This window comes from Gymnodraco acuticeps, unplaced genomic scaffold (genome assembly GCF_902827175.1).
Source record: "Gymnodraco acuticeps unplaced genomic scaffold, fGymAcu1.1, whole genome shotgun sequence".
Taxonomy (NCBI): Eukaryota; Metazoa; Chordata; class Actinopteri; order Perciformes; family Bathydraconidae; genus Gymnodraco; species Gymnodraco acuticeps.
This window is the reverse complement of record NW_022990042.1, coordinates 6,423,900-6,568,078: the sequence shown is the minus strand read 5'-3', so window position 1 is coordinate 6,568,078 and position 144,179 is coordinate 6,423,900. Positions and strand designations below refer to the sequence as shown.

Below are 144,179 nucleotides of genomic sequence, written 5' to 3'. Positions count from 1 at the left end.
AACTGCCACGGACATGGCTGTGTTACTCCCCCACCCTGGACTGTGCCTATTGTGAGCCGTGCTGGCTGTTCGCAGCCCGAGGTGCACCGTTCTACAGTGATGCGTGGACATGCGTTGTCTGCGAGGATTGACTCACATGCACAATCTCAGGTCCATGTCCAACCCAGTCTCACGGCATTTCGTGTTCACCAACACGATTTTTAATCTATTGATTCGTGTTCACCAACACGATTTCCCCCTTTTTTTCGTGTTGCACAGCACGATTTTAAAAGCAATGTATTTCTACTGGTAATGACGCTCATGGAAGCACGGCATTCGTTTGTGTCGGCTGCCCTTAAAGGCAATGTGAGCGTCCATTCTCATTGGATAACGGAGAATTGTACACCCGGAAGTAAGTATTCCCCTTACTGTCGATTGATTTTACAGTGATATCTGCACTACTCATCGACTAAAAAACACCAGATTATCCTTGTTAATTACACAACATTGATTGGTTTAAATTGTGTGCAATGCTTTTGTATTTTTCCCCTTCGATTCGGAGAAACAAATATGTTTTCGGAGTAAAGGATAGCAGAAGACACTACACTACCCAGAATCCCCAGCTATCGTTTGGACTACACCATGTGCTCTGTTTGACAAACCCCGTGATAGTCCTCAAGCTCTGTGATTGCAAGCAACGCTGAGTTGGGGGGGGGGGGCCCAAAAAAAATATTTGCACCGGGGCCAATCACAACCTTGTTACGCCACTGGCATGAATGCTAACTCTTTTACAAGTTTAAGACTAATTCCTGCACCCTATAGAAATGTCCCATACTACTTGTTGAGCGAGTAAGCGAAAATAAGAATGTTTTTCAGAATTGGAAACATATGACAAAGACAATCATGCTGTATAACCTGAGTCGAGTTTTGAGCCCCACAGTGCTGTAAATCAGCTCAAAACTAGTAAGTAAACCTATAAACTTTACTGCCTCCATTTTTCCTGCCCTCAGATAACCACCTTTATCCCTCCTTTTAAAGAATAAACGTGACGCAATCCGAGCACCACACTCTGGCATTCCTCCGGCTCCATCCTGAGCTCTGCACGACTCAGACATCTCCCACTCCTCTCAGGTCATAAAAACACTTCTATTCAGTGAGCATCCATTTTTACGATCTGAGGAGGCGTGTTTGACACTTTCCACGCAGCCCTGATGGAAGCAGTCATTCATCATCCCTGCGTCTGCCTCGTTCTTATTGCTCTCTCCCCCTGCTCTGCTCTCCTATACAGTATACCTACTAAAGATGTATGTGCATGCCTAGGCGTGTTTGCTCTTCTGTTTTGGTGTCAGTTTGTGTGAGTGAAAAATAAAGTGATATTGAGGTCAGTGTTGGAGGAGTTGAGGCAGTGTAGTGGGAGTTATTTTGTACACAACAAATAGCTCGAGGGGGAGAGGCTGACTGAGGTAACCCAGCCACTGAAGGGAGGACCATTTCAGGATAAAAGTGATGTACTGAAGATACAGGGATAAATACATGTGGAACAAAAAACACCCCATGATTTATAGCCCCGCTACATTCATTGCCTCTCAATTTTCACGTTTTCCCTATTTGGTCCGAAAAACTGTTGGATGTCAACAGGCATTCAGGTTCTCAGAGGATGAAACCTAATGACATTTGTGATCTAACGATATGGTGCCAACAGTAGGTCAGTAAAATATATTGGCATTAACTGGCGCAACATTTTCTACTTCCCCAGAGGATGGACCCTAATATGTTGAGTGATCCCCCTCTCAAGCCACCATGACATTCCCATGTGTGGTTTACAGTGAAATATCTTAACTACTATTTGGCGGATTCAAAATGAATTTTAGTACACATTCACATCACATACCTTTGGCGTTTAATTGTGTAACCCTAATGAAAGACAGGTAAACGCTAAAGGTTTCTACGGTGGCCCTGAAGTGCAAGACACCACAGCATTTCAATGAAATGAAATGCTGTGGTGTCTTGCACTTCAGGGCCACCGTAGTTTTCAATGCTAAATGAAAGTTTCATTTAGCATTTCTTTTTTTTTAATTGAGCAAATGTTAGCATACTTACATGGTGGTAGAGAGTCAGCTTTGATGGCGAACATGGTAAATGTTACTTGAAACTAAACATGTTAGCATGGTGAGATTAGCATTTCGCTCAAAGTCAACAACATGTCTAAGTACAGTCTTACAAAGCAGCTACCCTGCAGCGCAAGCCGGTGGTACAGTCAGTTACTATGGGGACCACGTGTCTTTTATTAGGAGCCAGCATCAGTTCAGAATATATTTTATTGCAATACATTTTTGCTAATTAGCAAATGCTAGCATGTGGGCTCTGATGTGGGGGCAGAGGCTAAACTATGATGGCAGACCTAAATGTAACCTAAAGCTAAATATCAGCATCATAAAATGTTCTTTTAACTATATTAGCATGGAGATGTTAGCATTTGGCTCAAAGCCAACCACATGCCTAAGTACAGTCTTACGGCCGTACACACAGCAGCTTTTGGCGATTTGTCCACCGCTTCCAGCGCGTCTCCGCCCATTGACTTTGAATGGGGATGACGTCACTTTCCCTCGCTTGTCGCCGAACTGCATTGTGGGGGGGCGAGGCGAAGATTTCCAGGATTTCCAGGATGTTCAGGATTCCAAAGTTGAACAATGTTCAACTTTTGAGGCTGAGCTGGAAGCGACAGCCAATCAGATCCGTTTATGCAAATCTGACAGTTCAAGCGCTAGCCAATCAAACCGCGTGCAAGCTGGGAGAACCAGACCCGCAGTTCATTTCTATATTCCACAAAAATGGATGAGAACTTAGTTCAGGGTTCATACACTTTTTCACCAATGATTTTCAATGACTTTTCCATGACTTCTCAATGACCGTTACCTCATTTTCCATGACCAAAAGAAAATTACCACTGAAAATGGTTTATTTGAACATGGAACAGGAAAATAAGGTCTGCATATAAAACATGTAGTGCCTATCTAAAACAAATAAAATAGGCTTACTAGCTTCTACTCGCTAAAGCAACTGCAGTCAGGGAGGCAAAGTCATCAGGTATGAAAAAGGTGACAAGGATCCGAGCCCCCCGACCCCACGGAATATCAGCTTTAAAATGAGGAACAGAGGATTTTAGCAGTCAGAACAACTAAAGCAGCAGGTAATAATAACAGAAACGCCAAAGAGTCACATCTAATAGAAATATATAAAAGCATTTATTGTAATTGTGTAGCAGTCAGTTTATAATTCTGGCTGTTGAGCATTTTGAAAATGTATTGTCATGCCTCTGTGCAAGGCTTAGTCTTTCTATCTTTATAGCCAGTGGTGTAAAGTAACTAAGTTCATAAACTCAACAAGTACTATATGTGGGTACAATTTTGAGATACTTGTACTTTATTTAAGTATTTCAATGTTTTGCTACTGTGTACTTCTACTCGTCTACAGTTCAGAGGTACATGGTGTACTTCTACTCCTCTACAGTTCAGAGGTACATGGTGTACTTCTACTCGTCTACAGTTCAGAGGTACATGGTGTACTTCTACTCCTCTACAGTTCAGAGGTACATGGTGTACTTCTACTCCTCTACAGTTTCAGAGGTACATGGTGTACTTCTACTCGTCTACAGTTCAGAGGTACATGGTGTACTTCTACTCCTCTACAGTTCAGAGGTACATGGTGTACTTCTACTCCTCTACAGTTCAGAGGTACATGGTGTACTTCTTCTCCTCTACAGTTCAGAGGTACATGGTGTACTTTTCCTCCACTACATGTATTTAATACCTTTAGTTACTTCACAGATGTGGATGAATGATGTGAAATATAATCAAGTGTTGAATCAGACTTTAGTTCCAACTGGAGTAAATTCACAAGCTACCCTGCAGTATACAAAGTCATTCAAACTACACTCTTAAAAATGCTGGGTTATTTCTATAAACACATTGCTGGGTTGATTTGGCTGGGTCATAATTATGGGTTATTTGGGTACTGTAAACACACTGGTGGGTTGTTCATGCTGGGTCAAAGGAGTTATTAGGGCTTCAATTGCAGTTGAACACCCGCCTGGGTTATTTTTAACCCAGAGGTTGCTTTATTCATTTTCCCACTTCTGAATCATTCTGGAATCATCTTTTTCAAAACACAAGGTATGTAACCTATATTTTACCTATATTTATATAATTATACAATTCTGTAACCTATATTTTTTTAATGAGTTGTGATAACAGTTCAATAGGGATCTGTAGGCATTTAACAGACTGTGCAAAGTATAACATTAGCAGTTAACGTCGGCTACAAATGTTTTACATTTCTGTCAATGAGTGAAAGAGCCTTGAATTTACGTTGTGATGCGATGAATTATTATTTTACAAAGACGTGTGTTCTACTAGTAGTTATAAATGGGTCTGAACTATAGCTTTGGATTTGTGTGCAAAAGTATTAGATGTCCAATAAGGCAGTATAAATCAGATGGCTTTTACGTCACAACTCTCTTTCCCAGCATGCAGCTCGGGCGCGGGCTTTCACACATACGGACAGACAGACAGACGACAAAGAAGCTCATTGATGTAGGTAAGTTTAGGTTACTACAGTTATTTATTAATTACATTAATCATTAAAGTTAGCAACTATTTAAGTTATTTTTAGGAGTGAGTGACCGGAGTCACCGAACCACATAATGTAACATTTTATTTCCCTGCCATCGACGTGTTACCATAGGTTAGCTTAGCTTAGCATAGCACACCAACCAGCTAGGTCGTGTCAGGGGCAAATAATAATAATTCGTGAATGATTAAAATGTCTTCATGGAGAGATTTGGCAGACCCCCTGTAGTAACTGTACATTAGTAGCTTGGTACCTTACAATAACTGTTAAAACATTGCACAGTTTTGTGAAATTCTAATGTACTTAATCTGATTTGATTCTAGTAGAGGGTTTCACCATGGACATGTTCGTCACAGAGACGTTGACTGCATGGCAGCTTGAGAACTTGATTGACACATTTAAAGGTAAGTTAATTTTTATTGAGACAATGTTGAGATGTTACTATTAAATATTTTGTTATATATTAAAAAGAGCAAGGTAGCGCTGCAACAAACAACTAATTTGATAATCGATTAATCTATCGATTAATGAAACGATTAATCGACTATTCGGACTATTACTGTATGCCTTGCACAATTTCTCAAACGCTCTTATTTAGCCATCAACTTTTAGATGTAGCTTGAGGTTGTTTTAGGCATGTGGAAACTAACAATGAAGACAATAAAGATGAATACTTGATTCAAAAATACATATATTATTAAATTAACTAAACACATTTTGAACAAAATTAACATTGCTTTTAATTTAAATTAAATAAATAATATTTCACATCAAAAGAAACAACAGCGTTTTAACAAATGGTATTAAATAATGTGATGACAGAACTGTAAACAGAATAGGTGAAACTTTAACAAACTAAATAACTCAGTTTCCTCTAATAAATAAAATAGCTTTTGAAAATATGTGCATCTTAAAAGTGTTTAATTTTAGATAAATAAAATAAAGTGTAGCAGCAGCTTGAGTTTCTCTTTTTCTTTGTTAACCGTTTCACAGCATGACTTAACAGTTTCAGCCGATTATAGAACAATATCAGTCTTTACACATCATTACAATTGAACAGTTTTAAAGTTTCTCTTTCTTTCCCTCTTATATTGCAGTCCCTCACTCAGTTTTTTAAAATTCAGTGCGAGAATTGAGCTCGAGCTTGTCCTGCCAGGAGTTTGTAAATCTGGGCCGACATGGAGTCAGGGCCATTCTCACACACATGCAGGTGCTCATTGGTTACAGTGATGCAAACACAGGTATGGTGAAAAAAGAGAGAACTATTCGAAGCAGAAAAAAAACAGCGTAATATACCATCTGACAAAGGCCTGCGCTATAATGCTTCAATTAACTGGCTATTTATAATATACTCAGATCAATAGGAGACAGAGATGTTAAGTCTTAAATGAGTGAGCCGCATATGAATTATTCTGTGAACATACACTTTCAAACGGATGAGATAAGAAATGTCAGTAAAGTAAATGTACGATGTTGCTGTCCAACACTGGCTATCACACACCTTCAACAACAACCAAGGAGTGCATGCGGTGAACAGCAGTACTCAAATGCACTTTAAAAGCGCATCACAATTCAGTGTTTAATTCATGGATTTGAATCGTCATATATTTGTAACAATGATTACTGTCTCATCTCATCGTTCTTTGACAAACTTCTACTGTCTATTTTAACAGGCCACAGACACAAAGAAAGCCCTTGCCGTGGCATTGGTGTATGAATTCCCTTGCCTTTTGGATGGTACAGGCAGTGGCTATGTAAGTTAATCAATCAACACATAAAGGAGAACACTCCATACACACACACCTAAAAGAAATGTGCTCAAACGTTTTTCCTAGTGCACAGTCACACGCACATTTTTGGATTGCTCCTTGAAATCCCATGTAACCATCTTCATGGTTTACGCCAGGCCAATTTAATCTGAATCTAATTTTCTCTTTTACAGGGAGCTTGGTACACACCTGGCCGAAATCACAAACCTGCTACAGGTTTCCTGGAGGAGCGCTTGAGGAACGTCAGGAAGCGCATGAGAATGCTGAAACGACCACGCCACCAAGAACAACAGAAGGAACAGACCGTCCCTAGTACACCAGGTAATACTAATAACCAATTATTATTTATTAAACAATTATAGACCCATCTCTAAGTTGTCAGTTCTGGCCAAGGTTCTTGAACGCTTAGTGAGTGAACAGGTAAAGGAGTTTTTATGTAACAATGACATCCTGTCTAAACATCAGTCAGGCTTCAGAAAGCAACATAGCACCATCACTGCCACAATGAAAGTGGTGAATGATATTACGAGTATTTTAGATAATAAGCAGAGTTGTGCAGCTCTATTTGTTGACCTTTCCAAAGCGTTTGACACCGTCGATCATCGCATTTTAAAGCAGAGGCTAGCCAGTATAGGCATGTCCAGCCATGCAGTGGGGTGGTTTGTAAACTACCTCTCTGAAAGGTCCCAATGTGTTCAGTTTGATGGGCTGTCTTCTGAGTGGTTAAACATTGCTAATGGTGTTCCTCAAGGTTCTGTTTTAGGTCCACTTTTATTCTCCATATATATCAACAGTTTAGGTGAAAATGTGGATGAAGCTACTTTACATTTTTATGCGGACGATACCGTGATGTACTGTGCAGGTCCCTCCATTAAGGAGGCTGGTGTTAAATTACAGGCTGTTTTTAACATTATTCAGACTCAGCTCTCTGAACTAAAGCTTCTTTTAAATGTGGATAAAACCAAGGTAATGCTCTTTTCTAAAGCTAAAGCTAAAAATACACCGGAGACTGCTTTGGATATTGTAACTACGCAAGAAATACAACTTGAAGTGGTTACCTGTTACAAATACCTTGGTATCTGGCTTGATGATTGTCTCACTTTTAAACTTCATGTCAATAACCTGCTTAAAAAACTAAGGGTTAGGTTAGGTTTCTTCTACAGGAACAAGTCCTGTTTCTCGCTTGAGGCCAGGAAAAGGCTAGTCACTGTGACCTTTTTACCTGTGCTGGATTATGGTGATTTGTTATATATGAATGCACCTGCCAATTACCTGAGCAAGTTAGATGCTGCGTATCACAGTGCACTGAGATTTTTGACAAATTGTAAAGCACTTACGCATCACTGTACCCTGTATACCAAGGCGGTTATGCCATCACTTACTGTCCGGAGGCTCAGTCACTGGTACTTTTTCATTTACAAAGCCAAGTTGGATAAACTACCATCTTATATCTGCTCCCTGATCTCTCTGCGAATTGAAAGTACTTATTGCCTGAGATCGCATGCTGTGGTTTTATTAAATGTGCCAAGTGCTAGGACTGTCTTAGGGAAGAAAGCTTTTAGATGTGCAGCTCCACTAACATGGAACAGTCTGCAAAAAGAATGGAAAATTACCAAGCTAGTACCACTACATGTTTTTAAAGCTCGGTTGGATGCTACAAAATCAGATGCTGTCGGTACCTGTACATGTGGTTAAATATGTAAATTGTAATCCCTGTATGATGTCCTTTTGTTGTTCTGTTGTTTATGTCTTCTTGTGGAACCTACTGCTGCAGGTCTCCCTTGAAAAAGAGATCATTGATCTCAATGGGATTTTACCTGGATAAATAAAGGTTTTGAATTGAACCAATATTAATTATCCCCGCCAGGCTAGAATAGACAAATGCAAGGGATTATATTTTAGGTCCCATGACTCTTCTGTCCATCCATCTTCTAAAAGCTAGTCTCAGGCACCGCTGGACCGATTGGCGACTTTTCACACACTCTCCCAAGTAGGCCAGAACCCCAAATGTTTGAAATCAGCTATAATGAATCTGAGGACCTCTGTACTTATCATTCAACAGAATATGATGTGCCTCCTGAAAAACTTCTAGAAATGGTTGAATGGATGAAGGTCAATAGGTATCCAGTGTCCCAAGTTGAGGACTACATGAATCAAACAGCTCTACATAGAGGCAAGTGGATTCGCAGCAATGGATCTAAAAGCCTCCAGGAAATCTTGACTGAGTTCCCTAGGCTTTTAGACAATCCTGGCATGGTAAGAAATGATTTTGCTATTGCGGTTTTGTCTATTTGAATGATACTCTATTTGTGTTAGGATTTGAGGTAAGGCCGGACCCAAATGCAGATTGAGGAAGTTGTTGAAAATGAAAAAACAAAACAAAACCATGAATCCATAAACAGGTAGCACAAGGTAGCATCCAGACAAAAACGACAGTGACAAACATGGAGGCTGACAGGAAAGACAATGAACCGACAAGGAACACAGGGGAAGACAAGACTAAATTGTATTGTCATACTGATATTTTGTACAAACTGTGAAGTCCACTGAGACAAATGTAACATTTGTGATATTGGGCTATATAAATAAACAATCATTGATTGATTGATTGACTAAATACAAAGAGGGGCAATCACAGGGCAAGACACAGGGAGGGAATGCAGAAACACAAAGGCAATAGGTGAACACAATCAGACACAGGAGGGAAAACACAGGAAGGAAGAAAAGACACAGGTGAGGAGGGAGGAGAAAACCCAGAGGCACAAGGTGAACACAATTGGGTTATCAGGCAGGAGGGAACACAGAGACAGGAAGCAACAGACAAGACGGGGGGGGGGTGAACACTTTTCAAAATAAAACAGGAAACCAAAAACAGATATAGACAAGACAAAACACAACACAGACAGATCGTGACAATTTGACTGATACTCTGCAATGCACTACAAGTTTATGTTTAACCACTTAGACCCTACAGTATATACTTTGTAATAATTTACCTGTTGAAGTGACACTGGCTGTCAAATTGTCCCCTAACCCTTTTCCTAACAGGTACTACAAGCCCATATCATTTCTTTAAACACTGTTCTATTGTTTTTCATGTTTTTCAAAATGTATCAGATATCACAAGACTTCCAGCAGCTTCATCCAGAGGCAGTAGGAAAACTGTTTCAGAACTGGGCTACTATGAGTGACCAAATCCTTACATATGCCCAGCGAGAGGGAAAACTGCCCTTGGTGTTTGATGACATGACACCAGGTAAGCTATTTCTTACTATGTAACACACACACACCGGTTCTTTGAAAATAGCAGATCTACATGCTTGCATTGCGTCCCAATGAGACTCGTTGTGAGCTTGTGGATCTGCAATTTTTTTAAATATTTTAACAATCATCTTGTATGGGGTCCCTTGCACAACATGTTTTCGGATGGGAGTCTGTTGACAAATACATAAATACATGAACAAGTTTGTGAACCACTTCATTAGATACCTTTTGTCTTTCTTTGATTCCTGTTCCCCCCCCTTCCTTTTCTTTCTCTTTCTGGAAACAATCAAAGCGATGGAGCTTGCACAAAAACAAATGTCACCCACTGTTTTACACCTGTAAACCTGTGATGTGACAATAAAGATTCAGATTCTGATAAGATGTCACAACACTTCCTGTGATTATAATAGGCTATACAATTCACGCCTTGTTTTTACCATTCAACACCAGGGCAGAAAAGTCAATATTGCTTCAGAAATATCAATCTTTATATACTATTTAAATGTTGATGTTAATATGTATTTTTCTTATATTGCGTAGACCGAGCTTTGAAAGTCCTGCCGATTCTGCTTCCTCCATCGGTCTACAGGATTGGAGGAAAAGTCCACAGACCCACCATAGAGGAGTCCCGCAAGTCCTTCATTAATATCCAACCAGTAAGTTTTACTTTTGTTTTTCTACTTCAATAATGGTGGGTGTTTCTGTGTTTATATACTAGCATTTTCATACTTCAATAAAAAAGATAATAAAAACAACATGCTTAACTTAAATGGCAGGTTATATTGCAAGTAACTGTTGTGTAATTAACAGGTGGGCACCAACATGGTACAGTACCTACAGACAGTAGAGAGAACTCAACCCTTCCCGCACATCTTGTGTCTTTGTGATGACATGACAACATGCCAGACCTTCACCATTGTGTCAGACAACGCCATTGAAACGGACACTTTTCTGGGTGCAGTAGATCTTTGTTTTAAGGCTTTCTTTGTGCTTGACCTCAATTACACAAAGCAGTGTCTCCCCACCTGGGAGTTTATCCAACAGGCAGTATATAACATTGATGGACATGAATCCTCAAATGTCAAATTTATGAGGACATCAATTGCAGCTTTGGCCTAAAGGTACACAGAGAGAAGTAGCCTTTTAGTGATGTGTGTCAAACAAGTGGACAGCTGCTCTCTAAAAATATGATTGACACAAAACATGATTGCAGAAGACAGTAGGCACACACTTTAATTGTGTCAAAACATTGACCTGCGTTTACAGTACCTACTATTCCTGTTAATTCATTTATTTTAATTTAATTTTTCTTACTTTACGTGATTTTATTTACTTATTTAATTTACTTCATTTATTTATTTACCTTGTTATGTTTGTGTCTGTATATAGTTTCTGCTGGGCAGAGAAATGTTTTATCTCTATATTTAAACATGTTCATGTTATTTAAACCTGAAAGAGAAGTTGGTCCAGATAACAGCACTTTGTAATATATCATTTGTTTTAAGGCTCTTTGTTTTTTTTTGGGGGGGGGGGTTGAATTTGTATTGTTTGCATTGTTCTTTTATAGTGGCCTGAATGTTGACGATTTGCCAAAGATGTTCAAATTATGAATAAATGCATTTTTATATATATATATACAGTGTGTTTGGAGATTATTCATTACACTATTATACATTATTATTATATTTATTTAACCCAGTGATATAGTTAATTTCAATCACTAGCTTGGGTCAAATAAACAACCCAATGTATGGGTTAAAATGATCCAGTCCAGCATATGGGTTAAGACAACCCAGCGCGTGTTCTGTCCTATAGTGACTCAGCAGCTGGGTTATGATTGGGTTATTTTTTAACCCAGTAGTTTTAAGAGTGTAGCTGCACCTTTACCAGCTTTGAGAACACTTTCATGATCAATCATTATAAAACATATCATATATATTCTGAAATGGACCAATCTGCACAACGACTACTTTTACTGTCGCTACTTTCACTATATTTTGATGAGAATACTTTTCTACTTTTATTTGAGGAACATTTTGAATGCAGGACTTTTACTGTAACAGAGTATTCCTACACTCTGGTACTTCTACTTTTACTCATGTACAAGATCTGAGTACTTCTACTTTTACTCATGTACAAGATCTGAGTACTTCTACTTTTACTCAAGTACAAGATCTGAGTACTTCTACTTTTACTCAAGTACAAGATCTGAGTACTTCTACTTTTACTCATGTACAAGATCTGAGTACTTCTACTTTTACTCAAGTACAAGATCTGAGTACTTCTACTTTTACTCAAGTACAAGATCTGAGTACTTCTACTTTTACTCAAGTACAAGATCTGAGTACTTCTACTTTTACTCAAGTACAAGATCTGAGTACTTCTACTTTTACTCAAGTACAAGATCTGAGTACTTCTACTCAAGTATTTGATCTGAGTACTTCTACTTTTATTCAAGTACAATATCTAAGTATTTCTACTTTTACTCAAGTACTTGATCTGAGTACTTCTACTTTTACTCAAGTACAAGATCTGAGTACTTCTACTTTTACTCAAGTACTTGATCTGAGTACTTCTACTTTTATTCAAGTAACAAGATCTGAGTACTTCTACTTTTACTCAAGAACAATACCTGAGTACTTCTACTTTTACTCTAGCACAATATCTTAATACTTCTACTTTTACTCTAGTACAAGATCTGTGTGCTTCTACTTTTACTCAACAAGATCTGAGTGCTTATATTACTCAAGTACAATATCTATACTTATACCACCTCTGTTTATAGCCTATGAAAAAAACTATTAGAAAACGAAGGCTAAAGCTAACGTTAGCAGATAGTGACAATGTATGCTAGCTAGCTAGCTCAACGATTCCTTAAATGATATTGCGACAGAAAAACGTTCCAGTTCACATCACGCTCTGCCGCTCTGCTCTGAACACCTGAACGGTCCGTTCTAACAGCTCTTCACCAGCGGCTCAGTCTGTGCCACAGTGACTCCGCACAGCTAACTAACGCACCGTAGATAATGTAGCTGACCCTCATCCCGGAGCAGCAGAATTCAGCTGACAGGGCAGGAAGTCTCGAGCACACAGCTCGCGCTTCATATATTAAAAAATAACACCATGCGCGTCATGATGGCTCATAACAGCTCGCGCCCGCAGATTATTTCGGTGATTAGATAAAATGTAAATTAAATTTGACGCAACTTTAGTTACATTTCCATGACTTTTCCAAAACTTTGGGAAAAATATTGTTTCCATAACTTTTCCAGGGCCTGGAATTTGCATTTTGAATTTCCATGACTTTTCCAGGTTTTCAATGACCGTACGAACCCTGTTAGTTATTGCGGTAGCAAATCACCCGGTTCTTTATGACCAGTCTCTATTTACTTACCGGGATACAAACCGGAGGGAGGTGGCAGAGGCAGTGGGTGAAACTGGTAGGTTTTCGCTTGTTTGGGGATTTTATATCCAGTTTACTTCGTTGCTAGTTTACTTCGTTGCTAGCAAGCATAGACAGTATCATTAGCCAGCATGGAATGTAGCATAAAATAGCACCATAAACATTAATCTCATAAATGTTCAAAATGTTCAAAAAATAAATGTTCATCATAGCCTTCCTATTTGACAATAGTGTAGAAGAACCGGGTTTTTTTGCTTTGTATGTCGGGGGCGGGATATTCATGTGATTGGTTGTTGGTCGCGAAATCCCCAAGCTGTCAGACACGCCCAGCTCCAGGATTTTCAAGATTTGGTCAAAGCTGCTGTGTGGACGGCCCGTTACAGAGCAGCTATCTTGCAGTGATTTGTTTGTATGCAGCCACAAGTGCATTGATGGAGTTAGGTGCTAATGGACTGTGTGCGTGCGTGCGTGTGACCATAAGACCGTAGATAGTAAGGAGGAGGGGATACAGGGAGGAACGCAGGTGTGAGCCCTCTCTTTCTCCTCTCTGTAGCTCAGCAGCTGATGGTGAGCAGAGGGCTTTCCCCCTGAGCAGGTCACTCTTCACAGTAAGTGGCACATACATTTATCCTCTTATTCATCTCTGCATTTTGCCTTTTTTTACCTTCTAACTTCAGTCCACACCTGGGTCCGAAAGATGCTGCACAGAATCATTGGCTTCTGTTTGAACCCATGTGACTCTTATGTTGGTGATATCATGACATCTGTATTTTCTTATACTCTCAGTGGAGTCTTTTGTGACAAATTGTGTATCACATCTGAGATATAATTGTACATATGGATGTTTCTTGGCACATGTGGATGCAATATAGTGTTATGATGGTCCTCTTGTAATTGAACCTTCCTAATTTAAGAAAAACTGGGTATCAATGTTGCCATGAAGCTTAAGAGAGGTCTGATTCCAGTGTTAAACTTGTATATTGTATTTTCATTATGCCTTTATAGCCCACATCTATTCCACTAACGTTTTGTGGGTGTGATTAGTATTTGGCCTTACCAAACATTGCATTATTCAAAGCACTGTGTGCTATATAGCTTTAAAAGAAAAAAGATGATTCAAAGATAAATATTTTTTACGAATGACGGTGGGCTAATTTCTGGTTTGAAATAATAGACATCAAATTATTCTGCCAGAAGAAATTGTCTGCTTCGACTTGAATTGTCCTATGAATAAAATATTTGTTGTTGAAGGCGTGATTTGACAATTACTGTTGAATTAAGAACTTTAAAAAAAATGTGGTGCCGTTAAAATTAGTATACTTATTTTCTTCATCTGTATTTCTAAATTAGATTCTGCAGTGAATCGATCATGTTTTTCCCTTCGCTTTCCTCGGAAAACAACAGCCCAGGTTGATTGATTTTCATGACACTGATGTCTGTAAATCCATTCTGTGGCCGAGGAGTGAAAGTAACTGCACTGAAAATAACCCTGAGCCAGTCGCAACTTCTAAATCAGTAAAGCAACGCAGCTGGAGGTGAATGTGACTAAAATTAAATACAATTAGTTGAGCCTCGTGTTGCTCACTTCATGTCTCTGCTTCCAATCACTTCTGGGTTATTTGCTGTCTCTCCCCATCTGTCATGTTACATCATTCCCTTTCAGCTCTCTATCACGACTCCTGCTCTTCACTCCACATTCAGTAGCAGTTGTACTCATAACGGCAGGCAGAGTAACAACAAATAGCAGATGAGGAAAATAAATAGTCAAATTTACTCCATTAATGTACATACTACAATTTTATAATATTTGTCCTTTACTTTTGTGTGTTCACCTTTGTAAATATAGATGGATCAGGACAAAAGGACAGAGAATCTGTTTTACTAAAACTTTCCTAATCTCTTCACATCATTTTGTATAAAATACATGAAAAAGAGGATTTTTAATCAAATGCATCGACAATAATATTCCATGGATAATATATATATATATATATATTGTTCTGAAATGGGCCATTCTGCCAAATCAGGGGTGCAGTGATTGTTGTTGTTTATCAACCAGGAAGTTAGCATAGCAAGGGCCCTTTCTCATTTCTCAATTCTCCCCTCAGGACCCATCAGTGTATCCTCGATTATAGCTCCTCCAGAGAGCCTCCTCGATGCTCGATCCTCGGTCCTTGAAGTACACTCGGTCACTAGTTTAGCATATTCAGCCCGGTTGTTGGCCCGGAAAGAACCACGATTTTGGAGGGCCAGAAGAACTGTGAAAAGGTACCCGTTAGCCGGAACTACCCCTAGTGGAAACGCAACAAAAAACGGGCCGGGTTTGGCACGGCACGCTTAAACCGTGCTACGCGCTGCAGTGGAAATGGGCCATTAGAGAATTTAGATGTCCTTCAACATGGCGCGCTGAAATCCATTTCCGGGTCACTACCGGAGGACCGAGGATTCGAGGAGGGGAAATGAGAAAGGGCCCAGGTCTCTCAACTGAAAGCGATGAGGTTTTTCCACTGGATTTCAGAATATTGCAGAAAATAAGATCTGTGGCAAACACATGTTTAGGATACTTACAAGTTTTGTTCAGCAGGATAATCTCCACATATTAAGACCACTAGTTGAAGCGTAAATGCAATCAACAATTGTAAAAAGCTCACGTTAGCTTTAAACAAACTACATCACAGTGGCATGACTTCACATCAACACCACTAAGCTAAAGGAAGCTAATGTTTGTGATGATGACATGACATGAAGAAGCTTCGGACATTCAGCAGTGGAGAAAAAAATCTCTTAAGATTGATAAGGTATTTCACGAATCTAACCTATACGAATCTAAATATACGTTGACTTTGAGATGAGGTAACCGAAGGTGATAGGAAATGTTTACCGGGTTTTAGGACATCTGAAACACGCTCAACCTTTGTACCTCCACTTGACTAATAATTGTAATACATGACTTTTCTCTGTATCAGAATGTTTTACACTGTAGTAAAGCACATTTTTCCTTCCACCATGAGCAGGTTGCTAATAGTTTTTCACTTCCAATCAAAAGATTTATCTTCTAATCAAGTTCCTTGGAGTTCATATAAGGTCTGTTTTCAAAACAGACAGTTAATACTTTGGGATGACTCTTTGTTCAAACACACACTGAGCTGCCATGCTGACCTCGCACTACATTATCTTCCACCCCCAAAGATTAACGTTTGGACAGGAATGCTAAGCTTGAGTGAGTTTCTGCACGGAGTGGACAGAATAAACGTTTGTTCATTTGTTTGCCCATCTGTCCCTCACACACATCGAGGACAGAGTCCATCAGGGTTTGACAGAAGTGGGAGTAATGATGCATCTCACCACCACACTGGTATTTAAAAACCGCATTCATAATCTCAGTCAACAGTTAAAGATATCAATGGAGCTCAGACAAAATGTCAGTAAGTTACTCGGCACATTGAGTACTGTAAACTTTGAGATGATCTTTAATGTTCTACTCCTTTACATTTCAGATTGAAATATATCACCTTTTTACCTCACTATTATTTTGTACCAGTTTTAATTATTATTAGTTTTTACATACACAAATATACCTAATAATTGCTTCATTATAAATTAAACCCGCAACAGAAACAAAGTTTAAAATAGTTCTACCTGAAACAAAAACAACATTTTAGTACAAATTCTTACATCAATGTTATAATGATCCAATTTATATCATAATTCATCTTATTATTATTACATACGCTGCTGCATTAAAAGTTGTGTTAGACCAGGGGTGTCCAAACTACGGCCGGGGGCCAACTGCGGCCGCGGTCCATTTTGAAATGGCCTTCAGCAAATTCAGAAAGTATAATGGAATATGGCCCACACCTGAAACCTGTGCCCTTCTTATATTGTACTTCTTGAATATATATGTAAACATATATTACACAGTAGTATTGATGTGTTAATAAGCCCACTTTTCAAATAAATTCAAGTTGAAAACCTTTTCTAACAAATCTTAGTTGATAAAAAAAGCCCAATAATGTATTTACATAACAAGCTTGAAATATACCCTCCCTAATTCCCCTTATTACAGTATAAGCGATCTGAGGCTTCTTCTCTAAGGAATGACCTGCCAATACTTTTTGTAACAAAATAAATGAAACCCTATGGAAAGATGTGATGTAGGCTGTGTTTTTTTTTCTTAGAGCACATTGATCATTAACCTATTAACATTTGATTGATTTAGCTAACTTATAACTTAACCTTCCTGTTATCCTGAGATTTACTTTACACCCTTTAGGATCAAATTGACCCTAGAGGATCTAGGGTCAATTTGAACCCAGTAGTTTAAACTCAAGACAATAATCATATTCCAAATGTTGAACAACATGTATGTCTCTGGTGCTTTAGGTATCAGTTGACTACCTAAATAACCATTTAAATAAAACATTACCCCAACCTTCCCCCCCCCCCACAGACCCCTTTATACATCCAGAATTCCTATTATGTGACTATCGAAAAATATATAAATCACCATAAAATCTCACATACTGAAATAAAATGTTAAAGTAAGATCTTTTTGATGTTGTTAAAGGACCAATAACTAAAGCAGAGGGTAGGTCTTTTTTCCAATGATACATTTGCATGTAATAGTCACCTCAATATCATCCTACACAATCAACACAAATATGTGTATAATATTGACATTTTTATATGTTTTATACTACTAAAACAGCCTGGAACACTGATGCGTAAAAAGTGCGTACAGGATATTTAAAAAAGATCTTCATGTTTATTTTATGTTTACCCATTAGTCCTCACTAAATTAGGAAAAGTCATGAAATACTAAGCAAAAAAAATAATGTGAACCATTTTTTTTTAGATACGTTAAACATTGAATGGGGTCAAATTGACCCCAAGGATAACAGGAGGGTTAACTTATGAGACAATATTCTAGTGAGGGGCCCAGGCCTTCGTATGTTTTTCTGTAAGTGGCCCTCAGTGAAAAAGTTCGGACAACCCTGTGTTAGACCATTAAGTACCCAATGATGCTAAAAGGAGTTTTATTACAATTTACAAAATCACGTTAACTGCGATCATTTCCCAATTTGCCCCTCTGGTGTAAAATTGGCACCACATTATATTCTTCTTTCCAGGATATTACACATATTTAGTATAAGAAATATCTTAGTGTAATGGTTACAGCACCAAACCTACAAAACCCCTTTATACAAATATCTTTGTCTACGTGTTAAACAGAAATAATGTGTTGATTGGCAACCTTTTTAAAAAGCATAAGGTGTTTTGACTTTGGACAACACAACACTAGCTGTTACTGCCCTACCTGTTTTAATGCTAAGCTAGGCCAGCTTCTTTCTTTTGGACGGACAAAAGATTCACATCAACTATCTTAACTCAGGTTCTGAGAAACAGAAATAAGTATATATTAGTAAATAATATAACAAGTTTACTTTCTAAAGGGTTACACAATTATTTTAATGAGTTGCATTAACTTAACCCTGACATGTTGTTGTCAAGCTTCTGTCTGAGTTCATAAAGTAATTGATAAGGTTCAAGAGAACTCGCTGAAAGTAAAGATTTGGTCGTGAGTCTAGACATTTGAGAGTAGACAACTCCTTGAGCATTTTTAAGAGCATGTAGTTGAATCCTTCCTCAAAGTGGTGTGGTTTGTTTTGTTCAGGAAATTCCGGTGGGAAGCAGCCAAGAGTATCCGAATCGATCCATGTAATCCTCTGTGACAGAGCTGAAACTCAGGGCAAATGTTGTTTTTTCTGCTCAGACTTCGATGTGAAATCAATAATTCAGAAAACCTTCACAAATGTCGGACTTAGAGCACTACATCTCTCCAATGGCAAGACAGGTGTATTGTTTACTGCACGAAGATTTCCTATGTTCAATTGCTTTCCCTTTATCTCTTTTTTTTTGTTTACCCCCAGGGGAAAAAAAAAACCTCCCAACTTCTGTCTGAGTGAGGCTTGCTGACGTCACCAGAGAAAGAGAAGGGGGGGCTAGACATTTGGGTCTGAATCATCAGCTTGTCAGTCACGGGAAGTGCCTGGTGAGCGCTCGGGACTCCTGGAGCTACAACTATTATAAACATGAATAATACATAGGAGATGGTTGATTATCAAAATGGGTTTTCAGAAATATCATCACTCGGCATGATGTTTTTTTTTAAGTCTTATAAGCCATCTTCGCTTTCTTTCCCCTATCTACTCACTCTCCATCTCGAAATATGTATTTTAACCCAGTGATATCTTCATACCTGCCATAGAGCCTCCCCTACCATGCCTGCTATCGTCAACCTCCTTTTCAACGTGGTCTCCACCAACACCACCATCTCTTTCAGGAAGGTTCTACCCATGGTCAGCCTGGTCTCTCTTCTGGTGGGGTTTGGAGGTCACCTCCTGCTGTGGCTGGTGCTGGTGAGGAACCCCCGCACTCGATCCAAGCCCAGCTCTGTCCTGCTCCTTAACCTCAGCCTGGCAGACCTGGGTGCCCTGCTCACCCTGCCCTGCGTCCTGCTGGGTGCTAGTTTCCAGAACTGGGAGCTGGGTGGGGCGACCTGCGTCCTGTTGGGGTTCATGACTTCAGTGACGGTGGGGGTGGAGATCTTCAGCCTGGCTGCATTGTCGGTGCTTAGGTATCGTATTGTGGCCCCAGGGACGAGACCGCCTGCTAGCCTGACCCAAATGTGAGTGTGCATATACAACCCAGTCTCACGGCATTTCGTGTTATAGTCACGACATTTAATCTATTGATTCGTGTTCACCAACACGATTTTCCCCTTTTTTTCGTGTCACACAGAACGATTTTAAAAGCAATGTATTTCTATTGGTAGTATGTTTCGTGCCTGCAGCACGTATTTTTGTCCGTTCGGGTCTTGGAAGACCGGAAGCTGTGGGGTTCATAAAAACATGTTCTTACTCAATATCAAGCCACGATTATTGTTTTTATTTTTAAATCGTATAATGTCGGACTTTTTTTGTCGTCTGTGAGGAAAAGAAATGGGGCTCAGAGCCTCACAATACTGAAATCTGTATTTTTTGTAATCTTTTTTTTTCCTTCTAATTTGTTATTCTTTTCTAAATAACACACTGTTATTTACTCACCAATAACACACAATTATCCTTGTTTTTATTTATTTGTTTATTTCCATAATCTCTGGCTTTTTTGGCGTCCGTCAGGAACTGAATTTCAAAATAAAAATAACCGGAAACAGACGAAGGCCTATAAGGGACATTTCGAGCATCATTGCAAAACACAGCCACTGAACTGATAACCCAAGATCCTCAGCTATGGTTTAAACTCACTTGAAGATTAATCACGGGGACAGTAGTCCTAAACGATAGCTGGGGATTATGGGTAGTGTAGTGTCTTCGGCCATCCTAAACTCAGAAATGTTTTTCGGATTTTATATGGCATGAACACCATATCCCTATATGCATTGCGGCTAAAACATCCAATCAGCTAGCTTAAACCACAGCTGAGGATCTTGGGTAATCAGTTCAGTGGCTGTGTATCGCAATGATGCTCGAAATGTCCCTTATAGGCCTACGTCTGTTTCCAGTTATTTTTATTTTGAAATTCAGTTCCTGACGGACGCCAAAAAAGACAGAGATTATGGAATTAAACAAATAAATAAAAACAAGGATAATTGTGTGTTATTGGTGAGTAAATAACAGTGTGTTATTTAACAATAATCGTGGCTTGATATAGAGAACCGCAGTGACGCATCCTAAAACCCGGATGTAAACTCCTTCGGGTTCCTTCGTCAAAAACGCAATGCAATTTCTCCATAGGATTTTGGAAAATAGCTCGAAATAAGGTCTGTGGTTGACACACATTTAAGAGACGGATCACGTTTTGTTCAGCCGGATAATATCCACATGTCTATCCTACTTTTATCATTTCGAAGCATAAATCTAGTCACAAGAAGCAAAATGCTAACGTTATGCTATAAAGGAACTACAGCAGGGTCGCTGCTTTAACGTCACGCCAACTTAAGATCCATATTCAAACATACAGATTGTAAATGGTACAAGTTGAAGCGTTTGTTTGAACAGTTTGCAGGAGGCAGGTACTTGCTTTCAAGCAGAACAGGGCAAACAAACTTAGCGGGAGTGTTTTACGTGTTCGGTGTAATGACGTAAAACGGCCTGGACAACTTCTGTAGTCCTATTCAGCCACTTGTTAACAACCATCGTTTTTCAGACACGTAAACTCTTCAAAAATCACCAGTGAGGTCACTGCTGATGTATTTAATGTCGTAGAACAAAACGTGATCTGTCTCTTCATTCTGTGTCAAACACAGACCTTATTTGGAGCTATTTTCCAAAATCCTATGGAGAAATTGCATTGCTTTTTATCGAAGGAACCGGACGTGGTAAAAATGCTAACTTACTTCCGGGTTTTAGGATGCGTCACTGCGGTTCTCTATTGAGTAAGAACATGTTTTTATTAACCCCACAGCTTCCGGTCTTCCAAGACCCGAACAGACAAAAAGACGTGCTGCAGGCACGAAACATACTACCAATAGAAATACAGCACAACGTCACGTCCGTTAATTCCACAAGCACACACATGGATTAACATCGATTTAATACATTAATGTAGCCTTTGTTTCTGCTAAAAGAGGTGTCGACCAGCTGGGACAACAAGAAAATCAGCGAAATCGAATGTGACTATTAAAAAATAAATCATTATTATACACTGAACAAAAATATAAATGCAACACTTTTGTTTTTGCTCCCATTTTTCATGAGATGAACTCAAAGATCTAAACATTTTCTATATACACAAAATAACCATTTCTCTCAAATATTGTTCACAAATCTGAAAAAATCTGTGATAGTGAGCACTTCTCCTTTGCCGAGATAATCCATCCCACCTCACAGATGTGGCATATCAAGATGCTGATTAGACAGCATGATTATTGCACAGGTGTGCTTTAGGCTGGCCACAATAAAAGGCCACTCTGAAACGTGCAGTTTTGCTTTATTAGGGGGGGTCCGAAAACCAGTCAGTATCTGGTGTGACCACCATTTGCCTCACGCAGTGCAACACATCTCCTTCGCATAGAGTTGATCAGGTTGTTGATTGTGGCCTGTGGAATGTTGGTCCACTCCTCTTCAATGGTTGTGCCAAGTTGCTGGATATTGGCAGGAACTGGAACACGCTGTCGTATACGCCGATCCAGAGCATCCCAAACATGCTCAATGGGTGACATGTCCGGTGAGTATGCTGGCCATGCAAGAACTGGGATGTTTTCAGCCTCCAGGAATTGCGTACAGATCCTTGCAACATGGGGCCGTGTATTATCATGCTGCAACATGAGGTGATGGTCGTGGATGAATAGCACAACAATGGGCCTCAGGATCTCGTCACGGTATCTCTGTGCATTCACAATGCCATCAATAAAATGCACCTGTGTTCGTCGTCCATAACATACGCCTGCCCATACCATAACCCCATCACCACCATGGGCCACTCGATTCACAACATTGACATCAGAAAACCGCTCACCCACACGACGCCACACACGCTGTCTGCCATCTGCCCTGAACAGTGAAAACCGGGATTCATCCGTGAAGAGAACACCTCTCCAACGTGCCAGACGCCATCGAATGTGAGCCAGAGCTCGACATTAACGACTGCCCGATGGCCCGGGGCCATCTAGTATTTAGCTCGGGCAATGAAGCCTCACCTGCTGGTTTCCCGATCGGGCAATCTATTATGCCAGTATCATGCAGCTCGCGGATCCAGTATGAGTGACCCGACAGTAAAACTAAACATATCTATAACTAGTTACGGTAGTTTGAGAGGTAATTAAAATAGCTACATGTGATATTCTAACCTGAAGTGTGTGTTTTGTCCGCTCACCGCTGCATGTGATTATGGAGAGCTGCATGTCGACTCGTCAGCAGCAGCTGATCTCTCTCTCCCGTCAGATTAGACTTCACTCGCGTTTATGTCCATATCGATCAGATCGAGCTAGTTCTAGCTAATGATATGACTACCTGCTTATTAAAAGACACCTAAACAATAAGCATCGCTATGCAACTGGGTGAGGCCACAAAGTATAGCGCAGCATTATGCATTTGTTTACATGCCCACCGGAACCCCGAGGCATTACCAACAGATCAACGAACAATCAACCCACACAGGACATCTCTTTCTCCACATTAAGTGTTAGACATTAGAATTGACTATTCATGTCTTTTACATACTCTTCTTGTCTGTCACATAAGTGGCGCAACTGAAGCGGTATTGCGCTAAAGGGAAATTATTTTGACCGAAGAGATTTAGATTTGCCGGCTAACGGGAACTCTGACGTCGCCATTTTGTGTGCTTCGCGGATGCGCTCGGCTCCTCTCGACTGCTGCTCGGGTCTGCTCGGTCAGCTTCCGGATGAGGAGGCATTCATTCGACCAACTTACAGTAGATAACATTACAAACATTTTTAACAGGGGCCATAATAGTGTTTATAATGTTTGTTTTGGCAGTTATCGCTGAATGTAATGTTTTCTACTTTTTTACATCTGGGAAGGCATTTGCCTTCATCAGATGGAAAGTGTCTTGACCAACAACTTAAGTATTTCTTATAGCAGGGCATGCAAGCGAGCAAACACAAACAAGAACAAACAAGTGAAATGAAGAATAAAATTGAAATTGTACAATATAATATTGTGGTGGTTCATCTTATAATTCAGTCTAGAGAATGCACCAGACAGCATCTAAGACCTGCACACATCTAAATGTTCTAGGGGGAGCCCCCCAAACCCTGCGTGCGTCATTTCGTCCGCACGCATTTTTCAGGGCAATCTCTATTGGGCTCAGGGCCATCTGTAAATTAGCTTAGATGGCCCACAGGGCCATCTCCCAAAATCCTTAATGTCATGCACTGGTGAGCATTTGCCCACTCAAGTCGGTTACGACGACGAACCGGAGTCAGGTCGAGACCCCGATGAGGACGACGAGCATGCAGATGAGCTTCCCTGAGACGGTTTCTGACAGTTTGTGCAGAAATTATTTGGTTATGCAAACCGATTGTTGCAGCAGCTGTCCGAGTGGCTGGTCTCAGACGATCTTGGAGGTGAACATGCTGGATGTGGAGGTCCTGGGCTGGTGTGGTTACACGTGGTCTGCGGTTGTGAGGCCGGTTGGATGTACTGCCAAATTCTCTGAAACGCCTTTGGAGACGGCTTATGGTAGAGAAATGAACATTCAATTAACGGGCAACAGCTCTGGTGGACATTCCTGCTGTCAGCATGCCAATTGCACGCTCCCTCAAAACTTGCGACATCTGTGGCATTGTGCTGTGTGATAAAACTGAACATTTTAGAGTGGCCTTTTATTGTGGCCAGCCTAAGGCACACTTGTGCAATAATCATGCTGTCTAATCAGCATCTTGATATGCCACACCTGTGAGGAGGGATGGATTATCTCGGCAAAGGAGAAGTGCTCACTATCACAGATTTTTTCAGATTTGTGAACAATATTTGAGAAATGGTTATTTTGTGTATATAGAAAATGTTTTAGATCTTTGAGTTCATCTCATGAAAAATGGGAGCAAAAACAAAAGTGTTGCATTTATATTTTTGTTCAGTGTATTAATATTGACAATAACAACCGACCGTCGGGGTAGCATTTGCTTGGCATTTCCGGGTATTTCTCCACTGGTTGGGCCATATTAACAATACTGTGTAACTGTCACGTTTGCAGGGATGAAATCGTGACATCTTCACGTCTTGCCGTGATACCGGGTTGTAATAAAGACGAGCTGTACATTAAACAGTTTCTTCATTCATCCTCTCTTCTAATCAGATGTCAGCATTACGGCATTTTGTGTTAAAGTCACAAAATGAATCTATTGATTTGTGTTAACCAACAAAATTTCCCAATTTTTTTCGTGTCACACAGAATGATTTTAAAAGCAATGTCAATAATAACAAATTAGAAGGAACATTTTTTTTTTTCAAAATACAGATTTCAGTATTCTGACCAGTCTATGATTCTGACACAGAAAGATGTTTCTATTGGTAGTATAGTTCGTGCCTGCACCAAATTAGAAGGAAAAAAAGATTTTAAAATACAGATTTCAGTATTCTGAGGCTCTGAGCCCGATTTATTTTCCTCGCGGACGGCAAAAAAAGTCCGACATTATACAATTTAAAATAAAAACAATAATTGTGGCTTGATATTGAGTAAGAAAATGTTTTTATGAACCACACAGCTTCTTTGACCCGACCGGACAAAAAGACGTGGTGCAGGCACGAAACATACTACCAATAGAAATACATTGCTTTTAAAATCGTTCTGTGACATAAAAAATGGGAAAATCGTGTTGGTGATCACGAATCAATAGATGAAATGTATTTCGTGACTATTACACGAAATGCTGTGAGACTGGGTTGCTATACCAGAGTCTAATGTTCAACTATGAACAAGCGGCAATAAAGAAGAGGGTTGAATAAAAAGCAGAACCACATGTATTCTTATATATCACTGTTTCAACGCAGATCAACAATCTGACATATTTTTGGCTAATTCCATCAAATCAAACTGTCACTTTTCTCCTCATCAGGCTCATGTATACAAATTATTGCAGCATGTAAATTACCCTATTTAGCTAGTTACAGACGGGATTTTCTAATCTAAGACATGTCTGCTTTTCTATTCCCTAGGTTATGCACTGTTGTTATCATTTGGCTGGTTTCAGTAACCATGGCATTACCCAAGGTCACGTACATCAACTTCGATGTGGGTTGCACGTGGGAAGTGGGCCGACACGAGTGGCTGTCCTTCTTGGTTCCTGCTTTCCTGGTTTATTACGTGGCCCCTCTCCTCTGTATTGCCGTTAACTGCGGCCTCATCATCACTCACCTTCATCGCTGCAGGGGCACGCTGGCCGCCGTCCGACGCAACAAGAAAGCCACCGCTCTGCTGATCGCTTCGACGCTGGTTTTTGCAATAAGCTGGTTGCCATATTACGCACTTGAGTTTGTCAATGTCATGTCCCCTCATGTTAGCTCTGCAGCTTCTCCCATCAACCGGTTGGGACGTAAGATATCTTCAATTTCGGCATATCTGTCATCCACCCTGCCCAAGCCGACTGAGGAAACAGAGACAAGGGTGTCTTTGCTGTGGGAGGTGACGTCACTGACCGCCATTTTGTTGGTGTGTCTGGCTCCATGCTGGAACCCGCCCCTTTACTTCCTGTTGTCCCGTCCGGCTGTGCGTCAGCTCCGAGCCTTACTGCCTTCCTTCTTTCGTAGACACTTGGGAAAAAATCCTGTGCAGCGCTGGCGTATCGCTCCTGCTCCTCCCCCACGCCTGCCGCCTCCCCAGCCTCCTTCACCCTCACTTACTCACCAGACTCCATAGCCGCGGGAAGTAGGGGTGCTGGGCGTGCTGCAGCACCCCCTGTTGGCAAGTGGTGTACATTTGAAAAACTGAGTGACCACCTAAATAAAAATGATTAAACTACATAAAATAGTTATGATTTCACTTAAAATAAAATTAGCTGTCAGTAGCAAATAATAGTCATAGTATATATTTGTATCAGTCAGGTGGCTTGAATTTATTTTCCAAATAAATAAAATCCGAGTCATCTACCATCTAGGTCAGGGGCACTCAAATACAAATCTTAAAGGTCCAACAAAATTGTTTCAATAAGACAAAGGTCAGTTTATTACGATCGTTTAAACCTTTAAAGAATTGCAACAAGATTCTTAACACGAGGTTGCAAAAATAATCTGTATGCAGCAGTTTTCATTGTTATTGTGTCTGTGCTTGACCCCTCAGAGTCCCAGTGTAAGAGCTGCACAGTTATGAATAAAGGCAGCTGCACCCTCTTTCATTCAGCATTCCCATTATTGCTTTATAAATGTATTGCCCCCTTGTCTGTCCACTGAGGTTCGTCAGGCCCAACATATCTTCAACAAACTCCCCCTTTGCCTCATCATAAAAACTCACAAACACCAGCAACTGAGCATTGTCAGTGGTGTCAGTGGACTCATCCACAGCTAAGGAAATGCACTGTGCAATTTTTATTCCATCACAAAGCTGATGAATCAAATCACCAGCCAGTATTTATGTTCTTCTGGTTGCTGTGGAATCTGAGAGGGGGATTTGCTTGTTTGACCTGTTATTTCCTCTTTTTGTTTGCCTTCAAACATGGTCTCCATCACTTCAGTCATGCATTCTTTTATACTTCAGTTATTATCCAGTGGAAAGTCCTTACCTACTGGCCTAGTTAAATCAAAGTGGTTACTTTTTTGGCTGGGCAGTGTAGTTTTACACCGTCTTATTTGACTTTCTGAGGACTTAAAACAGTTTTTTGGGGGCATACCCCCACAAAGAAAATAAATATATATTTACACACCTAAGGTCATCATCTTAATCAGGGCCGCCCCTCCCTACAGGCCAATCACGCAGGCTGCATGGGGCCCGCCTTGCGCAGGGGGCCCCGCCCAGAGGGCCTCAGCTGCTGTGCGCAGTTCTCAGCTCAGTTCTCCACGCACCCCCCGCGAGAGTGAGAGGTGACAAGGGGAGCACGTGTGTAACCCATAGACTGTATATATAAATGGACGTAGGGTCCGTGACGTCACCCATAGGATTCTGCAGAGTTGCCGTGAAGCCCTTAGTAGGCGGAGTCGGCCACTAACGGCTCGACAGTGACGTCAGAGTTCAACTCCAGCCTTCTCCAAATAAGGGCAAAGAGGCGGAGCCGAGGCGGGACCTCCTGCCACCGAGCTGGAAGTTCCAGAGCTAGCTGAAGCTACCAAGCTAAGCTAACATGCTCCCCATCTGCACGCTGCCGTCGTATTTTACGTTTCTAAGGTAAGCTGACATGAAACTATTCAGCAAAACTATAAATAATAATCTAAGTTATTGAGCTTTTAGCATAATACTTCAGAATCTTAAAACCCCTTAACGTTTGTATGCAATTGTGCTAAATTCAACACTGGAATCAAGCAAATATTAATATGTTTGCATGACATTAGTTATTTATATTTTGATATCACTTAACTATACGTTTAATACATTTAAGTCAAGCTAAGGTACATGTGATGGTACTGTAGCTAGTTAGTGCTCTTACCTGTGAGGCCTCCTCCAAACAGCATAATAACCAGACTGTATCATTAAAACTAAGTACCAGTTATAGATCTTTGACTTTAGACAAACAATTCAAAAGACAAAATGTATTTAAAGACCAATCTTTATTTGAATGTGCCTCTTAACCTGAGATATTAGTTATACAGTAATAGTATTGACAATCTAAAAAAACTGAGCAACTCAACAGTCAGCTTTATGTTTCTTATTGTCTAAAGCATTTATTATTTTCATTTCCCCCCTCTCATATTCAGTGTGGACGGATTGAGACAGCATGGTGTCCAGAGAGCAGCAGAGACTTCAGGGAGAAACCTCCGTGTGATGGACGTCCTGTCTGTTGGTTTGGAGAGGACTGAGGGTCTTTCCTCTGCGAGGGGGACCAGGCCTGATGGAGGAGCCCATGCTGGGCAAAGCTGATACCAACTGCACAGGCCTAGTCGGTCACTTTATTTGACTAAATGTGTTTAATACATTTAATAGGTTTACACCTTCTGTCCATGTGCTTTTTATTTAAAACATTTGATTAACTTTTGGTTCACATTTCAATAAATTGTATTTGTATTTGCTCTCCTTTTGTCCATTATTCTTACTGAAAATGTTAGATTACACATTCACATCTGACTGAAGATTGGCCCCATTTATTTGTGACGTTGCAAAACAAGGTACATGTTGTGAAGCTCATAAAGTGAGGCAAATAGAAATAATCAGCGGATGGAGTGTAGATGTGGAAATAGCTGCATTCGATCAGCTGACTGTGTTTTCACAATAAAAGTAGTTTCTTAGTGAATGTCCTGTACTGGTCTTAAAATCTCATAACATCAGCTTTTAATGTTCCTCTTGGATGTTCTTCTTGACCCTCAGAGAAGGAGAAAATGTCATGTCTTTCAGGCATGTCCTTTCCTAACAAAAATGACAGGAAACATAAAACATATTATTGCAGAACAAGTGTGTTATTTATGAAAGCGGTGTGTTTGTGTGTTTAGGGGCTGTAGATATAATTATTTTGTAATTGTAATGTTTTTTTTTTTTATTTCAACAATGAGCTACAAAGACAATCAGATTATGAATGAACAGTATGAAGTTCATCAACATTGAAATATGTTATTATCAAAATAATATTGAACTGTTATCAAAACGTAGTGCAACTGTAGAAGCTTGCTCTGTTGTCTCACTGAAAGAATCACTTTTACCACGTTTTTTAGACAATATTGAGAGATAAATAGTAGCAGTTCTCACTATGCGTTAAATATCTTTGCCTTCAATACATTAAATTAGAAAGCTGACAGTCATATTGCTTGTTATCATCTAAATGTAACTTTTTGGATGAAAAAAACCCTCAACTTAACTGATGTGTAGGTGATCTAGTATTTAGTATTGTTTAATGGAATGTATATCAGTGTATTCAAGTCAATACTTCATTCATTTAAACCAATATCTTTCTTGATTCTTTGTACAGTATGAAAAAAGAGTCTTTGTACCTGTGCTGAAGTTCACTGCTGTGAGGAGTCCAGTTCTGTCTCTCACTCTCTGGTACAGCCTGTCTGCATCACCTGGACACCTTAAACAAACAGATATATATATATATATATGTAAAGTACCATGTGTACAAACAATATAACTGATTATCTTCTGTTGAACATGTTGGATTGTGTATTGTCCGAGTCAGGGTCCTTTTTATTTTACTGTAACTTTGGAAGTTGTGTTACCAATGCTTACTGTTTATTTGATACCCATTTGGTAATGAAATTAATAAAAACTTCAAGGTTTGGGTTCGTTCTTCAGATGACTGTGACGTTAACGTGTAAGCTCGGTAATGAACTCCAGCTCAACCAACCATATTGTAATATCTAAGTAATCATCTTGAAATATGACATTAATAATTGTAATATACACACATCTTATTGTGAGGTTGATTTCACATACACTACTTCGACATTACCTTGTCTACATACTTGAGCATAGCCAATTTACATTAACCTTAGATGCATACAGTTCCTACCTACATAATAAAATATCTCTAAGTTACAAGGATGTAACCTTATTTTATCAACCTCAAACAGAAGCCGTTTGTTCAACAGTATTATCCCACTTAACGCTTAACAGTTGTCTATTTCGTTTTAACCTTTATATATACAGTCTATGATTGTAACTTGGAGGCTACGATTAGCATCGTTAGCACCGATGTAGCTACCACTAGCTTATATGCTAACCCAAGCCTTACCATTCATTACGTAGCTGATTAAAATCATTAACACATAAATAAAGCACTCGAATTTCACTTACCGCATTCATGCACCGTCTGTTTTAACCGCAGAGCGAGTCACAATAGTCCGATATATAAGCATGAAGAACAAACAACCACGGCCGGCTACAAGTTGTGTTTCCTGGATGAGCTGAGCAGGCAGAGTCCCTGTAGCTAGCTTCACGGAGCAGGTAGCAGAGAGACAAGAAGCTAACAGCGGCAGTCACTTCACAGAGCCGTCACTCAATGTGACCACGCCCTAATTTATGCACAAACCTTATGACCTAATATAAATAAAAGGGTCGCGTTAGAAAACAATTCACTCACAGATCCATAATCATGAAGGTGGAATCTAACTATATCGATAATAAAATGTATGGAGCCAGGGGTAGAAACATGTTTGTTTCTGCTGTAAAATCGGGCATTTTAACATGGGGGTCTATGGAAATTGCTCCTTTCTGCAGCCATCGCCTATCGGCCAATATATGAACTGCAGTGTATGGCACTTCCGTATTGGCTTCCCGGCTCGACCCCACAGTTTGCCGCTTGGTTGAAAGAGACGACACACACATTTTTCCCACCGCTATTCCGCGAAGACCCGCCCTACTGTGCCTCTGATTCGCAGACTGTTGGTGGGGGGAAAAAACGCTGACCAGTGGCGAGCCGTGACTTTTATACCTAGGCCCTCTGACCCCACTTCCCTCGAGAAAAAAAAGAAGACATATTATGTCACAGCGTATACTTCAGCGGAATATCAAAACAACGGCCTGGGGTGCAAAACGCATCAATGACAGCGACCCTCTACCACACAGAACAACACCATTTATATAAACACCTATCATGACAGGGCACCCACAGCCAAGTAACAATTACAAATGAATTAAGTCGGCACGGCGGCCCGCATTGAAAATGACTTAGGCCTACCTTTGATGATCAAATCACTGAAACACAAAGTCCATCCTCCTGTGCTTCTGGATGAAGCACTTGCGGGTCATTCAGCTGATCCTTTGCCACTCCAGTTTATCATTGTAACTCAATCTTGAAAATGACTCGGTTAATAATTTCGCAACGATGTCACTATCACTGAAGTGAGCCATCATGAACGAACTTATGCTAATCATAAATATATCAATCATAAATCTATCAATCATAAATCTATCGATCATAAATACTATCGTTTAGATTTATGATTCGAAAATAATAAAAGTAGGGTAGACATGTGGATATTATCCGGCTGAACAAAACGTGCATTTATCGAACAGGTTCGTTTTCCACAGACCTTATTTCGAGCTATTTTTCAAAATCCTATGAAGAAATCCCACTGCTTTCTGTCGAGGGAATACGAGCGAAGCTTACTTCCGGGTTTTAGGACGCGTCACTGCACCACTTGCATAGACCTCACAGCGGGCGGAACTTGTAATAAAGTCCGCGAAAATAAAGCCCACCCATTTAGAGGGAAGATATGATTGGTCAATTGTACTGTCATTTGACATTACTCTCTCATTGAGTTACTATAGCGGGCCCTCTGTGAATGTAGAGAGGGACCAACAAGCCCTCCCGTCTTCACATAACTCGCAGAGACGGCATTTAACCCTTCACATTCCAACAGAAACTGAGCAGGCAGATTCGAAGGATTTATTTATTTGGAAATATTATTTTAAATACAATTAAATCAAGTTATTTTGGTAAAACTAATGAAAAATGTAACAACAAAAAAATATTTTAAAAAAAACATTTTTTTTTAATGTTTTCAAATATTATTTTTTAGAATATCTTAGGCGCTCACAGAGGGCCTAGAGAGCCCTGACGGCTCGCCACTGACGCTGACGGGATGCTGAATGTGATTGGACCATAGACTGTATATATAAATGGACGTAGGGTCCGTGACGTCACCAATAGGATTCTGCAGAGTTGCCGAGAAGCCCTTAGTAGGCGGAGTCGGCCACTAACGGCTCGACAGTGTCGGTGTGTCCACACAGCAGCTTTGACCAAATCTTGAAAATCCTGGAGCTGGGCGTGTCTGACAGCTTGGGGATTTCGCGACCAACAACCAATCACATGAATATCACATGAATATCCCGCCCCCGACATACAAAGCAAAAAAACCCGGTTCTTCTACACTATTGTCAAATAGGAAGGGCTATGATGAACATTTATTTTTTTAACATTTTGAACATTTATGAGATTAATGTTTATGGTGCATTCCATGTTGGCTAATGATACTGTCTATGCTTGCTAGCAACGAAGTAAACTAGCAACGAAGTAAACTGGATATAAAATCCCCAAACGAGCGAAAACCTACCAGTTTCCCCCCCATGCCTGGTTCCTCCGGTTTGTATCCCGGTAAGTAAATAGGGACTGGTCATAAAGAACCGGGTGATTTTCTACCGCAATAACTAAGTTCTCCTCCATTTTTGTGGAATATAGAAATGAACTGCGGGTCTCGTTCTCCCAGCTTGCACGCGGTTTGATTGGCTAGCGCTTGAACTGTCAGATTTGCATAAACGGATCTGATTGGCTGTCGCTTCCAGCTCAGCCTCAAAAGTTGAACAATGTTCAACTTTGGAATCCTGAACATCCTGGAAATCCTGGAAATCTTCGCCTCGCCCCCCCACAATGCAGTTCGGCGACAAGCGAGGGAAAGTGACGTCATCCCCATTCAAAGTCAATGGGCGGAGACGCACTGGAAGCGGTGGACAAATCGCCAAAAGCTGCTGTGTGGACGGGCCGTGAGAGTTCAACTCCCGCCTGCTCCAAATAAGGGCAAAGAGGCGGAGCCGAGGCGGGACTTCCTGCCACCGAGCTGAAAGTTCCAGAGCTAGCTGAAGCTACCAAGCTAAGCTAACATGCTCCCCTCCGCTGCCGTGGCATTTTACGTTTCTAACTTGGTAAGCGGACATGAAACTATTCAGCAAAACTATAAATAATAATCTAAGTTATTGAGTTTTTAGCATAATACTTCAAAACATTTGACAGATTTATGTTTAATTCTCTCAGAAAGTTACTGAAAGATACACTTTTGTATTTAAAAGCTGAAAAGTAGATAATGAAGTATTTGTGTCCGTAGATTTCGTTAAGAATCTGAGTCTTAATGGCAGTTTGTGATTTTGAGGCTATTTCAGTGAAACAAGGCTGTTTTGAACATTTGACAGATTTATGCTTAAATTCTCTGAGAAAGTTACTGAAAGATACACTTTTGTGTATACAAGCTGAAAAGTAGATAATGAAGTACTTTGTGTCAGTAGATTTCGTCAAGCATCTGACTCTTAATGGCAGTTTGTGATTTTGAGGCTATTTCAGTTAAACAAAGCTGTTTTGAACATTTGACAGATTTATGCTTAACTCTCTCAAAAAGTTACTGAAAGATACACTTTTGTATTTAAAAGCTGAAAAGTAGATAATTAAGTACTTTGTGTCAGTAGATTTCGTTAAGAATCTGACTCTTAATGGCAGTTTGTGATTTTGAGACTATTTCAGTGAAACAAGGCTGTTTTGAAACATTTGACAGATTTATGCTTAACTCTCTCAAAAAGTTACTGAAAGATACACTTTTGTGTATAAAAGCTGAAAAGTAGATAATGAAGTACTTTGTATTAGTAGATTTGGTCAAGCATATGACTCTTAATGGCAGTTTGTGATTTTGAGGCTATTTCAGTGAAACAAGGCTGTTTTGAAACATTTGACAGATTTATGCTTAACTCTCTCAAAAAGTTACTGAAAGATACACTTTTGTGTATAAAAGCTGAAAAGTAGATAATGAAGTACTTTGTATTAGTAGATTTCGTCAAGCATCTGACTCTTAATGGCAGTTTGTGATTTTGAGGCTATTTCAGTGAAACAAGGCTGTTTTGAACATTTGACAGATTTATGCTTAAACTCTCTGAGAAAGTTACTGAAAGATACACTTTTGTGTATAAAAGCTGAAAAGTAGATAATGAAGTACTTTGTGTCAGTAGATTTCGTTAAGAATCTTTGACAGATGTATGCTTAAATTCTCTGAGAAAGTTACTGAAAGATACACTTTTGTGTATAAAAGCTGAAAAGTAGATAATGAAGTACTTTGTGTCAGTAGATTTCGTCAAGCATTTGACTCTTAATGGCAGTTTGTGATTTTGAGGCTATTTTAGTGAAACAAGGCTGTTTTGAACATTTGACAGGTTTATGCTTAAATTCTCTCAGAAAGTTACTGAAAGATACACTTTTGTGTTTAAAAGCTGACTACTACCATGAAGTACTTTGTTTTATTAGATTTCGTTAGGATTCTGACTCTTAATGGCAGTTTATCATTTTGAGGCTATTTCAGTGAAACAAGGCTGTTTTGAAACATTTGACAGATTTATGCTTAACTCTCTCAAAGAGTTACTGAAAGATACACTTTTGTATTTAAAAGCTGAAAAGTAAATAATGAAGTACTTTGTGTCAGTAGATTTCGTTAAGAATCTGACTCTTAATGGCAGTTTGTGATTTTGAGGCTATTTCAGTTAAACAAGGCTGTTTTGAACATTTGACAGATTTATGTTTAATTCTCTCAGAAAGTTACTGAAAGATACACTTTTGTGTTTAAAAGCTGACCACTACCATGAAGTACTTTGTTTTAGTAGATTTCGTCAAGCATCTGACTCTTAATGGCAGTTTGTGATTTTGAGGCTATTTCAGTGTAACAAGGCTGTTTTGAACATTTGACAGATGTATGCTTAAATTCTCTGAGAAAGTTACTGAAAGATACACTTTTGTGTATAGAAGCTGAAAAGTAGATAATGAAGTACTTTGTGTCAGTAGATTTCGTTAAGCATTTGACTCTTAATGGCAGTTTGTGATTTTGAGGCTATGTCAGTGAAACAAGGCTGTTTTGAACATTTGACAGATTTATGCTTAAATTCTCTCAGAAAGTTACTGAAAGATACACTTTTGTGTTTAAAAGCTGACCACTACCATGAAGTACTTTGTGTCAGTAGATTTCGTTAAGATTCTTTGACAGATTTATGCTTAAATTCTCTCAGAATGTTACTGAAAGATACACTTTTGTATTTAAAAGCTGACAAAGTAGATAATGAAGTATTTGTGTCCGTAGATTTCGTTAAGAATCTGACTCTTAATGGCAGTTTGTGATTTTGAGGCTATTTCAGTGAAACAAGGCTGTTTTTAAACATTTGACAGATTTATGCTTAACTCTCTCAAAAAGTTACTGAAAGATACACTTTTGTATTTAAAAGCTGAAAAGTAGATAATGAAGTACTTTGTGTCAGTAGATTTCGTTAAGAATCTGACTCTTAATGGCAGTTTGTGATTTTGAGGCTATTTCAGTAAAACAAGGCTGTTTTGAAACATTTGACAGATTTATGCTTAAATTCTCTGAGAAAGTTACTGAAAGATACACTTTTGTGTATAAAAGCTGAAAAGTAGATAATGAAGTACTTTGTATTAGTAGATTTCGTTAAGAATCTGAGAATCTGACTCTTAATGGCAGTTTGTGATTTTGAGGCTATTTCAGTGAAACAAGGCTGTTTTGAACATTTGACAGATTTATGCTTAAATTCTCTGAGAAAGTTACTGAAAGATACAAGTTTGTGTTTAAAAGCTAACCACTACCATGAAGTACTTTGTTTGAGTAGATTTCAGCACACAGGGTCTGACAGGAAAAAAAACATAATGTTTTGAACATTTGACAGATTTATGCTTAAATTCTCTGAGAAAGTTACTGAAAGATACAATTTTGTGTATAAAAGCTGAAAAGTAGATAATGAAGTACTTTATTTTAGTAGATTTCGTTAAGAATCTGAGAATCTGACTCTTAATGGCAGTTTGTGATTTTGAGGCTATTTCAGTGAAACAAGGCTGTTTTGAACATTTGACAGATTTATGCTTAAATTCTCTGAGAAAGTTACTGAAAGATACAAGTTTGTGTTTAAAAGCTAACCACTACCATGAAGTACTTTGTTTGAGTAGATTTCAGCACACAGGGTCTGACAGGAAAAAAAACATAATGTTTTGAACATTTGACAGATTTATGCTTAAATTCTCTGAGAAAGTTACTGAAAGATACAATTTTGTGTATAAAAGCTGAAAAGTAGATAATGAAGTACTTTATTTTAGTAGATTTCGTTAAGAATCTGACTCTTAAGTGTTTACAGCTTTTCTTTGTTCACAAGCCCTACAACTAAAGAGAACATCCTTAGTTATCACTATTAAAATAAGATCTTTTTAAAATTAATATGAATACCGTCTTTGCAAGCAGATACTTCCTTGTAGTTAACAGTTTCACAAAAACTTAAAAAGAAACATCCTTAGCAAGCACAAATCATTTAAAACAAACCCTGAATCAAATCTGGAGAGGACAATAACGTTTTGTAGGTGTCTTAGTGAGTGAAAATTAATGGCTGTTTTATTTAATTTGATTGTATTTCTTTTTTTAAAACTAACTCCATCCCCTCGCTTCTCACCTCACAGAGAGTGTCTTAATCAACATATAGATTAACATCCCAGGCTTATCTCAAACCCTCACACCAAAGGCCAACTCCAAACGTGTGTGTGTGTGTGTGTGTGTGTGTGTGTGTGTGTGTGTGTGTGTGTGTGTGTGTGTGTGTGTGTGTGTGTGTGTTAATTGTTCTTAAAGGTAGGGGTAGGTCATTTTGGAGAAACGATCTCGAGTGAGCTAGAATTTGAAAGTACACAACCGGGGGGAAAATCTGCCACTTCCTCACAGAGCCCCTCCTCCAACACACATGACCAAAAGAGGGCACGAGATAAGTTTGTGCACAGATCTTCGGCTGTATGCGTCTGAACCCCGCACAGATGCTGCATTCGTTTCTTGACTGGCGCTCCGGACGGATGGCGGTAAGTTGTCACAGGCCTCTCGCTGACTAAACCCATATCGAGGCGTCTCTTGGCCATTTTACTTTTTTAAAAGGTGACTTGGTAAGTGGAAATGACTGTCTTTTTATTTAGTTTGAGCGTATTTCTATCTTCATCTGATTCCACCACCCACTATTTGCTGGCGTCATAGCCAAAGGAAGGGGTGGAGAAAAGGGGGAGAGGCCTGGGCTGGGAGGGGGCGGGAGCATAACTTCAAAGAGACACCTAGATTAACATCAAAGGCTTATAACACACCAGTGTGAAATCACACCTGCCTGTTATAACACCTCACATCAAAGGGCAAACATCAAAGGCTAATTAGATTAGTCAACTCTGAGGGGACAGGGGCCAGACAGCATAACTTCAAAGAGACTGCCTTAATCAACACCTAGATTAACATCAGAGGCTTATATCACACCTACCTGTTATAACACCTCACATCAAAGGATTAGACTACAAAGGGTGTGAGGGGACAGGGGCCAGACAGCATAACTTCAAAGAGACTGCCTTAATCAACACATCAAAGAATTAGACAACAAAGGCACTACACAGGGGGGCTTTTCACACCTACCTGTTATAACACCCATCAAAGGATCTCGAACAAAGGGAGGCGGGACTTAGCTCATTAACATGATTGTACCCACTCACATCAAAGGATCTCGAACAATGGGAGGCGGGACTTAGCTCATTTGAATAATTGGGGGCGTGTCACCTGTCACTTTTCATGCATACTAATGTGACGAAAGGGGTATGAATATCACTACTGACGGGCCGTTCTATTTCGTATATGGCTTCGCCCTCTAAGGCTATCGCTATTGGGTAATCCCCCTGCGCCCCCGCGCAGCACTGAAACACTTGTAGTCCACGCCCACCCGCAAGGTGGGCCCCACCCTCGGGCTTCCTTCCGGTATAAATAGGAAGGAGGCCCGACAATCTGCTCCCTCTTTTCTTCAGCAAACCAGCACAGTTACTGAAGCACAGCAATTGAGAATCATCATGAGCAACAACTGCGTCCGTGATTGTCCCTCATGTGGCTCTGGGTTCATAATGAGTTATGACCAACAGAGATAAAAGCAGTATGCGAATCCTGCCTGGGGTCAGAGCACGCATACGCGGCTCTAAACCAGCAGGAAGCATGCACACACTGCGCCCGTCTCCCCTCGGCGACAGGAAGCGGAGAGCGGACGCTCTTGCGGCTGTGGCCGAGGAGGACGATTGGCCCGTCCAGGCTTACGAGCCCGCGGATGGGGCCTCGTGTCCCTGCCGGGCAGGAGTCAGAAGAAAAGCAACTCCTGCCCCGCCTCCCTCCACGGTTCACTGTGCGGTTCTCCCCTCCCTCCTCTCCCCCGGACGGGGGAGACAGAGTCGGAGCAGGGTGCCAGCTTGGCGGCCGAACATGCTTTCCCCCTCTCCGTCACCACAACGCGGTGGCGAATAACATCACGCTGCTCTCCAACTCGGTGGTGACACTGGTAGAGCGGTCCACCACCGAGGCAGAGGAAATCAGCAAGGCGGCCAGCACGGCACTCATTCTGTGCGCGTCCGTCGCTGTCTCCCAGTCGAGGATTTCCGCGTAGGTGACACAGATCCAGCGCCACCTCTGGTTGAAGCAGGCTTCTGTTACGGAGACGGCCAGAAAAGTGCTACTGGACGCTCCAATCAGCCCGGACGGGCTGTTCAGACCCCAGTTCCACGCCATGGTGGAGTCCATGAAGACGGCCGTGGAACAGGCGGACGGCATTTGCCAGCATGCCACAGCGGCACCAACGCCCGCAGCAGCCGCGGCGTCCACACCGGCCACAGGAGGCCGCAAGCGGAGAGATGCCCACAGCAACCGCCTCGGCGTCAGACTCACCCTTCAGCGGCTGCAGGGGCTCCGTCCCACGTCTCCGCTCCCCCGCCACCCCAGAGACAGGGTCTCCCAGAGGCGAGTCAAAGGGGAGTGAGGCTCCCCCGCTCCTGGTCTGCTCCGCGAGAGCCTCCGAGGAAGCAGAGCCGGTAATTAAGCCGGCTGCCACTAATCTGTTGATTAAGTAGACAGCAGGGCTCCCTGCAGAAGCCTGCTGGTTTTAACCTATCGGTTAATAACCTGCAGAGCTCGCGGCATTCCTCTGTCCGAGATACGCCTCCTACACACGGTCATAATAACCCATGAGCGCCGTTATAACGCCTCATGTGGACAGCACTGCACACACCTCTATCCATCCCCTGAGCGTGTACGCGCCTCATGATGAGAGTCGGAGTGAGACGCAGCGTGTGGAGGCCCCCGCGCAGCTCTTTCGGTCCAAACACACCTTGGGTTGCCTCACGGGCAGCGGTAGCTGCGGCGGCAGGGGCTCTGGCGTGGCTCGTCACCATGACGACCAAAAACACATCTCGAGCACGTGCGCCCGCTCTCAGAGTTTTTCTCAGAGTGGCAGCGCGTGGGTCTGATGGACAGATGGATGAGCAGGCTGATCAGCAGAGGATACGTCCTGCAGTTCGTCTCTTCCAACAGGGGGACACTCCAGAGGTGGTTCATTCACTGCAGAAACCTGCTGTTTTTAACCTATTGGTTTATAAACTGCAGAGCTCGCGGCATTCCTCTGTCCCAGATATGCCTCCTACACACGGTCATAATAAATCCACGAGCACCGTTATAAGCGCCTCGTATGGACAGCATACACACACCTCTCATCCTCTGGGCGTGTACGCGCCTCATGATGAGAGACGGAGTGAAATGCAGTGTGTGGAAACTCCCTCGCAGCCCTTTTGCCTCACGGGCAGCGGCGGCGATGGCGTAGCTCGTCACCATGACGACCATTACGGCACATCACAGAGAAGCCTCTCCCCCCAGCAGTTCCATGGGATACAAGAAACACTCCTGTTATCCCAGGAACAGTGTCTTGCACGGTTTCTACTCCCGCTATTTTTCTAAATCTCGGAAAATAACGGGGGAGTTGCCCCGTTGCTGTACAATCAAACATGGGTTGATTTGCACAGACAACAGGCCATGGCCATGGAAGCAGCCTACCTCTATCGCCAGGGAGGAGTACGATCTGCGCAGCTTCTGAACGCAGCCAGGCGGCTGCTGTTCTGGGCGTGCACACACACGTTGCTCTCCATCAGAGCAATGTATATTCTCGGCGAATTTAACAGAGGGGCTCGCAGAACGCAGCAGCCGTTGTATGCGAGGCGTATGGAGACTCAGACCTGTGTCACGCACACTGGCGCCTCAGTGGGATTTGGCTTTGGTGTTACGCGCACTAAAGCAAAGCCCCATTTGAACCTGATCAGGTTCCCCTTAAACTGTTATCAGCCAAAGTAGTACTACTTTTGGCTCTAACAGCAGCGAGAAGGGTGAGTGATTTGTCTGCTCTCTCTGTGGCTCCGCCAGGTCTCCGGATCCAAGGAGATGGCAGTTCAGCTGTTTTACGCCCTAACCCGGCTTCATGCCTAAGGTCATCACAACTCTTTTAGGTCAAGAGTGATCACCCTGGCTGGCTTATTCCCCCCTCCTTACAGGTCGGAGGAAGAAGCCACGTCTCATCTCCTCTGTCCTGTGCGCGCGCTGTCTTGCTATGTGGCGCGCACGGCTGCCTTAGTGCCATTCTCAGCGCCTGTTTGTGCACTATAGAGAGCGCTCGATCGGGCAACCTCTGTCTGCACAACGGCTGTCACACTGGCTGTGTGAGGCTGTGTCACAGGCATATGTCTCCTCTGGGGTGGAGCCCCCGGAGAACATCAATGTGCACTCCACCAGAGGAATTTAGGGATGTCTCCCATTCCTCTCTGACACACCCTGTACTGGGTGTCCTGTCGGAGTGAGTGACGTCAGGGAGCCAGCTCTGCGCCTCTCTCCTGCTGCTCGGCACGCGGAGAGCGGCCCTTTTTCCCTCTTATAGGAGGGATGTTCCTTTTTCCTCTGACACACTTTCAAATCAAATCAAATCAAGTTTTATTTATATAGCACATTTATAAACGATGGGTCATGACCGAAAGAACGAGATCGCGGATACAAGCGGCCGAGATGGGTTTTCTCCGCAGGGTGGCTGGTGTCTCCCTTAGGGATAAGGTGAGAAGTTCGGTCATCAGGGAGGGACTCGGAGTTGAGCCGCTCCTCCTTCGCGTCGAAAGGAGCCAGTTGAGGTGGTTCGGGCACCTAGTTAGGATGCCACCTGGGCGCCTCCCTAGGGAGGTGTTCCAGGCACGTCCAGCTGGGAAGAGACCAAGGGGTAGACCTAGGACCAGGTGGAGGGATTATATCTCTTCGCTGGCCTGGGAGCGCCTTGGGATCCCCCAGTCAGAGCTGGTTGATGTCGCCAGGGAAAAGAAAGTTTGGGGCTCTCTGCTGGAACTGCTACCCCCGCGACCCGATCACGGATAAGCGGGAGAAGATGGATGGATGGATGGATTTATAAACGATTTTTGGTCCAGCCAAAGTGCTGTACATATAATAAAAATAGCCTACAGTAGAGACACTTTACAGAAAATACAACAGCACAGATTGTTCAGAATATCAGTATGAGAAAAACGACACCCTCTATCCTTAGACCCTCACATCGTACAAGGAAAAACTTCCGGAGAAAACCCACAGTTTAAGGGAAAAAAATGGGAGAAACCTCAGGGAGAGCAACAGAGGAGGGATCCCTCTCCCATTTTCTCAGCCCGTGATTCGATTTGCTTCCATGCATTTTCTTTGTTCTTATAAGATGGGAAGTATTCAGGTCTCTCAGTTTTACGATGACCATCTTTGATCTCAACTTTGTCGCAAAAAATGCATTCTGGTGGGAAGATGGGTCCCGCAGAACCCCCTAAGGACAATTTACGTGGGGAGTGATTCCACTGTGAGGTTGATGGTTCTGGATTATCTTCCAGAAGATGAAGGTTGCAAGTAAAGCGCTGATAACAGTTGCGGTGATACCCAACACTTTCCAGGTCATCAGGGAGAGTTGTAGGGATCTGGTCACACACTGATTGCATACAATATGGGGATTTATGTGGTTGATGGAGACGTTGGTCCCGGATCTCATGCAGCTGTTGTAGTTTTTCTATAGCTGTTCCTTTAATTTTAGTGAGGGGTGTAAACGGACCATGATCAGACATGGATGGCACATGAAGGATGCAGACACTTGGCGAGCATTTGTGGGCTGGACTGCCCCACAGTTTTGCATTAGAATTACTGCCTTTTTAAATTAACATTAGCTAGCTTAGGAGTTCATTAAGCCGTACAGCTAGCTAGCTACCTAGCACTACCTAGCTAATAGCTTTATTCAACAAGCTACACCATTAGCTATCCCTCATTCACTTCACTGTTAGTTAGTTAGCTAACGTTAGCTAGCTAATAGTTTACCATATTTTACTGCAGTTGGCCTCTGCAGGGCAGAATAACACTAACACATGTTCTAGTGTGTAGCCTACTTTGGGCTGCAAAATGATGTGTTAACAACAATTAAGCTATAACCTACATAAAACATACAAAACACATGTGTCTAGTTAAGTTAGCTACTTACCTTGTTTGTTTGAAGGATGAGTGTGTGTGTGTGTGTGTGTGTGTGTGTGTGTGTGTGTGTGTGTGTGGTGTGTGTATGTGTGTGTGTGTGTGTGTGTGTGTGTGTGTGTGTGTGTGTGTGTGTGTGTGTGTGTGTGTGTGTGTGTGTGTGTGTGTGTGTGTGTGTGTGTGTGTGTGTGTGTGTGTGTGTGTGTGTGCAGCCAAGTCAGCTACTTGTTTGTTTTTGGCGGGGAAAAAGGCGAGAATTGTCACTACTGCCAGCGCTGTATACTAGCATGCCACAGATACATGTGATCACTTTGGGAATAGTTTTATTGTGATCTTAGACCATCAAAACATGGGTCTAGACACATTATTTGTTCATTTATCTGCAATATTGGCTGAGATAGAGGGAAAAGTGTGAAAATTCCGTTTTTGGTAATGGTGACACTAATTTGCATAAAAAATACATGTGGGACATCCAGACACCATTTTAACATAGCTCATAATTTTCTACATACTTTTTCCACTTAGGAAACACTGATTATAAGTATATTTCTGTGTCGGTGCAAGATACACCCTTCTTGGTACAAGACTGAAATGCTATTTTCTTGTAATGGCGGCACTAATTAGCATAATAGCATGCCACAGACACATGTGATCACTTTAAGAATAGTTTTATTGTGTTCCTTGACCCTCAAAACATGGATCTGGATACCTTATTTGTTCAGTTATCTGCAATAATGGCTGAGATATAGTGAAAGGTGTAAAAAGAGTGAAACTCGATTTTTAGGGTAAATAAACACTAATTTGGGGGAAAAATATACGTGGGACAATTTGCCAACTTTTTAACATAGCTAATCGTTTTCTACACAATTGTTCCAATCTAGAAAAGCTGATTAGAAGTATATTTCAGGGGGGTGCATGATACCCCCTTCTACCCACCCAACTAAGGGGGCTACAACTATAACAAGATGAACATATTTGACCGTGATTTAATTGTAATACACGTTTCAAAATGATGCCGAAGTAACAACATACTGATACCGGTTAGTAAAAACCATGAATTAATGCTTTGACAAGTCTGCAGACAGACGGCAGGCGAAAAACCCTTTTAAAATGCGTGTTTTCTAAATGGAGCTTGGCTAAGCTAACGTTATATATGCTCCGACCGTCCACACTCACAACAACAGCCTATACAGACATAAATAAACCAGCGACTGTATTCGCCATGACACAGGCAGTCTGTGGTTTGTACTTGTTTAACTTTTGTCTAGTTTCTGAACAGATATGAGGAGCTGTGAGCTCTGAGTGCTAAGAGCTAACGGCTGTGTTGTTTTTTGGGGGCTCTCATTGAAGATGACGTCACGGCTCCGCCTACACTGCGTTACTATAGTAACTACCCCAGTTCCTAAACTGTAATGGAAGCGCAGCATTAAAGTGAGCCGGGCCTAATAAGGCCTAACCAAACCGAGCGAGGCCGAGCGAGGCCTGCAGTGGAAACGCGCCATATTAGACAGTAGACAGTGCATCATAAACAGAATGCATTACGTGCCATAAAAACTCAAGGTTTATATCCCTCATCGCAATGTCACTAAGCAACGGTCTTGGCAGTATGAGACTCACAGAGGAGACCCTCAAATTCTAAACGATTGAAGATAACATTTTCCACGGGGTTCTGTTGACATCACCAACTACAAATCCAGGTCACTGAACTCAAACAGACGTCTCCCGCATGGGATCTGAAGCTACAACGTTAACAACCTTTTTCAGGGACTGGAGGACGTCTGTGGAGCCTACATTAACTAACATAAACCATCCATGCAAACATAAATCTAATTCCCTGTGGATCTTTTAAATAACCATCTCTGAACAGCAGTAAAAAGGGTCTAATAAGTAAGACATATTGCATGTGCAATTGTGCATAGTAGGAAAAGAGCTCTGGCTGCTACATAGATCGTCCATGGATGTCTTTAAATTGCATCTAGTAGATTACGTCAAGGATACAAGCTTGTAACTCTAATACTAAGCCGTCTGACAGAAAAAAAACACTGGGGATACAGTGGGGCCATGCCTGCCTCCATTTAAAGCTCCTTGTTAAAGCTCTTGGTTGTAAACCTTATCTAAATTCAATGTCATTTCAAGAACCTCGTGAAAAGAGGCCTCGTTGACTTATGAGAAGCATAACTATAAGCTGCCTGCTTTTTCTCTGAGCCTTAATGTCGAGAGGTGCTTATTAAATAGGGATTTGACACTAAGGATCACATCAGAAGATGACTGAATGGGAAAATGATTTCTTAACACGTGGAGCTTGTCTGCATCCAGAGTGGTTTTAATATCACATTGTGTGAAGGGTAGGCCTTGTCATGTTCTGGCTTTGTTTGACAAATTAGCTGAGGACGAGTAATTGGATTTTGTTGTTGTCAGGCTATTCATATTGAGAGATGGGAAGCAGCAATTTACATTTATTAAGTTAGAATCACTTAAGCTGCACTGACAATACAACGGGTTTGTTTTGCAACCAATGGAAATGTGTTACATTTTTTATCTGAAAGAAACACAGACATATTTAAATCATTAGTTCAACATTTTGCTAAATACATATTTGCTACTTATACTAGAATGGGTTTAATGCAAGGACTACATTTCACAGTGTGTGCGTGATGTTGTGTACATAGCCTATATATGTGTGTGAAAATTACAGAGTAATTAATCGAATACTTGATTTCCATTTTCATCTGCTGAGTTAGCCAGGGGGTTTGACACTACTCAAGATATCAATCTCAAGGTTTGTATCCCTCATCACAATGCCAGAGTCTCTAAGCAACTGACTTGGCAGTATGAGACTCGCAGAGGAGACCCTCAACGCCAGCAGCAGTTAGCCTAGCTTAGTGTACAACTAGAACCAGGCAAAACGGCTAATTTACTTGTTATATTTTGTTCGTTTATTGCCTTCAAATGTTGAAAAAAGTTAATTGTAAAAATAACAGAGGGTTATGTGCCACGATAACTTTAATTGGTAACACTTTATGGTAAGGGTACATGAATCATCATGAATTCATGCATGAAAAAGCATGAATTCATTCATGTAGTACTTCATGAACTATCAGTAATGTACAAGTATTAACGGTATCTCATGCATGACTTAATGCTCGTCGCTGCCTGCTCGCTCGTCGCTTCCTGCTCGCTCGTCGCTGCTTCGGACCGGAGGTTTGTGGAGGCGTTGTGAGGGCTCGTGTTCGCTTGTCGTGTGCTGGGAGCGTAGGAGGATTGTCACGGAGGAGGGCCCGTGTTCCGCTGGATCGGAGGCCTGCTCTGGTGCCATCCACCTGTCTTGGTTCCGGTGTGAAGGCCTGCTCCTGCCTGTTTCTGCTTCTACGGGTGCGAAGGCCTGATCTGAGAAACTGCGGAGAAACCTGGAGGGTTGATACGCTGCTGCCTCCCTGCTGGTTCTTGCTGCTGTCCTGGCGTGGTTCTTGCTCCGGGAACAGCGTGGATACTGTTGTGCTGGACTGGGAGAATGGCGGGTGTCGTGTTTCTGCTGTGCCTTTTTTTGTCTGTGCTGGACAAGGAGAAGATTGCTAGTCATCCTGAAAAATCTACTGGATTCGGGTATGTTCTGCCGCCCGCAGTGGACATCCCTTGTACAGTTTCGGAGGTGTTGCACAAACAATTGCTGGTTGCACTGTCGCGGACATTCATTTGGGAAAATGTTTGTCTTTCTCACATGCCTGCCACGATGGTCCTTCAGAATTGTTTTCATCTCACTTTCGCGAAGTTTGCTGGTGACTCTAGAACAGCTGACAATGTATGTGTGTTGATTAAGAGGAAACGGTGCTTGGTATTTTTGTTGTTGTTACTATCAGGAAATGTACAGCCAAATCCAGGTCCACCTAGCAGTATTAGTCAAATAGCTACTCCTGCTGATTTTATATCTAGATCTGGGCTAGGTTTAATTCATTTAAATGTGCGTAGTCTGTTACCTAAATTAGATTTTGTCCGTATTTGGGCGAGTTCGACTGATGCTGATGTCATTGTATTATCAGAAACGTGGCTAGATAAATCCATTTTGGCCTCTGACATTTACATAAATGGTTACAGTGTATATCGTACTGACCGGCCTAAAAAAGGTGGTGGCGTTACCATTTATGTGAAAAATAAGTTTTGTGTAACTAATATGGTTTCCAAATCTGTTAGTAAACAGCTAGAATTTTTAGCCGTGAATATTGAGGTAACAAAGGGTCAACAGGTCATGGTGGTGGGCTGCTACAGGGCCCCCTCGGCTGTCAAGGACTCTTTATCGTCATTGGCAAAACTGTTATCACAACTTTCCTACAAGGAAATAGTGCTGCTTGGTGATTTTAATTGGGACTGGTTAACTGCAGTGTCAGAGGATTTTAAAAACCTGTGTACCTCTTTAAATTTTACCCAGATTATAGACAGTCCTACTCGCCCAAATATTAAGTCCCCAAATAAATCCTCCTTAATTGATCTAATTTTAACAAATGTTCTACATAAATACTCATCTGTGGGAGTATTTGCTAATGATGTGAGTGACCACTGTGTTGTAGCCACAATTAGGGACACTAAGGTCCAAAAGGTTAAACCACGTATCATCACAAAGAGAGACAAAAAACTCTTTGTGGAGCAGGGTTTTTTACATGATCCGTTTGATTTTCTCTGCGTAAATTTAGAGTGAAGGGACGAAACAATCCCTGGTTTTCTGCTGAGCTGTCCAGTTACTTCATGAGAGAAATAATGCTTGGGCTAAGGCTAGGAAATCAGGCTCAGAGGTAGAATGGCTACGCTTTAGGCAGCTAAGAAATAGCTTCACATCTCAAATAAAAAGTGCTAAATCAAAGTACTATTTGTCAGTTACCACAGAAAACCTGATTAATCCTAGGAAATTTTGGAAAGCCATAAAATCGATTTCCACTGGTGATATCCCAAATGAGCTACCTCCGTGCCTCACCACAGCATCTGGCATTGTATCAGACAGGGCTACTATGCTAAATTGCTTTAATAAGCATTTTGTGTCTTGTGGCTCTCTGTTTGATTCTGTCACTGACTGTACTTCTGCTTCTGTGAACACCCCAATCCTTGACTCTGAACAATGTGGTATGGAAAACCCTTTCAGTTTTACTCCTTTAACTATTGGTATTGTTCATGAAGCATTATCCAAGTTAGATCCTAGGAAACCGGCTGGCCCGGACAACTTAGAACCTTTCTTTTTCAAGTTAGCTGCAGATTTTATTGCTCCACCTCTCACTACTCTTTTTAACCTCTCCCTCAGCACAAATACAATTCCAAAAGTATGGAAGTCTGCTTATGTCTTGCCTTTACTGAAAGGAGGGGAGGCAACTATTTTAAATAACTATAGGCCAATCTCAAAATGGTCAGTTCTGGCTAAGGTGCTCGAACGACTTGTGAGTGAACAAGTAAAGGAGTTTTTATGTATAAATAATATCCTGTCTAGACATCAGTCAGGATTCAGAAAGAAACACAGCACCATCACTGCGACAATGAAAGTGGTAAATGACATTACTAGTATTTTAGATAATAAGCAGAGTTGTGCAGCTCTGTTTATTGACCTTTCCAAAGTGTTTGACACCGTTGATTATCGCATTTTAAAGCAGAGGCTAGCCAGTATAGCAGTGACGTGCGGTGAGGTTCATGGCTGGTGAGGCACTGACTCTTTCAGTCAGATTTACAAATATTATATTCTGACCTTAGTCGAAATATTCTGTTATTTTCAAAAGCTTTTTTGGTCTGATGTTTCGATTCATTTTAAATAGACCGTTCAACAAAAGGATACCCACAATCTAAATATTGGATTGTTCTTTCTTAGTAAGAACCCATTTTCATTACCAATGTGGTCAGGGCCGCCCCTCCCTACAGGCCAATCACGCAGGCTGCATGGGGCCCCGCCTTGCGCAGGGGGCCTCAGCTGCTGTGCGCAGTTCTCCGCTCAGTTATCTGCGCACCCCCCGCGAGAGTGAGAGTGCGGCGCACGCCGCTGTGTGGACGGGCCGTGAGAGGTGACAAGAGGAGCACGTTTGTAACCCGACACCGTTGCAATGAATCGACATCTGACCAATCACGGCTTTGATACGGCCACTAGTGCAGGTGAAGAGATGTCGGTGAAAAGACAGTTTCAGTCCAGCGCAAAAAACAAAACATGAAGAAACTAGAGCATCACTCGAAGGTGGGTTATTGTATGAGTCAAATGTACAACTTACGAATGTTGTATAAGTCAAATTGCCAATTGCCATCTTAAAACATCAGCTGCAATTCACGACATGAAGAAGGCAGTCTCTGCATAGCATACAGGCTAATGGAGATGCAGTTATTTCCAGCATTCTTTATTTACCATTCATTCAAGTATGTTAGGCCTTGTATCTGCTAATGTACAGGAGGAAGAGTGATACACTGTCTGTCTAGTTGGCTTACATAACAGTTAAAGTTTACAGCCTAAAAAACATGGAGCATTTTTACCCTCATCTCACAATGTCGCTTGGGGCCCCAAGTTGGCCAGGGGCGGCCCTGAATGTGGTCTTACCTTGACTTGAAGATGAAGTCCATGCTATCCTTCTGCACAACAATCTCTATTACTTTTTTGTAAAAGTCCTCCTTATCTTCCTCTAGTTTCAAAAGTCTAGCTTGTTGTTTGCCTCTGCGTAGAATAACAGTAGCAACAAGAACCTGTGGGCTCATGTGCGCCCCCTTCAGTGCGGCAGAGGTTATGCCTGCCTCCCCTGGTGCTTTTTTCATTGCCGTTGTACGGCGAGCCTAAATATCATATACGTGAAATACGTTATTTAGAGACTATGGATGGCGAGGATAAATGTAATAAAGGGATCTACAAACATTACATTGGTGACATACAGTGAGATGGTGCAGGCATGCGCTTAGGGCCCGCTTTCCAGACAGTTTCTGTGAGGTGACGCATTTTGAGGTGAGGCAGAGCTCATCTGTGCCTCACCTTACCACACAGTAACTGGCTTGAGCGCGCTCACAAAATAAGTGCCCGCGCTAAATTAGTGCCCGCGCTCCAGCCAGTTACTGTGGGTTTACGTGAGGCAGAGCTCGTCCCTGCCTCACTCCTCATCGCTCCCATGTAGTTGTAGCGGAGCTCGGCAAATTTGCTGATTTTGACTATAAAAAGCGATTGGAATCATACATAAATCACATTTACAAAACAGATCAGTGGAGACATTTTATTATTATTACTATTTAGTTTTTCTTTAGTTGTTTTTCCGTTACATTGGAGTATGGCCAGTCTATGAGTATGGCAGGTGAGGCTCTGCCTCCCCTGCCTCCCCTGACTGCACGTCGCTGCAGTATAGGCATATCCAGCCATGCAGTGGGGTGGTTTGTAAACTACCTCTCTGAAAGGTCCCAATGTGTTCATTTTGATGGACTGTCTTCTGAGTGGTTAAACATTTCTAATGGTATTCCCCAAGGTTCTGTTTTATGACCACTTTTATTCTCCATATATATCAACAGTTTAGGTGATAATGTGGATGAAGCTACTTTACATTTTTATGCGGATGATACTGTGATGTATTGTGCAGGTCCCTCCATTAAAGAGGCTGTTGTTAAATTACAGGCTGTTTTTAACATTATTCAGACTCAGCTCTCTGAATTAAAGCTTATTTTAAATGTGGATAAAAAACCAAGGTAATGCTCTTTTCAAAAGCAAAAAAGACACCAGAGCCTGTTTTAGATATTGTAACTACGCAAGGAACAAAACTTGAAGTGGTTACCTGTTACAAATACCTTGGTATCTGGCTTGATGATTGTCTCACTTTTAAACTTAATGTCAATAACCTGCTTAAAAAACTAAGGGTTAGGCTAGGTTTCTTCTACAGGAACAAGTCCTGTTTCTCGCTTGAGGCCAGGAAAAGGCTAGTCACTGTGACCTTTTTACCTGTGCTGGACTATAGTGATTTGTTGTACATGAATGCACCTGCCAATTACCTGAGCAAATTGGATGCTGCGTATCACAGTGCTCTGAGATTTGTCACAAATTGTAAAGCGCTTACACATCACTGTACACTGTATACCAAGGCAGGTTTACCATCACTCTCTGTACGGAGGCTCAGTCACTGGTACACTTTTATTTATAAAGCTATGTTGGGCAAACTCCCGTATTACATCTGTTCTCTGGTAAAGCAGAAAGTTGCAAGCAGCTATTGTCTGAGATCGCAGAATGTAGTCTTGTTAGATGTACCAAGGGTAAGGACTGTTTTAGGTAAGACAGCTTTTATGTGCGCAGCTCCACTTGCTTGGAACAGCCTACAGTCCAAATTGAATTTGAGCAATCTTATTTCTCTGAATGTTTTTAAGGCATGTCTGCACGAGATGCTTTCTGACACTATGGGTGTTTGTAAGTGTTGGTAAATATGATGTCCTCTATTGTTTGTTTTTATGTTGTTTTTATGTTTCATGTGGAACTAAAGTGATGCAGGTCTCCCTTGTAAAAGAGATCCGTGATCTCAAGGGACCTATCTGTCTAAATAAAGGTTTGAAAGGAAATGAAATGAAATTAATGCATCAACTAAGGTATCTCAATCATCATGACTTCTGAGTTATTAATGATGTTCATGTCTTCTTCATATAGATCTGCTGTTAAAGCTGACCAGTCACAGCAATTCCAAGTGTTGTAATCATGATTAACTAAGCATACTTCATCATGTGTGTGCCCCTTCAAATAAAGTTGTGACCTGTTCCGTCGTTTACACTGATAAATAACATGTGATTAATAGCCTATGTGAAATCACCTTATTAACCATTTGGTGCTCATGCATCAATCATCTTTATGATCCCTCAAATAAAGTCAGCCCTTATGTCTATTTAGGCATCATGTATTTGGCAATATTACAAATGCAAATTAGATCATAATTTTTGACTTAATTTCAATTATCAATTATTTAGTTAGGACTTTTTATGTAGCATACAGTATTCTCTTAAAGCTCACAAACCATTTAAGATAACTCATTCATAATATTAACAAACTTTCATTTTTATTTTTTTCATTATTTCAAAGCCAGCATTTTCACATATCATGTCACATAAGAAAGCAATACACATTTTGGCAAAGACACAAGATACATGGCAATAGTAAGTTACTAGTAAATCATACCATGTTTATATTGTTGAATTATTTGTGATTTTAACTTGACCACAACAGATAAAATGCACTGAAATTACTTTCGTATAGATCATCAGGGATTTATCTTTCAGAAAAAAACACCTGACTCATATGTAATGATAAGAGATGTGAGGCACGAACAGGGGCTATCTTGAAACGTCCATCTTCTTCATATCTGAAGTCAGTGAGCTCTTGGTGGGTCAATCAGGGAAACATGACCCGAATGTCCTTCAGTCAACGACCGAGAGGTCCTTTCTTATGCCTGTTTCCTAGCCAGTAAGTCCATTCTATAACTGCAAGATGTTCTTTCAAAAGTTTCTCAGTTCGATTTCCCCTAAGCCGCCAAATTATTGATTTGTAGTTAATCATGATTACAACACTTTGAATTCAACATCTTTGTCCTCTTTTAAATCTTTAAGAACACACTTTTTTAAATGCAGTTTTCCTTATTTATCCTTTGCCAATCCGTCTCTGTCTAATAATAATCAATTATATTTGTTTTACAAATGTATTTTTTGGACAGGAAAGTGGGAATTCTACCCTTTTATGTAACTTTTTGTGATGCTTTTTTCTTTGTCATTTTATTGGATTGTTTTTTCAGTTTGTTGTTGTGCTATTAGATGTGTCGCGATGTACCATATTGATAGTTAATATAATATTTAGAAAATGGAAAATGTATATCATCCTAATAATACACATTTGATAATATTGTGCTTTTTGTTTTGGTATTTTGTTGTATAGTAATGGATACAGGCTCTCTATCCACCGCCGTACACTCATATTATTTTTGTAATTTAATAAAGTAAAAGATGATTATTTACAATTATTTATATTCATATATTATACAACATTCTGATAATTTGGCAGCACTATGTGATGTTCAAATAAAAAAATATATTTTGTGGCTGTTGTTAGTTTGTATAAGCTATGAGTATATACTGTAAACTATGTGTAAGTAATCTTTGTCCAACTACACATGCACATGATACATTTCCATCAGGTCTTCCTTTATTTACAACAATTTAATGTCACTCAAGAGCAAAAAGTAATTCACTTCCAGCTCTGTCCTGTGGATGACAGGCATGTGGCCGTGATAAAACATAAAGCTGCTTCTGACCTTGCTCAATCTAATAAAACCCATAAATCCTGCCTTGGTGGACCTCTTGACCTTGTGTGATCTCCCAGCCTGCACCACTGCACAATCTACTGACAGACCGGGGTGTTTCCTCTGGGACGGCGGCTTCTTTCGTCGATACCGTCTTGGTTTCTAATGAGAGCACTTATCTCCGTCATCTGTCTGCGCTGTGATCCTCTCACATAGTGCAAGGCGCCGGCGATGTCCTCCTGACACTTAATTAAGCCTGCCGATTAGAGAAAGCTTAAAATATAAGTCACGCTCAGTAGGGCCCATTGAGAGGATCCTTACCATTTCCATTCAGTGTGTTTACTGAGCCTCGCACGTGGGTGGAGGCCTGCTGTAGTTTTTGAAAACACAGTGATATCCACCAGCTATGAACACAGTGGGCAGAATGGGCTGCAAGGAGATAGAGGAGATATTCAAAGTGTAAAAGAGATGGTTATGTAACTGAAGGGACTTCTCATCATCCAGATGGGGATTTCGGAGAGGTATTGATTCTTCAAGTGCGACAGCAAGAATGAACACTTACCACTTCATAGGATTAAGAGGATATCTGGTCATTCACTGTCATTTAACTCTATTTAAATCCAGTAGACTTAAAACAAAGATCTATAGACGAGTGCTGATTCACAAATAAGTCTTAAGCCGGGCTACATACACACATAGCATCACTGTTTACCTTAGTTTACCAGGTGTACTTCTCGGTATCAACTGATAATTGATAAACAGTGTTTCTTTTGTATTTGCTATACCTTTCATACGTTTTCAAAAAGCATGTTTGTTTTCAACCTGTTTGAATGCCTCTTTTATCTGACGCCAACTTTTTGTTTTTGTTCAAGCAAATGTACTACAAAGAAAAACATCTTTGGCAATGTCTTTATTTTTGATTTTCTTATTTGAATGTGGCTTTGGTTCAAATGAGTTGAAACAACTGATCTAAGACAAAAAGAGATGGAAAAAAACCTTTGAACGCCTTGATTGTTAATTTCTTAACTTTAATGTAAGATCTTGAGTACAATTCATGTTTAATTATCTTTGTCGCAATGTCCTTGAATCAGGTTTTTAAAAATAGCTGACAGAGAATTAGCCTAAAGCTAACACAGGAGGGTACGTGATGCTTGAGCTTAATAATCCCCCCAAAAATCGGACACTTTTCCCACCGCATATAATTAATAAAGGTATTATTTAACATGATAACCGTCTGCCACAGGCTATTTGGCTTTCATAACGATTGTCGGCCATTTGGGGGCAGCAGCACAACTAATATTTGACATGTTATCACCTATAAAAGGTGCCTATTGTTTAATGCCGAGAAGATATGGAGCAACATTAGCATTTATTTCGAGTTTTGTATCTTTCCTCCAATTAATGTAGGTTGAAAATTCTAATATTCTAGCTAATCTTTGGTCTCCACCAACAACAACTAGCAGCTAAATGCTCCACTATGTTAGCAGACATTGTCCTTACTTTAGTCTCTATGCCATGTGCATGGGTTTAACTGAGCTTTAAAAAAGAAAAAAAGATATGATCCATTGTAAATGTGGAAGGCAGAACAAAATAGTCTAGCACTAGGACCCAGATAAGGGGCAGAGTGTATAAAAAGGGGTGGGACGTTCACCTTGGCCTTTTTTCTCCCCTGAAATGAATATACCTGAGAGAACAGCTGAGGCCATCCTTTGTTGTTCAGATGTTTACAAGCTTGATTTCATTGTAAATTGAAGAGCCATGAAGTTTAAATATTTATTTTAAATGCAGAATGTATTACGTCCCACACCTGGGCTTTTTGTTCATACTCCATTCCTAGTGGAGTCTGTTATTTCATGTATTAATACATATTTAAACACATTAATACAGTGGTATCTGACTTCAGTTTGTTATGGTGAATGGGGAATCATTGGTTACATTAAAATAGAATGTATGTAGCTTTTTAATAGCTTTTGGATAACTGAAGGAGGTGCTGATATACTGCTGCTTGAACAACCAAAAAGCTTTGCACCAGCATGAAACAATCTTCTCGAAATGATCACCAAAACCTAATTCATTTTCTTTTGTTTGTGATTTCACTTATATTTAGGACAGGAAGACAGGAAATAAGAGGAAACTGGATTAAAACCAGGAACACTGCAATGTTGTGCTATGAGCATGGAACCATTCTGCTACCAGATGCCCCAATTTAAACCAACTTAGTTAGTGTTTATCTTCTGACAGGATTTTTTGATTAGGCCTATTACTATTCACCAATAACTGCAGTAGAATACAGCTCATGCTCTCATTTTAAATAGTGAAACGCAAATTAATGTTTTTTTGTTGTTGAGCTAACGGACTCAATCTAATTGAGGTAACAATAAAACCTAATTATTCTGTACAGGTAGGCTACACACATATATTTACACCTTTTTCCCAAGATGGCGTCCCTCTGCTTCCCTCTGGCGGCAGCTTCACCTCACAGCGGGAAAACCTGATTATTTACCTTCAAAGACACCGAGGGAAAACCAAGGTACATAGACCTATTTGAACTATTTGTAATCGAAAGCCTCAGCTGATATTTATACTGGAGGAACTGCTTCACCCTAACATCACCATCCATCCATCCATCCCCTCCACCTCCTATACCCAACCGTTCCCACTCAAGGACGCGCCCACAATGAGAGAGAGAGAGAGAGAGAAGAGAGAGAGAGAGGAGAGAGAGAGAGAGAGAGAGAGAGAGAGAGAGAGAGAGAGAGAGAGAGAGAGAGAGAGAGAGAGAGAGAGAGAGAGAGAGAGAGAGAGAGAGAGAGAGAGAGAGAGAGACAGGTATTCACGGGAGGTGGGGAGGGAAGCACAGTCGCTGCTGGCCATTAGGACGTCAAAAGGACAGGAGGGGATGTGTGTTTGTGTGCTCATGGCTTTCTTTCTTCTCCCCACGAGAACTCGCTTCTTATTCCAGACGCAGGTGTAGCCTCCCCCCCGAGGTTTTTACACGCCGGAGTGGGAAGAATAACATGATGTTAAACGAGATGTGGCGCGTATCTTTTGTGCGCCGTCTGCTCCCGCGGCTGTGAGTGTGATGCCGGGTCTGCACCCCGCATAGATGACCTGAACCGGGCGGAAGAGGCGGAAACAACCACAGCACCTGATCCATAAAGAGGATACTTATTGATAACCATGGCTGACCAGGTAAGGCGATACATTTGTTTCCCCCCTCCAAGACCCACCTCGTGCGTTCTGGACAACACACACACACCCTCCAATGTAGAGAATAGCAAGATATCTTATCATTGTTTTTGTGCAGCACACTTTTTCCCTGTGTGTGTAATTCAGTTTTGGATTTGGAGCATTCTGTTATATTTACTCTCAGGATATAATTTTTTTTTTTTTTAAAACAGACTTCCAGTGTGTCTGTGTGCTACACAATGGCGACTTTATAGTTAGATTGATGAGTGTCATGGTGTCTGTTTTTCACTTTGTGGACCATTTAATTCAAAAAATGCCTTCATATATACTCCAAAATGAATTATAATGTGCAATAGAGTAACATGGCAATGCAAAAAATCTGATATAACTAGGCTTTAGCTGGTACCGAAGCAGAGAGTGTATTTGGCCTGTTAGACTGGTGGGATCAAAAACATTGCCTGTAGTATTAATTTTGTATTGTGCACTGTTGTTTGCCCTAGTTTCTCCACAGCCTTGCGAGAGAAGGAGATTAACCCCTGACTCTCTGGCTCAGAGCGGTCAGGATTTCCTCTCTCTGCTCGTATAGCTCCCCTGAGAGCAGCTGACTCTAAAGGCCATGCTTAATTGATTAGCTCGTTCAATTAACCTAATTGAGCCACCCGAGTGAGGTGTGTGTGTGTGTGTGTGTGTGTGTGTGTGTGTGTGTGTGTGTGTGTGTGTGTGTGTGTGTGTGTGTGTGGTGTGTGTGTGTGTGTGTGTGTGTGTGTGTGTGTGTGTGTGTGTGTGTGTGTGTGTGTGTGTGTGTGTGTGTGTGTGTGTGTGTGTGTGTGTTGTGTGAGGCAGCCACACCTCAACTGCACTGTATATTATTACACTGCTCTACTCTATAGTATAATGTAATACATCTCATTACTATACTGTAGTGTACTATACTATAATACTGTTTTTCAGTACATGATATTATACCATTGTATTAAACAATAATATAATTGATAATGTGATATATTATAGGATTATATTCTACATACTGCATATTACCGTGAAATTGTACAAATGCTACATTATGATAACAACTCAGTATTTAAAAAAACTGATATATAGAAACAAAGCAAAAGCATGTCATGTCTTTGCTATGGGACTTACCAGTTTTTACAATCCAACGCATCAATACCACAGCTCTTAGGTAAATCCTTACTTGAAGAGTTTATTACTTTGAGTTTGTGTTTAAACTGTGTCAGAGAGATGTTTAATCGGTTCATTTTCATTTGTGCGGCTCTCCTTTGTGGTGATGCTGAAATGGATCCCATTATATAGTCATAGCCTTTCATTTAGCTCCTATTCTGTACTTAGCGTTTCCACACGCTGGGCCACAGAAGCCCAGGGGTGCTAGTGGAGCTAAATTAATTGCTGCATTAATATTGATGAGGGTCGTCTATGGTTGACCTGCTGTGGCTGCAAACACACACACTGTTACGCACGTGAACGCATACACTTCTCTCAGCCAAACTATTGTTCCAGATAAAACAGCTGACACCTTTCCTTTGCTTAAATGACTAGGGATGGAGATCAAGGCTTTATGTTTCTGACCCATTTTCATGTGAATTCATGCGCAGGTCACTATGTACACATTGTACAGTTTAAAACCACCTGCACCCACATGCATACTGTCATTACACACAGCTGCAGCCTCTTTTTCTCTCCCCCTCCCCTGTGTTTCTTACATTATGTCTCTCTTCTATCTCTGTCTTTATCAACCTGCTGTCTTCTGCCTGTTATTCTCGTAGATTTCCTTTTGACACGCTCTGAATCTTCTTCGGCATCTTCCACTCACACTGCCACTTATCTGACTCACCTCCACTGTTATAACCTCCCTCCCCTTTACACACAGTGGAAAGACCCTTCCCCCATTATTCAGTGTTAACAATAACCAGAATAAACATTGTTACAGGTAAATCTGCAGCCTGTTTTGAACCTCTTGGAAAATGTATATACTGGCCCCTTTTCTATTCTAACACCTCTCTTTTATGTGTCTCGTTTCATTCTAGTACACTATGTTTCTCACCACGGCGCCCCCCCTCCGACGTGGAAGCACACCCTTACCTCTCAAACACCAGCTGCGGAGGGAAGAGGCTGTGTCTGAGGACTGTGATTGGATCCCTGGCAGTGAAGCGCCCGTCACGTTGCCCATCAGTGACACAGCGGTGCCTCGGGATGAGTCCTTCAGCCAATCGGCAGTCGCCCAGTCGGCTTTCAACAGCCACAGTGGGGCGTTAAGGATAGTGCTCCTTGGACAGAATGGCGTGGGCAAGTCGTCGCTAGCCTTATCTCTGGCCGGGCAGTCGGACAGATCCCTGTCTATAGACTCTGAAACACAAGCATGTGGTAAAGACTTGGATTGGGATTGGTGGAGTGTGTTTTTGTGTGATTGTGCACCTGTGTTAGCCTCGGCAACCCGTTTATAATAAGTCCCAAGAAACAATTCATTTAGACACTCAGTGTGGATTTAAAACAGTCAGAATTCCTTGCAGTTAGAGTTTGATGTTAAGATTCAAATAACTTACATCCACGTCCCTACGCTAAATGTGAAGATTGAGCAAGCGGTTGGTTAGCTTAGCTTAGCAATATAACTGGAAGCGGCGGGAATAATCGATTCTGGCTAAGTCCAAAGCCCAAAATCTGCCTTCCAGCCCCTCTGAAAACTACTTATCAACTTGTTAAAAAGAATAACAAATGTTTACTAGGCACAAGGCCAAGCCAGCTGTTTCCTTGTGTTTCCGGTTTAGCTAAGCTAACTAGCTGCTGTTTCAAATTACATATAGTGTGCAGACATTAACGGTGGGGTAGGTAAGTTTGAGAGACCGGCTCGAGATACACTTGTTATTATATTCCATGGAATGCTCTTAACATCCCGATAGCAATGAATATCTTAAATGCTTTGACAAAAAAGCCATTAAAAAAATGTCATCAGTGGAAGCCGTAGTACTGTAAAAAGCACGACCAATCATTTTAGCCGGCCCGGCTAAAGTAACTGGATGGCCTACCTGCCTGTCAGCCTGCCATCTGTGCACAAACTTATCTCGTGCCCTCATTGGTCATGTGCGCGTTCGTGTGTGTTGGAGGAGGGGCTCTGTAAGGAAGTGGCAGATTTTTCCGGCTGTGTATTTTCAAATTCTAGCGCACTCGAGCTGGTTTCTCCAAAATGGCCTACCCCACCTTCAAGTGGTATTGATAAGTGAATGGATTTGTATATGCAACCTCTTAACAAGGCCTAGCTATTTGTTTCCAACAAGTTTCAGTTTTTCGGTAAGCTAAGTTAACGGCTAGCTGCTTTCATATTAAACAGACGGATGTGAAAGTGGTATCAATCAATCTTCTCATCTATCTTCTGGGCAACAAAACAAATAACTTATATACTGCTGCGGGTGTATTTCCCTTCAAAGCTTATATAAACAGCCTTGATTTGGCCTCTGTCAGTCACAGCTCACTGCAACAACCAGTGTAATCTGTTGTCAGCCTCAACCAGCCAATTAATGAGTCAGTGACACTAAGAGACGTCTACCCTCCCTCGTGCATCGAGCTGACTTGCCCCTGACTCGTGTTATACAGTATTCATATCTGCACATGTAGTACTCTTGGATACATGCATCATAAATGGACAAAACATCACTTTCATCCAAGATGCTTGGATGGTCCTGGCATCATTATTATACATTTCAGCAAAGTGTGAATTTATTCTTTAAGCTACACATACAACATTGCAAAGTGTAAAACAAACACTAATCAACACCTATTTAATTAGCACTTTTTGATAGTATTGACCAGAAGCTCCAGCAACGTATCAGCGCAGTGTTTACAACTCATCAATCAATATGTGCCCACACCAAGTAATTACCACTGTAAGACAGCAAGCCTTGATTAACCACAGGAGATGTGGCATGCTTGTGTCTTAAAATAGACTTGTCATTTATCATACTGGGTTTTCCAATCTACTTCAAGCTATGTTGGGTTAATGTGTGTTTTAAGAGCTGCCTTGCAATTAAAGGTAGTTTCTTGCATCGATGAAGTTAAATGAACAACAAACATTTTTAAGTACGACCCTTTTGGCTTAAAATGTATATTGTTTTATAGTGTCAATAACACATTGGTCTTATTAAGAACTATGATGTGTTTAGTCATAGCCTGATATTTCATAAAATGTATGAATCCACATCTGAAAATCGTCCCACACAAATGTACACAATATGTGGTTATGCCCCCCAATGTACATGTTTGGAAAAAAAGTTAATATTTGTAAGGGGTAAAACAAATGGCTAAAACATTGTTGGTTTGGGTTTTCTTTCAATGGGGTTTGTTTCCAAAAATAATAAAGAATATCAGGCGTATCCTTCAAATTGGGGTACAAAAATGTTGAGATAAAATTGCCCTCCTTAAACTGAGGAGCAGATGTCTGTAATTGGTTGCAGGAACACTTTCGAAAGACATAATTTGGCCCCAATTTTGACATGAAACTGATGTATGGGCCATAAGAAGGTCAAGGACATTTTACATCACAGTCAAAATAATTTATCAACATCCTCAGGCAGCAGTTGGGACCAATGCCATTCGCTTCAGTTCATATTGCAGTTATACTAGGTCTTATTTTTGTATTTCAATATATAGTTCTCCTACGATTTCATGGCAGTGTGGTGTTTATCTGTGCTGATATGGGTATTTGTTTACAGGAGAGGGATACGAGTGCTCAGTGACAGTGGACGACGAGGACAGCAAACTCATAATTTTCGACAACTGGAAACCGGTGAGTGACTGACTCTGTGCGTCAGGCACTTTTTCTCATACGGTTAAGACTGAGTGTCTTCTCTTGACTCCTTTCTTTCTAAGCCACCATTCACTTCATCTTCTTTGACATTCATTGCCTGTTTAACTGGGAGACACTTGTTCCATTCCTGTGATGGGTAAATTATTTGTATGAAGTGTGAGGAGAGTGTGTTTGCTTTTAAGTGCGTACAGCAGAAAGCTTGCACATCTTCCGGCGCAAACTGAAAACTCATCTCTTTCGACTCCACTTCGAGCGATAGAACTATTAACAAAGCACTTATATACTAATAAAGGACTGGCTTATCTAAAGCCAGTTGAGTAGCACTTGAAATGTTTTTGCTCTATGAAGCCTGATGATTATGATATGGGTATATACTATATATGTATATATATAGTATATAGGTATATATTATATATGGGTATATATATCATGATATACTGATATGATTCTGTTTTCTTCAAGTTGTATTTTGTTGGTCGAATGCACTTATTGTAAGTCGCTTTGGATAAAAGCGTCATTTAAATGCAATGTAATGTAATAAAGTGCGTACAGTATGTGTGTGTGCTACATTGTACAGGGATTCCTGCAGGAGCATCTTTTTGAAGTTCTCTCATTCGTAAAAGTGGGAAACCGCTCTGTTGTAAACTTTACTTGTTTCTATTCAAATCTACAGTCTTTTTCTAACAAGAACATTTGGCGAGGGCTGAAATTGCCGTGGCTCTCCTCTTGAGCGGAACAGTGGGAGAGAGTTAATACTGCCCTGTGGCGATGTTTTTTTAAGCAGGTATAACCGAGCGAGAGCAGAAGCAGGGAGCAATAAGAGCTTGTCAAAAAAGCTCCTTGTCACACTTACGACATTGTGCGAAATTCAAAAGCGTGCACATACTAATGCCTGCTAATAATGTGATGGAACGGGCAAGCACTCTAATTAGTGTGTAGGGTAGATCCTCATCTCTAATGCATCTCATTCCAGATGTCCACTCGGCCTTAAAGGGCTCTCCTCGTAAGGTTAAATTATTCACACGCAGATACATTTTGCTCTGGGGGAACTCCCCTGAAAGCTAGTTAATTTCTCCACTTCCTTACTTTTTCTGTAATCTCTCCGCTCCCTTTCTAGCCCCCAATTTTGTTGACCTTCCTTCTTGCAGCTGTCATAATCTTCAGATCTCGCTGCCCGCTGGGGGGATGGGGGGGGGGGGGGGGCGATGGAGGCAGAGAGGGCTGGAAAGCGACCCAAATCATCCTCCAATTCATTCTCATGATGTTCAGTTGAAATGCCCATGGATAAAAGACACACAGGTGAAGACCTTCCCACAGGTGTACACACAGATGTTGTCCAGCTGCCTAACATTTGTTTTGGCCCAGGACTGGCACGGCAGTAACCACAAGTCCCATGAGCCAGGGTTGCCGTAGCGACATGCAAAGACACACACACATACACAGCGCTGACTTACTCAGTCACTCTCACATGAGAGGATGCTATAACAGTCAACATCCAACTCCTTTGGCTGTGGGGCGTCTAGTGTTCTCCGTCCAGGCCGATCCACGCCTCGTCATTCCCTTGCCATACAAACTGCCAAAAAAGATGAAAAACTGTAACATACACACTCAGTGATTGTTCCTTTAAGTGCTTTGTGGCTGTCAACGTTAACGCGTTAACCCTCGCTATTAATCTGGACACTACTGTGGCTGACCGGTGGCAATGAAAAAAACAAATTGACAAAAATCAACTTTACTGAAAGGGCTGCATAAACAAAACGCTACAAATACAAAAAGCTGCAAATAAAAAATGCTGCAAACAGCTGAAAGCACAACGAAAACTAATTTCAGCGCTATCTCCTAATGGTAATTTTTCCGGCCGGTGTTGCGTGTTTGCACTTTGCAGGCAGCGTAGTGATTCTTAAAATTACACAAACTCATCACATTACCAAGTTTGTCCCACAATTGCTTCCATTATTCCATCATGGAGTATACATGAATTGCGTGGCAGTGAAAAGCCAAAGGAAGCGGATGAATCAGCACAAGCTACATGTACTCCTGCACTGACTGGTGACTATTGGACATCAGGGCTGAAGTCGAATAGTCCATTTAGCTTAGGAACCTTCCTAACGGAGTGAAATGACCCGGAAGTCCCTCAGTGGCAGCCATGATAAGTGCCGTTCGAATTCTCTAGCTTAGGAACCACTGGACCTCCCTTACCGAAAGGAGAGGATAAAATGCTGCCCCACAATGCCTTGCAGCCGCAGCATTTGCGTCACACAACAGTCGGCCGTTCACGGAAACAAACGATTATGACGGAGAAATTATATCATGAAAGTTACGGTGCTTATTAAGCATTTTAAAACGTATGTGGTAAGTTGCCAAAGTGCTTTGTTTTGAACGTTCATCAGTATTATAATCAAAAAGAGAAATATGAACGTTAGTTTTTACTGAAATTATCAAATAAAGTCAACATTTCAGTCTTTACTGAGCTGTGTGGGGTTTGTTCAACTTTTAAAAGATGTTTGAATGGTGATATACACAGTGATAGATGTTAAGGACTAACGTTTATAATAAATACATTTGTATTGATTTTAAGATATTTTCATACAATCATACGTATTGGAATCATTTGTATTAATGTGGACCTGAGAGAGAGGGTGACGAGCATACATTTCACTTTCCTTTTTTATTTCAATTCCAACTTTGGTCATGAAGAATATGTTTCTCTGTTGTCCACGTTCATAAAGCATAAAGCAACAGCATCAGAGCACGGTGCAGAGTCTCTAGATGAGTTTACAGTAGTCCCTCCTTATTAAACATCCATGTTGTAGTCCGCTGTATAGAAAACTGTAGTTTCCATAGTTTCCCCACAGCAGCAGACGCACAAAATGACGTCCGCTGAAGCATCATAAACACGTCGGATAGTGAAAGTGCATTCGGATTCTCTAAAGTACCGCAGTCTCTTCTCCTAAGTCCTTTTGAATTCTCCTATCCACTATCCCTTAACCCCGTGACGTTTCACTCAGAGGTCAAGGAATAGGAGATAGGGTTAGAACTTAGGAGCTGATTTTTAAACTATCCGACCGCAACCCAGGAAACAGTGAGAACTACTCCGGTGTAACGGCACATGTAATCCATGACAAATGGCAACTGCACTTGCTTTAGGTGTGGTGAAAACAGAGGAAAGGCATTTTGCTGACGCTTCAATTAGTCAGTTACTTGAGGTCTAGCAGAGAAAATCACCACTGGAACAGATAGAGCTTGCAACATGAGAACAAATAAATCAAATATAGAAAATCCCAAAAACTTGGAAATGTTGAGCCTCATAACAATTGTTTTTCCAATTGCATTGTGGCGCTCTGAATCAGAATCGTGATGTGCCCAGAGATTGACTCTCCCATCTGCCTGGTCATATGTTTTAAGAACACCAGTACACACATGCACAGAAGGCTGAGAGTCTGCTGAGCCAGACTCTGGTACGTCGTGTATTCTGCTGATGTCACAAGCGTTGCATGATTTAAATAAGTAATCAATTTTCCCAAAATAGAAACACTGGCATCTTGGCCTTGACCTAGCCTGCCTATGCTGCCCTTTGCCTTCAGACTGACATTGTTTGTGTAATATATCGCTAAATAAGACTGTTTGAAGGGAATATAGAAGGAGATCCAGATCACCCTTTTTAACTGTAATGTGTGTTCTTCTGTGTCAGTATCCATGCATTTGCTTGATTTATTCTGAGCTCGAGCCAGTTCAGCAGTTGCCATTATTATTTGATAGCTTAAAATTTAAATATTTATCAAAGAATACAAAAAGGTGCAGCCTTAGGCCTGTAAAAATGTAGGCCATCTATGTATGTGCACTTGCTGCTACCCCCGTAGGGCAGGATTGTTTATTATTATAAAGCAAATTAAAGAAATAATCCAGGACGTCATTTGGAAGAAGATAATTGCTGCTTGACCACATTCTTTTGCCTGATTAGGACGGAAGAAAAACACTGTTTGGTCATCTATTGAAACAGAGAGAGAGAGAGAGACATTTTTCGAGTGTCTCCAGGGGTTCTTTCTCTGGATATTTTCCCTGCTTCCTGTTATGCTATCTTGCAGCCTTATGAGAGTCGCTCTGGACTACATTTTCTCATTTCATGCTCTAATCCAAATAAACTATTATACCTTAACAGTTGTGTTTGTTTTCATCTCTGCTGGGAGTCACTGCTCAATTTTGTGTGAACCAAAACCACAACATGGAAAATGTATATGCTGCATTCTGTTTAAGGGATAAATATCAAAATCCTTTTCAAGTGAAATTGAGTTTTCTAGTTCAGGTGGATTGCCCTAGCTGAGAACTGACAAACTAAACAGCTCAAACCATAATCAAATTATCACAAAATGATCTGCCTTGTGTCTGTTAAAACGTCTTAGACAGTCTAAGTTGTTTTAACAGGCAGATGATTTGTTAGCAAAGCAATCTTACCAATTTGAAACGACAATGCAGCTAGCTACAGCTAAATTAAAAATCCTTCAAGGGGCCTGAGCCCTTAATGTATCTATCTGCTATAGTTCACAATTCACACACAGGAGCAAAGCAGAGCTAGCTTGAAATCACTCAAACACGATGTAATGCTACAATAAGCTAGCTAGTTTAGGAAGCTAATTCGATCAAACATGGCCGCATCAATACTGGCCGCTTTAATTGTCAATAACTGATTTCTTATTTGGAACAGTGTCTCTCTCAAAACTTCAGATTATGGCATTTTCAGTATTTATCGAGTTTGTGAAATTTCCTTTGTTTTTGTGTCAACATTCCCAAAATAAATGCAGGATTGAGTGATAGCACTGCAGCCGGGAATCGCCACACAACCCAGTCTCACGGCATTTCGTGTTATAGTCAAGACATTTAATCTATTGATTCGTGTTCACCAACACGATTTCCCCCTTTTTTTCGTGTAGCACAGAACGATTTTAAAAGCAATTTATTTATATTGGTAGTATGTTTCGTCACTTTCGTGCCTGCACCGCATCTTTTAGTCCGGTCGGGTCTTGGAAGACCGGAAGCTGTGTGGTTCATAAAAACATGTTCTTACTCAATAGCACGCCACGATTATTATTATTTTTTTAATCGTATAATGTCGGACTTTTTTTGCCGTCCGCGAGGAAAATAAATGGGGCTCAGAGCCTCAGAATACTGAAATCTGTATTTTTAAAATCTTTTTTTCCTTCTAATTTGTTATTCTTTTCTAAATAACACACTGTTATTTACTCAACAATAACACACAATTATCCTTGCTTTTATTTATTGGTTTAATTCCATAATCTCGGGCTTTTTTGGCGTCCGTCAGGAACTGAATTTCAAAATAAAATAACCGGAAACAGACGTAGGCCTATATGGGACATTTCGAGCATCAATGCGATACACACCCACTGAACTGATTACCCAAGATCCTCAGCTATGGTTTAAGCTCGGTGATTCAATGTTTTAGCCGCAATGCACGTTGGGATATGGTGTTAATGCGATATGAAATCCGAAAAACATTTCTGAGTTTAGGATGGCCGAAGACACTACACTACCCATAATCCTCAGCTATCGTTTGGGACTACAGTCCCTTTTCCTGTCAAACCCCGTGATTAATCATCAAGCTCTGGGATTGGATGTTGGAGTGGCAGTGCACCAAGGTTACGCCAAGCGTCAAACAGCACTTGGAAATGGAACGAAACCACGGCAGACTATCCAAAACTGGACTTGAACGGGACCAGCCCCCCCCCCCCCCCCCCCAGAACTACACATGCTGGCTATTGTGTTTCGCAAAATGTTCTATGGGACGTCTCTACTGGGAACGTTTTCGTTTTTCCCACAATTAGATGTTATCACATTTAAAACATAGAATTAATAAATGGGTGAAAATTGCTTGTGTCCATAATGGGCAGCATTAATATGTGACCCGCTCTATCGAAATCAGTCGGAAGTCGCAACGGCTCATTTAAAAATAAACGTCGATTTGTGTAAAAAAAAAAAAGTGTTGGCTTTCAGAAGATGAAACTTTTATTTCCAAAATGACATGATAAATACATTTTTGAAGCTTGTAAAGGGAATATGACAGCTCTCCCTCGCCACTCTGCTGTTCTGCAGCACTGCTTCCCCTCCCTCTGGCTGAAATTATGAATGTAAGGCGTATAGTAATCATAGATAACACGGCAGGGTCCGTTACAGTTTGTTTTCATCTGATTTCAATTAAACAAAGTCTTGGTTTTCAGAATATTAAACTTGTTTCGGAAAATTCAGATGATAAATACAACTTTGAAGCTTGTAACGGCATAATTACAAGCGGAGAACGGAGTAACTTGACGTCACAGCAGGCATAACAACAGCCGGTGTTTCTCGTGAGTGTTTTTCTCGGGAAACAAACACAATACACACAAATGCAAAATTACACAAACACACACACACGTATACACACACACACACACACACTTGCGAGCTTCCCCCAGACCAGTAATCCAAACGAAAATATCTTCCCTCCGTAGTATTTTGATAATTTGCTCCACTAATAATCAATCAGATCGATGGATTCCAGAGAAGAGGAAACTTTTAAGGCCTTTTTCTCAAAATGATGACTCGGTGACAGTCATTATATAATGTGACATATTTTGCTTAATATTTGGAGTACAAAAACAATCCTGATATCATTAGAGAGCTAGGAATATCCTCTTTCCAGCAGTGTATACAACTCAAAATGTGTCTTCGGGTCAATGCGACTGATTTTGATGGAGCAGGTCACATATATACCCACATGACAGCTCATTGTTACTTTGTAATTCTACTCCACTACAATTCAGAGGTTAACCTGGTATGTTTACTCCACTACATTTATTTTAGTTACTTTGCAGATTCTGATTAATGATGTGAAATATAAACAACCCTTAAATCAGACTTTAGTTGCACTTGAGTAAAATTCAGGTAAGGTGATTGTCAAGTGCCAACAATCAGGAGAGATATTTGATAGTTGGTGCTTGAGAAGACTAAACATTTATCTGCAGATCTCTATAAAGCATATTCATTACTCGTTATTCTCTACTAATAGTTCATTAAAGACTGGATAATGGCTATTTTGCACATCCCTTTCAAGATTTCAAGATTTTCTAAGGTTTATTGACATATCATATACACAACTATGGTGTAGTTATGCAATGATGACAAACTTGGGGGTTCCTCAACAGTGCATTACAAGACATCTATCAATATGTGTGTATACCTCCACCATTAAACTGTCATATTCTTTACATTTCTTATACTATCTACATACATCTTATAAGAGTAAAATTCATATGTATAATATCAGTTAAAATAAGTGCTTCAACATAGTTAACATTGCAGGAAAGCAATATATTAGACGTTAAGTACTTTGTCAGGCTTAATATTTATCTGTAGATAGATACCCCCAAAGCTTTTTTGTTATTTGAAAGAAGACCTTAACCTAAAGTATTCTTTAATGTGTTAATAAAGGTTAATTCGTTTTTCTGTTTTGCACATCCTCCTATTAATATCTTTGTACATCCGGCACTAAACTGTTTTATTGTAGAGATCACTTACAGTATCTTCTTTATTTTTTATATTCTATATTTCTATCATTGACCTTCTACTTTCCCCCTGTGAAAGTATGTACTCTTAATATTTTTTTCATCAAATATAACATATTAAAAAGAAAATTCAATAACGTGCTTTAACCACACAAGGTACACACAGCATACAATGCCATAATAACTTTGTATTATTAGTGTAGGTCACTTATGTATGTATAACATCTGAAGATGTGTAGTTGTATTCATGTTTTCACATCATTGTACAGGATATTGATATATTATTTCTCATGTTTTACTTCTATACATTAATATGTAATTTGTAAAACATCACAGACAGAAAGGTATATCCGTCATTTAATGGTAAGCTATTGAAATTGTGATTCCATAGATGTGTCTCCCATCACCCAAAAACCCAGTTAACAAACTCTAGGTAAAGTATTTTTCCTTCAGTAATGAAGATGTAATTCCAATGTAGACACACCTGTCTTTTAAAACTACAATTCCCAGTAGAGACGTGCCATAGAGAACATGTTGCGAAACACAATAGCCAGCACGTGTAGTTCTCGGGGGGCGTTCGAGTCCAGTTTTGAATAGTCTGCCGTGGTTTCGTGCTCGGCCTAACCTTGGCGCACTGCCACTCCAACATCCAATCCCAGAGCTTGAAGATTAATCACGGGGTTTGTCAACGGGACTGTAGTCCCAAACAATAGCTGGGGATTATGGGTAATGTAGTGTCTTCGGCCATCCTAAACTCTGAATTTTCTTTCGGATATCATATCGCATTAACACCACATCCCAACGTGCATTGCGGCTAAAACATCCAATCAGCAAACATGAAAACATTCCCAGTTAAACATGCAAAAACAAATCGCTAAATAATATCTGATTTGTAAAACATCACAGACAGAAAGGTATATCCGTCATTTAATGGTAAGCTATTGAAATTCTGAGCATGCCCCCGGACCCCCCTAGAGGATTTGAGGTCCACGCTCACTTAAAATCACATGGATAGGTTCCTAAATACATTTACCATTTTTTAAATAGTAACCCATGTTATTAGTGGGTAGTAGATTTCAACTATAGGGCCCTGCCTGTACCTGTTCGCTCTGCCATAGCGTGAAGGGTCTGCTAACAAGCGACCAACAGAAAGGTTAATGTTAATGTTGTTGCACGTCACAAAGGCACGTCACCTCAACTCCCGCTACCACCACCCCCCCCAAGTATATTTCAGATCTGTGGGAAACACGGCATCCGATAATAGTGCTAGGATTGTTAGCACCCTAAAGAGACTTTTAGCATTTACATTTACATTTGCTTGATCTTGTTTTTTTTTATTGTGATTTGTTAAGTCTCATCAAGAAAATCTAGTGAGAGTATTTATCCACATGTTAAAATTCTGCTAAATATTCACCCAGAACATTGAAATTTTTAATAACAAACTTTTCCTGAAACTCCTATCTACAACTTGTACAACTCAAACTGCAACAGTAATAAGGTTGAACCTGAGTAGTCCCCATGTGTACAGTTCAAAGCACTGGAGGGAGAAACATACTAGAACCCAGTAAGAGGGTTACATTCAAGTTTGTTTGTGTTTTCAAATTAGGACACAACTTTACGATCAGTGACCCCACACAAAAGGTTAATAACTTTTTACTCTTGACCTGGAGGTAATCCTTGTTTATCCTCCCTCGATAGGTGGGTCAGAAAACAACTACAGAACAGCCTCGCTGGGACTGGTAGGGATTCTGGGATTTGCTAATGAACACTTTAGCAGGGTGGAGGCACCACATGCCGTCGTATTAAAAAGCCTGTATCTGGGTCATGCTGTGACGCTAACTACACCACCCTCCTGTGTGTGTGTGTGTGTGTGTGTGTGTGTGTGTGTGTGTGTGTGTGTGTGTGTGTGTGTGTGTGTGTGTGTGTGTGTGTGTGTGTGTGTGAGATGGTTGGGAGTCATGGCATGCAAGTCTGCACGTTGCACCATGTCTGTGCTGTTAGGTCAGCTGAGTTTATTCGTGTTGATGTGGTCATTGTGCTCGGCTTACATTGTGTGTGTGTGTGTGTGTGTGTGTGTGTGTGTGTGTGTGTGTGTGTGTGTGTGTGTGTGTGTGTGTGTGTGTGTGTGTGTGTGTGTGTGTGTGTGTGTGTGTGTGTGTGTGGTGTGTGTGTGTGGTGTGTGTGTGTGTGTGTGTGTGTGTGTGTGTGTGTGTGTGTGTGTGTGTGTGTGTGTGTGTGTGTGTGTGTGTGTGTGTGTGTGTGTGTGTGTGTGTGTGTGTGTGTGTGTGTGTTAGCCAGTGCAGGCCAGATGGTCTTGGTGATATATTTCCTTAGGGAAGCGTTGTCTCTGTGCAGAAAAAGTAAGTGAGAGAAAAATAACAAACCCACTTAATCAGTTAGTTCCATCTGCACTAACCCTCGGGCCTCGTCATACTATTATCAGATTTTGACTTAGCTACGAGAGCAAGGTGCTCTTCCATCTCCTCTTCCTTCCCTTTTCCTGTATTTCCTTCCTTCCCGTCATTCATCAGGTTGCCAACTTGGCGACTTTGCCGTTACATTTGGGGGCTTTCCAAACACTCCGGCTACTTATTTTGGTCAAAAGCGACCAACGACTAATCTAATGACTTGTAATGGTGTTATTAGGGACTTTTCTGGTGTTTGGAGACTCACGTATTGTTCTGCAGTTAACGAGCCGCGGGTGCTGCCGTGAGCCCCTCTGCCCTCCCATAGTACTCACAGGTGCTCAGTTGCCTCCCGCAGCAGCTCAGCTGCAGTCAGAGCAGAGAGGAGATAGCCACACCCTCCCGCGTCGAGACCATAGGTCGAGACTGCAAATCAATTGTGCATGCGCCAACTGCCAAGCTGTCCTGGTTTTGAGCCGGATTTAAATGTAACAGTCACCTCGTTCACTGTGTGTGCCTCTCTGCCACTCTCTGTGACAAGCTAAACATCCACGTAGCAGGTCATCATGTCACAGTCTCTAAGTAAACTGTATTCACAAAAGTACAGAAAGGAGTGGGAATCAAACCCTGAGTTTAAAGGATGGTTGAAGCCATTTATTGGAGATGACACACGGGCATACTACCTTTATTGTAGGGGGATTTCTACTAAAAACTACTAAAACTATTTCTACTTTCTACTTTTTCTAATAGAAACATTTCTGATCCATGCCCGGCGCCGTGGGAGGGCAGGGATTTGACATTCCTGCCCTCTCCCAATAAACACTATTTTTTATTATTTATAAAAAATAAATATTTTTTTAATTATAAACTGTGAACTGTTATGCTACGATGTAAGTGATGTCAGATAGTAACTAAAACAAAAAATCGCAGGCTATACCTCAAATAAATTCATGTGTCTGTGTGTGATTTGTGATTCGTCCACATTTAGACCAATCACAGCGTCACACTCTATTCTGGATTTGTTTATTGTGCATTCTGTAGACTCCCATTTCTGTTTGAATTACAAAATGGACATCAGAAATTGGCTTAAAAGGTCTAAGGATTTATTAAAACGAAATAGTGATGAAAGAACTGCAGCCAATGCAGCTGCTGGCGACCCTGCACCTGCCGTTGCAGCAGCACGCCTTAATGTCACAAGCTTGACCTCGGCAAACCCCGGGGCTGAGTTGCGAGCCCAATCCTTGACTCATCAAGGCGGCCGCCACCAACGCTGTCCTCTGAGGCACAGCTCCTTGTGCCCCTATACCAGGGGTCTGCAACCTTTTTGACCAAAAGAGCCATTTTGCTCCTTTTTCCAAAACATTTTTTTGTCTGGAGCCGCAAAACATATTTCATAGTTTTTTATTGTTATATCAGACAAAAACTACAGTTTTTTTGCATTTATTAGGCTATTTATTACATGATATAAAACTGTTAACCTCTAATAAGAAACAAAGAACTCTTATAAGGAGAATTTTAAATAATACACAGGCCTACTTTAAAATAAATTAAACACAGCACTTGGGGAGTCCTCTGCACATTTGAAGGGAAAACAAATATTATTAAAATGGGCCTACTTTGAAATAAATAAAACATATAGCTGCACCCTAAAAAGAGTTAAAGGTAGGGTAGGTAAGAATGGAGAAACCAGCTCGAGTGCGCTAGAATTTGAAAATACACAACCGGAAAAAAATATGCCTCTTCCTTCAGACTTCCTTACAGAGCCCCTCCTCTAACACACACGAACGCGCACATGACCAATGAGGGCACGAGATAAGTTTGTGCACAGATGGAAGGCTGACAGGCAGGTAGGCCATACAGTTATTTTAGCCGGGCTGGCTCAGAGGATTGGTCGTGCTTTTTACAGCGCTACGACTTCCAGAGATACATTTTTGGATGTATTTATTGTCAAAGCATTTAATATATTCATTGCTATCGGGACGTTAAGAGCATTCCATGGAATATAACAAAAAGTGTTTTCTGAAATAAATTACATACCCCATTGAATTATGACTGCAGATCGTCAGCTGTCTTCCTCTCCCTTGTTGTTCCTCGATACGTAAAGGCTGCACCACCGTTGACAACTTCTCTCTACATATCAAACATACCGGTAAACCAGCATCGTTTGCTGTGAAAGCATATAACTCTGTCCACACAGAATTAAATCCTGTGTTCCTCCAGTACTTTTCTTTGATTTATCCATAGTTCGCTCATCGAGCCGGGGGTCAGGTTATTCGCCTCCAAGAAAAGGCCCTCGCGCGGGACCGTAGCAGGATGTGACGCATATTTTAGTTGACCGTTTTGTTTTTTATTTATGTGTCACAGTATCACCTCAAAATACAAGATACGAAACATTTTCAACCATGCAACAAAATATAAATAGTCCTACAAATACTTTTATTTTATTTCCTTCTTATTTTTGTCTAAGCTCAAGGGAGCCAGAGCAGAGGGCTTAAAGGGCCGCATGCGGCCCGTGGGCCGCGGGTTGCCGACCCCTGCCCTATACCATCAGCACCTGCGTTGCCACACCCTGTACCACACCCAGTTTATGGAGAGAGAGACAGATACCCGAGGAAACAAATAAGGAAATTAGTACTTTGGTGCAGATCAGCTGGCACGGAACCGTTATTACGTGTCAGCTGTCGTTGATATTATAGCTTTTTTAGCTGTCAACCAACTCCCTCTCAGAGGTGACCACGATTCACTCCACAGCATGTCCCAGTCAGGCAGTGGGCTCTTCCTGTCGCTGTTGGAGTATACGCTGCAGTACAAAGATGCAGAGTTGGCCAAAATAATGGAAAGCATTCCCCACACAGCAACGTACACCTCTCACGATATGCACAATGCCATAATAGAGCTAACAGCAGTTCATCGTCTCCGTCTCTACTATTTCTCCTTAACCAGTGTGCCTTGCTCGTGATTTACCAGTGTTTGTGCTGCCACGCACACAATGTTTCAAAAGTAGTTTCAATGTTGCCCTTTATTTGTGTATGTATTTGCGATACGTGTGCGTCTTTACGCAATGCCGTTGGCCTTGCTGCTTGATATATTGTGCCGCAGGCCCGCAGCACGTGACGGTTTTGTGTGCCCTCCCATGAAAATCATATGCCCTCCCTTTAGATTTGTTCTGGCGCCGGGTCTGTTCTGATCTACTGTCGTTTGGATTTACTCTGATGGTTTCAAGTTTTGATCCTTGAAGGGGGTGGAAAGTTTTTTACCGCCATTACAGGATATGCAAATTAGGCGATGACGTCTTTTAGGGACTTCTGGTGACTTTTCGGACAGCCAATAGCTACTTTCCTTACTATGGAGTTGGCAACACTGTCTCTTCCTTGATCCGCCTACTCTTTCATTTTGCTCTGACAGGGAATGAAAAAGATGAAAAGCCAAAGAAGCAGATATACGCGATAGCACCTGCTAGCTTTTAAAATGAAAAATGCTAGTATTAGCGTATTTATCTGTGGATGTTTGTGCAAGCAGGAGGGGATGTGTTCAACCTTTTGTTTCCATATAAAGACCGTAACCTGCTTTGGTTATGTATCCTGTTCTGCACAATTGTTGTTCTTCAGGCAATGGGGAGCATGTTGTGCACACAAATGTGGCCAAATGCTGTATTTTTCAAATTGAAGACATAATAGTTAGAGTGCTTGCGGAGCCACAGCATGTTATGCAAATTATGCTTGATAAGTGATTCATTGTCCTCACTGCTAATGGTTACTGATGTTGTGCCTGGCTCTAGCAAGTCGTTGCGAGCGTGTTTTAGAGTGCATGATAATGTATGTGTGTATCAGGGTCGGCTCTAGAACAAATCGAATGGGGGGGGCAATCATTTACCAAGGGGGGGCACACACTGCCGTCAACAACCACCACACAAACACCAACGCAACTTCAATTTCAAAAAACATGCTGTAAAGTCTATTGTCTTTCACACACATTGCAGGGGTGTAGTGCTATTGTATAGCGCACCTATGACTTGTGCATACATGCATGGTTGTGGCACGACCACCAAAACAGAAACATATAAGGACAGAGGGTGTCGTTTTCTCATACTGATATTCTGCACAAACTGTGCTGTTGTATTTGCTGTAAAGTGTCTTTACTGTAGGTTATTTTTTATTATATGTACAGCACTTGGCTCGACCAAAAATCGTTGAAAAATGTGCTATATAAATAAAACTTGATTTGATTTGATATGGACATAGGCCACCATATAAAAAGTGTGCAAATGTATTTAGTATCCTATCCATGTGAACATGTTTTAGGTGGGTGTGGATCTAACCTCCTCTAGGAGGGTCTGGGGGCAAGCTCCCCCGGGAAGATTATTTTTAAAATATTGAAGTTAAATGCATCAATCTGGTGCACTTTGAGAGCAAAATGAAGAGATCTATGGATAGCCTACATCTCTCATCCATATGAAACAGAACTTTACACAGATTTACTTTTTCTTCATGGATATTTTACTAATCATTCCCCTTTTAAACTGTATTATTGTGTTACTGTCCTATAGTATTTCATACCCGTTTTTCATTTATTCTCTCTTTAATAACTATAATGATCATATAAAGATATTCCTCGAAAATACTTACATAAATGGTGACCAAACCGTTTGAGACCCACTGAGATAACTTACACTAAAGTGAACTATCTAAACACTGAGAGAGTCCTTACCTCACTGAGCTGACGTTATTCTTTCACACACACTTACGGGTTTTGGGCCGAGGGCGACACCGTACTTCCGGGAATCCACCATTTCACACGAGGTGCAAGCAGAATATCATAGTCTATTGCCTTAATCAATATCTAGTCAACTCTAAAATACCACATATATGCATTGGCATGATAATATTATTGTGACAAGTGGGGTATTCACCTGGTGTTTCCAGAAGATAGACGTAGATGCTGCCAAAATCGACCGAAGGCCACTTTCGAGAGTCGTTTTTCCATACATCTGCAGGCAGTCTGTAAGGGCAATCCGACAACCCACACAGCTCTAGTTTACGCTGGTAACGACCTATAGCACACCCCTCAAGTCCAGAGATGTAATCCGAAGACATGCAGCAATTTCTTCGGTCGTTAATTCAGAAAAAAAACCTAGTGCGCTCTGCCTGGCTACTTTACCTAGCTGTTTATATTAGCACCTCCAGGAAAATGGCGTATTTATATATATATATATGGCGCGCGTTGCATTGTGGGTAGCTCGTGACGTCACTGTGTGTGAAAGAATAAGATCCTCACAGCCTGACAGGAGAGGACTCTCCCCCACCTTGGTGTAGAAACAGCCCTTTATATCCGTTAGCATAGCTAGCTAACCAGATGCTAACAACATTCCACGTTACCGCTCGCGCACTCACAAAATGCGCTCGTGCCACACACACACAGAGTCGAGCTTGAATGAAACACAGAGACCCATGTACTTGTACTGTACTGTATATCATATTATTTTCGATGGCTTTACTGTATAATCAGTGTAACAGATGAACAGATTGCCACTGGGCTTTCATCTAAACACACAGCTACGTAATGATAACAAAACAAAGGTCGGGGGTCATTGGTGAAGCAACACACCAATCAGAGAGCAGCAGTGATCACACCTCAGTCTGTGTTTTATATTTGTATTCTTTATTTCTGATGTATTTCACACAAAAAACCTTTATTGGAAACGTTTTCACTTATATGATTAAAAAAAGAAAAAAACGGCAAAGTGGCAAGGCTTGCCAACCCTGCGTTGGGGGGGCACAGTGACTCATTTGGGGGGGCATGGCCCGCGAATGACCCCCCATGACGCCGACCCTGGTGTGTATAATGTGTTTTGTGGTATAAGAAGCTAGCGAAACATAGGAAAATCAAATGTTTCCCCCCGCAAATGCACTGATAGCTTCTCAGCTGCAGATTCTCACAACACGTTAGTCCTGAACAAACTATGATAAATCTTCTTCCATAAAAGAAAATTCCGTCTGTATTTGGCACTGATAAAAGCAAGGTTGGAAACCATGCTTTCTGTCAGGTTTTGTTGGATGTATTTCTCTTATCTCCATCTGCACCCGAAACAGGAAGTTGTATAAAATTAGTTCTGAGAAAGCCTGGTTTGGGACCCTTTTTTTATCGGTGGAATAGAAAGGTCTCTGTCTGTTTATCATGGTGTTTGAAAGCCTGAATTATTGCCCTAGACTGTGTTTAAACAGAGTGAGAAGCTGCAGCACACTGGTAAATAGAGCTCCACCATCACATCTGCACCGTATATCAGCCGATATGTCTCTGTGGATATTTACAGTATTTAAGCCAAAAAAAACAGAAACTACAGTCCTGAAGTGTTGAATGTATGTTCAGGCACGATTTTGAAGAGTGCTGCCAATATCCTGCTCGGTTGATATTGTGCAATTTTTTTAAGTGGCATTTTCTTGAAAGTAAAGCCGTTCATAAGATAGTTCTAAAAAAAGATGGGCAACGATATAAACCACTTGGCAGAGACGTTCCAAGATGTTGCCCAAAGCAACTGAATTGATTCATACTTTCAATAGAGCTAGCAGTGGTAGGGATCTTTTTTTTCTGAAATTAGCCCTACAATTTAAATAATCTGAGTTGATATTAGACCACTAGATGGGAAAATGAATGACATCTGAACATTATAGCCTTGTGTAATTGTTGAACATATTTCATAACTATGAGCATTAATCTGATGCTATAACAGGCTCTACTCTGCTGGGAAGGCTTTCCACCAGATTTTGGATTTGTGTCCCCATTATCCATGTTCATGTTGGATCTTGGATGGTACTCACATAGGCATTTCAATTCATCTGCATCTCGCAAGTGAAGCCAATACGCAAGTGCCTTGGATTGAAATAATTTCTAATAACCAGCAGGGTCGACTCCACTGGTTGCAAAGTTGAGTTTGGTTGTATAGAAGTCTGAGAAAATGGCCATGGCTGGGAGGGTTACTTCAAATATGTAATCCATTGCAATTACTAATAACCTGTAAACAAAATGTAATCAGAAACCTATTCTAAGTATCACAAAAGTAATGTAACCTGTTTCTTTCCCCCTACCTTCCAGAATGGTAAAGTTTCAAATGCTGTTTTCGTTTAATACATAGATTATTTAAAAAAATGCAGGTTTCCACCTTCTGCATTTAAAAAAAGTACTGTAATGTATAAGCATGTGCTTTGTAATAGATCGTTCTGTATTTGAAAAATGTATTGAACATTTTTTACAAGCAATCTGATGACATCTTATTGTAAGTAACTGTAAGGAAAAACAGAGACTTTTATTTTGTCCTGATCGAGAAACCCAAATATAATCTATTCCCCAAGCCAGAAAATGGCCCAATTTCTCACTTGATTTATTAGCCCAGTAAACATTTTCCTAATGAGTTTAAGGTTGCACCATACGGCGTGATGATCATTTATTAATGTTGGACTTTGTAATTGATATGTTGCTACCACGGTGGTGTTGTTGTTTTCTAACAAACCCCTAATCCTTAACCCTAATAATGTGTTTTCAGTTCATGAAAACTCATTGTCACATTTTGGTTGAAAAAAAATTGGTCAAAAATGTCTTATTCAGGATTTGGGTTGCGGCAGTCTTTCTTGTCACTTGTGGTAATTCAAAGAAGATGTGAAACCCAACATGCCAAACTCAAGGCTTCAAAACACTAGACCACACACACATTGTCATGGTGACTCCGCTACTATTTATATACAGTCTAGGGTTCTTTCACTAAACAAATCAGAAGTAAACAGGAAATGCCTTCCCCCAGATTTCAGTTACAAAGCTGGAAGCTCCCTGTTGTATCATTGTATCATTGTAGGCTCTTAAACTTACAAACATGGATTTTGGAAACATTGAAAGTATAACATCTTTTTGTATTGCAATTTAAAGTTTAAGGGAAAAGCATTTAAATAATTTTAGCTAATCATTTTATTTACATTTTATGCAGCTGCTGGATATCTTAATAGTATTGTATTATTGTTTATTTCAAATGTGTTTTAGAGGTTTAGGAATGCACAGCAGGAGGCCAATCAGGAAATGGCCTGGTAAACCAGATGAGTTTGTTGTTATTAAGATGATTTAATTGGTATTTTCCTGATTGCTCACTAATCTGTGTGTATTTGCATATCATTAGTATATGACTCTATGGGCTTTGCTTTTGTTTTGGTCCATATGAATGTGTGTGGGGGGGAGTAGGTATTGACAGATGGCCTGCTCTCTGTCAACAGAGAGGAGCTGCTTAACGAGAGAAAGAAAGAGAGGAAAAGGGAGAGAGTTGGCACTGTTCCTTTTCACAGAGGGGTATATTTATTTGGTCACAGTTTTTCTCCTCAAGTACTCGCTCCAAATCAATGTCAACTACCCGTTTGTACTTCTTTGCTTACAAAGCTAAGTGCCTCCCAATTTTTCTGTCTCTCTCTTCCTGTCTTATTTTTTCTACTTTTCCTCCTCATCCCCTAAATCAGACAGTGACAGGTGGAAGAGCTTCCTTCCATGCCAATGGCTCCGTTCCCTCCTTCTTTCTCTGCTCCCTGTCTCTTCCTGTGCCCCGTCAAACAGAAAGAGTGCCAAGGCGCTCCCTATGAATTTCCTGCTTCAGGGTCTCATCCGATACAACTTGGCTGCTTGACACGTGCATTTTTCTGGCGCCTGAAACTCTCTGGAGGGCAAGGATTTACCTTAGGGGCTGTGGATGTAGGACAGGGGCATCAGGCACTCACACATACAAAGAGATTGAGTTATATGGTGGGAATAACATGTTTGTATATTTAGTCACCAGTATTTATGGTTCTAGAGGAGTGTTTTCAGTTGAAATAAAACTTGATTGTGTTAGCATATAGTTTCTCGAAATAACACAATGGAAAGTGATGGATAAAAGCTTCAAATAGAATTACCTCTGAGCATATCGACAGCTAAGTCAAGCAAAAAGCCTTTGAGATCTAGGCTGTAATATAAACTTTATTTTATTGTATTGCCTCATAAAACAGTTTAGATTTAAGACGACAGTTATAGTCTGTGCTTCACAATAAAACCCATATGGATATAAAACGGTTGTTCCTGTATGTATGTTCTGTGGAGTCTGGTTTCAGATTTCTGTCTTCAGGAGAAAAATGGTTTGTATTGATTGTGCCCCAAATTAAGATAACATTACTTTTGTTTTAACCTCTTCGAAACCACTGACCTCCATTGCTAGATACAAAGAAACTGAAAGTAGTAGTGGTGATGCCAAGGCTTTTAAAATATAAAAGGTCATGATGAGTGTGCGAGAGCAAGCAATGTTGAAGACATAAAACAACCTTATAATAGTTATCTCGGAGGCTAAGGCAGATACAACGTGACAGTGTCAACAACAACAATGGAACACATTTTCTGTATCTAACTTTCAAATATATTTAAGGACATTTTAAAAGAGTACCGTATATGTTAATGTTTAGGTATATGTTAGCAAGTTAGCTAACATAATGCCTATACCTTTACATTGACATATATAAGTAACTGTTTTACTTTAAACGTTACTGCTGCAAACATTTACATGCATAAGTAGGAAACTGCTTGATTGCTAACATATACTGTATACATGGTAGCGAGCTAGCAGTTGCCAACAGACTATTTTGGCATTTATTCAGAGTCATGTGTCTTCAAAGAAATTTTGAAAGAGTAACGTTTATATGTGTCATTGTTAAGGTATATGTTAAATATACAATAACATTGACTCATACCTTATACGTTACTGTTTTACTTTAGGTTAGCTTGCTAACGTATACTCGTTAGCAAGCTAGCAGATGCCTGCTTACACCTCCAACAGACAATTTAGCATTTATTCGAAGTGAATTAACGCTTATTAATACAAGTACGATATTCAGTAAAATGGGAACATTAATTTGATCCTACTCCAAAGGGAAACAGCTGGCTGTTAAGCAGCTTAATGCTTGACTAAAAGGTCATTTGGCTTATTGTCCATAAAGTTCTTTATTGGGTGCAGCTTTAAGGGGAGCATGAGGATCTGAAAGGTGGATGTTCTTTTATGAACAAAGACATTGAGTCACATAAAAAGCATCAATACTGTGAGACACAAATGGTGCCTACCTAATCCTCATGACCACAGGCTTCAGACTAAAATCCAAAATTGGATTGCATTTTACTCCACAGTTCACAACCACAGGGAATTCATTTTACTAAACCCCAAACCATATGGCATAAAGTCCCTGCTACTAATATCACTCAGCAAATTAGCAGACCCTTTGACTGATAAATAATAAGGTCAACAAATGATCAGCTGGGAGGGATTTGGCCAGGCTCATTTGATATTATGACTTTATGACTCAAGCTTTAGCCAGGGGAAACTTTCCATGACCTATTTAACACCCACCTTCAGTCAAATGGAAATGCGTCTGATAGAATCAGGTTGAGAAAGCGAGAGAGGACAAAGATGGTCCCAGGCAGTCTAAGCTGCTGTTTCAGCTAGAGCCACTTGGGCTAATTATGCCTCTGTGACAGGAAGCCCCAGTGGGATGTTACGTGGACACTGTTAAAAGGGTCAGGAGATTCAAAGTAAAGCGTGTCGCCCGTAAAGTCCAGTTAAGCAGAGACTCCTCTGCGTCCTCTCATGGGACGGTGGTAAAAACCTGAGTGCCCACTGTTTGCTTTAGCACTGTGCTCCAACACAAGAAAACAAGGACTCAGGGAGGAATCAATATAGTTTCAGTTTCAATATAGTTTCAATATATTGTTTATTTTAAGCGTTGCATAAGACTAACACATTGAGGGTCACAATCTGTTACTGCGTCGTTTACATTTTCAGGTTTACTGTAAAAGATTATCATATTTGTATTTTGTACGTATATATTTGTTTACATGCTTGAATGTTTAAAAAGTGCTATATTTTTCTCATACTGCCTGTGCTGCAGCACCTCTTTTCACCCTATGTCTGAAACCAGAGCCCAGTCTGCTCTGAATGGTTAGCTGACCGGCTCTGTGATTGGTCAACCGGATGTGTCGGAAATGTCCCGCCCTTTGGCATGTCTCGTACATTGTGTTGGAGCTCTAGCCAATAGAAGTGTGTTACATAGTGATGTCACAATGTTATGAAGGCGTATCAGGCAGGGAGAGAGAAACTCCCTTTGCAGGGAACTTTGGGATTTTAGCCTTTGCAGACCATTTACATGCACAAAAACCTATATAACACAGGAAATGGAAAATCCCCGAAAAGCATAATAAGGTGTCTTCAACGATTAACAGCAACGGGACAGTGATAAAGAGGCAAAAATAGAGTTAGTAGACTAACATATTAAATTAAAAAGCAGCACAAGTAAATTCAAATAAATTCAAATAAGTACACATCCATGGTATGAAGCAGCATGAAGAAAGTGAACACAAATATACAGTAACTGTTGAACTAGCAGCCGGTAACAACATTGATACATCTTCACCGTTTGAAGGAAATGGATAAAGCAGGCCTAAAAAAGACTGCGGCCATTGTGCCTAAACAGGAATATATGAACAAATACATTTTGCTCAGTCTTTTTATTGCGTCTTTGCTTCCTGGCAGTATAGATTTAGTTTAGGCTCTCTGGGATTTTTCAATCCCGCTGCAACCTTTTTTTACTGGGAACAAATGCCTGCACCCCCCTGTGAGTCACCAAAAAGAAGTCTCAAAATCAGTTCTTCATCATGCTGTGATTTACCCTCAGTGTTCTAATCCAAAATAAAGTACACCATTCAGATGTTTCTGTCATTCTGTTGCTGTTAGAGTGGTTGTCCATGCAGAATGTCGGGGTCCGATCATATCGATGTATACGTCTGGCGAGATTACTGACCCCAATTAGCTCCCGATGGCATGGCAACAGTGTGTGAATGTTAGTCTCTCTGAGCAGGTCGCACCTTGTATGGCAGCCTCTGTATGAATGTGTGTGATTGGGTGAATGCTGATTTGTTTATGTGAAAGCCCTTTGAGGGGTCTTAAAAATTGGAAAGGGCTATATGGAACCCAATTTACCATTCTATCACATTTTATTAATGAGCCCTTTGGTTCAAGGACAATTTCTTAATGGGATGTAAACGATCTGTAGCTACTTGACATCCCACACCTATACGGCTGTCATCGGGTCGGACCTCTACTTATATGCAAAACTGTTCGTGTTGATTTATTCATGTGTATGTGTGTGTGTGTCTTTGTATCCCCAGGACCTGTCCACTCTACAGTGCGATGTGTGTATTCTGGTCTTCTCAGTGACTGACAGGCGAAGTTTCCACCGCACCGCCCAGCTCCGCCTCCTCCTCAGAGAGTCCCAGCCACACACACCAATCATCCTGGTGGGCAACAAGAGTGACCTTGTCCGCTCCCGTGAAATCAGCTCAGAGGGTAAGTACAGTGTTTGTAATGTGTACCTTCCATATGCATACCCCTCCCCCTGAACAGCGATTGTCCAACCAAAGCTTAGCAACCATATAGGCTTGTCAGGTTTATCTACGTCAAGCTATTGATTTATTTGCAACCTGAAGCGAGGTACTCAGTATTTTAATTATGGATAGTGTCTTTTTTTTAACCTTTCCAAAACAAAAACACAAGCAACTAGAATTACTGCCTTGTGCCAAAAAGCCACCGTCATCCAGTCAAGTTGCAAAAAATGTATCAGTTATTCATCTTATCCGATCTGACATTTGTGTGAAATTGACTTAATAGGCGTATCATTATTTGAGTTATGGTCAAAAAACATGTTTTGTGAAGTCACAGTGACCTTCAGAATTCAAATAAGTTCATCCTTGAGTTCAGATGGATGTTTGTAGAAAATCTGAAGTGTTCTCAAGACATTCCTTAAACATTGCGTACATGAGAATGGGACGGAGATGAACCGTATAATAACCAATAAAAGCTAATCAGTTCATCTTTGAGTCCATTGGGTTTTAGCTAACTTCTTCACTATCTAAAAAATGGAACCTAACCTAGCTTTACTTTCATGGTAAAAGCCCTTTTTTTTTTGTGGGACTGGAGCAAAAAAAACAACATTTTGTACTTGTAAGGGAAACTTCTGTGTAGCAATGCAGTGGGAGTCACCGACTCATGAAGGAGACACGGGAAGAGCAGGAGCTTTGATGTCAAACACTGATGGTTTATTTGGAGCTTCGGCCGGAGAATTCACATCACAAGTCCAAGAACCAGAGGTTCTGACTTCACGGTAGAGTTGCCACGTCAATTCTGAAGAACTCTACCCCAGACCCACGTATTTAACTAGTTCAGAGAGAATCATCAACATGCTGCATAACAAGATAGAATGATAACACCTCTATCAGCTGACGCCAGCAGGCAGGAACAGGGAGACAGAACACTGAGAGCACAGCAGCCAAGGTTACGAGGTGCGTGTGCTCAGTTTGAACTGATAAACTGGGTCAAAGTTATGGGCCTTGGAAAATATTTCCCCAACAGTACTAACGTTTTTCTCTACTGTAAGTTGGTCCCAGTTGCATCATCAGCAGTCCTGTCCTGCTGTTTATTGGATTTGCGGAAGTTTACTCTTCAGCAACCCAAGCCAAAATCATTATCTGTGACATCCAACAAAACTCGTTGATTAAAGGTATTTTGAACCTTAGAAGTACAGTATGTGCAGTGTGACAACTGAAGGGCTAACAGGAGGAGGGCAAGGGGCTTCGCAAACGCTGTGTTTGCTTCTGACCAGACACAAGCCATGAAGAACAAATACCGAGCTGCTAGGTGAATGATACAAGAGAGGAAATACTTGAGAAAGATTTGAAATCCTCTCCCTTCTTCGTTTCTTTTTAATGCCTTTCAAACAGCTCTGCAAATGGAAAATCTCAAGTTGAAAAGTTATTGTAATTACTGGTAGATCTTGGTGGTTTTTCACAGCTGGTTATAATGGATTTGGGGATTCATATGGAGTTGGGCGCACACACATACAGACACATTTCCCCCTGGAGAGCAATTGTAGTGTGCTTTGGGCAATTACTGATCTATCTAGCCTCTTTTCTTTCTCTCTGTCTTAGCTCATCTGTCTTTCTGCCCTAGTATTTTACAATAAGTCTCCCTCAAGTTAACATGAGTCTCCATTAGAAAGACTCTTCGTCTTGGGGGGTGTATATCTAATATGAAATATCAAGGGATAAATGTTCTTCTGGTAAAATCCTTATGGGAAGATACTTCTATCAATTGTATAGGGTTGGAAATAAAGAGACTGGAAATTGAATTCACCCCAATGGCCATTTAGTTTGACCCCATGAATCACACTGAGTGAGATAAGGCTTTTTGAAAAAGCTCTTTAGTGTGAGAAAGGAAAACAAATCTATAAACAATCAATGTTGGGTACACATATGGACAGAAATGAATGTATTGCTCTAGTTTTAACTTGACATTTACGGTTCAAAGACAAAGCATCAACTGTTGTGGAAATATTTTCCAAGGCCCATAACTTTGACCCAGTGTATCAGTTCAAACTGTCCTGACTGAGCACACGCACCTGTAACCTTGGCTGCTGTGCTCTCAGTGTTCTGTCTCCCTGTTCCTGCCTGCTGGCGTCAGCTGATAGAGGTGTTATGATTCTATCTTGTTATGCAGCATGTTGATGATGCTCTCTGAACTAGCTAAATACATGGGTCTGGGGTAGAGTTCTTCAGAATTGACGTGGCAACTCTACCGTGAAGTCAGAACCTCTGACTCTTGGACTTGTGATGTGAATCCTCCGGCCGTTAACTCCAAATAAACCATCATGTGTTTGACATCAAAGCTACTGCTCTTCCCGTGTCTCCTTCCTGAGTCGGTGACTCCCACTGCATTGCTACACAGAAGTTTCCTCTACATCAACCTTCATTGGTTAGAAAACAAAATGTGGCTAGCTTAGTCAGGTGGCTTGGTCCACTTTAATATATCTTAACAAGTGGAAGTATTAGGTAGAAATCTTAATGACTTTAGTGACCTCCGACTATAATATCCACACCAGCAGGTTGACAAATGGGTTTTTTGATTAATAGTTTCAACAATTGTTGGACAGATTTTCATAAAATGTGGTCTTAACACGTCCCCAACATGTTCCCAATGGGATGAATTGTAATCCTCTGACTTTTCATTAACATCATCATCCTATCAAAATAAGAGTTTGTCCAAGAATCTGTTTCATGACTAAATAATCACAATCCCCTTAGCCTCAGTGTTGTTTGTGCAATTAAACACACACAAGTAAACCAACTTACCCAATCCTAAACAATAACATTCACTAAAAACTCTGCCTGCTAAACGTTAGCATGGTATGTTATCACTAACATTAGCATTTAGCTCTGTTTCAATTCTTCACGTCAGTTTACTATGAAATATGTAAATCATCGGTGTGTAATTTGGGGTGAGCCAAATCATTTCGGGTCAATTATCAGGTCTGTTTTCCAATGACAAACTAGATTTCCATGAAGATAAATATGAATTTAAACAAATCTGCCATGAGATGATTAAATAAGGTATAAACAAAATAGTGTGTAGTGGATCCAAATGATCAACATTCATTAGGCTAATGGCCGAAACTGCTGCCAGAGTCGCTGCTATTGAATATTGATGGAGATGAATGATTAATGCCCTTAATTATTTTCGGTTTTACATTTGTATGCAATTTAAGTCCATGTGCGTGACATTTTGTTTCTATGAGAGGTGTATTTTTGGGGTTGAAAAATCTAATGTAATAAAAGAAAATAAACAAGCCCTTGGGGATGAAAATGTTTATAGACATTTGAAATTGTTGATTCATTTAAGAAACAAAATGAATAAATCCTGTGAATCTAAGAACTCAATTTACTCTGGTAATCACTGTTAGCAGAGTCATTTGTCAACACAGAGTGGCAAGCCTTACAGAGTGAAATCTATTTTGGCATGCAACACTGAAGCAGGATCTTGGCAAAGCAAATCCACTGAAGAAGAAACACACAGTGCTGTACTGAATCCAGTCAGTGATGCTTGAAAATCCCATGAACAGAGATGTGACCACAGGCTCATTCTTTCCCTGGACTATATGATTGATTTTGATTTTTTTTTCTATGTAGCACTGGCAAGCCATCCCATTGTCAGAATCTCATTTATGTTTCAAATAGAAAGTGGTGAGAACTGCAGTTGCCAGCTTGCCCTTGATTTGAACTTGCATTCACAGTCTATACATTCAGAACTCTAGAGCCTTCTCTGCATTTCCTCTTTGTACTCCCAACATGTATTCTGTCACGTAATTAGACATGAAGACGTATATCTCCTGCTGCTGTTTCTCTATCCATCCCCATCTAATCCTCGAGAGTGGCTCCGTCTCTGTGTCCTTTGGGTCGTCTCTCTGTTAGGGATTATCTCCCGCTTACAGGACGCCGCTGTTCTCACTATCTTTATGTGCGTTTGTTCTAACCAAACGTGCACAACTGCCTGCATCTACACAGACAATTCAAACGCACAAACAGGCACGTCCCTCCATCTTCCAGCTGCCTGGTGTCAGCGAGGCTGTTTCATAGCAAAGACTGTGATAAGAGGAAAGGGACTGTGTGTGAGAATGGTGTGTGTATGCACAAGTCTCAAACAGATGTGTGGAAAGGCATTGTGTGTGTGTGTGTGTGTGTGTGTGTGTGTGTGTGTGTGTGTGTGTGTGTGTGTGTGTGTGTGTGTGTGTGTGTATGTGTGTGTGTGTGTGTGTGTGTGTGTGTGTGTGTGTGTGTGTGTGTGTGTGTGTTGGGGAAGAGTGGAGCTTGTTTTGCTGTCCTTGAAAGAACCACTTTTACGTTTTTAGACCTTTAGGCTGAGGATGTTTTTAAAAAGGGAGGCCATGCTGGTGTTTTTCACATCATATCTGGCTCTATATTTTTGAAATAGTTTGTTTTCAGCGGGGAAATTGCTAAATCATTCATCATCTGCTCCGGGTCAGGAGAGGCTGTAGAGGTTAATCGTCTCATCTCTTATCTGCACAAATTGTCAGTGGCCGCAGGTGAACTCAATATTCAGAGACTCGTTTTGATGTTCCCACCGAGTCAAATAAGTCCATGTAATGTAAAACGTCAACCCACTAAGAACACTCACTCATCTGTGCAGCTCCACCATGCTTTTAATTTAAGCTCTGACTTTAAAAGTTAAGCTTTTTTCTGGTTTTCCCACTGTTGGCAGACTCAAGCTGTATGAGTGAGAACAACTGGTCTCACTAAACTCAAAAAAGATAAAAGCCCTGATGCTTTTCACACATCTGTGTGAGAAGGCGTGTGAAAGGAAGAATATCAATGACTGATGCTTCAAAGGCCAGGAAGCAAGGTAGTTAAAGCAATCATTTGGTAGGTTTTCAGGACAAACAACATTAGTCATTGTTCACTGCAGCACTTGTGAAATAGAGTATTAAGTCAAATAGAAAGGGTAAAACAATTACATAGAAAATGCTTAAAGGTGGGGTAGCTAAGTTTGAGAAACCGGCTCGAGATACAATTTGTTATATTCCATGGAATGCTCTTAACATCCCGATAGCAATGAATATTTTAAGTGCTTTGACAAAAAATCCATAAAGAAATGTCATCAGTGGAAGCCGTAGCGCTGTAAAAAGCACGACCAATCATCTGAGCCGGCCCGGCTAAAATTACTGGATGGCCTACCTGCCTGTCAGCCTTCCATCTGTGCACAAACTTATCTCGTGCCCTCATTGGTCATGTGCGCGTTCATGTGTGGAGGAGGGGCTCTGGAAGGAAGTGGCAGATTTTTTCCGGCTGTGTATTTTCAAATTCTAGCGCACTCGAGCTGGTTTCTCCAAAATTACCTACCCCACCTTTAAGTGTTTAGAACTGTTACAGAGGTTTACGGCCAGTAGACTTTAAAACCAGAAAAAGACAATTATGCGATATTACCATGTTGAAAATGTACTGTAAGACAATGTAGTCTCATATCACGATATCCTTCATGGTCTATCAATGTGTTTCCTGTTTTCTTTTGATACGTTTTAATTTCAACACCTCTGTTATGTCTCTTTTGACTTACTTTGTGTGATTGTCTGCCCTGCCCTGATTCTTTCACATCCTGCCCTTGTGTCCTTGCCTTTTATCAGTCTCTGTCAGAACCTTTTATATTGTCTCTTGGAAAGTTCTGTCTGGTTTTGCATCATCTTGCCTTGCCCCGGATTCTTGAAATAAAATGTGTTTTTCCTTGTCCTGCATTTTGGTCCAACCTGCTCCGCCTTCCGCTTTTCTCTCTCCAACCTTTCTCCCCTGCCCCAAATGGTCCTGGACTCTAACCACCCACACACACACACACACACACACACCACACACACACACACACACACACACACACACACACACACGCACACACACACACACACACACACACACACACACACACACACACACACACACACACACACACACACACACACACACACACACACACACACACACACACACACACACACACCCAACCTCCCTCATCCAGCACCAGTCATTTTTCTGCCCATCTCCGCTACACTGAAACTGTACTTTGAACACTTTAACTATATTATATTATGAACATTTTAAACTGTATACCCCGGTTATCTAGGCACTTTATTTTGTTTAATGTATACCAAGTTTATCTAGGCTCTTTTTGTTTTTTTGTTTGATGTATATGTGTCACACTGTAGGACTGCGAGAAACGATATTTTGATATTTCTGGATGTAGAATTCTTGACAATAAAGCTGACTTTGACTTTGACTTGACTTTTGACAGCTATTGATATAACAACGATATATTGCCTATCCATAACTGAGGGTCTTCAAGGTTATTCACACCAAGTAGAGAAATGGAGCAGAAACCCCCTACTACATACAGTGGGGCAAAAAATTATTTAGTCAGCCACCAATTGTGCAAGTTCTCCCACTTAAAAAGATGAGAGAGGCCTGTCATTTTCATCCTAGGTATACCTCAACTATGAGAGACAGAATGGGGGGAAAGAATCCAGGAAATCACATTGTCTGATTTTTAAAGAATTTATTTGCAAATGATGGTGGAAAACAAGTATTTGGTCAATAACAAAAGTTCATCTCAATACTTTGTTATATACCCTTTGTTGGCAAAGACAGAGGTCAAACGTTTTCTGTAAGTCTTCACAAGGTTTTCACACACTGTTGCTGGTATTTTGGCCCATTCCTCCATGCAGATCTCCTCTAGAGCAGTGATGTTTTGGGGCTGTCGCTGGGCAACACAGACTTTCAACTCCCTCCAAAGATTTTCTATGGGGTTGAGATCTGGTGACTGGCTAGGCCACTCCAGGACCTTGAAATGCTTCTTACGAAGCCACTCCTTCGTTGCCCGGGCGGTGTGTTTGGGATCATTGTCATGCTAAAAGACCCAGCCACGTTTCATCTTCAATGCCCTTGCTGATGGAAGGAGGTTGTCACTCAAAATCTCACGATACATGGCCCCAATCATTCTTTCCTTTACACGGATCAGTCGTCCTGGTCCCTTTGCAGAAAAACAGCCCCAAAGCATGATGTTTCCACCCCCATGTTTCACAGTAGGTATGGTGTTCTTTGGATGCAACTCAGCTTTCTTTCTCCTACAAACACGTCTAGTTGAGTTTTTACCAAAAAGTTCTATTTTGGTTTCATCTGACCATATGACATTCTCCCAATCCTCTTCTGGATCATCTAAATGCTCTCTAGCAAACTTCAGACGGGCCTGGACATGTACTGGCTTAAGCAGGGGGACACGTCTGGCACTGCAGGATTTGAGTCCCTGGCGGCGTAGTGTGTTATTGATGGTAGCCTTTGTTACTTTGGTCCCAGCTCTCTGCAGGTCATTGACTAGGTCCCCCCGTGTGGTTCTGGGATTTTTGCTCACCGTTCTTGTGATCATTTTGACCCCACGGGGTGAGATCTTGCGTGGAGCCCCAGATCGAGGGAGATTATCAGTGGTCTTGTATGTCTTCCATTTTCTAATAATTGCTCCCAGTTGATTTCTTCACACCAAGCTGCTTACCTATTGCAGATTCAGTCTTCCCAGCCCAGGTCTACAATTTTGTTTCTGGTGTCCCTTGACAGCTCTTTGGTCTTGGCCATAGTGGAGTTTGTAGGTGACCAAATACTTATTTTACCGAGGAGTTTACCAATTAATTCATTAAAAATCCTACAATGTGATTTCCTGGATTCTTTCCCCCCATTCTGTCTCTCATAGTTGAAGTGTACCTAGGATGAAAATTACAGGCCTCTCATCTTTTTAAGTGGGAGAACTTGCACAATTGGTGGCTGACTAAATACTTGTTTGCCCCACTGTATGTATACAAGTCCCTAACCCTAATATTAAACTGGGTCTACAGTCCTGTGTAGAGGGGCAATGTATAAACATAATTTGTATGGTGCATACAATACTTATCTTTTAAAACAGTAATATGTAACAATAGCTAATAGTTTGCCCTTATGGATAGGTAGCGCAGAGTGATTTAGCACAGGTTATAGCTCATGTAATTGCACCAGGATTCATGGGTGACAGTTACACCATCATCATTGCAAACAGGCCGATGTATCTTTGTGAATAACATTTAATGTGTTTTTTCAGACATTTTCATTTATATAAAGAAAGATATAAACAACAACTTTTAAACCTATAACATATAATGTAGTCCCCCTGTTGAAGACCTTAACTATTGTAAATTAGGGTTGTTTATGCTAACAAAGCTGTTTTGAAACCCCCTATGTGTTCTGCTGTAATCGAACTATATCAAGGACACGTAGGTTCATGTGTTTGGGGTTAACTTCATGCATAGGAGGGTGAGAGATGAGACTGAAAGCAATTCAGTGGAAGGTTCTCACAAGGACAGAAGATGATAAAAGTATGTGAGTGTCTGTGTTTATTGTCTGGAAGTGCAGAAACCACAGTCTGGGGTCAAATCCTGTTTGCTTTGCTTTCTTGTGCAAGTTAAACCGAGGCAGCGAGTGTGAAAATGTGGGCTCATCGTTGCCTGCACATCGCTGTCGACTCACATTCGGTCACGGCTTTGGTGTATTCTTAATGACACGCGTGGAAGGAGGAGGGAGGCAGGGAGGCGAGGGATGAATAATGAGACATGCCTACACTCAGCATATTCTCCCTCCTTTAAAAAAAGAGAAGAAAAAAACCCCAGGAGCAGCGATATGGAAATGTGTTGTCTCTGTTCCTGAGGCGCATGACAGGGATATTCTCTCAGGACAGACCTTTAAGGATTCTCTCTAGGGCTGTCAACGCTCATTCATCTGGAAACCTTAAAAAAAAAGTAACAACATGTTTTATCTCGTGTAATTCCAGCACAGAAAACAGAGCAAAGGAATTTTGTAAATGATGTGGAGCGGGGGACAAACACACCGGACAAGGTGACCACTGTAACAATCTGATAAGAGCATATGCTCTGTGTTGCACACACTATACGGGGGGCAATCACAGGGGCTCTCCTTAACAGCAGCTTAGTCAACGCTTACAGTGAGTAGAATATCGGAAAACTGTCAAACATCATGCCAATAATTAAGAAATAATCAAACCGCTGAGATGATGAAATCAAATAAAAACAACCCTCTGATTTCTCTCACCAGTTTGTCATGCGTTTCTTTATTAGCACACTTTTATCTTCCTCCATGTCGTGTCAAATGTTTATATAATAATTTAAAGGTGGGGTAGGTACGCTTGAGAAACCGGCTCGAGATACACTTTTTGTTATATTCCATGGAATGCTCTTAACATCCCGATAGCAATGAATATCTGAAGTGCTTTGACAAAAAATCCATTAAAAAATGTCATCTCTGGAAGCCGTAGCCGTAGTGCTGTACAAAAGCACGACCAATCATCTTAGCCGGCCCGGCTAAAATAACTGGATGGCCTACCTGCCTGTCAGCCTTCCATCTGTGCACAAACTTATCTCGTGCCCTCATTGGTCATGTGCGCGTTCGTGTGTGTTGGAGGAGGGGCTCTGTAAGGAAGTGGCAGATTTTTTCCGGCTGTGTATTTTCAAATTCTAGCGCACTCGAGCTGATTTCTCCAAAATGACCTACCCCACCTTTAAATAACATATATATATTATGTCTTATACTCTGATTGTCTTTCACACATTTAAATAGTATTTGTAATCCTATATGTGTTTAACAGAGACATATGTTTAGGATTTACATTTAAGGAAGGGCAAAAGGTGGATTTGCAAATGGTTAAGGACTGGGGGGGTTTAATGGTGGGATTGATAATGCCATAAGGGAATTTAAGGGTGGGACCAGTTGGCTATTCCCTAGTAGTGTGACTGTAAGCTGTGTTCTGGGTGCAGAACTTCTCTATCCTCTGAGGATGAAGTTGCTCTGTTCCTGCATTTGAGATCAATTTCAACTGACTTTCTTTATTACTTTATTAAATATGTCAAAAGATAAGCTTTGTCCATGGATCATTTATCAGTTTCTCTTAAAAATGTCATCCACACTCCAAAATACAAGTAAACACTCATGATTTAGTGACTAGTTCAATTTGTTGGATGAATACCATGTATTCTTTCTGATTTGTGAGTCTGAAGATCCTCCTTAGAAACACCCGGGGCCCCAACAGTGCTGCTGTCATAAAGTCTATTTAGGCATGTTCAGTGACACTTTTATCCTCGTATCTCTCGCCCGCTTCCACACACTGTCACACTTGGAGCATGTTTATCATTTGCTCAATATGGCCGTGGTGTGGCCCTGCTCCTCAGGGCTTTGATTAATATGCACTCTGGCTCCGTCTGCTTAGTCAGCATTCTTTCTGTCCCCTTCCTCTCCTCCTGCTCATTGCGCCTGCCATCTTGCCTGTCGCCTCTTAAGCTGTCCTCCGTCCGTCTCAGTGACGCCTCTCTAGCTTACCCTCTGTCTGACTCGTCCTCCCTAACTTGTTTCCTTTCTCAAAGTCTGCACAATGGAAGGGCCTGTGCTTCCTTTGCTTTCTTGTTTCCTTGTCTCCCTACCTTTTTTCCTTGCCTTGTTTATCCTAATTTATCTCCCTCTTGTCTCCTCGTTGCCTTTGCTTGTGTTCTCTATTCTCAACTCCCCTGTTGTTTTTTCCTCTCTCCTTCTCTCCTTTCCTTCTTTCCTCTTTTGGTTTGCCCTTCACTCACTGTATCCTCTTTATTCTACTATTGTTTCCTTGTCTACCGTCTTTGTTCCCTTTGCTTGTTACTTCTCTTTTCATCTCATTTTTTGAATCTCCTCTCATCGTCTCTCTTCTTTCCTCCTCTTTCCGCCTCATCTTCCCTTGTTTCCTCTCCTCTTCTTTCTTGTCCTTTCTGTTTCTTTTCCTTGTTTTCGCTTTATTTTCTTCTCCTTGTTTAATCTCCTTTCTATTCCTCTTCTCTCTCTATTGCTGTTGTTACCTTGTCTCCTTTCCTCGTTTCCTGTCCTTGTTTACCACCTCACTCCTCTGTTTTTCCTCCTCAAATGTCCTCATTACTTTTTATTTTCCTTTTATGTTTCCTTTCCTTGTTTCCTCTCCTCTCCTTTCTTCTCTTTACTCTTTACTTCTATCTATATATTTTATATAATACTTATCCTCTTGTTAACTCCCTTGTTTCATTTCTCTCATTTCCTTTCCTCGCCATCCTTGTTTTCTCTACTCTTTCTTCCTGCTTTCTTTTCTTGTTCCCTCCGTTTCCCTTCACTCCTAGTTTCATCAAATGTTCTGGGTTCGTCTTTTCTCTAATTTCCTTTATCTAATGTCCTTCTCCCTTCTTCTTTCGACCTCATCTTCCCTTGTGTCCTCTAATTATCCTAGACTCTCTCTTCTCCTATCTTTTAAAGCTTTCTACTTTTCTTCATCTTCTAGTTCCCTCTGCTCTTCTCTTCGAATATCCTCCTCTCCTTGTCTCCTCTTGTTCTCCACATTTCACTATGTCCTTTATTTTTCTTCACCTTGTTTCACCTCCTCTGCACTCCAATTTCATTTCCCAAATACTCTTTTAAAGATTGAGTTCAATTTGATCGGCTGCCGTAGGTATTAGGATAAGCCCTGTTGACCTGGTTTAGGACTTGTCTCTTTCCCTCTCCCTCTTACCTCACCCAATATTAGGGGACACTGCTATGAGTGGACATCTGCTGTGCAAATGAAATATTACTCACAGATTAAATAGTTCGTTAGTTACTAAAGTTAGTTACTTAAAAAGGTGTAAGAAGTACTAAGATCTTGTACTAGTGTAGGAACAAGTTACAAGTTAAAGTCCTGCATTCAAATGTTACTCGTAAAAGCACACCCATATTAGCATCAAAAATATACTTAGTATAACAAAAGTAAAAGTATTCGTTGTGCAGATTGGCCCATTTCAGAATATATGATATGTTTTATAATGATTGATCATGAAAGTGTTCTCAAAGCTGGTAAAGGTGCAGCTAGTTTGAATGACTTTGTATACTGCAGGGTAGCTGGTGGATTTACTCCAGGTGGAACTAAAGTCTGATTTAACACTTGATTATATTTTTCATCATTAATCCAAGTCTGTAAAGTAACTAAAGGTACTTAATAAATGTAGTGGAGAAAAAGTAAACGATTTACCTCTGAATTGTAGTGGAGTAGAAGTACAAGGTAGCATAAAATGGAAATACTCAAGTAAAGTATCTCAAAATTAAGTGTAAGAGTAAATGTACTTTGTTACTTTACACCACTGGTTACTCGATATTCACAGGATATCATCAGGAACAGCTTGTGAACTGCCTTGACGAATAAAATAAGAATCAGAAGCCGGTTTATTGCCAAAAAGGGTTACAAATACAGGAATTTGATTCGGAGCATATAGTGCATACATAAACAAACTTAAAGGGGACATATTAAGCTTATTTCAGGTTCACATGTGTATTTAGTTCCTCTACGGTGACGTGTCTCCATGCTTTAATGTTCAGAAAGCTCTTTATTGTTCTCATACTGCCTGTGCTGCAGCACCTCTTTTCACCCTCTGTCTGAAACCAGAGCCCAGTCTGCTCTGATTGGTTAACTGGCCGGCTCTGTTGTGATTGGTAAACTGCTTAGAGATGTCCCGCCCGTTAGCCTATCACGTACAATGTGTTGGAGCACTAGCCAATAGAAGCATGGGTGTTAAGTAGTGGTGTTGCTACGTCGCAGAGGCTGTAGAAAAAAGGGAACATACTATAAAGGACAATTTGAAAGGCTTTTTTCAAAACTATTACAGCATTTAAGACATATAAAATAAACGGAATATAAATATACGAAAATTAAGTACATTATGAAAATGACTATTTACTCTGAAAGTAAAGCAATATGTGCAGTATATCAGAATTTAAAGTGGCAGAGCGGTGCAGTTATATAACAGGTAGCATTGAACAGAATTGTGAAAAACATAGAGGAATGTGCAATAACAGTATGACATATGAGAAATGGCTCACATGATGAAAAGTACCCAATAAGCAAAAGGCCCTAAAGTAAAGAAACATTTTGTGAAAATCATTTGACAACAGTTCAACTTGTAGCTGGCAGCCACACTTTGCAGTCTTTACGCGTTCATGTGGTGTGAGTTGTATACAGTCATTATGGAGTCAGAAAATAAACCTTAAAAGCCATTTTCTGCACAAATCGTCTCGACAGCGCTCAGATGCTGGCACTGAAAGAGCAGACGCAATCAATCCAAGCCGGAGCATAGTGGGAAAAGCTATTTGAGCTGGTGCTGGAGCCCATTTGTAGCAGAAGGGTCTGTTTCTGTCAGCGCTCCTTATCATCCTGCCTGTTTGACCAGAGACAGACAGGAGCTGTAGCTGAGATATAGAGCCATGCAAACAACACCTTTATTCTCCTGGGCTTATCTAGCTGAGTCACATTGAGATCAAAAGTAAAACATTTGTTTATGCTGCGACAAATACAGCAAATACAACGAGATTTGTGTTATCATATACCATTCTGTGAACACACTTTTCTATAATGTTTTGGTGATATTTTAATTTATGATATTCTGGACCGTCTACAATAGGATTTGTTTTAATATAATATAAAAGTATGTTTTTTCGACGTACCATACTATGATGTTATTTATGATGTTTTGCACAAACAACTCAAACGTTTTTATCTGATATTTTTGACATGCTATATCTTTTCTAATATTTTATTAGACTTGCCTTTTTTCCAACATACCACACAATGACGTTTTTTTTGTCATACTGTACCATACTATTGTGTTTTTTGTGATACCTTCTATTTTTTTCAACATACTATACTGTACTATGACTTATTTCAAAAAAAATTCAACACATTTTATCATGTTGTTTTTTTCTGATATTTTCGACACACAACAGTCGGATTTAAACATCGTTTACTATTACGTTTTTCGACATTACACTGACATCTTTTCTGTTATTTTCGACATACTATACTATGACAATTCTTTCAACATCACATACTATGATTTTGTTCTGATATATTTTTAACATACTTTGGTATTTTTTCTGATATTTCCGACAAACTGAAGAAGGATTTGTTTTAACACAGTCTACTATTATGTTTATTTTTGACATACAATACTTTGAAGTTTTTTCAGATATGTTGACATACTATATACTACAACCTGAGAATTGTCCTATTTGGGAATTGATCATAGATATGAATTAAACACACCAAACATTTCAGAATGTGCTTTAACAAATAACAATATACAGCAGTGCTATGACATATTATACCACAACTTTTATGAATGATGACATTTGAATGATATTCCATACCATTGAAATTGGATTACTTTCCATGACATACTGTATTTTAGCTCTCAAGCTAGCCCCAAAACATTGTTATGGAGACATGCTGATTACATGTTACTTGTTAGACGCTTTTATCCAAAGCGACTTACATACTCAATACTGTGGACAATCCCCACAGGAGCAATTTAGGGTGAAGTGTCTCAGGGACACAACGACATGCTGACTGCAGTGGGGTTTGAACCTGTGCTCCCCTTGTCCCAACACCAAGGCTCTATCCACTGCGCCACACGCCTCCCTAGTCCCATGCAAGCTCAGTAACTTTAATTATTTTATCCTTACCACTTATCGCACAATCCCAACCCTTTTTATTTGCTTTCAACTAATCACACACTCCTTATCAGTGAGCGGAGGTTGCCCAGTGAAATGTAAACACATTATCTCCATGACAGCTGAGCAAACTCCATCCGATAGGGGAAAGTGTGCTGTGGTTTCAATCACAGGAAAATGTCCTTAAACTGGGATTGTTTTGTATGTTTTTTATATATTTCCAAAGTCAAGAATGCACTTTTAAGCATACCTTATTTGTTATATCAACCACCCAGCAATACATTTATCAGAATTTCTTATAATAAATTACAATCCTGAAAAACTAATTTCATTGTTCTCTTAGTCTCATGGCTCTCAGGCAAGATTTCCTAAGCATACTAAACAACAAGGACTGTCATTTACTCACAGAGAAGATGCTGTAGATTGACTTCATTTGTAACAATTTGGTCCATTGGTAGCAACAAATTGACACATTGGACTCTAGAGTCTCCCAACAGCAGTGGGCTGTCGTGTCGATACAGAGCGATTATCCTGTGGTGATGCACATTACACAGCAGCTGGGTCGTGGATGTTGAACTGGTTTGATGTTCAAATGTCCTTACATTTCAAACTTCTGCCTTCATTTGCCATTTGCTGCTGCCAGTGCGTGAAACCTCAAATGTTTAAAGGTCCCCTATTATACTGTTTTTCATCAATATGTTATAGGTCTCAGATATATACAAAACATGTCTCTGAAGTGTTTGGCTCCAAACACCAAACAGATCATTGGAGCATCCCATAATCCCCTCTGTTTCAGCCCTGTTTCCAAAGTGCTGATTCTCTGTCTGTTACTTAGATGAAAATAAGGAGCCCCTCCCCACGCCCCTCTGAGAGATATTTGGTTACAAAGAACACAATGGTACGGAGCCCTGGAGGGTTCATAGAGAGAAAAATAAATAAAACGTGGCCACGTTTTACTTTCTCGTGGGCACGCTTTAGTAACTCGTGCGCACGAGTTACTAAAGCGTGCGCACGAGTTACTAAAGCGTGCGCACGAGTTACTAAAGCGTGCGCACGAGTTACTAAAGCGTGCGCACGTTACTAAAGCGTGCGCACGAGTTACTAAAGCGTGCGCACGAGTTAATAAAGCGTGCGCACGAGTTACTAAAGCGTGCGCACGAGTTAATAAAGCATGGCCTCGTTTTGTGTGTGTGTGTGTGTGTGTGTGGGGGGGGGGGGCATTTGTTTATGATAGTATCGTTCGTTCCGGTGCACTCCGGCAGGACTATAGCACATCGAGATTAAGATTAAACACATTTCTTTCACTTGGGAATACACTTAACTATGGGGAACCAGATTTGTTTAAAGTACTGTTCGTGGTAATTTGAAAACAAATGCCGGTGGTGTCGGATACACACGAACATGCACACAGAGCGGAGCTGAGCACACACACACACATCATGCGCCCCGGTGACAGGACATCTCCTTCATAAAGCGAGGGGGAATACTCTGGTAGTTCGATGTGTGTATAGGTGTGTGTGGTTAAACGTAGCAGCCTCGATCTCTATTCAGCGGTTCTAATGAAGGGAAACGCAGTGAAGTAAACAGTAAAAGGCACAGCTCTTTGCAGCTGGTGCTGCTCTTCTCAGATTCTGCTGAGTTACACTTTACTGCCTCCAGTGCCCTGTACGACGAAGCCAGTTCAACAGACCCTGGACCAGGATATGTTCGATTTACCCGGCTTAACTGACCCTAACAAACGCGATGTCGATAAGCTGGTTATCAACTCAGTAAATCAACCAGGGTTTCTCTGTCCGGCTGAGAGCGCGCTCAGGTGAAAGGGACGGGGTTAGCAACATTTGACCACACAATCACAAACATGGAGATGCGTGCTGACAGCGCAGCATCATACTTCATGAATGAATAGTGTAAATAGCCAATCCTGCTTCGTAGTACAGGCCACTGGTGCCGCTGAGATTTCATAAAGTGAAGGAGGTTTTCCTTCGATAAAACAGCTGTGGGCAGCAGATACTGTGAGTCAAGGACAGGAATCCCTCAATTTAAATAAAACGAGGCCACGCTTTACGAGTTACTAAAGCGTGCGCACGAGAAAGTAAAACGTGGCCACGTTTTATTTATTTTTCTCTCTATGAACCCTCCAGGGCTCCGTACAATGGTGCTCTAGGAGGAGATTCAGGTGATAAGGGGGGGGGGGGGGGGGGGGTTACCTTGCTTGCTGATTGGCTAATGGTTATACGAGCCAAAAAATCGTTATGACATCATAAAGTGGCCAAAATCTGATCAGCTCATTTTCAGACAGGTTTTTATAAAAATGGATCAGGACAAAAAGGGAGCGAATATTTTTTCCTGATCCTTTCAGAATCTCTTTACACAGAGGGGACACATGTTTATGTATAAAAGACATGAACAAGTGGATTTTGCATAATAGATTACCTTTAAACCATAAACCTTCCTTTCTCTCTTTTCCCAGAGGCCCAATCCAGCGCCAACATGTTTGACTCCCTTTACATGGAGCTCTCAGCCTCCCTGGACCACGGGACCACGGAGCTGTTGGAGGCCGCCGTTCGGTCTGCGAGGGGTGACTGCGTGGGCCCCGGCTGGACCGACGGAGACCCCGGTTCAGCCCGGAGAGAGAGCCTGACCAGCAGGGCCAAGCGCTTCCTGTCGGGGCTGGTACCGCGCTCATACGGTCGGGACAGGGATCGGGATCGGGGGCGATACCGGGAGATGAGCCGCCACCGGGGCAGCAAGATCCTCCGACAGAAGTCTCGCTCCTGCCACGACCTCAGTGCACTGTGACACACACACACACACACACACACACACACACACACACACACACACACACACACACACACACACACACACACACACACACACACACACACACACACACACACACACACACATCACACACACACACACAACACACACACACACACACACACACACACACCACACACACACACACACACAACACACACACCACACACACACACACACACACACCACACACACCACACACACACACACACACACACACACACACACACACACACACACACACACACACACACACAACACTCCAATACATGCGCACACACCAGATTAGAGGAGATGGCAAAGTGTAAAAGATGGAGAAGATGACTGAATACAGGGACAATAAGGAGATGGAGACTAGTATTTGTGGGGAAATTGGAGGGGAAATTGAGCAATGGTGGTGTAGTAAAGTGGAGAGAAAATGGGAAAGAAGGTTTGATAGATAGAGCCGAAGATCGTAGCACTAAACCTTTAATCTTCTTCATCAGTGAAACCAATGTTACGATTTTTGCAAGAAAAATCAGATCAAATGATAAGGAGGTGAGCTTGATTTGCAGCTCCAGCTAAGGTGAATCAGTGAGCACTCATTACCTGATGAGAGCAGATTAGCGCCAGAAGAGAGAGTCACATCAAGAAGCTGATTGGACACTTACTGTGGCGGACTAGAAGGGATGGGGGAGGCACAAATAAACACACAAGTAGCACGCACTGATTATGTAGAGACTGATAGCAATCCAATGTATACCTATTGTGAACCTTGTTTTATAGCATGCCGAGTAGACGATCTAAGACATGACCCTGTAGGTTTTACAGTACCTGATACTGGGTTTACTGTACCTCAGTGGCCAATAGCTAATGCACAATCCAGCTAGTGTCTCTAGCAATGCCATCTTAAAGGCATAACCCTTTATTTAATAAGAAAAAAGAAGACCCCTTTCTGCGCATTTTTCTAGCCACAATTGTTACACTGCATCCATCTTGTGTGTCCCGTACCGATTTGGAAGTGTTTGATGATTCCAATGGCATACATTCATCTGTGATTTTTATACAAGGATAAAAACATCAGCGGCCAAGCCATATTTCCGCTGGATGCACCATGAGCGATCAGCACAAAGAACCCTTTACCCAAGGAAGTGGGGCGAAAGAAAAAAGGTCAAAATGGCTACAAAGAATAAGCGGCGTTGACCAGACTGAACTTTTCTTCAATAGACGCTGAGTCACTGAACGCTGGGATGTTCTTGAAGTAAGACAGACAAGAGACAACCTAATCTACCTGTGGCTGTTCAATGTTTTTCCTTTTTCTCTTTCTACCCACTGGCATTATTATGAGTGTTGAGATTGTATTATGTGGGGGCTGGCCACACAGGTGACCAACAAGGGAATGTTCTAGAAAGGTTTGGATAACTCGTCAAGCGTGGCAGCGTCACTGACACATGCTCACCGCTTGTCACAGTCAACTAGGCACTCTTGTCTTTCCACTGAAAATAAATTAATTTTTGTTTGACATCCTAATTGATTTCCTTGTCTTTTTTTTAAATTTTTTTTAAATAACAACAATATGAAATGAATGTCGTTTCTAGGAGGAGGGATTGCATGACAGGTCTTGACTCAGGTCCTCTCTAGAGACTTCAACACGACAGTTACTCCATTTATAACTAAACTGCAAAAACATGCAAGTCAGCACTTTGTAACAAAATCTCAGGTTGAAAATAGATTGAATCATGGCTTCAAGATATATGGAGAACGATCATTATGGGACATCTGTCAAGTTTCTTGCTTAATGAGAATGTACAAACTAAAATGTGTCTCCCGCTGATTCTCTACTGTCCTCAATGGCTGTCCGGGTACTGCAGATTTAATCAGCATGGTTCCTAAAATGATTATACTCTAATAAGTTCAATAAAAGTGTATGTGTAAATATAATAAACCACATTTCATATTCAATATTCCTCTTTTCAACGCAACCGTTAACTGCAATCGTAATGCATTAGTAAAAGGCAAAGTGAAAGACATGAACCTACAGCGAAATAGCGCCTGAATTTGCAGCGCATCTTGGCTTCATGGTAAAAGAGGGATTGTCAGCTCACTGTTTAGGTGTAGTTTACTTAAAACATTTGGTGGAGACAAACCAAAAGAGATTAAATATTGACTTACAATAAGGTGGCCAGAAACAGTACTCCAAATGAATGATCATTTTGCCAAGTGTGTTAATAAGCTAATGTTTGCTAACAAGCTAGCTGTATCATCTGTCATGATAGCCATTTGTCAATGTTCAGGTTGAAACTACAGCACAATGTATCCATTACGTCAGATCACCTTAGAAAGAGGTTAGAAAGTGAAGTAAGTATTTTGAAACATAATCTGTTTAACACCCGTTTGTGATAATGAATAAATGAAAGGGACCATCAGCTGGTTACAACACAAAGGTTACAAAAATGGTGTGAATAATTTCTCAATGAAAAGTCCATATAAAACAACATTTTTTAATGAAGCACAGTCAAAAACACTTTTTCTTTAGGATACAAGTTGTCTAACTACGATTAGGGTCAGGGTTAGCAAACGCTTATTTACACTAGCGCTGGTCAACATTATTGTTCTTTTTAAGTCTTGTTTCTGGCCACCTGATGAATTTAAGTCCAATATTTAATATATTTTAGTTTGTTTGGTCTCCAAGTCCAGAAAAAAAACGTACCCTAACCATATCAACTTATAAAGTAATTTGCCATTTGTCATTCTAATAAAAATGTATTGAGGCACGTTTAACCTACAACACATTTGATCCGTTTTTTTATACCACTTCAGTTAAGTAAGGATATTATGTTTCTTTGCGATTTTGGGTGAAATGTGCTTGCAGTAGGGTTGGGCTAGAAAACACTTAACCCTCTGAGACCCACATAGGACATTTCCGTTTTTGTATTTTTTTGTGTTTTGCCTAATAAATTGTCATTTCTTTGCAGTAAAATCAAGTTTTACACATCCCAGAAATCAGCACAACCTCAGCTAATGATATATGTCATACATTAGAGACTTATATACACTATAATAGGGGATATTTGCCCATAAATAAAAACTAACTAAAAAACGGAGCTTACATTTTTTACTTATTTCATTAAAAAGAACTGCTAACCATAACATTGAAAGAAACATTTAACACAGGAAATTGCACACATTTATTATCATTGTATCAGAACTGATTAGAAGATTCTAATTTATTCTGTTCATTAGTTATGCCCATTCTTTTGGACAGTGTCCATGGGCGTTTTTTAGTGAGGAATTGTCATTTTTTGTCCTGCCAATTTTGAAGAGTACACATGATATATATCCTGTCCACAATCACACATGGCATGCTGAGCAGATTCGTCTGAATTTTCATCAACATCGTCACCTTGAAAAATCTGCTCCAAAGCCTCAGCTGTAGTAAACGTCCTTGCCATACCTCAGTTTACTTTCAAAACACTAAAAGAACGTATTCCAACTTTTATTTTGTTTTCGCGCGTGGAATTATACCGGGGGGGTATACTACGAAGCAGGATTTTCGCTTAGCCGGCTAAATTCAGGGAAAACTCTGGCTTTCCGGTCCTACGAAGCTGGTTCTCTTTTTAGCAGGCTAGATCTCCATGGTAACTTATGCTTAGCGGCTAACCTGGTCGGGACCAGGTTAGGTTGCAGGCTAAGAGCTCAACTCAGTGAAAGCACTGCCTGCTGACCAGGGGCGTTGCCTGGACCTGGAAACATTCGGGGCTTAGCCCACAGTGGTGGCGCTACAGTCGAATTTTCTACTGCAAGACTCCCCACACGCACATACACAATTGCGCCATCTGGTGTCACAAACGTGTGCCTGCATTAGCTTTGTTACGGCAATGGATTGTGGGAGATTCTCATAGCACGTGAGGATTTCTTGAGGGTAAGGTGCCTGTATTATCTCGGTGGACAAAATGTATGTTTTTATTTTATAAGGACAATAACGTACTGTTGTGTTTGTTTAGTTTAATGTTAATTGTTTAATGCTCACAGTCACAGCAACATGTTTTTGTGTGATTGGTTTTATATGATTTATCAACGTGATCATCAATAGCTAATCTGAGCACCAGACCCCAGCTCACGTGTCGTTTTATGCTGTCCATTGAAATGCAGGAAAGTAATCACCAGCTCTGAGTGATCTGTTGCCGAGGGGACACTACACCGGAGTTACATAAGCAGAGATAAAGTGCTATTTTGAGGGAACTCACCTCCTCTGGGGTCCCCCAGGAAGAATTTTTTTAAATGTTGAAGTTAAAAGCATCAATCTTGTGCAATTTGAGAGCAACATTAAGAGATATGGATACATCTCTCAACACCCATATGTCAACAAAAATCAAAGAATCAGAATCAGAAACGGGTTTATTATTTAAAAACACTTTATTTTCCAATTAAATCATAAACTATGTCAAATTATTAGAAGTTGTTAGTAATCAGATTAAACAGAAAAAAGGGATGGAAGGAGGAAATAATAATCCCTCATCACTTGCTGTTTGCGGTTGAAATGATCTCTTTTGCTGGCCAAACATGCTGGATGTAAAGCAGTGATGTCTCACTTGCCTTGGCCCTGTATCTGCAGTCCCTAAATCAGTCATGTTACTCATTGACTCTTGTCTGTTCTGGTGTTCCTGTTCATTGTTGTCTCTATGGTCGTTCTTGTCTGTTGTATCTCCTTCTTGTGTGTCCCTTTCTCCTGTTCTCCTTTCTTCATCCTCTACTCTGTTTGGCTCATCTGTGATGACTGTGTAGGTAACACAAACAAGTATGTAAGTCAATCAGTTTCCAGCTCTGTCAAATAAATGAATTTCAAGATACACAAATTTGTCTTCATTAAAATGAGTGTCACCACACTGTCACAAAATGTAATACTAACCAATTGAAAATAGTTAAATGTACATCTCTTGTAGATATCACTGTTAGAGTAGTTATCTGCCAATAGGACATAATCATTCCTATACAAATGCAGTTTGAGTAATTCACTTAATATATTCACTTCATACTTTAATATAGTCATTTTTACTTGATACTCTAATATAGTCATCTTTCTGCATTCAAAACTAAGGAAAGCTGTACAATTTGACATGATAATGAGGAAAAAAGGCCTCCGACAATGCAGATAATTTTGTGATCATATCAATTTTAAGATGGGGGTCAAGGCTTAATATTTGGGAGCATAGTGTCCCTTGCCCCCTTTCAGGAGCCCCACTGGATTAGCTTTGATCTGAAAGCTTGTTAGCTGGCTGTCCATCTCATAATGTACACATAGAAACTAGCTGTCAATAGGAATATCAATCAGAAGAATTATAATTTCATGCAAAAATCTGTCACAAAAAGAGGTTGCACATTTAAATTCAGCTGTTGTTATGGCAACGTCAGTGGCCAGACAGCCACATTTACTGCTGCAAATACGTTCAAACATGCTGTTGACACGTAAAGCAGTGGCAACTATGCCACCATTTCAGCTGACTTTTCCTCAGAAATACTGTCACATAACATCCATATATTTCAGTGCTAGGTTGATGCTTAGCTAAGCTAACTATGAAACACTTTAACTGACAGGACTCCAGATCAACTGTGTAATGTAAGGTAGCTTCTAGCTTCATGTCGAACACTGACAGTAATTCAACATTTCCCATAGAGCTTTCTTTGAAATCACCAGGTAACGCTAAAAAACACAACATTTAGATTTTATGACAAAGTGTTTATTTAATATATCTGGCTAGCTATAGCTACTTGCTAACGGTTTAGCTTACCCCCGCGATTCAAAGTAACGTCAACGTAGCTATAATTTATGCTTTGCTTACATGTTGACATAACTTGTAAGTTTACTGACATTTACATACCTTGTTCACCTGGCTCAGGTGGTGGCTCTGGGGTTGTTGTGTGAGCCACCACTTGAGAATTGCCGTATTTTTTATTTGAAAAATGTCTAATGTCCATCTTCAGAAACTCCGCGTCCGCGGCTGAAAGTTTAAAGTTTAAACACTGTCACAGAGGAGAGGTCAGCCAATAAAACACGTTTATTTCCATGCAACTCTCAGATTGGTCTGGTGGTTGCCTCTGTTGCATTCACTGAACACGGGAAATTACAATTCTGCCATCCTCTAGGAGGTGAAGTACGGTTAATGTATTATATTATTGAGGGAGAATTTGTCCGGGGCTAAAGAAAAAACATCCGGGGCTAAAGCCCTGGATGCCTACCCCAGGCGACAACCATGCTGCTGACCAATCAGAGCTCAGTGTGCGGAGTTTAAAGCGATCAAGTCATATTACAGGAGAAAGGAAATACAGAAAAGCTGCCGTCGCAGGAAAGACGGCCGGCAAAAATCACCGACTGTGTGAACGTGAACATTAATAGAATATCACCTCCCATCTTCAGAGCAATCTGACTATTATAACATTAGCGTTAAGAAAGCTTACTTAGATATATGCCACAACATAAGTAACCGGATCAAAGTAACATTAAGTACAGTCCGCGGCATATCACTTCATAATGTATCATATATTTTCTTATCTGAGTCAGCTGAGCCGTATCTGGCCGTGCAACACTCACAGTGTCACATACTGTATGCAGAAGTATTATTTTAAGCAACACATTAAGTTGACGAAACACTCGAGACAAATGTAATTAAAGTCAGATCGTGTTTTAGACGGGTCAGTGATATCATAAACCTGTTAATGTACGCATTCAAACACTTTTTCTTTTGCCAGCTGTATTCACCTTGCAGGTGCAGCTATGTGGCTTTTATCCTGGATAAAGTGTTTAAGACATGGATGTTTAAAGTTTAACTTCTTCATTTTTGACTAGTATTAAAGTTCACTTTTCATTCAGGAAGCATGACGCTGCGCTGTCACCCCTTTCATGTGAACGCGCACCTAACTAGATAGGAAACGGCTGGCTTGAGCGATCCACTTGATAACCAGCGTCGTAGTACAGTTTACGTTAGTTTACGCTGTAAAAACTCTACGCTCATTAGTTTCACCAAAATAAGTAAACGCCTCTCAATGGAAAACTTAATGGAGTTGTTTATTGTCGGTGTTATGCCGTAGGTTGAAGCCTTGCCGTGGATTGAAGCCTTGTTCGCGGGGACGCGCAAAGGTGACGTCATCGCCTGTATTGAGCGTTCGCCGTTTTCTAAGCTTTTTTCACCCTTTTCAAAGCTTTTTTTCTCTCTTTTGAGTGATATATCAGATTAAACAGCAAACGGCTGAATAAATAATGTGCATACAATTGCGAGGAGGCTCGTTTTAAGGACACGTTTCTCAGATCTGTCACAATCTTCGTATTGGAATAAATTTACGTTTTTTAGTGTATAGTCCCACTCTGTTATATTCCTCCTTCCTACAGAACAGACAATGACGGGATAATATGTGATTTGTCAGTAGGCCTATAGTCCTATTTCTTAAAACCTTCTCTGTTGTTTAAGTGTCTGATAACCACGAATAGTAAGCAATAGGGGTGTAACGGTTCACAAACATTTCGGTTCGGTACGTACCTCGGTTTTTTGGTCACGGTTCGGTTCGGTACGTTTTCGGTACAGCAGAATTTTTTTCACAAAACAAAACATATATATATATTTGTTTGTATTATTATTAAACTGTGAATAATGTATTCACTCAAATAAATAGAAAATATAATAAAATAAACATTAACATTATTTCGATGAACTGAAATAATCTGTATTTGAACTTTACTGTACTAGTAGGCTACTCACAAAACATAAACTATTAGTTTTGGGTTTTTAATTATTATTAAACTGTGAATATTCACTCAAATAAATACAAAATATAATAAAATGAACATTAAGGTGCAGCTTTTCGATGAACTGAAATAATCTGTATTTGAACTGTACTAGTACCTAAGCAGCCAGTTTGACATTAGGACTTGCTTGTCATTGTATTTTCATGTTTTTTTAAAGAAAAATGAACTTGTCCACATTGCTTGCCGAAAGGGCAGATCTGCTGGCACTAACAATGTCTCCTGCTGTGGAAAACACCCTCTCGCTAGGGACAGAGGTAGCAGATACAGCCAGGTAGCGCTTTGCTAACATGGCAACATAAGGATATTTGGCGTTTGTAATAGCTTTGGCTCGGTCTGAACTTTTTGCGAGTGGTGGAGGCTTACATGCTAGTGGGAGTTGGGTTTGCACTTCAGTCTTTTTTCTTTTGGTACCGGTGATATTCACGTTCGGGTGATGCCTTTTCAAATGAGTGCAAGTCTGATGTATTGCCAGCCGCGTAACCAATGTTAGTTGAACAATGCCGACAAACAGCTTTGGTTCGGTCCACCTGTCTTTGTCCGTCATCCTTGTACGTAACTGCGAAACCAAAATGTTCCCAAACCGGAGACTTCAATGATGCTGGAGGATTTTCAGCTCAACTTGATCTGCGTTCGCCATTTCGACAGTTCCTCAAATTACTGACTAAATTTGAACGCATCCCTGTGACCAGCTCTCATAGTATGCCTCTCATCCAATGAAATGACTTGCTCGCTCTATGACGTGTTGAACCCAATGTGAGCAAATTACTCTGAATGCTGCGACGCAGCACCTGAGATTACTTCCAAAAAGTTGTTCACGTTCTCAATTTTTTACGTTTAACGATATATGCGTTCGGTACACTTCGGTATACACCTGTACCGAACCGAAGGGCCCGTACCGAATAATTTCGGTACGGGTACGTGTACCGTTACACCCCTAGTAAGCAATGATATAACAGTAATGATATCACATATATGATCATGTCAGACACTGTGTTATTTTCAATCAAGCCTAAAAGATAATGTGTTCAAACTGGCTTCACTCACTTGAATTGCTCCTTTGAATATCATTTTTATATATTCCTACTCAACACATGTTTGTATTGTAATGCCACTCATATTTTTTATTTTTTTTTTTAAATTGTATTTTAATGTGACATTGAATGCTTTGAAAGGTGCCCTAAAATAAAGTGTATTATTGATCTTATATCTGTGCCTCTATTACATTACATTTTCTATCACACTATTAATGTTCCTTATTTTAGACTAGGTTAATCCTGGTGTCAATAGGGAAGATCTGCACTGTTATACATAACATGTTCAGAGCAGGTATTTCTCCTGCCGGATTTGGAACCCCCCCTACTGTATATCTTTCTCCAGGATAGTCACAACTTCACCAAAATCACACTGGTGTTGCCTGTTCCCCTCTAGTTTGTGCTCACAAAAGCATTTTACTCTGGGCCCTGCAGGTACAAAACTAAAGAGGGGCTTCCATATCCAGCAGTGCAGTTGTTAGAGCTGCCGGCTTTTGAAGCGCCCCCTGTAATTTTGGCCAGGATAGTCACAACTATTGTCCATTGTTAGTGTAGCAGCCAAAATCCTATATAACTAAAACAGCCGCTGAGGCACTAGTTAGCGGATCTTACGCAGGGCAATGATCATCCAAGTCCAGACAAGAACCTCCATTTGTGCATTTGATTCCAATAATAAAGTACAATGAACAGGTTTCCTATATCTCTTTTCCTTAAGCCTTTCCTATGGCTTTCCCTTGTGTGGCTTGAAACACCCTGGTAAAAAAAAACGTTTGCCTACTAGTGCTCTGGCTCCCATCACCCACCTGTCTCCAATATATACAATTACACCAGGTGCTCTAATCACCCAGTGCCCAAACATGCCTTCAAAATAAAAGCATGGAAACTACTTTAACTTATGACACTAACTAAGAATACATTTACAATAAACACTATAAACAGCAAGAAAATAAATGTTAAACTATTAAATAATATAAAGAGATATATAGCTCCAAGTCCAACAGTTAGGGTTGACACTAGGATTTAGGGTTTGATTTCTAACTATTGAACAGGAGTACCAACACTTGATTCCCTTCACTTGATTCAAACACTGAGTAAGTGCATTGAACAAATCAATGACTGGATGTGTCAGAACTTTCTCCAATTAAACAAAGATAAAACTGAGGTAATGGTCTTTGGAGCCAAGGCAGAACGTATAAAAGTTAGCGCTGAGCTTCAGCCTGCAATGTTCAAAACAACAGATAAAGCCTGAAATCTAGGTGTAGTCATGAACTCTGACCTGAGTTTCAACAGTCACATTAAAACAGTTACTAAATCAGCCTACTATCACCTAAAGAACATATCTAGGATTAAAAGACTAATGTCACAGCAGGATTTGGAAAAACGTGTCCATGCTTTTATCTTCAGTAGACTGGACTACTGCAATGGTGTCTTCACAGGTCTCACTAAAAAATCTATTAGGAAGCTGCAGCTGATTCAGAACGCCGCTGCTCGAGTCCTCACTAACACTAAGAAAGTGGATCACATCACTCCTGTTCTGAAGTCTTTACACTGGCTTCCTGTGTGTCAAAGAATAGATTTCAAAATACTGCTGCTGGTTTATAAAGCACTGAATGGTTTAGGCCCAAAATACATTTCTGACCTCCTGCTAAATTATGAACCATCCAGATCTCTCAGGTCTTCAGGGACTGGTCAGCTTTCTGTCCCCAGAGTCAGAACTAAACACGGTAAAGCAGCGTTCAGTTATTATGCTCCAAATATCTGGAACAAACTCCCAGGGCAATGATCATACGCTGTCACTCACACCCTACGCTGTCACTCACACCTACGCTGTCATTGGAGGCAGTCACAATTTCTACAGGCTCGCACTTACCTGTTAGCATCTGGCATCTGTTAGCATCTGTTAGCATCTAGCAGCATCTAGCTCTCCTGCTTACAAACTTTTAGCCATCCCTGCTTATACAAGTAGTAGTTTTAGTTGTCTGCGAACTGTGGAGGCCTACTCCCACCTGTCGAGTGCGGCTGTACTGAGGTGTTTTTCCTCCGGAGACGTCGGGAAGAGACGGAGCGGCTCCACCTGTTGCTGCATGCGATTTGCGATTTACGAAGGCCTGCTCGTCGCGAAGAGACGGAGCGGCTCCACCTGTTTTCTGCCTGCGATCTGCGATCTACGGAGGCCTGCTCCCACCTGTAGAATACGGCTGTACTGGAGAGGTTTTTACCCCGGAGTCGTAGCGGAGAGACGGAGTGGATCCACGCTTCGGGCTTTGCCTGCTTCCACCGGGCGTGTGCTGCTGTGCGGAGGAGGATTTACCACCGCTGGGGCCTGCTTTCCACCTGTCCTGGTTCTGCTGTTGCAGAGGCCTGCTTTCACCCCGGGGATACCACGGAGGGACCGGAGCGCTTCCACGCTGCTGTATTCACCTGTCCTTTGCTGCTGTGCTGATTTTGCTCCAGGAACATCGCGGATACTGTGTGCTGGTCTGGGAAAATGGCCCATATCGGGATTCTGCTGTGCCTGTTAACTGTTTTGGACTATGAGAAGATCTCTAGTCATTCTGAGAAGACTACTGGATTCAGGTCTGTTCTGCCACCCGCAGTGGGCATCCCCTGCAAAGGTTCGGATGTGTTGCTCAAACAATTACCGGTTGCCTTGTCACAGTCAATCTGCTCGAAAAAATATGTTTGTCTTTTTTATTTTCCTGCGATGATGGTTCTTCAGGACTGCTTCTTAAGCTCTAATCACACTCTCGCAGACTTTTCCGGTGTTTCTAAATTAGATGACAATGTATTTGTGTCGTTTAAGAGGAAAAGATGCCTGTTTTTTGTTTTGTTATTACTGTCAGGAAATGTACAACCTAACCCTGGTCCGCCCAGTAGTAGTAGTCAGATCGCTACTCCTGCTGATTTTAAAGCTAGGTCTGGGTTGGGTTTCATCCACTTGAATGTGCGCAGTCTGTTAGGTAAACTAGATTTTGTCCGTATCTGGGCAAAATCGACTGACGCTGACGTCATTGTCTTATCAGAAACATGGCTAAACAAATCTATTTTGGCCTCTGACATTGCCTTAAATGGTTTTAATGTGTATCGTACCGACCGGCCTAATAAAGGTGGTGGCGTTGCCATTTATTTTAAGAATAAGTTCAGTGTAACCACATTAATTTCCAAATCGATCAGTAAGCAATTTGAATTTTTAGCCATAAATATAGAAGTGGCAAAGGGTCAACAGGTCATGGTAGTGAGTTCTTACAGACCCCCCTCAGCTGTCAAAGACTCCTTGTCTTCACTAGCAAATCTTTTATCACAACTAGACTACAAGGAAATAGTGCTACTTGGAGATTTTAACTGGGACTGGTTAACTGCAGTGTCAGAGGATTTTAAAAACCTTTGTATCTCTTTGAATGTTACTCAGATTGTTGACAGTCCTACTCGCCCAAATATTATGTCCCCTAATAAATCCTCCCTAATTGATCTCATTTTAACTAATGTTCCCCATAAATATTCATCTGTGGGAGTATTTGCAAATGATCTGAGCGATCACTGTGTTGTAGCCACAATTAGGGACACTAAAGTCCAAAAGGATAAACCTCGCATTATCATTAAGAGAGACAAAAAACATTTTGTTGAGCAGGGTTTTGTGCATGATCTGTTTGATTTTGATTGGGGTAAAATCGATCTGTGTGCTGATGTGGAAACCGCATGATCTTATTTTTATCTTGGTTTTATGGAGATCATTGATAGACATGCACCCCTGCGTAAATTTAGAGTAAAGGGACGAGACAATCCTTGGTTTTCTGCTGAGCTGTCTAGTCTCCTTCATGAGAGAAACAAGGCCTGGGCAAAGGCTAGGCAATCAGGCTCAGAGGTAGAGTGGCTGCGTTTTAGGCAGCTAAGGAATAGCTTCAATTCAAATGTCAAAAGTGCAAAGTCGAAGTACTATTTGTCAGTTACCACAGAAAACCTAAATAATCCTAGGAAATTTTGGAAAGCAATAAAATCGATATCCACCGGTGAGATCCGTAATGAGCTACCTCCGTGCCTTACCACAGCATCTGGCACTATATCGGACAGGGCCACTATGTTAAATTGCTTTAATGAGCATTTTGTGTCCTGCGGTTCTATGTTTGATTCTGTGACTAACTCTGCTTCTGTGAACACCCCAATCCGTGACTCTGAACAATGTGGTCTGGAAAACCCTTTCAGTTTTACTCCTTTTACTGTCAATGTTGTTCATGAAGCCTTATCTAAGCTAGATCCTAAGAAACCGGCTGGCCCGGACAACGTAGAACCTTTCTTTTTAAAGATAGCTGCAGATTTTATTGCTCTTCCTCTTACTACTCTTTTTAACCTCTCCCTCAGCACAAATGCAATTCCAAAAGTATGGAAGTCAGCTTATGTCTTGCCTTTGCTAAAAGGAGGGGAGGCAACTATTTTAAATAAATATAGGCCAATCTCTAAATTGTCAGTTCTGGCGAAGGTGCTCGAACGCCTAGTGAGTGAACAGGTAAAGGAGTTTTTATGTAAAAATGATATCCTGTCTAAACATCAGTCAGGCTTCAGAAAACAACATAGCATCATCACTGCCACAATGAAAGTGGTGAATGACATTACGAGTATTTTAGACAATAAGCAGAGTTGTGCAGCTCTATTTATTGACCTTTCCAAAGTGTTTGATACCGTCGATCATCGCATCTTAAAGCAGAGGCTACTCAGTATCGGCATATCCAGCCATGCAGTAGGTTGGTTTTTGAACTACCTCTCTGAAAGGTCCCAATGTGTTCACTTTGATGGGCTGTCTTCTGAGTGGTTAAACATTGCTAATGGTGTTCCTCAAGGTTCTGTTTTAGGTCCACTTTTATTCTCCATATATATCAACAGTTTAGGTGAAAATGTGGATGAAGCTACTTTACATGTTTATGCTGATGATACCGTGATGTATTGTGCAGGTCCCTCCATTAAGGAGGCTGGTGTTAAATTACAGGCTGTTTTTAACATTATTCAGACTCAGCTTGCTGAACTTAAAGATCAAATGCAAAGCTTTTTGTATAATTGCCAGTACAATCGAAATCATATAGCTACAACACTATCTAAGATATTGCAGTATTAAAATCGGAGATAATATGAGTCTGGCAATGCGCAATATTAATTTTGTTCAACCCCCAACATCCGGTTTCACTATGAGTGGTCGCATTTTCGAGAGCTCCCGCTTTGGCGGTTATTCCTCACGATTTTTTACATATTTCATCCTCCTGACAATATGGATTATGGACTCCTACCTCAACTCATCAATGAGGCAACATCACTTAGAGAAGGAGAGTAATGAAAGCGGGGATAAAATGAACCACAATGACTTTTACCTTCTCAACGGCTGGGAAAGGAAACACCTCGCTTTTGGAAGTGCAAGCATTCATGCATTATTAACTGCAAACCCGACGCGAAAGTACTTACCCCCGTCAGGCAAACTAGACCGAAGAAGTATGATCGTCTTGGTCTTATTGTTAGCGGGAGACATCCATCTGAATCCGGGCCCGGTGCAGACAAGAAGCCAGTCCTGCAGGCTCGAGGGGCTAGCATCTCAATTAGCATCAGAACTAGCATCTCTTCCGCTGCAACAACAACTACGCGACGACAACAGAGACCGTGGAGACAGCGGAGACCAAGGAATAAACGGAGACTTCGAGATTCCCCCGGGGACGCCTCGGCAGACAGACACGCATGAGGCAGTGACAAGAGGAAGAGAACCGAGATCCGAGGGAACAAATATCCGCCATGTTGTTAGCCATGTTGTTAGCCACCCTGCTAGCATATCAACGGCTAAAGCTACAACGAAGAGACATGCCTTATCTTTCTTACAGTGCAGACGCTTTTCTGCTTGCTCTTGCCTCTGCTTACTTTTTATGCTGATTTTCCTATTCTTATTCTCTGAAAACTTCGAGCAGCGGCTCCTGGACATTAACTTATCACTGGGACAGTTCATCTTCGTAAATAGACGGAGGGTTTCAGCCATACTTCAACATTTTTACGACGACGTCAGTCTTACAATAGCGTGGCCTAGCAACAGCTAAAGCCTGGTAGGCTACTGCTATTTAGCTTAAGCTAGTTGGTAGCAAAATGCCTCCGTTCTCTACAGATGACTTCCAGAAACTTATACAGAAGATGGCTGTGTTGGAAATGAAAATGCAACGGTTGGAAGTTAACGTGGAAGTGAATGGACTATGTCGTGGGAATGACACGACTTTACCAGTGTTGCAAAGTAATGGAGAAGGGTATGCTAACTCACAGCTAGTTAGCAGCTACAAGGATTCCAAGGAACAGGAGGGCTGTGTACCGGGTAATAAATCTACAAGTGATAGTCCTCCCTGGAACTCTCTGGGTGCAAAGCCTAAGAGTAAATCACTTCCATGGGATTTGGGAGGACGGATAACAGGCAGAGCCCAGAGCTCCGAAATCTGTGATGCGACCGGCTGGCCTGCATTGTTATCACCCAGGAAGAGCGCCTCTTCAACCCCTATTCATACTAGGAAACAGCAGTGGACAGCTGCTAAAGGGAGAATTACAAACAATCCTCCTAAACCACCAAGTGTGCCAATCCAGAACAGATACGCTCCGCTGACCGAGAACCGGAGATCTGATGACCTGGATAACCTGTCCTCTTCACGCAGCAGGGTAAGGACCAATAGCTACTCTAAAAGTAAAAGGCTAGAGGGAAAGCTAACGACTGGGCCTGAAACTCTGATTGTGGGTGACTCTGCTGTAAGAGATGTAAAAGGTCTGTGTAATAAGAACAACACCAAAGTACTCTGTTTTCCCAAGGATGTGGTCTCTGACTTGGCTGAGAAGATCCTGCATATTGTGGCTGAACATCCGATTGTGAAGAATGTGGTACTGCACATTGGAACAAATGATGTTGTGAAACAACAGTCAGAAGTGCTGAAAGAAGACTTTAAACGTTTGTTGGAAACTGCCAGCTCTCTAAATGCAGAGGTGTTCATCAGTGGCCCTCTACCGCCAGTCAGAAGAGGAGTGGAGAGATTCAGCAGATTGTTTGCACTGAACACCTGGCTTTCAACGGCCTGTACTGACCATTCTGTTCATTTTATTGACAATTTTAACTTTTTCTGGGATCGCAGACATCTTTTCAAGGCAAATGGAGTTTGCCTGAACAAGTCAGGAGTGAAATTGTTTATCTCTAACATATTCAACTGCCTGCGTCATCAATCTGTTCCCTCTGCCAAGGACAAGCGGCAAGAGGAATCAAAACACGAGAAAGACACAACACATCACGCAGAAAACCCTGAAGAATTATCACTGCACCCGCCTGAGGAATGTTCTGATTATGGGAGACATATGAGACACATGGAGGAGTCTCCACTGCCTCCCCCCCCTGTCAACGCCTTTGAGGATACTCCGTTCACCCTTTCACCCTCCTGGAGATCGATGAACACACAAAGGAGATACAGAGGGTTGGCACCGATTCCTTCCTGGAGTTCAAAGACCAAACGAAGGCGATACGCAGGGCTGGCACCATGTCCTTTACCCCCGCTCCTCAACGACGCCCACCAAAATCACCGCGGAGACGCGCACCATCTCCCCCGTCCTCATCACCGCGCCTACGTCAACCACCTCCCCCCCCTGGCAGCATGTCCTCTACCCCCGCACCATCTAGCCCGTCTCCATCACCGTGCCTACGTCGACCACCTCCCCTCCCTTCGAGGGGGCTTCTGCAGTCTCCGAAGCCTGATAAGGATGTGTGTGTACAAAACACAACAAACTCTTACTGATATGTGATGGGTCCAGGCTCAAGGGCGTATGGCACTCTCAACTCTTTCCAGGACATGTCGGGGCCCTGCCTGCCAGTAGCTTTGCCGATATCTGTGTTGATAGGTAATAGATTAAGAGCGGTGAATCATAGAAACAGGAAGCGCTCAAACGTTTGTGTGAGTGTATCTAATTTAGCAGTGATTCCATGTCAGCCACAGCTTGTTACAAAAAACATGACTGATAGTGTGTTTAACAAACTTAAACTAGCTTTATTAAATGTCAGGTCTTTGGCAGGAAAAACATTTTTAATCAATGATTTAATCACTGAGCACAATCTCGATTTTATGTTTTTAACAGAGACTTGGATTGAACAAAATAACAGTGCAGCTGTTCTTATCGAATCAACCCCTCCCAACTTTAGTTTTATGAGTCAGGAAAGAATGCATAAGAAAGGGGGTGGAGTTGCTATTCTGTTCAATAATTCCCTTCAATGCAGGAAGACATCGTATGGAAACTTTGATTCTTTTGAATATGTGGCCCTTCGGCTGAAATGCTCCTCTCGAGCTCTGTTCCTAAATATCTATAGACCACCCAAATACTGTGCAAGCTTTTTTGATGACTTTACTGAACTGCTGTCTATAGTGTGTATTGACTTTGACCGTCTAGTCATTGTTGGTGATTTTAACATCCATGTTGACAACCCCCAGGACAGAGGGGCTAAAGAACTGTTTTGTGTTCTTGATAGCTATGGACTGACTCAGCATGTGACGGAGCCCACGCACAATAAGGGGCACACTCTGGACTTAATTATCTCAAAGGGTCTGAATATCTCTAAGGTTGTGGTGACTGATGTTGCACTCTCTGACCATTCCTGTGTTTTCTTTGAGAGCTCTATTTCTGTTCACAAAAATGTTCAAAAAGAGGTAACCACAAAGCGATATTTAACTGAAAATACTAGGGAAATGTTTACTCAGAATTTCTCTTCCACACTTGCCCCTGCCAACATCTCAGTAAATGAGCTAGTAGATCATTTTAATTCAAAAATTAAAAATGTTATAGATGCCATTGCTCCAACTAAGGTAAAGGAAGTGTCTGGCAAGAAAATATCTCCATGGAGAAAGGCCATGACCGTGAAAACAGAAAAAAGAGAATGTCGAAAAGCTGAACGCAGGTGGCGAAAAACAAATCTCCAGGTTCACTTTGAAATCTATAAAGAGAGACTTGGCCTTTATAATTTGGAATTGAAAAACGCACGACAATCGTTCTTCTCTGACATCATTACCAAAAACAAAAACAACGCACTTGCCTTGTTTGCTACCGTCGACAGACTAACTAACCCCCCAGTGTCAGTAGCCTCTGAATTTCTATCCACCAGGAATTTCAATTCCATCAGATTAATGATAAAAACCTAGAGGACATTATTCAACTTCTGAAATCCTCCTCTTGCTGCCTTGATATTATTCCAACAGGATTTTTCAAAGATGTTTTGCCTTGCATGGCCTCAGATCTACTTCATATAGTAAACAAATCTCTTCACTCAGGTATTTTTCCACAGGCCCTGAAAACTGCAGTCATTAAACCGCTCTTAAAAAAGAATAATCTAGATGCTTCAGTAATGAACAATTACAGGCCCATATCAAACCTCCCATTTCTAGGTAAAATCATTGAAAAAGTTGTTTTTCAACAGTTGAGTAATTTCTTGCATTTAAATAACTGTTTTGATGTGTTCCAGTCAGGCTTTCGTCCAAACCACAGCACTGAGACTGCTCTTGTAAAGGTCTTTAATGACATCCACTTAAACACAGACAGTGGCAGAACTTCAGTGTTAGTATTATTAGATCTCAGTGCTGCGTTTGACACTGTTGACCACAGCATATTACTAGACCGACTGGAAAACTGGGTGGGACTTTCGGAAACAGTTCTGAATTGGTTTGAATCCTACTTAAAGGACAGAAACAACTTTGTTTCTATAGGTAAATACACATCTGAGTTGACAAATATGACATGTGGGGTTCCTCAAGGCTCCATCTTGGGGCCTCTTCTCTTTAACATCTACATGCTACCACTGGCTCAGATAATGAAGAACAACAAAATAAGTTACCATAGCTATGCAGATGACACACAAATTTACGTAACAATTTCACCAGGAGACTATGCTCCAATTCAAACACTGAGTAAGTGCATTGAACAAATCAATGACTGGATGTGTCAGAACTTTCTCCAATTAAACAAAGATAAAACTGAGGTAATGGTTTTTGGAGCCAAGGCAGAACGTATAAAAGTTAGCGCTGAGCTTCAGTGTGCAATGTTCAAAACAACAGATAAAGCCAGAAATCTAGGTGTAGTCATGGACTCTGACCTGAGTTTCAACAGTCACATTAAAACTGTTACTAAATCAGCCTACTATCACCTAAAGAATATATCTAGGATTAAAAGACTAATGTCACAGCAGGATTTGGAAAAACTTGTCCATGCTTTTATCTTCAGTAGACTCGACTACTGCAATGGTGTCTTCACAGGTCTCACTAAAAAATCTATTAGGAAGCTGCAGCTAATTCAGAACGCTGCTGCTCGAGTCCTCACTAACACTAAGAAAGTGGATCACATCACTCCAGTTCTGAAGTCTTTACACTGGCTTCCTGTGTGTCAAAGAATAGATTTCAAAAATACTGCTGCTGGTTTATAAAGCACTGAATGGTTTAGGCCCAAAATACATTTCTGACCTCCTGCTAAATTATGAACCATCCAGATCTCTCAGGTCTTCAGGGACTGGTCAGCTTTCTGTCCCCAGAGTCAGAACTAAACATGGTAAAGCAGCGTTCAGTTATTATGCTCCAAATATCTGGAACAAACTCCCAGAAACCCTGCAGGTCCGCTACAACTCTGACTACTTTTAAATCCAGGCTGAAGACTTTTCTTTTTGTCGCTGCTTTTAATTGAACTATTCATATCTTAGACTGCACTGTAACTTTTATCCATGTACTTTTTTCTTTTAATGTTTAATTGCACTGTAACTTTTATCCATGTATTTTTTCTTTTAATGTTTATTTTATTAGCTTTTCTTTTTAATGACTGATTTTAAATGCCATTTTCTTAATCTCTTTCATTTTTTGTAAAGCACTTTGAATTGCCTTGTGTTGAAAAGTGCTATATAAATAAACTTGCCTTGCCTTGCCTTGCCTTACAACGGAGCCTCCCTCCCCCCCCCACCACCACCACCACCCCACACCACGACAAGCCGGTTGCTGTAACGGACAAAGACAAATATCTGCAAGCTGACGACATTGTGCATTTAAGCAACAAAAATGGACTACATATTTTTCATCTGAACACTAACAGCCTGAGACACAAACTGGCTGAACTCAGGCAGCTATTCATGAACGGTAAGGCAAGCATATTATGCTTTTCTGAGACCAAATTGGATAATTCCATTACAGATTCAGAGATTGAAATTGAAGATTATCTTGTAGTGAGAAGGGACAGGAACGTGAATGGAGGTGGTGTCTGCATGTACATACATAAAGACACCAATTTCAAAAACCATACTGACCTGCATCATGAAAATATTGAATCTGTGTGGGTTGAAATTCTTTTTGACAATGCTAAATCTGTAATAGTCGGGACAATCTATAGACCACCGGAACAGAGTGACTTTTATGATACATTAGATGGGTGTTTGGCTGATGTGGGGAATGTAGAGACAATTATTATTGGAGACTGGAACACGGATATGCAACGTAAAGACACGTCCGTCTTCAAGTCCTTCAGTAGGATTTGTGATCTGCACGGCTTCAGCCAGCTAATCACCCAACCCACCCGGGTATGTGAAACAACACAAACTACCATTGATCTCATTCTGACCTCTGACAAGTCCAGGATCTCCAGTAAAGGGGTTATAGCATGCGGGTTAAGTGATCATTATATGATATTCTGTACCCGCAAAAAGCTAAAACAAAGGGCCGGCTGTCACAAAACAGTCATATCTAGAGACCTCAAAAACTACTCTAGCGAGGCCTTTAACCTAGAACTGGAGAGCCTGGACTGGTCAGATGAGCTCAGTGGTACACAAGTTGAAGAAACATGGCTTGGAATCAAAAACAAATTCTCTGCAATACTCAATGATTTGGCCCCCCTAAGAACAACCAGGGTAAAAAATCGCGCTGAGCCGTGGATGCACTCCGGCATACTGACCGCCATGAAAACCAGAGACAAAAAATGCTCTGAGTTTCATAAAAGTCAGTCAATCCACGAGCAGTGAACTCCAGGCCCACGTGACTGAACTCAAAATTGAAAGAAACAGACTAAGAAATGACGTAAGCTCCATGATCAAAACTGCCAAAAAGAATTTCATCAATGTCAAAACTGAGGAAAACAAAAATAAACCCCGTGAACTTTGGAAATTACTCAATAACCAGCTTGGCTGCAGTAAAAAACTCAAAACGAGATTTTCTAACTTAAACATAAAGACAGATAACAGGCTCATCACAGACAAACTGGATGTGGCCAAGTACTTGAACATTTTTTTCACAAACATAGCCACAACTCTTGTAAATAAATTACCCTCCCACTCAGGGCTTTTTGGAGTAGATCACATCATGACCTACTACAAAAACCTAGGGGTACGCAAAGATGATTTCAGTCTAGCAAGGGTAACAACAGCAGAGGTACTCATTAAACTGAGCACCCTCCAACCTAACAAGGCCACTGGCCACGACAATATCCCCTCCAAATTCCTCAGAGACTCAGCAACCGCCATCTCACCAGTCATAGCTCACATAATTAACCTCTCCATAAAACAGGGAAAAGTACCCAAAGACTTCAAAATTGCAAGAGTAACCCCCCTGCACAAAAAGGGCAGCAAATTGGACCCAGGCAACTACCGCCCTGTTTCTATACTTACCTCCATCTCGAAAGTCATGGAAAAAATAGTATATGAACAGGTCGAAAAGTACCTCGCGGAAAATAAACTAATCTATGAATTTCAATCTGGCTTTAGAACATCCCACTCCACTGACACATGCCTTCTTTATTTGAGCGACCACATCAAACAAGAGGTGGACGAGGGCAAGTACTTGCGGCATGGTGATGCTGGACCTACAAAAGGCTTTCGACACTGTCAATCACCCCATTCTGATTGACAAGCTAAAAGCAATTGGTTTTGATAAACTATCGGTGAGCTGGATGCAATCCTACCTGGAGGGGAGAGAACAGATGGTGGAGGTAAACGGTACTCTGTCCCCCCCCCTCCCAGTGAGCTGTGGTGTTCCACAAGGAAGCATATTAGGTCCGTTACTGTTCCTAATTTATGTAAATGACATGTCATCAGCATGTGACTGCAACTTGTTCCTGTTCGCGGACGACTCAGCCCTGCTGGTCTCTGACAGGAACAGGTTGCAGGTTGAAAAAACCCTCAGCTCCGAGCTCGGCACAATCTGCAACTGGCTCGCCGATTATAAATTATCATTACACCTGGGTAAAACAGAGTCCATTCTCTTCGGTTCGAAACATAATCTCAGCAAATCCGACGACTTCTCAGTTGCAGTGGGCGACATTATTGTCACAAGTAAGAAGGAAATTACATACCTAGGATCTATTCTTGAGGCAAACCTCTCCTGTGACAAAATGGCATCCAATGTAATAAAAAAAGTCAATCAAAGAACTAGATTCCTATACCGGATCTCCTCTCTGGTAAACAAAAACACCCTGAAAACTCTGGCTGGAGCACTCATTCAAGGGTACTATGACTATGCTTGCACGTCATGGTACCATAGCACCTCCAAGGCGCTAAAAATAAAACTTCAAACATCGCAAAATAAACTGGTCAGTCTACTGCTTGACCTTTCATCTAGAACCCACCTCACCTCTGCCCACTTTGACAACCTAGGATGGCTTAGAGTAGACGACAGAGTACAGCTACTTGCAATGGGCCTGGTCTACAAGATCCACTACACCTCTATGGTACCCATGTACATGTCAAAATTCTTCCCAAAGGTCAAGGAATACCATGATCATAACACCAGAGGGAGCTCCACAAATCATGTGAAACCCAGATTTGGCACAAAAAAGGGGGAATACACGTTTCGCAATTATGCCACATCAAGGTGGAACGCTCTTCCCACAACTGTAAAGGAAAGTAAAACTATACTTACCTTCAAAACCTCTCTTAAAGAGCACCTTCGGGGAGAGCATTGCAAAACTGGCCCCGGTAATGGTACAAATCTCAACCTGTCGTTCAATGGACAGCTTCCCCCCCCCCCCCCCCATCTATGTATATACTCGCATTTTAGACTCTGTTACTAACTGTATATCTGTAGACTTGGTATGTCTTAAATGTCCGGTTAAGATGTATTAGAACGAAATCTAAAATGAAAATTGTAAACAAGCAATCTGTATGTAAAAAAACCACCTGTATGTAAATTGTAAATAAGCCATCTGTATGTCAAATATGTCTTATATGTCTTAAATGACATGATGAATTGGAAATGGGGGACCCTGATGTAAACAAGACGAAAGTCTTTCTCTGGTCTGCATCCCCTTAATAATTGTATGTTTTGAGCTGTACTGTACCCAATATACAAGCTGTTAATAAACTTTTCAATCAATCAATCAATCAATCAAAGTCCGACGATTTATTTTCTCCGCCGCTCCTCCGCAAGATGGCGGCGCGTGACGTCAGATGTGCCAAACATATTTCCACCTGGCTTATCAATCACAGCGGCTTCCGCCGATAGTACAACTAGTTTCGTCTATCATGTCTGATTCTGAGTAGACTATAGACTAAAAGCTTTAGGAATCCAAACTATAACATATAATAAGTACCCTGTATCAAGATTGATGCAAAACAAGTGAAATTTGACCTTTTTAGAGAGGTTTAGAAAAATAAAGTCCAGGCGCTCTGAGTGAGCCTCTGAATTAGCCCCGAGCGAAAAATGCTCGCAGCGGCTCACAGCGGCTTCCGCCGATAGTACAACTTAGTTTCGTCTATCATGTCTGATTCTGAGTCGGAGGCCACCCAATATCTGGAGTATGTTGTCGACATCCAACCATATCTATACGAGCCTCTGATGTCGAAGAGGAAATACAAGGAAACGTCACCTGATATCACCGATGAAAGTGCTGATGGCGATGATTCAAGTTCGCCATCTGAGGAAGAGGCCGAGGGTGCTGAGAATTGGTGTAGATGTGGAAACTGCCAGACCATGCCTACAAGCCGAGAAAACAAGTGCTGCCACAACTATGGGAAAGTGAAGGAAGAGATGGGAGAATAAGTCTGCATCACCGACTGTAGGACGTTCGACATTTCCCGTTATGAGTGGAGGAGCGATGAATGAGCTGCAGATAAACTACAATGCGTGTAGTGAATTAGCCCCGAGCGAAAAATGCTAACCTATCACTCCTAGCGCCCTTATTACTTATCCTAGCTCCACATCCAACACATTGTTTATGATCGTAAAGACACAGAATCTAACGGTGCCCACCTCTATAAGCAATAAAACTGCAATTCCGTTATCTGCTGTGCTCCGTGCGCTTTGAAATCTAATCAAAAGTTGTTTACCTCAATTCTTTGGCGTTTCTGCATCGCCCGGCTCTTTCGTTCTTTCAGTGGTTTCTTGTGCTGAAATATGGAGGGGACGGCTCCGGGTTTCAGCCTCCGACGTGCTATTAATGCTTCTGCACCAACAGACTTGATGATTATGATCCGCGTTTACGTTAGCAAGCATCGCTAACACTCAGAGCTAACGCTGTACTGGAGAGAATATGTGTAAAGAAGCCGGATATAAAAAGTACTTTCCTTGCGGCAAAAAACCCGCGAGAGAGATAGCGTTTTGAGCTCCATACTGTTTCAGAAATAATGCTTGATGAGGTTTGGAACATAATATGGCGTTTAATCATGGCAGCGTTTAGCTGATTTTCTGTCGGTAGACAGCCTTCTCTTCACAGAGCTCACCGCTTGCATGAGGATGCTCCAAAGGGGCGTGGCCAGCAGCAGCTCGGTTACATTTAAAGGGCCAGACCCAGAATCAGCGCTTCTGTAACAGGGCTCAAATAGAGGGGTATGAGGCATGGCTACAATCGGTGATCTGTTTGATATGTTTGTATAGATATGGCCCTATAATATATTGTTCAAATATAGCATAATAGGTGAGCTTTAATACATGTATTAGTTACTAGACCCTCCAGAAAACGCGATTATGCGATCGCATAATTTACCGCATAATCAGCAAAATGGCGCAGATTATTAAAAGGGCGCATAATCCCCGCATTATTCCACACAAAATTGAGGAAAAAAAAGTTAACTCGTCTTGAAGTGAAGTAGTGATGATGATGATGATGATGATGATGACGCGACGTCATCAGCTCGCGCATCACAGAAGGTAAACAACACCGTAGTGAACGTGTGGAACTCACACAAGAGAGAAAACACCAAGATGAAAAAATCTAATCCATCTCATTTACCGACGAACATTTCTGCTAAAGACCAGGCAAAGCAGTACCCCGATGTCTTGCACGAAAGTGGGGGGAAACTATTCTGCACCCCGTGCAACTGTGTTGGAGCATAAGAGAAAATCGACGGTGACGACCCACTTTGATTCATTCAAACATTCGAAAATGCTTTCTGCTGCTGCGGACAAGAAAGCCAAACAACTCACGTTCACCGAGGCATCAACCTCCAAAACCCTTTCGAGGGCTACAAGAAACAAAGTGAGTAGCCTACAAGATTGAACCTGGTCAGATAACGAACAAGTAAATGAAAACAGAATGAGGCGGAGAAGTGTGTGTATGTGTGTGTGTGTGTGTGTGTGTGTGTGTGTGTGTGTGTGTGTGTGTGTGTGTGTGATTAAAATAGCCCAATTGCTTTTACAATAAATAAACATTTCATGTGTTTAATTGAATAGTAAAGGTGTTTAACGTTAGTGGCAGGTTGTGTGTGAGAGAGAATAAATAAGACAGCCCAATATTTAAATATATTTTTTAGAATATTTCGCAACTTTCCGCATAATTAGCAACTTCCCGCAATTTCGTTTTTCTGGAGGGTCTAAGTTACTTACATCAGTGACTATGGTGTACAGCATGTTGGAGTACACCCATCCATTCTGGCACCCTCTGGTCTCATTGAGTCCGTACTCCCTGATGGCACCAACAGACCAGTTCACAGGGACAAACATCTGACACTTGCTGAAGGTCCCGTGATCCTCTCGGGGCAGAGTCAGGTTCAGCTGCTCATCTGTGGTCAGGTTAGAGTCTGCCCGAAGGATCCAGTCTGTGTTACAGTGTCGCTCTGGATCTGACTCAATAAATACAAAGCTTGCCATGATAAAAGATTGCAGAAGATTTGGAAAGCAAAGTGCGATCAAAGTGAGCTCTTGGAATAAACCAAATTCTCCAATGTTCCTTAAGATTTCTCCAAAATCGACCATGTTGATGACCTTTCTAGTTCTCAGGGTGCGACTGCAGGACAGTTCCTCTTATTAAGAGATGAGCCTCTTTGTGTTTGTTCAAAAGTACTGCACCACACGTTTCTAAAAACATCCATTAATGTTTAACTAGACAAAGTATATTCAAGAACACAGCACACTGCCCCCCATAGTGTTGCTGTGCCAGCCATAGACCGGGGCCTGCACATATCTCCTTTCAAGATCTCCTTTCTAAAAGCCTTTCCATTTAATAACGAGATGCTGCATCACAATAATGTTTTAATTCTCAATATACACATACTGTATACACATACACACCACTCAAGTGTCAAAGATATCCAGTAATTTCCCTACTATTGCAAATAAGGCCAACATTAAACAAGATTAGATGTTCCACATGGCCAAACAGTCAGTTTACATTTCACAATCAACTCTAAAAACTAAAACTAACTTATTCCACGCTTAAACTGAGAGGGAAGTTCCACCTGTTATTTTGGTTTTCCCTAATGCAGAGAATATCTAGTGTGACCAGATGATGATGGGTAAAGCTTGTGTCTTGGGAGTTCTGGGGGTTCTTGCGGCCTCCAGTCCATTATATTATATTGGGCGGTGGTGGCGAAGTCCATAGGGACTTGCCTTGGGGTTCAAGTCCCCGAAAGACCAAGTGCTCACTGTCCCTGAGCAAGGCACCGTTCTCTACACTGCACCGTACTTAATGGCAGCCTAATGCTCCTAACACTGGGATGGATAAAATGCAGAATGTAAATGTCCCCTCTGTGGGACGATTAAGTGTATATAATAAATATTCAGTGCAATTTTTTTTTAGCAATACTCAAAGTTGCATTCTTTTCTTGCAAGGAGAGGACGGTAATTGCTTGTAAGAGTTTCCAGAAGTCCCCAACACCACATACACGGCAGATAGTTCAAGTTAGTGCTTGAACTCTTAGTGCAGGTTTTCCCTCCCTGCACCTCACTATCCGCAGTAATATTTGAGATGTTTTGGCTTGAATTTCACCAGGTCCTGAGACATCACACTCAATGTCATCATGGAGGGTTTAACTTTCCTTGTTGCTTATGAATTTGTGGTGCTACTGTACAGAGCAACATGAATTCTGGTTTAGTCTTATCTGAAAAAACAGGACACAATTTGGTATTTGGGAAAATTCAGGACAGTTCCAATTTTTGCATCTTTGATCCCCCTCAGGATATCCCTCGCCCCCAACCAAACTAACAGTGCCATTTGGAAAACATCTTAAGTTGCTATTAAGCTACAGACACGCTTTGCTTCAAGCTGTTTTTAACTAAAGATAAGCTAGCCAATCATGAAGCTAAACTGTGGATACAGGGAATTTGAGCCTCGTAAAAGATTAAACATTACAGCGTTGTTTTATTGTATTGCAATGTGTAACTCATAAAAGTACTTAAATCTAAGTATCCCATGACATTTTTTGATGAAATCTTGCATGGCAAAGTGTCATTAACGTTTATTTTATAGGTCTATGTTTAACTGTACATTTATTAGAGAGCACATTGTCTGTTTTTGGTGTCCAAAAATATTAGGCAATGGTTGTTTGTGTTCCACAGGAAATTAGTGTTTAAATAAACAAAAAAGAAACCTCCTGCCGAAAACATAATTTGAAATGGAAAAATATAGGGTACTGAGTTTCTGAGGTAGGCTACACATTTTGTATCAATTCCACAACTAGGGGTTATTTAATTTGGGAACTTACAGCAATGTTTGGAGCTGTATTCGTGATGTGGGTTCCTTAATATAGTTGATGTTGAAATGTGAATTTGTGTTTGCAGTAAGAACAAAGTTAAAGGACACCTCACTAAGGATAATTTAATTTTTGTTTTGTTTTTCCCCTTATGGCAGAAGGAGTTGAGCCTGAGACACAAAACAAAAACTGACTAGAACTGAAGTCACGAAAAAACCGGCAAAAAAGTGGCAAACTTCAGGGCAAAGCGGTGAAGCTCATACGCAAGTGCTCATGCGGAGAATAGAGCACAGAACTTAAACTATCTGCCGTGTATGTGGTGTTGGGGACTTCTGGAAAATCTTACAAGCAATTACCGTCCTCATCTAGCAGCTCACTGTGTGGTTTAAACAGTCTGTCCACGAAGGTCAAAGTTCAAAAGTACTAGAGAAGTGTTTATATTAACTTGTCTGTGAGGTCGGAAAATGAAGGTCTTCCACATAACTTAGATGGGTAGAATCTTAGATAGGTGAAGTTTGTGCAAGGTTACCGTTAAACTCACCATGATAGACTAACTATCGGTAAAATAATATACTAACTGACGTCAATGCAATGTTCAAAATGATGGCCTGTAAGGGGAATTAACCTCACAACAAAGGTGTGTGTATCTTAAAAATATAATGTCACATTTTACAATGGTTCTAGAGATAACGTTCATGTAGGTATTACGATATGATTTGTTGAACTGGAGTATATATTGAGGCTACAGCGTAAAGCTATCATCACATACAGTAGCAGCCACAAACCCAAATTATATTTCTTAATATTACTAAAACATGCATTTCTCACTCAAGAAACCGAATGATTGTAATCAGCTGTAGGTTGAAACGTTAACATGTCATGTTAGCTCGCTAGCTGCGCAAAGCAGAACTGTTGGGCCTTAGCTTCCTCGAGAGCTACAAACTTGTTGGCAGTCAAGACCACCTGTGTCTATAGATGATCAGTCTGTCAAGCCAAACACTCAAGACTTTTGCTGCGGCAGGGCTGAAAAAGGACCAAAAAGCAAAAACGACTGCAAAAGCTTTGTGTTTGAAAATGCAATTGTCGACTTGAGGTTCCTCAGTCATCTGCTCAGCAAACAGAACGGGACTTTGAGTCGGAGACCATCAAAGAACTATGCAAATTCATGAGACACAATTCGTACCACCCTGTGCCATCCCTGCAGACACCCAGTGGAACAATACAACAACAACAATAACGTAAATTGCCATTATCAGGATAATAGTGTTTTAAAATCATGAAATCATGATATAGAAGTGAGAAATAGAGCAATGTTATTAAAATGCAGGAATTATGGATGAAAGAACAGAGTCACAATGTTGTTATTTTTAGTTATTCTTTATGCAGGGGAACCTTTTGATTAATGATAACTTTTTTATATCTGATGAAAGCTGTACTTTTTAAAGCAAATTCATTACACTGTTAAAGAATAAACCATCAGACACAGGTCTACATCTTGGTTGATTCTTGATTGAGACTGGAGGATGTTCTTCTGGAAGTAACATTTCTGAAAGAAGCAGGATAGATAGATGCATGACTATGAGTTATCCGCGGTAAAATTAGGAAACGTAACAGATATCATCTTGTCTAATACCGATGGAACATATTACCTGTTGTTCTCGACCTCATCGGCTGACTCAGGAAGTTCTTTATTCCTGGTCTCAGGGAGCAGGAAGCCGAGCGCTCCAGCGATCAGCGTAAAGCTGCTAAAGACAGCAGGGGGTATGGACCAGTGGAACACGACCAACATGTTGAGCAGTGGAGACATCACCCCTCCTATTCTTGCTGACATGGCTCCTAAAGCTGTTGCTGTTTGTCTGAAAGAGGGGTGGGAGTTATAACAGTAATATACTTCCCAATCAAACAAACAGATCACTTGATTTCCATCAGGTTCATAAGGTCATTTACTTTATATGTACCGGGTTCTGTATCCCGGTCTTGGAAGTTTGCACAAAAAAACAAAAGGCTAAAATATAAACTTTGAACACCTACCTAACAGATGTTGGAAACAACTCCTGCAAATAAACGGAACATACAGTAGCAGCCCAGATCAGAAAGAAACGAGATGCGACAGCTAAAGATGTAACAGCAATGGCATATCCTGAAAACATAAACAAAAAACTGTTAAACAAATATAAAAAGGACATTTGTACCGCATTCCTACCAAACCAGTTACCAATTAGGCTCTGTGCTTGTGCTTTTCTGGTTCCGAACTGGTTCGCCTTTTGGCCCCAGTTGTGTTACCACCGCCCAGAGCCCGACAGGTGCTGTGTCATGACATCGACGTTTACGCCGCTGATTTTGTTGGCAAAACAGCTTCGAACAACAACAATGGTGGACTGCGTCGGCTCGTTGCTCGTGTTGCTTTTAATCATCTGAAGCCAGATTAGATTCAATTAGAGTGCAGTGGTTCATTTTTTACCAATGTGGTTCAGTGGAATTTACCGACCGCTGCAGTGATACACTGCTCGTCCACCGGCGTTTAATCTGCCGTTTATTCACGGCAGCGCCTGCTTGAAAGTATACTGTCACACTAGCAACTTCCACAGAGGCATATCCCCCATCCCCATAAGTGCATGTGAATTGTCACTGTTTAGAATCATTATGGCATCATAAAAGTTTCTCTGGTATTAGATGGGTGATATTAGCATAGCAAGCAAAGCTAATCTGACGATCTTGTTGCTATCACAAGCCGTTTTCTACAGGCATTTTTCACCAGGGTATTTTTCATTATGATTTTACTTATGATAGTCTGACATGGCAACCTGTTAAGCCTGATAGCTGCTGCAATACAAATAACAACAAAACGTATGCCTGATCTTCCTAATGGAAAATAACATTGAACGTGTTACTCGCCATGAACTGTTATTGCCCAGGTTAATCTCGCCCCTGGCTGAGGTATTCGGTTTTCGGTTCTTGACTGGCAGTCGAGTGGAGCCAGCTAAGAAATATTTTTACGGGGCCAAGAGCCAGCCCCGCTGCGGTGGAAATAGGAAGAACTAGTTCTTAATTGGGCACTAGCTCCGAACTGGCCTGGGAACGGCTTTGGTGGGAAAGGGTATGTGATACTGTCATTTGGCTATATAAACCAAATGGTTTACCTTGAGGAACAGCCAGGATAAACATGCTGGATAGTCCTCCCGTCACAAATGTTGATATGAGTGAAATTCTTCGCCCAAAAACCTCCATTAGCCACATGGAGAGTATATTAGCTGCCACTTCAAAAGCACCAAACATGAGCTGTGTCAAGAAGACGTTGAAGCCAATGTTTCTCATGTTCAAGTACAGGGAGAACAAGGTTAGGTTCAATGAAAAACTTGAAAAACAAGAAAAAAAACGAAGATGACCTGCATTATTAAACATTCATAAAACATACATACATTTTTAAACAGTTGTTTGCTTATTCAAGAATTGATATTGGTCATTTATTCTCATTGCCTTCATTGCCATTAGCCGCATTCACACCGCAGTACTTTTCCCACTTTAGTTCCGATATAGTTCCGAAATGTCGCGTTCACACCATAGAGGTTCACACCAAAAAGAGCCGGAACAAAAATGTGTTCATGAGAACCTTTTTACCCCCTTTTCCGTCAGTTTTCAGTCCCTGCTAGAGAGCAGGTACTTTCGTGGGAGAAAAAGGTTCCAATGTCTGATTGGCTGGGCGGTATGCAAACCACGCCCCGTAAAACTCCCAAAAAGTTTTGTGAAGCCGCCATTTTATTATTAGCATTAGCCCAGCGCAGAAACGCAGAGAGACTAACTTATGGCAATAAAAAAGAAAACATGTGAGCGGTGGAGATGAGGAGGTGTCGGCGTTCTGGTGATTTACTCGGAAGGCTGTCCCCAACTCCGGGGACTTCCGGCCGGGGACTTCCGGCGGCAGTATACACGTGAAGTTGTTTGCGGCCTGCCAGTAAACCCAAAGCAGAAGAAGAAGAAGTGACGTCAGCGGTTTCATTTGCCTAATCCTTCCCCAGGAACTTATTCCGGTGTGAACCTATGGTGTGAACACGATCTGAACTTAGTTCATGAGAACTAAAGAGTTCTCATGAACTAAGTTCTGATGAACCTTTGTGGTAAAAGTACTGCGGTATGAACGCGCCTAATGAAGTGATGACGGATTTTTGGAGGTCGGTGCAAAAAGGAAGAATTGCAAGGTGTCCAATTACATTTTTCCATTGGATTTTTTTTTCATGGCAGAAAATAAGATCTGTGGTAAACAAATGTCCATATTACTTACACGTTTTGTTCAGCAAGATAATCTCCACATATCAACACCACTTTTATGCTTTTTGAAGCGTAATAATTCAATCGCTAGAAGTAAAAAGCTAACTTTATAAACAAACTACATCACAGTCGAAAGTCTGTGTGACACCACCGCTAAGCTAAAGGCGGACTCCTGCTGGGCGCAGTCTCTTTTAGTCACTTGTAAGCAATGCCCATTACAGAACCTTTGGATATACATGAGTGAGAAATGTGCCATTGCCATCTTATGTTGCAGAACAAAAGTGAATTTCCATTAAAGGTGGGGTAGGTAATTTTGGAGAAACCATCTTGAGTGCGCTAGAATTTGAAAATACACAACCGGAAAAAATCTGCCACTTCCTTACAGAGCCCCTCCTCCAACACACGAACGCGCACATGACCAATGAGGGCACGAGATAAGTTTGTGCACAGATGAAAGGCTGACAGGCAGGTAGGCCATCCAGTTATATTAGCCGGCCCGGCTAAAATGATTGGTCGTGCTTTTTACAGCGCTACGGCTTCCACAGATGACATTTTTTAATGGATTTTTTGTCAAAGCACTTAAGATATTCATTGCTATCGGGATGTTAAGAGCATTCCATGGAATATAACAAAAAGTGTATCTCGAGCCGGTTTCTCAAACTTACCTACCCCATCTTTAAGCTTGTGTAAACCTCAGATCTGTTTTCAGGCATCTAGAACACGTTAAGAAACCATTGACATACATTCTGGGTTTCAGGACTCATTCCTGCACCACTCTATTTATATTTTAACATTATCAATACATATGCTAAACATTTCTTCTACTATGAAATTACTATAAATAAAAGGTTAGAGCCTGATACAAGTGTTCAGTATTATTAAAGAACTGTCATACATTTGAATATCTAGTATTTAGATATTTCACCTCAGATTGTATTTACTACTTAGTAAATAAATAAAAGATTAAATTAAAATGTATCTTACCATCCCCATGCTATAATGAAAAAATATCTGGTCAGTTGAGGTGATCTGAAAATAGTTTTGATGCCTCCTTTGTTTTCCGGCTCTTTTATTGCAATCTGTGGCAGAAATATTATTTATGCAACTGTGTTACCTACACACAAGCAGTATACATTTAAATATCAGCTAATTTCACTGAAAACAGGTCTGCTAAAAGCTTTACCACAAATTAGCAATAGGTATTTCGGTATTATCCGTTTGTTATAAGAAAAAGATTATGACTTTCAAAGACACATTTATAATAATAATAAAAAATAGAAACAACATTTCATTTACTGGCAAAGAAAACATGAATAAACAATGAACTATCAAAAGATAGATGTCTATGTGTGAAAAACATGCAAGTTGCAGTAACACAACTTTATAGACGTGAAACTTAAAATGAAGGTTGACTTTGATGATTGGCATGGTAACACTTGCATGCATGGATTCAGTATGTAGAAATGTTTTCTTTTACAACACAGGAACAGCACTTAATGGATCTTCTGGTACTTTTCCACTGCACTCAGTTATATATATATATATATATAAACGTCATTTAAGGGTTATGTCTTGTGAGGCCCCTGGTACTTGTTCAAAGTGTCGATGCATTAAGGCGCAATTGAATGTGTGGTGTATGTGATGTTCACTGAATTTGACATGAATATTATTGCATTAGAATTGCAACCTCTATTTTTTATTTTCAATACCTTTTCCAACAGAGAGTCTGAAACAGTGCGTTTGTTGATGGCTGCTGCCTTGATAATCAGCTGTTTAGCCTCCTCTGTCCTTCCTCTGCTTAACAACCACCTGGCTGACTCCGGTATAAACCTCAAAGAAACAAGGAAAATGCCAGTTCAAATAGTGTACATCGTATACGAATAAAACAATGAAAGGTTATACAAAGGGTAAATGCTCACCATATGTAGATAACAACTACTGCATAGTTAGCTGCTGTGATAAGTTGAGCAAGTCTCCAGTGACGTATGGCGTAGATTACACCAGCCAGGGCGCACTGTCCCATTGCAGCAAAAAGCTGAGGCACACATGCTCCCCATGATCTTTTCAATGCCCCAATCCACTCAGTTGCTGCAAAATAGAAATAATTGTTGTATATTGCAGCAGTCAAATATTTGGAGTGTTTTGAATACTTAGAACTTTAACTATATACCCATAGTTCCTGTTACTGTTGCTAACATTAGTATGATTTGGCTGAAAACACTACCTAGACTATCATTCAAATGGGAACCCTTTAAATATGCAGTTGATGGCCAAGTTAATTTGAAGCTGAGTAAACAACTGAGCGAAAAGCTACACTTTATCCTGTAGGTTAAAAGTCAGCTTCCATAATCTTTCGTTTGGAAAAAAAGTGACAGTATTGTCCTTGTGTGTTGCAGTGTTGCTTACAAATAACTCATTTTTTACATACACTTTCACCCCCAAAATGTAGGTAATCTACATAGTCAATGGTGTCCTCACTGGCTTTGTTTACTAATGCTTTGTTCATGCTTTAAGTGGTGGGCTGCTTAGCCGGACATGCTAACGCTAATAGCGTCACAGCAGACCAACCCTATTAAATCCTGTCACTTTTGTGTTTGAAGGTAGGATTATGTTATATTTCGGTAATATACCTAAGATTTATAAACAGTTAGGGTCTCGTCCTTATTCTAATTATGTATGAACTCAGTATACATACACAGTACAACACAGTTGATTCGATATCCTCCACTTCCTGCTCCAACAAAGAACTGGCACACTAAATACAAGTAAACATTGGGACAAAGTGCTGCTGCTCCAACAAAGATGAACAACATAACTGCTGAAATTTGAGTTGATCGTTTGCGACCAAACCTGCAAGAGAAAAAGATGAAGACAATTCAACTTTATGGCTAGACAGTAGACCCTGTTACTGAACAGTGAATAATTGCCATTTGCAGCATCAATGCATAAAAGGACTTAGCATTAAGATGATCACAGTTTGATAATTATTCTTCATATCATAGACCATAAACTCATTTTTTTATCTGTATGATATGAAATACTCACGATTCAGCAAAAGGTCCAAATATGAGGGAACCAAAAACAACGCCAACCATGAACATTGCTTGTATCAATTCCATCAAGTTAGCTCTGTCACAAACTAGATCAAACTGTTAAAAATAAATACATAAATGTTTCAATTAAATAACTCATGAAGTTAATTTGTTAATTTAATATCATAATTCTGCTTGAATACACTACTATAAGCTACTTACATCAGTAACTATGGTGGCTTCGTACAGCATGTTGGAGTACACCCATCCATTCTGGCACCCTCTGGTCTCATTGAGTCCGTACTCCCTGATGGAACCAATGGACCAGTTCACAGGGACAAACATCTGACACTTGCTGAAGGTCCCGTCATCCTCTCGGGGCAGAGTCAGGTTCAGCTGCTCATCTGTGGTCAGGTTAGAGTCTGCCCGAAGGATCCAGTCTGTGTTACAGTGTCTATCTGGATCTGACTCAATAAATACAAAGCTTGCCATGACAAAAGACCGCAGGAAATTTGGAAGGCAAAGTGCAATCAAAGTGATCTGCTGGAATAAACCAAATTCTCCAATGTTCTTCAGGATCTCTCCAAAATCTGCCATGTTGATGACTGTTAGGTAGTTCTCAGGGTGTGACTGCAGGGAAGCTCCTCTTAATAAGAGATGAGTGTCTTTGTGTTGGTTCAAAAGTACTGCACCACAAGTTTGTAAAAACATCCATTAATGTTTAACTGGCCATATAACATTTACGACCACGGCAAGGCAAGTTTATTTATATAGCACCTTTCAACACAAGGCAATTCAAAGTGCTTTACAAAAATGAAAGATATTAAGAAAATGGCATTTAAAATCAGTCATTAAAAAGCAAAGATAATAAAATAAACATTAAAAGCAAAAATAGATGAATAAAAGCTACAGTGCAGTGTAAGATGTGAATAGTTGAATTAAAAGCAGCGGCAAAACGAAAAGTCTTCAGCCTGGATTTAAAAGTAGTCAGAGTTGTAGCGGACCTGCAGGTTTCTGGGAGTTTGTTCAAGATATTTGGAGCATAATAACTGAACGCTGCTTCTCCATGTTTAGTTCTGAATCTGGGGACAGAAAGCTGACCAGTCCCAGAAGACCTGAGAGTTCTGAATGGTTCATCATTTAACAGCGGATCAGAAAAATATTTTGGGCCTAAACCATTCAATGTTTTATAAAACAGCAGCGGTATTTTGAAATCAATTATTCCACACACAGGAAGCCAGTGTAAAGACTTCAGAACTGGACTGATGTGATCCACTTTCTTAGTGTTATTGAGGACTCGAGCAGCGGCGTTCTGAATCAGCTGCAGCTTTCTAATGGATTTTTTTAGTGAGACCTGTGAAGACACCATTACAGTAGTCGAGTCTACTGAAGATAAAAGCATGGACACATTTTTCCAAATCCTGCTGTGACATTAGTCTTTTAATCCTAGATATATTCTTTAGGTGATAGTAGGCTGGTTTAGTAACTGTTTTAATGTGACTGTTGAAACTCAGGTCAGAGTCCATGACTACACCTAGATTTCTTATCTGTTGTTTTGAACATTGCAGACTGAAGCTCAGCGCTAACTTTTATACGTTCTGCCTTGGCTCCAAAAACCATTACCTCAGTTTTATCTTTGTTCAATTGGAGAAAGTTCTGACACATCCAGTCATTGATTTGTTCAATGCACTTACTCAGTGTTTGAATTTGAGCATAGTCTCCTTTTATCCACAGCCATGGGTTATGGGTAAGAGAAAAAGTAGATTTATCCTTAGCACCTATATGGTTGTACAAACTATTTATAAGCTATGAAGATGCTTGTGGGTCACCATTTCTAAGTGCTTGGTTTAACTTGTTAATGTAAAGTTTTGTTGAGCTTATTTTGAGCAGGTAACAGGGAACATTACTCTGCAATATCAGTTCCCAACTCATCCAATAACCTTTAAAAGAAAATCTGTTTTCAACCCATAATAAATTCATACATAATAAATGTGTCACAATCTTATGATGGACCCAAATGCAGCACTCGAGAAACCAAGGAGTATTGGTAATATACTTTATTGGTAATAATACCAGAGCAGAGGGATACCAGCAGAACAGGAACAGCCGGATGATGTGCAGGCAAACGAACCAGAGGACAGCAGGCAGAAGGTGAGTCAGGGCCGGGCAGAGGGTCAGGGAGCAGGTGAGGCTGTCAGCGTAGGTACAGGCAGGGTCAGACAGCAGGCAAGGCAGGATAGTCCAAGGACAGGAAGGATCAGGGAACAGGCAGAGCAGGCAGGTCAGGGACAGGCAGGGTCGGAACCGGGTAGGCAATCTGGTAACAAACGCCTGAAAGACTAGCATGAAGGCAAAGTACGATCTGGCAACGGGTGTGTTTAAATACTAATAATAATAATAATAATATATTTTATTTATAAGCGCACTTTTCATTTGCGTAAACAAAACTCAAAGTGCTACAAAATTAAAAATTAAAAAGGGTGAAACAAAACAACAAAAACAATAAAAAAAACAATTTTAAAATAATTAAAACAACATAATAAAAGCTGTGACATTAATGCCGGCATGGCATAATGTGGGGGATTTAAAAATCTAGTTAAAGGCTATTCTAAAAAGATGCGTTTTTAGGCCTTTTTTGAACGCCTCCACAGTCTGTGGTGTCCTCAGCTGGTTTGGGAGGGCATTCCACAGTCTCGGAGCAGCGGAGCAGAAGGCTCGGTCTCCCATGGTCTTCAGTTTTGTCCTTGGTGGGATGAGGAGGTTTGCCTTTTCTGAACGTAGGTTCCTCGTGGAGGTTTGTGGGGTGAGCAATTCCTTGATGTAGGAGGGAGCATTTCCATATATGCACTGATGAGTGAAGAGGGTGATTTTGTAGTCAATCCTGAGTGAGACCGGGAGCCAGTGCAGTGATTTGAGGATGGGTGTGATGTGTTCGTACTTCCGCACTCTCATCAGGATCCTAGCAGCTGTGTTTTGGATGTATTGCAGCTTCTGGATGTTCTTGCTAGGAATCCCAATGAGAAGTGCGTTACAGTAGTCCAGCCTGGAGGAGACAAAGGCATGGACAAGCTTTTCAGCATCTGGCAGACTGAGTGTGGGGCGGAGTTTCGCAATATTTCTAAGGTGGTAGAAAGAGGTCTTGCATATTTGCTTGATGTGGGCCTCAAAGGTCAGGTGAGGATCCATTTTAACTCCCAGATTGGTAACCGTTGGTGAGAGTGGAATGTTCTAACCGGAGAAGGTGATGCTGGTGATGGCGGATGAACGGAACTGATGTGGAGTGCCAATAAGAATGGCTTCAGTCTTGGAGCTGTTTAGCTGGAGAAAGTTGTGCTTCATCCACACCTTTATCTCCTCCAGGCATGTGGTTATTATGGATGATGGCAGAGGTGCAGAGGGGGTTGGGGTTGCTCTGATGTAGAGCTGTGTGTCATCAGCATAGCAATGGAAAGATATTCCATGCCGGCTGATGACATGACCAAGGGGGGATATGTATATGGTGAAAAGGGTGGGGCTGAGGACTGATCCTTGGGGGACACCGCAAGTCACAGAGTGAGTTCTTGATTTAGCCGCTCCCAAGGTGACGTGCTCAGTCCTCCCGGTGAGATAGACTTAATCTTAATGGGTGCAGAAGAGAAAGAGAGTGAGCAAAAACGTGTGTGTGGTTAACAGGGGAAACAGGTGAATGGAAAACTACTGGTGAATAATGGAGCAGACTGTGACAAAATGTATGAATTTAGAATATTCAGAAAAATATACAGGTTCAGGAACGCACATAATATCGAATAAACTTTGGCTCTGCACTTTCCCTCCTCACCTCATACCTGAAAGACCGTACAGGGTGACTTGGAGAGGGTCTGAGTCCGACCCTTGTCAATTAACTACGGGGGTCCCTCAGGGCTCTGTTCTTGGTCCCCTCCTCTTCTCCCTGTACACAAACTCGCTCGGATCAGTCATTAGCCCGCATGGTTTTTCTTACCACTGCTACGCTGATGACACCCAATTAATTCTGTCCTTTCCCCGCTCAGAGACCCAGGTCGTCGCACGCATCTCTGCTTGTCTAGCTGACATCTCTCAGTGGATGTCTGCTCACCACCTCAAGCTCAACCTTGACAAGACTGAGCTGCTCTTCCTCCCGGGAAAAGATTGTCCCACTCTTGACCTAACAATCAACATCGGCACCTCAGTTGTTTCCCCGACTCAGACTGCAAGGAATCTGGGTGTGACCCTAGATAACAACCTGTCCTTCACTGCAAACATCGCTGCTACAACCCGTTGCTGCAGATACACGCTTTACAACATCAGGAAGATACGTCCCCAGCTGACTCAGAAAGCGACTCAGGTTCTGGTCCAGGCTCTCGTCATCTCACGCCTAGACTACTGCAACTCCCTCCTGGCTGGTCTACCTGCATGTGCCATCCGACCTCTGCAGCTCATCCAGAATGCAGCGGCTCGTCTGGTCTTCAACCTTCCTAAATTCTCCCACACCACTCCGCTCCTCCGCTCCCTTCACTGGCTTCCGGTAACTGCTAGAATCCACTTCAAGACACTGGTACTTGCTTACCATGCTGCGAATGGATCTGGCCCTTCCTACATCCAGGACATGGTTAAACCGTACACCCCAGCACGTGCACTACGCTCTGCATCAGCCAAACGACTCGTTGCACCCTCGCTGCGAGGGGGACCCAAGTTCCCATCGGCGAAAACACGTGGGTTTGCTGTCCTGGCTCCAAGATGGTGGAATGAGCTCCCCATTGACATCAGGACGGCAGATAGCTTGCACATCTTCCGGCGCAAACTGAAAACTCATCTCTTTCGACTCCACTTCGAGCGTTAGAACTATTAACGAAGCACTTTTATACTAATAAAGGACTGGCTTACCTAAAGCCAGTTGAGTAGCACTTGAAATGTTTGGCTCTATGAAACCTGATGTACTTATATGATTCTGTTTTCTTCAAGGTTGTGTCTTCCTGGTCGAATGTACTTATTGTAAGTCGCTTTGGATAAAAGCGTCAGCTAAATGCAATGTAATGTAATGTAATGTAATGTAAACTGAGCTCAATTCAGACCGAAATGTTTCAACCAAACGAACCCACCTTTAAATAAAAATGCAATGCTATGCAATTATGATAATAGACATCATGCTGTTTGCAAAACATTTGTTCGGAAACAATAATAGGATTTTATAGGATATATTTGTCCTTCAATTTACAGTATGTTGCGCATGCTTTAGGGGCCACTAAGTCAGTAACAATTGCTCTATAACAGAATTCTTTTGATGTCAGCCTTGACCAAATTATTATAGTACTACCTGGTACGTTGTTAAAGTTTACTGATATGCAAGGAACAGGCCCTCAGGGAGGCCCTCCCATTTGACATTCCTGCCCTCCCCCAATAAACACGTTTTTTTAATTATTTATAACATTTAAAAATATATTTATTTTTTATTATAAATAAACTGTGAACTTTTATGCTACGATGTATTTGATGTCAGATAGTAAAAAAAAAAAAAATCGCAGGCTACGTCAAATAAATGCATGTGTCTGTTGTGACACACTCTGCCGTCTATTCTGGATTTGTTTATTGTGCATTCTGTAGACTCCCATTTCTGTTTGAATTACAAAATGGACATCAGAAATTGGCTTAAAAGGTCTAAGGATTTATTAAAACGAAATAGCGATTAAAAAAACTGCAGCTGCTGGCTGCTGTGTGCTGCCTGCCGTTGCAGCAGCACGCCTTAATGTCACAAGCTTGACCTCGGCAAACCCCGGGGCTGAGTTAGCGAGCCCAAGCCTTGACTCATCAAGGCGGCCGCCACCAACGTTGTCCTCCGAGGCACAGCTCCTTGTGCCCCTATCATCACCACCTGCGTTGCCACACCCTGTACCACACCCGCCAGCATCCTCCTCCTCCGTGCCGGTGCCTCCACTACAGACGCTACCTTGCAGCACATCAACAGGTACTATTGGGCCAGCAACCGCTCCAAGACCAACAGCCCCAGATGATCTTGGGGTTAATAAACCCAACCAGGTGAAACTGGATCGTTATCCGGGGAGATTGTTTTCAGGAAAGAAGCGCACTTTTGCCGCTGCATGGTACAACAACAGACCATGGCTTGAAGATTCGTTAAAAGCAGACGCAGCCTTTTGTTTCCCCTGTAGACAGTTTAAAGTAAATATGTCTTCATCTGATGTGGCTTTTACTGTCAAAGGTTTTTGCGACTGGAAACACGCATTACAGACTGATAAAGGACTGCTAAGACATGCCGCATCAAAAGAACACATTTCATGTGAGAGTTTGCAGAGAGAGAGAGATACGCGAGGAAACAAATAAATAAATTAGTACTTTGGTGCAGATCAGCTGCACGGAGCCATTATTACGTGTCAGCTGTTGTTGATATTATAGCTTTTTTAGCTGTCAACCAACTCCCTCTCAGAGGTGACCACGATTCACTCCACAGCATGTCCGAGTCAGGCAGTGGCACTGCTCTTCCTATCGCTGTTTGAGTATACGCTGCACAAAGATGCAGAGTTGGCCAAAATAATGGAAAGCATTCCCCACACAGCAACGTACACCTCTCACGACATGCACAATGCCATAATAGAACTAACAGCAGTTCATCGTCTCCGTCTCTACTATTTCTCTCCGAGTGCAACGATGAGGAAGCTGCCATCCTTAACCAGTGTGCCTTGCTCGTGATTTACCAGTGTTTGTGCTGCCACGCACAAAATGTTTCAAAAGTGGTTTCTATGTTGCCCTTTATTTGTGTATGTATTTGCGATAAGTGTGCGTCTTTACGCAATGCCGTTGGCCTTGCTGTTTGATATTATATATATTGTGCCGCAGGCCCGCAGCACATGACGGTTTTGTGTGCCCTCCCATTTATGGTTATTTCTGTCTCAGGATCTGCATGTCTCTGCAGAGTATCAACACTTTACAAGAACAGTATTGGCTTTTTTGCCAGATTATAGTTTAATTAGACCTTTATTTTCCACATCCTCCAGATATAACCTTGGTTTAACCCAGAGTCTTGCACCGGGGGGACTAGCCGCAGATACTAAAAGATGAAAATCTGCTCTGTTGCAAGTTATTTTTGTAACCAAAATGTCTTCTACAATTTCAGAGGTTCCACAAACTCCTCGATGTGGGCTGTCACGGACGCTAGCTAAGCGGATGAGCAACTTGAAGTTTCTTTCCCCAAATAAGTATCCCAGCCAATGCAACTCGAACATGTGTAAAACAGTGAAATAGGATGTTCTAAAGCAACCAAGGAGAGACTGCCAAGGGGCAGAAATTATCTTGATTGAGAAACGAAGCTGTTCTTCTGGAGGTAACATTTCTGAAAGACACAGAACAGAAATACATGACTAAGGGTTTTTCCACAATAAAATAAGGAAATGTAAGAGTTATACATTTTCTTAATACTGAAACTTAGTTGCTGTCGTCACCTGTTACTCTCAGCCTTATCTGCTGACTCAGGAAGATTCTGGTCTCAGGGAGCAGGAAGCCGAGTGCCCCATCGACCAGTGAAACGCTGCTGAAGATAGGGGGTATTGACCAGTGTTACACGATCATCATGTTCCTGCTTTTCCTGACATGGCTTCTAAAGCTGAAGCTGTTTGTCTGAAAGGGGGTGCATTAAAACAGCTATAACCCTGGTCTGGAAAGTTTGCACAAGAAGCTCACTGTGTAATAGATGTTGGAACAACCCCTGGAAATAGAAGAACTGTTTAACAAAGACAAACAGGACATGAACTTGATACTGTCATTTGGCTATCCAAACCATATGGTTTACCTTGAGGAACCGCTAGGAACATTATGACTAGATATTCCTCCAATCACAAATGTTGATATGCATTAACTTCTTCCCCCAAAAACCTCCATTAGCCACATGGAGAGTAAAGTATAGCTGCCACTTCAAAAGCACCAAACATGAGCTGTGTCAAGAAGACGTTGAAGCCAAAGTTTCCCATCTTGAAGTACAGGGAGTAGATTGTTAGGTTCAATGAAAAACTTAAAAACAAGAAGAAAACAGAAGTTGACTTAAAATAATAGTTTATATTTGAACACTAGTGTAACCTATTTAATTAAAAATATTACTTATATTGTCAACCTCAGTACAGTTACCTGAGGGGACGTGGACAACATTTAAAAATAAAATGATCTTGTGTGCAGGAGAAACTTGTATGTCCCCTTAAGGGCTCCGTAGGTTAGTATTTCATGAAAAAAATAAAGACAAAAAAAAGGGTTAGTATCTCGCGCACGAGATGACTGACTTTTTTTTTCTTCAAGTCCCTTTAGGGGCTCCGTACAAACAGGCAAGTTGCAGTCACAAACTTTACAAAGTAGTTGAGAACAATAAAAGTGGTCTTTGAAGATGGACGTGGTAACACTTGTATGTTATGGATTCACATTGTATACGATATACATTTATAACA

The 144,179-nt window shown here is 41.1% G+C and overlaps 3 protein-coding genes across 4 annotated transcripts; 2 read left to right on the top strand and 1 right to left on the bottom strand.

Moving 5' to 3' along the window:
- Positions 1-4,933: 4,933 nt before the first annotated feature.
- LOC117545640 lies at positions 4,934-10,875 on the top strand. Of its 2 annotated transcripts, XM_034215491.1 has the most exons (7): positions 4,934-5,012; positions 6,282-6,362; positions 6,551-6,698; positions 8,440-8,633; positions 9,495-9,633; positions 10,182-10,297; positions 10,452-10,873. In XM_034215491.1, the coding sequence occupies exons 3-7, from the start codon at positions 6,632-6,634 to the stop codon at positions 10,758-10,760; spliced, it is 825 nt and encodes a 274-aa protein (XP_034071382.1). In that variant the 5' UTR covers positions 4,934-5,012; positions 6,282-6,362; positions 6,551-6,631; the 3' UTR covers positions 10,761-10,873. The 2 variants fall into 2 exon arrangements, with proteins under 2 accessions (XP_034071382.1, XP_034071384.1); XM_034215493.1 differs by lacking the exon at positions 6,282-6,362 and having other exon boundaries at positions 4,962-5,012; positions 10,452-10,875.
- A 44,920-nt stretch (positions 10,876-55,795) lies between these two features.
- On the top strand, positions 55,796-100,818 carry rem2 (RAS (RAD and GEM)-like GTP binding 2). Its single transcript, XM_034215424.1, has 5 exons — positions 55,796-56,167; positions 58,210-58,546; positions 60,886-60,959; positions 83,146-83,323; positions 100,391-100,818. The coding sequence occupies exons 1-5, from the start codon at positions 56,156-56,158 to the stop codon at positions 100,717-100,719; spliced, it is 930 nt and encodes a 309-aa protein (XP_034071315.1). The 5' UTR covers positions 55,796-56,155; the 3' UTR covers positions 100,720-100,818.
- A 29,035-nt stretch (positions 100,819-129,853) lies between these two features.
- Positions 129,854-136,338, bottom strand: LOC117545437 (solute carrier family 22 member 13-like). Its single transcript, XM_034215209.1, has 10 exons — positions 135,964-136,338; positions 135,755-135,858; positions 135,405-135,559; positions 134,629-134,797; positions 134,359-134,539; positions 133,694-133,788; positions 131,584-131,798; positions 130,475-130,583; positions 130,093-130,299; positions 129,854-129,989 (listed from the first exon to the last, which is right to left on the bottom strand). Exons 1-10 carry the CDS (start codon positions 136,336-136,338, stop codon positions 129,932-129,934), a joined length of 1,668 nt encoding a protein of 555 aa, XP_034071100.1. The 3' UTR covers positions 129,854-129,931.
- Between the last annotated feature and the right edge of the window lie 7,841 nt (positions 136,339-144,179).

Coding starts and splice junctions, on each gene's coding strand:
- LOC117545640 (XM_034215493.1), top strand. CDS start 6,632: ATGAGAATGCTGAAACGACCACGCCACCAAGAACAACAGAAGGAACAG. Junction 8,634..9,494: donor TTTTAGACAATCCTGGCATG/GTAAGAAATGAT, acceptor AAAATGTATCAG/ATATCACAAGACTTCCAGCA. Junction 9,634..10,181: donor GTTTGATGACATGACACCAG/GTAAGCTATTTC, acceptor TATATTGCGTAG/ACCGAGCTTTGAAAGTCCTG.
- rem2 (XM_034215424.1), top strand. Junction 58,547..60,885: donor CTCTGAAACACAAGCATGTG/GTAAAGACTTGG, acceptor ATTTGTTTACAG/GAGAGGGATACGAGTGCTCA. Junction 83,324..100,390: donor CCGTGAAATCAGCTCAGAGG/GTAAGTACAGTG, acceptor CTCTTTTCCCAG/AGGCCCAATCCAGCGCCAAC.
- LOC117545437 (XM_034215209.1), bottom strand. CDS start 136,338: ATGGCAGATTTTGGAGAGATCCTGAAGAACATTGGAGAATTTGGTTTA. Junction 135,859..135,963: donor AAGCCACCATAGTTACTGAT/GTAAGTAGCTTA, acceptor TATTTTTAACAG/TTTGATCTAGTTTGTGACAG. Junction 135,560..135,754: donor TTTGGACCTTTTGCTGAATC/GTGAGTATTTCA, acceptor TTTCTCTTGCAG/GTTTGGTCGCAAACGATCAA.